At 40.5% G+C, this 144,179-nt stretch overlaps 3 protein-coding genes across 5 annotated transcripts; 1 reads left to right on the plus strand and 2 right to left on the minus strand.

Annotated features, from left to right (window-relative positions):
* Positions 1 to 2,198: 2,198 nt before the first annotated feature.
* On the plus strand, positions 2,199 to 24,165 carry casq2 (calsequestrin 2). Its single transcript, XM_088601317.1, has 11 exons — positions 2,199 to 2,679; positions 10,316 to 10,400; positions 11,139 to 11,239; positions 13,350 to 13,461; positions 14,854 to 14,927; positions 15,413 to 15,543; positions 16,713 to 16,758; positions 18,895 to 18,949; positions 20,481 to 20,581; positions 21,721 to 21,795; positions 22,404 to 24,165. The coding sequence occupies exons 1-11, from the start codon at positions 2,443 to 2,445 to the stop codon at positions 22,644 to 22,646; spliced, it is 1,260 nt and encodes a 419-aa protein (XP_088457443.1). The 5' UTR covers positions 2,199 to 2,442; the 3' UTR covers positions 22,647 to 24,165.
* A 5,018-nt stretch (positions 24,166 to 29,183) lies between these two features.
* On the minus strand, positions 29,184 to 95,101 carry vangl1 (VANGL planar cell polarity protein 1). Of its 3 annotated transcripts, XM_088601362.1 has the most exons (9): positions 94,965 to 95,101; positions 79,848 to 80,112; positions 73,452 to 73,628; positions 70,853 to 70,979; positions 50,021 to 50,628; positions 44,447 to 44,580; positions 39,526 to 39,658; positions 36,848 to 37,082; positions 29,184 to 35,425 (listed from the first exon to the last, which is right to left on the minus strand). In XM_088601362.1, the coding sequence occupies exons 5-9, from the start codon at positions 50,536 to 50,538 to the stop codon at positions 35,165 to 35,167; spliced, it is 1,281 nt and encodes a 426-aa protein (XP_088457488.1). In that variant the 5' UTR covers positions 50,539 to 50,628; positions 70,853 to 70,979; positions 73,452 to 73,628; positions 79,848 to 80,112; positions 94,965 to 95,101; the 3' UTR covers positions 29,184 to 35,164. The 3 variants fall into 3 exon arrangements, with proteins under 3 accessions (XP_088457488.1, XP_088457471.1, XP_088457479.1); XM_088601345.1 differs by lacking the exon at positions 73,452 to 73,628; XM_088601353.1 differs by lacking the exons at positions 73,452 to 73,628; positions 94,965 to 95,101 and adding an exon at positions 94,225 to 94,749.
* A 25,810-nt stretch (positions 95,102 to 120,911) lies between these two features.
* On the minus strand, positions 120,912 to 124,758 carry nhlh2 (nescient helix loop helix 2). Its single transcript, XM_088601373.1, has 2 exons — positions 124,096 to 124,758; positions 120,912 to 122,776 (listed from the first exon to the last, which is right to left on the minus strand). Exon 2 carries the CDS (start codon positions 122,737 to 122,739, stop codon positions 122,371 to 122,373), a length of 369 nt encoding a protein of 122 aa, XP_088457499.1. The 5' UTR covers positions 122,740 to 122,776; positions 124,096 to 124,758; the 3' UTR covers positions 120,912 to 122,370.
* Between the last annotated feature and the right edge of the window lie 19,421 nt (positions 124,759 to 144,179).

The following is a 144,179-nucleotide window of genomic DNA, read 5'->3' on the forward strand; positions in this document are numbered from 1 at the left end:
ACATGAATTGCAGCTGCCCACTACCACAGAACCAGGAGGTCGCTGGGGTCGTGAGGTCTTGACCAGAACTGTGACGTCGGCCGGATTGAATACTCGCTCTGGTCTCGTCTCCCACAGCCAGCGGCCGCTCTCATTGACAGAACATCGATTTCCAGGGTCAGTCAGCATTCTTTCTGAAACTTGCTTGCACTGAATTGACCACTTCGAGAATGAAGTCTTTGGACTACTCGTAATTAGATGATTGATTTCTTACATCGCACAGAATGAAAACAAAACACGTAATAGTGATGGAATCAGTTATAATATTGGATTTACTATTTGAAGTCATGATGGGCAGTTATTGCCAACAGCCTGTATCAAAATGGTCTATACAGTATATCAAACTGAGCAAGACTGCCTGCAACATTAGCCAGTCTGCCTAGTGCTCTTAATTATTTACCTATTTTAATTGCTCTTTCAAGTCTTCATATTTAAGTACTGTATATAACTTGAATCACAGAAACTAGGTGTAATCGTGACCTGGCTAGCCTGTTTATGTTTTTAGCTAAAAAAAAATAAAATTGCAACAAAATTGATTTAAGTTAATTGATGCCAATTAGTTATAACACGATCCCTAACACTTATAGCAAAGGAGTAACCCTACATTCACAGTGAAAACAGCTTTATAATCAGTGATAATTTAAGGTCAGCTTGGTTACTACTGATTTTAATTAAAACCCATTTGACAGTCTTATGTTAAAGGGAACAAGTATGTTTTTTTTTTTGGTGTATTGGGTGTTGGATTACTAATTTAAACATCTTTGTTACTGTACAAATATTCAATCTATAACTGTTTAAAAAGAAAAAAAACAAACAGACTTCTAGTTATACTGAGCATTCTTTTCTTCGTGTTCATTTTTAATTTCCTGTAATAAATTCCATATCTGCTCTGACATTGCACTTTACAACAAAACTCGGGGCTTCTGTTCTATATACAGTATACTATCAACAGCTACACTTCCAGTAAACTGCATCATGGGAGAATGTCCTGATAGGTAGAAATCATGTGATGTATTTGTTGCAGATTCCAGGACTTTCTGAAAAACTCATGTTGCTGTACATCTTCAGCTGAAGACACCTTTGACTTTGGCACAGCCATCTGTGGATTGTCATTCTCACCTCTGGTAGATCTGTACATACACCTTGGTTATTCCAGCTACTCGTTTTATGGTTGTGCGAGAAAATGACAATACCTAAGTTGATAACCGTAGCAAAATGTGAGTGCTTTGTGCCCAAGGGTGATGATGATGTCTGTCACGCAATGTCCATGAATCTGTTTTTTATACAGAGCTGTTCAGAAGAGTTTCACAACCTAAGTGGTTCATCCACTGGACTCCCATGCCTGGTGAAAATCGCAGTCAGCTGTGAGCACCAATACCAAGGATCTCCAGGACTAAGTGGAACAATACAAAGGTTTTCATGTCACACTGTGGATGGAACTGGAAAGCCGCAGTGCTGTGAGGTGGAAAGGGTGAGTCATTTCTGCCCTCACATTGACATTGAAACCCTACTGTCACATCCCAGTTTGTAGTGTGTTAATACTGTATGCATGCACCAAGACCCCCACCTCATATCTGAACTTACCTAATAAACAGTGTAGCTGTATAAAAACAACAGCAACAGCCTTTGATATATGAAGTGAATTCCATGGCTGGCCGATGTCTATCTTTCATATCTGTTCTGTAAAATATCAAAATTAAGGCATTTATAAATCCTTATCAATGAAATACCATACAACAAGTGAGGTAACAAATTAGAATTCTGTATTTTTTCATTTAAAAGTATTTTATTCAAATATGAAATATAGTGAAAATAGAATTTGAATCCCTAGTATAATGCAATATTTGATTGTTTTACTAATGTATTAATAATTCTTTGAATAAAATCTATCTTTGATACATATATATAACCGAAAATGCAGTGCTGCACTCTAGGTTTCAGTGTTGTTTCTTCTATCCCACTTTGGATGTAAATTAATTAAGCAATTTTTTTTTTCTTTCAGGATCTTACAAAGGACTCATCACTTGGGCTGATAAAGAGGCTGGGCGAATCCCTAATGGTGTCATATCTGTCCTCTTTTGATTTGCTGCATTTATTTTTAGCCCGAAACAACTGCTTCCTAAAAATGGTTCTGAAATGGCAGGGGAGAGGGCACAGCTATGTAAGGTATCCGGGGCTGAAGCTTGCAGATTGTGATCGCCTGTCGTTTTTGTCTCTCTCTTTGTCTTGGCCAGAGACTGAGAGGGACAGGCTGCCTTTTCCTGGCATGAGGAGCAGGAGAGGGCTGAATAACTAGAGCCAGAGAAGAGCTCCACATTAAAGGGTTCCCATCCTGCTGGCCCTGCTGCAGCTTGAGCCTCTCCTCTCCACGGGCTTCCTTTCAGGCTGCTCCTCTGCCTCAGCATGAAGACTATCTGGCTTCTGCTGCCTTGCCTCTATCTATCAGCCTGCCTTTGCAGCGCAGAGGAAGGGCTGGAGTTCCCCAGCTTCGATGGGAAAGATCGGGTGATAGACATTGACGCCAAAAACTATAAGAAGGCGCTGAAAAAATATGACATGCTGTGTCTCTGGTACCATGAATCCAGGTCTTCCAGCAAGGAGCATCAGAAACAGTTCCAGATGACCGAAATGGTGCTGGAGGTAAGGACAGGAGCAGCGAAGGAGACTGAGTCTTTATCGGGTTTGGGATAGGGATCGTGAATGTGTGCTTGCCTGTTCCAAAGGGATCAGTGCCTCTCCGCTCTGCAGACGCTCATACTGTTGCTTTCAAGGTCAGGCTGTGGCAGTACTCTGCTGCCAGCTGTCTGTTTATTCTTGAGAAGTTGTTTGCTAACCTTCTGCAAAGGGCTCATACTTCTCACACGTCTCTCTTCCCAAAACTGGCTTTGCTTTTCCATCTATTATGGCAGTTTGCTCTCCGTATGTACAGTAGTGTCTGGGACCATGAAGAAGAAGTTCACAAAATCCGTTCTGGACCATAACGAGAGGATATCTGAATTAAGAGTTAAACATACAGTATGAATTGTTTTCACACCTGAAGAGGTTCATCAGCCAAAAAATGTTTTTAGTTTCCTACAAGAAGTGTAAGGTTGTTTTAATTTTTTAACTCACATTTTCTTAACGTATTCATTCATATTTTGTCAAGTGCTACAACTTGCAGAAATATATACTGATAGTAATTCAGTCTTCCCATAAGTAATTCAACTGTACTTATTAGGTGGAAATCAGCTTTTAGTTCTCTAAGAAATAGTTACAATGCTTATCAGGAATATTTCTGTGTGCCACTTTGTATTCTTATTTGTGCTGCAAAGCCTTTCTGCATGTGTTCAGCTTAATTGTTATATCAGTTTCATTCAAATACACTTTATCTACATTTATTCAGTATATCAAAGCCATAAATTACCTGCACAATTATTTTCTTGGATTAAATTTCTTTACATAGGTGAGACATTGAAGTCTTAGTTAAGCAAAACCGCCAACCTAAGATTGATTATTAATGTATATAATTTTCAAATATATCTGCTGTCTGATGCCCGTGTGTGAGCTACATCATATCACACCATTTAATTCAACTTTAGTTATTCTTGCTTCAGCTTCAACAAGTTCCTTGCATTAAAGTACAGAATCAATGAATTTATTTCAACCTACATCTTCCAGCATTGCTCCTGCAAAAGTCCTGTCATTCCACTTGGTTTGTGGGCCTGATCTTTGTATGGCCCTGGTGCTGTGCTCAGTGCTGAAGGAACCAGACACCCTAATCATGCAGGACACTAACATGCTGCTCTTAGATACCTGGGGTTTCACAGGCCTGATCTTATTTTGTGAAGCAATGTGGATTGTCTGGAGATGTGAAGTAACAGGTGCAGTATGCCAAGCAGGGGGGTTAAAAGCAACTTTAAAGTAATTGCACACCTACTTTATGTTTTTATTACATATCTAATAATTTTAATACATATCCAATTTTATCATCAATATGGACCTTTACATTTTTGTGCTAGATGTTTTATTTTGTCATTGCTGCTGCTCGTGACATTATGTTTGTATTTTTATTTCTTCCTGAAGTTCTCAGAGGAATTCTGCCTAATGGTTTCAGATAGTTTCAGATAATACTGTGACATTGTATCCCCAGGTGTCTCAGTAGTATCCCAGCTCCCATTGCAGGAACCTGTTCTATGTTCTTACCAATAAGGATGTCGGCATTGGTCCTGTGGTAATGGGCCAAATCCAGTGTGTTTGTCGTCAGTGAATTCCTCTATGCCAAAAGGAAATACATTAGTTCACGAGAAAATTTAAAGCTATTGAGCATCCTAGGGGATTTCCAAATGCCCCCTGTTATGTAACAGCATCTGACTGCATGCTCTAACACTAACCTACACTGGATAACTTCACCATGTCTCTTGCCACAGGTTGAGTTATTACTTTGAATGACACTTTTATTCAAGCCAACCCATATTTGCACCAAATTATACAACTGGGTATTTTAGTGGAGTCGTTCATGTGAAGTACCTCATTTAAGGGTATTACAACAATGTAATTGTTCAGGGCAGGAAGCTTGTGACCAACACAAAATTCCCATAACCAAGGCATCCCACAGGGTTCTGTATTAGGGCTCCTATTCTTTTCTGCTGACATATTGCTTCCAGGGTCTGTCTTCAGAAAGCAAAGTCCAACTAGTGAGCAGTGAAAAATCTACAAGCTCTTAAATTTGTTGCTTACGTCAAAAACGTTGTTATCTTCTCCTATTTGACTGTCAAAATCATGGGAACAACTTTTAGAGATTAAAAGCCACACTAGTAAATCTCCAGCTGACGGATGTGGTAAGGAGTTGGTCAGTCACAGCGCCTGGACACCCACTGTGTTTCTCTCCTCTCTGGACTCCTCTTGGAGGCAACAGAACTGCAGCCATAGTCCACCTGGGTCAGAAAAATCCCCAGATCATGAGACCTGTAATGAAGTCCCCTGGCAGTGCCTTGTAAAGTTTTCAATTGGACTACTTCAGTTCCAACCAGTCCTAGTTCCTGTTTATCTGAGTATCCTCTAAGTTCTATTTGTTTCAAATACAGTATTGTGGTTCACTGATGCCATACTGCTAGACATCCTAATGCCATTTTGTTTTTATACAGGAAGAGATTTTTATTTAATAATTGAACTGGTTATCTAGTCATTCTGTGGATTTTAATATTTCACAAGCAAATTCAAAGATGCATGTGAAAGGAAAATCATACATTTGTGACATAAACTTTGCCTATTGTAAAATCTTATTTTTTTTTTTAATCAAACGCAGACAGCTATGCAGCGCAGTTATTCCACATATACATTCTTTCTGACCTGCTGTGAAGAACTGAGAACATTTGCACTCCCTGTTTCAAAGCCTTTGGTGATAGGAATTTTCATTAACCTTGATAATATACTAATATTTAACAAAGTCTTTTCATACACAGTTAACAGTGGGCAACTGCAAGATGTGTATGATAGGAAATTCAGGAAAAAGGGCCAAAATAAGAGCAACAAACATAGAACAGATGAATTATAACTGAGAAACAAATCAGTAAGCAAATTATGACTTGGGAAAGAGATGCGCAGTAAAGTTAAGGGTCAATTGAAGATGTAGATGTTTAGAAAAAGGCAATCAAAGCTTCTGTCTTAAATTGAATGAATTGCACATCTGCCAAGTCAAGTTGCAAAAGTCAGGGAATCTGACTACAGTTTTAGAGAACTCTTGACAGCACCAACAAGTTCTGTAACCAGAATGGGTTAGTTTGACTACTGCAAAGAAAGATTTAACTGTGAAAGTTCAACAGGGTTGGTTAACTGGGCCAGCTTAGGGCAGGACCAGAACAGGTGCCCCAGACAATTGTGAGCATTTGCCTTTTCAGCTGGTATGTTTCTAAGGCTTGCAATTTCCATATTGAAGAAATAGCTTGAGTATCCAGTCTAGCTTTGCAGTGACACATCACTTTGTTATGTTTCAAAGTGAGTGGTGACCTATCCTAACATTCATTTAGTTCTAGTTAGACAGACCATTGGCCCAGTTCTACCACAGCTGATCCTCCTTGCTAAATGCTTTTTACTAAGAACATTACTTGTCGTGATAAAAATGGGCATGAACTGCATTCAGCCCTTTGTTGGACATGCAGATGAAGGAAAGATGAGATCTTTATTCTTAGCTCTATTACTTGAGTCTTGGCCATTTGTCAGACCCTGAAGGCCACACGTGTTCTGGCTGTTCACACCAACAGAGCGACTTGCATGCTTATCCCTATAAATAAAATAGATCACTTTTTGCAAAAATAGATTATATTACCTGTTCTTTTCCCCGTTTTTCTATGTCAGTCTTTTGTTGCATCCTAGAGTGCATAATAGGGCTTGAAGGGTACACCAAGCCTGCACTTGTGGTGTCACTCCCTTGAGCTCTCATATCCCCAGAATATAGGGAATGCTGGGTTCAACCTGTGTTTGTACTACATTTCCGAGGAACCCCAGACTGTCTGAGACTCTGGTCCCATTTCATTTCCTTATGCATGTACCCCTGTGAAGCTGTGGCTTGGATCAAGTCTATTAATGCTGGTCAGATACTGAGGGTGCTGTGGAAGACGTTTAGTGTACTGTAGTTCATTGTGAAAACACAACAAGGAAAGGAAGGTATTGTTTCAGCAATATGGAGTGATAGTGCCTTCTAGATGCTCGTCTGTGTGCACAGAAGTGCCTCTTGTTTTTTGCCTTACATCTCATTTCTTGAATTTCACTTGCAGTGGTATCATTTCCTTGGATGCTTAAGAGTGTTCAAACCACCGGTGCCACAAAGCAGGCTCTACAGCACAGTGGGTTTACTGTATCTGCTGCTTATGTGGGCTCAAGTTCATGTCTTACTATTGGACTACTTTGTACTTTTCAGGATTCCAAGTAGCTGTTTCAAGTGCTCAGAATAGTCTTGAATCTTCAAGACTAAAGAGATCCAGTCACTTTGACATGTGTATCTATGAAAGTCGTTTGAGACCAGGAGGTAGTTTCATTCCTCTGGGCTTTTAAGAGACCAGTCTTCTGGTGTGGCAGGTTCGATTTGTGTTTGGGCTGTGCTGCAAATAAATATCTCAGAGATTGAGTTTAATTTGTATCTGCACATGTTTCTCCTTAAATAGTCCTTGGGCTGTTAAAGTCTTTTTTTCTGCTCAGTGTTTTTAAACTGGAAAGCATTAAAAATACATTCTTTCTGACCTACTGTGAAGAACTGAGAAACTTTGCAATCTCTGTTTCAGAGTCTTTGGTGATGTTGATTTTCATTAACCCTCATAATATACTCATATTTAAAGTTAACAAAGTCTTTTCATGCACATGCTCATTCTAAAAAATAAAACATGGAGGTTAACAGTGCATTGAAAGCAAAAAGAAAACGTTCTAAAGATATCAGTATCTAACATGCAGTATTCATGCAGTTCATGTAAAACAGTTTTACCTGTAACTGGGAGAAAAAGTAAATAGCAAACAGACTTAAAAATTTACTGGTAGATTCACAGGATATGAATCATAGTCTGGTTTCGCAAACCAAAATTGCCACCTACAGAGACTTTGAAGGACAAAATTGCAGGTAATTTTCTAATAATCCTGAATAGAATGTGGTGTCTGGATTCCAAATACATACAAAAGTATACTTTCAAAAGCAGCCACTCCACTTCACTCACTGTGGCAACTTCATGATGAAAAAACATTCCTGTATCCCCTAATAGAGGCTCCAATTACAAGCGTATAAAATGGCCAGGTCCCCTGAGTGACATTTAATTTCATTTTATAACAGTATATACTGTGTATGTATTTTTAGAACACTGATAAAAATAGTATATTTATTATGCACACAGTTGGCACTTTGGCACAGAGGTTAGCACGGCTATCTCGCCCCTCTTTCCATGTTCTCGCACCGCAGCAGCACCCTAAAATCTGAGCGTCACCAATTCGAATCAGGGCCACGCCATTGCCCGGCTACCTGCAGGAATTCTCAAGCGGCAGTGCTGTACTCTACCTTACAGGTTAAATGGGGTAAATAGCCTCCTCTCGTATGTGACCTGTCTTACAGTATGTTTTTAACAGGCTAAGTGCCCCCCTGTGGCTTAACAAGCCACTGAAGTTTGCATCGCTCAGGGTGAGCGGCATCTGTTTTCTGTCCAGCTCTGACTTGCAGCCTCCAGTGATTCACGATTGAGGAGGGGGAGTGTAATAAATCGAATCGGTAATTCCACATTACGTACGGGCGTGCTGCACATGACGAGACCCATGTTTGCATCTGCGGTCTTGTTTTTTATACGTCTTGTAATCTTTATAACTTGGTTTACGTTGAAATTTTAATGAGTTTATTTTCTATTGTCTCCCCCCCTCCAGTCACTGTTCCAATTGGTGTTTGTGCCTCACACACACAAGATTAATCTATTCACAGACAATTTATCTTTATCTCTTTCTCTTTAACCTATTCACCATTCAATTTCATGGTGCATTTTTACTGGTTAGAGTGCTACTTAAATAGTAGCGAAATATTGTCAACTAAGCTTGTGCAACACTTAAATAAATTGGAATACTTGAACCCACTAAATCAAGTTTAATTTTGTGTGTCTACAATCACTCCATTTCTTTATTCAGAAAACAAAGTCCCCATTCCCCGTTTCATTCCCTGAAACCATCTGGACTCTTCTTACACAACAAGAGAATGTTTGCACCCATGCAAAATCAATACTACATCCTCAGGCAGCTCTTTTAAAGTTGTCTGAAATTCTCAGCACTAGAGACATGCTGTTTGTAGTTTTTGCTACAGACTTCTTTGTAATGGGCTGTAAATAAAATAAAGCACTAATCTCTCCATGTGAATAAATGTTAAGCTGTCTGTCCTCAGGGCTCAGGGCTTTGTCTTACTGAGTGTTACCTTCATAATGATACATACAATATTAATAAAGAGAGTGCGTGGCCTGATCTGCCAAGCAAAACATAAGTGACTGTGGAGAGATCTAATGTTCTGAAGAGTTTGTATTGTAGTCAAGGTTTGAAAGTCTCTGAGAGTCCTGGAACACACCCTCATTTTTAAATTTAAATTGACTTCCGTCTTGAAGTCAACAGCTGCTGTTCATTACCACTCTCCAGTGCAACCCCACATTGACGCTGTAAGAGACACACACATATCATCTGAATGAGAGCTGGTACACAGTATTTGGAAAATAGGAACAAGTCATACATTTATTCCATGCTGAAAAGAGAAGAGAGAAAACACAACGTTTTGGCTGCGAAGCCTTCTTCAGGTGTGAGAAAGACAGGGCAGACAGCAAAGATTAAATAGCACAGAAGAACAAAAGCTGTGAGAGGGGAGGAGGCAGGAGGGGCAGAGAGGCCACTCAAGAAGTGCAAAGTGCTGCATGAGAATAGAGAAGATTACACTAAAATAAATCAGTCATTGAGAGAAGGGGGAAGGTGTGAACCTAGTTTCAGGATAAGTTTAGTTTCTGTTGTCTTTCTACTGTGAGAGTTGAGAAACCCTTCTTTGAGAACGGAAACAGAGAGATCAGTGTGATCATGGCCGTCTGAGGTGAAATGAGAAACCATGGGCTTGGAGAAATCTTTCATCTTCCCAGTCCTAACATCTTCCCTGAAACGTTCTCCTAGTCTCCTTCCGGTTTCCCCAGCGTAGATAGTTTGGCATTTTTGGCAAGAGATACAGTAAATGAGGTTGCTGGAGGTACATTATGTCGTTTGGGTGATATTTGGAAAATAGTGCATTTCTCTATTATGGCTTCCAAAGAGAGCACTGTTTAGAATCACAGTCACAATGCCAGAGGCAGGAGTCACTGTTTTATCACCCTGTCTGTCTGTATCCACTCTGTCCAGTCTAATAGCATTCAGTAGATTGTGCTACTGAGAATGATCCACCCATCTCTATAGAGTTAGATATAAGAATTAAGCAAATCTCTCTTTCACTGCCTGTACCTTGATAGAGAATGCACTTATCTGCAGAGCAGACACGGAGTGTATACAGTATATACAGACTAACTCATCTAGTCATTTCTTGAAGAACAATACAGTATATTCTTACATGTTTAACAATCTAGGGACAGTGAGGCTGATAGAAAAGCTGGAGTGGGATTTTTTTTTTTGTTATGGTAATCAGTCTGCAGAGCTCATGGACCAATTATATTGTTCAATTCTTTTGTCTTTTCCCTGCAGGTCCTGCGTTTTTGATTTATTGCTTGTAACTCCTTGTGAGCCCTTACCTGGCTCAGTCCTTGGTTTCTGTCTTTCTCTTCAGCTGGCCGCACAAGTCCTAGAAGACAAAGACGTAGGATTCGGGATGGTGGATTCCAAGAAAGATGCCAAAGTAGCTAAAAAACTTGGTAAGCTAAGAAAAGATTGTTGACATTTAATGTTTTACTCGGTTATGACGAAGCCTGTTCTATGGTGATTATATTCAATACCAGTCTCTCCAGACCCTCCCTACACTAGCTCTGGAAAACACACCGCTACTTCTACACAGAAGGCGAGCTAACGCTGCTTTGAACACTTCTTATTCAATCTTTGACTATTAAGGCTTGACAACTTCAGAGAATAATGTGAAATTAATACTGTGAAAACATATTCCTATATGTGCTACAGAAGAAAGTGGTACAGACTTCACTTACATGAAGCATGAAGCATGGCAAAGCATCTTATCATTCCTTGTTAATGCAGTCCTGTTGCTGCCTGGTCCATGAAGCACCAGTGATATCACACAACCCCGGGAAGCATGTTCACACTTATAAAAGCCTTTCTGCTGATAACCTTTGACATCCATTTATTTTTTTATTCAGTATTGGCGACTTCCGTTTTGGTGCTATATAACAAATTGAAAAATAACTACCATGCAGTGCCTTGCAAAGGTATCCATCCCCATCCAGTGACATCCTGTTTTGTTGAGTAGTTGAGTTACAAATGATGTACTGTATACGCAATTTTGAATGTAAATTATTTTAATCAAGACTTGAATCCTTAATTTGAATGTTTTTACAGTTGAATAACGGGGAACACCTGGAACTGGAACCAGCGTGTTCTCAAATCACTGTTACCTTGCGGACTTATCTCTCCTGCCTTTTCAGGTCTGGAAGAAGAGGGCAGCATCTACGTGTTCAAAGATGAGCACGTGATAGAGTTTGATGGAGAGCTTTCTGCGGACACTCTGGTGGAGTTCCTTTTAGATGTAAGTATTGGTGGGAAAAGTTGAAAATTGCTTTTGTCTTTTGACATCAAGGGGATGAAATGGGCTTCTCTAATTTATTTGGATGTAAGATAGACTGAGGGGAAACAGCCAGGTGGAATCTCCATGGGTCTTTAATGAAAAAAGGGCAGTAACATAGACAACCACAAACCTGTTGCCATGGAGAAAGCATGGTGCATACTGTAATTGTCCTGATCACAATTAAAATACAGTATGTACTCAGTCTGACTGACCTCCATATTGAAAATCTTTGCATACAGTTCCTGCAGAGAACCTACATATATCAGACTTTTTATTTTGGTCTGTGATGAAGTGAACATTAAACATACAATATCTACAGTACTGTACAGTACAGTGCACACCTACGCTGAATGCCAAGATATGGTAACCACTTAATAGATTCTTTCTAGCCTTGTGCACTCAGAAATACACACTGCACAATGTCTTAATAACCTGGATCATTTCACTGCTCTTTCAACGCATTGACTATGGCTAAGTCACCTGGGACTTAAAGACATAGAGTAGAGTATGCTCATCAGTGCCGCACAAAAGAAGCAGCCTCCCCCAGGACCTGTGGTAGAGATATAACCCGTGAGTGGGAGTGGGGTTTCAACAGTTCGAGCCTCCTTCATAATGAAGGTCTTGCCTGAGTCTTGAGAAAAAGAGAAAGATTTCTTCATAGGACTACGGATACTCACTTCATGCAGCAGTGTCCTGGAAGTCTTCTGAGAGCCATTTCACTTTGGCAAGAAAAGAGGACATGTGTGGGAGGGTAGAAGGTTGTATCTGCACTGTGGTTGTGAAAGAACAGTGAATAACGTCTCTATTTCAGACGTTAACAGCAAAATGGAGCATTAAAAAAAAAACAGTACACATATACACATGTAATACCCACCCCTACGCAAACATCAAGGATACCAATACTAAAATAGATTCACTAAAAGGCACGTTTGATGTGCCACACATCAAGTCTTGCTTTTCTCATGATGGGACAGACTTCCAAAGATAAGATGGGAGAATTTATCTTCTGGAACACCGTCTAGACATCTGAAATATTTCACCAGTCACTTCTAGTATTATTACCCCCAGTGTTTCACCAGCAACTAATTGCCACAATTTTTCCTTTGTGGCTTCAGGTTTTCCCCCTGCTTGCTGGTACCGCACTGTCAGACTAAGACAGATGATATCTTTCAAATGCTGGAAAAAGTGATCTTTTGTGATAATGGCACCCCCTCCTGAAGGTCCCTTTAAGAGCCAGATGCTTTTTCCAATTACTGCAGACAGCAACTCTGGTTCAACAACCTAGTCCATGTGGAGCTCAATGAGTCACATCAGCTACGGCACTAAACAAGCAGGGAATCGGACAGGCAGCAGACATAGGGCTTCAGAAATTTGTGAGGAGAGTCTTTAGCAGAAGGTGCTGTCAGAGTGTCATTGGTCCCACTATTAGTATTAAGTGTACAGTTTTCTACAATAAAAGAATGTAGTCCCTGGCCTGTAATGATTAAACTTTAAGAGCCCATTTTTACATTTAAAATTCTGTTTTAAGTCCAGCGCTCTTCCTTACTTTTAAAAATAAAAACAAACAGAAACTACACAATGATCATAAAACAAAAAAGGGAATAGAAAGAGAGTCTGCTAAGCACATTTTCGTTAATTCTACGATTGTATTAACGGTTTACCAATAATATGCATAAATCACATGAACCGTGTACTTAACACGGGCAGTAAATGCTGTAATTGTACTAAATGCTGTAAATGAAACAAAGAATTGCATACATTTTCAGGGTTTACAGTGCAATAACTATCTAATAGCATTGGTATTTTTGAAGCAGCTCTTAATAGAGAAGAGGTCGACAAACAGTGATAAAGGGTTTATACTTCAAGCAGCTGGTGCCACATTCCGAACCGGCTGTAGTAGGCATGAATTTCTTTAAATCTGGATATGTCAGACATGACATGGAACATAACAGCCCTGTGAAGGACCTCCATGCACGTGGGTCCTGACCCAGGAAAGGGCCGTCTTCATTAGTGCCGCGAGTGCAGGGTGCCTCCTTCATTCCCGCTGATGTACGCTTTTGTTCATTACCAGTTGCTGGAAGACCCTGTGGAGCTCATTAGCAACACCTTGGAGCTCAGAGCTTTTGATAACATCGACGAAGACATCAAACTCATTGGGTATTTCAAAGACGAAGACTCAGAGCGTGAGTCCTTTTTTTGTCTTTTGTTGTCTTTTGCATGTTCTCTTATACCTCTTCCTTCCACTGTATCCAGTAGTATGTCAGATTATTGTTAAAGTGTTAAAAACCTAAGAGTAATTACATCCTTTGATTTCTCTCAACCTCTAAGTTTACCATCTAAGTCAGCATGTATGAACTGGCAAGCCTTGGTTACTTTTCAGCTTAATAACTATGTATTTATTTAAGAGCTGTACATTAAGTGTGATATACATAGAGCCAGATGCAGGTAATATATTTTTTTCCTAACTTTCATCTATACATAGTGTCACAGCTGAAAATCAGTTACGCCTGCTAACAGTCCCATCTCCATGTATGCCCAGTATTCCCAACTGGCACTTATCTGCACGCAAGAAAACATTAACAACAACAACAACAGCCAATAATAGATATAGATTTCTGCAACGAAGACTGTCAGTTTCCCCTTGTGACAACAAAGCTTTAAATAGCTTCTTTGCTAGTCAAGTAATCTTGAAGCAATTATGTTGCTCTTCTTTTAAGGACACGTGATGATCATGTAACCTTTTCTTAAATACCCCTTGCTGAAAGCTGAGCTGCTTTGTAGTGACAGACCTCCAAAACCATTTTTAGATAACACATGAATACATCATTTGGCACATTTGTGTACATGTTGATAAGATGCATCTAGTTAGATTAAAAAAACTTTATGCAAAACAAGTTTCATTCAACAAGCCTTTAATAAAGGGCTTAAGAGAAGTTGTTCCAGTGCAGTTGTGTATACTATAAACGAAAAATATCTATAGTAGAAACTACAAGGAAGTGCATTTAAAACGGAGAACAGGAGGCACTTCTTTACACAAATGGTTGTGGAAGTGTGGAACAAGCTGCCCAGCCATGTCGTTGAAGCTGAAACCCTGGCTTCTTCGTGGTTTCTGGATTAAACCCTCTGATCAACAAACTGCTAGTATCTAAATGAGCTAAAAGCAGTGGGCTGAATGGCCTCCTCATTTGTGACCTTCCTTATGATCTTGTACACATCTATCCATCTATCACAGAAGAAAGAGGTCTCTTGCACTGTAAAGTAAACACATGGAGCTTTTGTCTAAATTTCGCTTCGCGTTCAGAAGGGACCTGATGTGTGACTAAATGCAAGTAACATTTGCTGATGACGAGAAGTGCCTCAACAGTTTTTGTAGCCGTTTGCGTATTTTACAGTTGTCTCTTTACGAAGCCAGTGATTGTAAGAACAGTCCTGCCACTCAGATGTGTGTTCTGGAGGTACACCAGTGTCAGGGAAGTACTGTAGGACAAGTGTAGGATTAGGGAAACCTGGGCCACTCATTATGAGGTCTGACCTTTTTGTGACACAATTCATGTTTTTCTCTTCTCTTCTCCTAGACTTCAAAGCCTTCCAAGAGGCTGCAGAACACTTTCAGCCGTATATTAAGTTCTTTGCTACTTTTGAAAAAGGAGTAAGTGATGCTTCCTTTTTTCTCCATGTGCTGAAATGACGAATCTGTAAGCATGTGAATAACAAAAGAATTAAAAAGATGAATAATGTCTCTGATGAAAACAAATGGATTTCATAAAAAGTCTTTCCATTTTGCCATCAGAGGTGAACAAGTCCAGTACATCATCTATCAGTTGGTTCATCACTTCAATACAATTTGAGTATGTTCTTCACCTAACCCCAGGGCAAACAAAGCAATATAAAGGATTTAAATGAAAATTCATATCACTAGTTGCCCCAGCAGATACATTATTTTAAATGGGAATGCTGTGTTATCTCTGTCATTAACCCAATAAATGGGTATTCTGTGATTTCTGTCAGATAAATTCCACATTCTTTTCAATTTCAATTTTCACTCCTCTCTGCAGTACCCCATTGTAACTCCTTATCGCCTGAACAACCATCCTTGTGGATCAAGACACAGAATGACTTTTTGCTCTCTTTCAGGTGGCAAAGCAACTTACTCTGAAAATAAATGAAGTGGACTTCTATGAACCTTTCATGGAAGAGCCGGTGACTATTCCAGGAAAGCCACACACAGAAGAGGAGATTGTAGACTTTGTGAATGAACACAAAAGGTAAAGGACGTTTTAGCCAAGACAATATCATATACATGCAGCACAATCAACTTGGAAATGTATTTCAACATAGCAGTATTTCAGAAGTATGAGTTAAGTATTAGCCAAAGTGGAAATGGGCTAGATGGGCCAAAATCCCTACTCTTGCTCGTAGCCTTTCTTGCTTATGAAAAGTATATCAAACAGTATGGTGGGACGGTGTTGCAGTGTTTAGCATTGCTGCCTCGCAGAGCTGGGGCTCTGAGTTTATTTCTGGGGGTGCTTTCTGTGTGGAGTTCTGGATGTTCTGCCCGTGTTTGCGTGGGATTTATCCAGTCCAAAGACATTCTGGTAAGTTAATTGGCTTCTGGGAAAACTGTCCGGGTTTCAATGTGTGTGTTAGTCAGTCCTAACAGATTTGCCCTGCGATGGACTGGCATTCCGTCCACGGTGTATCCTGCCTTGCAAACGTTACTTGCTGGGACAGAGTTTAGAAAATGAAGGGATGGATATAAAAAGCTATTTAAAGGAATATTAAGGAAGCATATTATTTTAGATGAATGCCTCTGGCAGTGACAGGTTGTTTATTTTGCCGTAGTGGTGTATCCGTAAACACACTTTTCAGATTTTCTGAGACAATACTCCTGGAGAGAAGTGGGCGACTTGAAACCCCATCAGTCTGATCATCTTCAGTCACATAGCAGCTTCCCTGCAGTGCCTTGCAGTGCAATCACTTCTCTGTCTGCTGCAAACTCTGCTGCGCGCCAAATTCATGGCTCCGAATTGAAGACATGAAAGGAAAAATAACTGAACTGTCCACTCATCTTAGGACACACTGCAGCATTGACCATGCAGTACAGGAGGTTCTGCACTGATAGGAGGAGAGGCATGTTTGACACTGACATCACCATGAGCTTGTAGGCTATTGGGTAATTACAGGGGAGTCAGGAAAGCCCTCAGCCAATCATAAACCTCCATGGGGATTCCCAGTTACAGCTGGATAGTGAAATGACCCAGGTTTGAACTCAAACTGCCTGGGTCATAGAGCTCAGCCTGTGCTCAGGACAAGCATCTTCATCTCTTGAGCTGCTTGGAAGTGCAGTTCGGTTTAACAAGGAATAAGTTCCCATTGAGGATGTGAACAATTCCCACTGGTCAGACTTGTATTTTCTAATGACTGTCTTTTCCAGGCCCACTCTGAGAAAGCTACGTGCTGAAGATATGTTTGAAACATGGGTAAGAACCAATGCTCTTCTATGACTTGATAAGATGATCTCACTTAGAAATGAGGTTCTATTAAACTGCCTGTGAATACTGCATGTGTGTTCTAGTGAATGCAGTGGCATGCTGTGTGACTCTTGGCAGGACCTGCTACATGTCAACCCTTTAGAAAACCGACAGATCGCAGTGAAGGAGGTCAGGCTTTTCAATAGCACAAAAATTGCAAACATTGATTCATCATTGATCATATTCTCATTCATGTCAGTACATTGCCTTCAGCTTCAAGTATTCATAGATGCATTTTCTGAAAATCGAAATGTGATTTTCAGAGACCTTTGACATGAATTTGAAGTACATTAGAGGTTTTAAGGTCACAGATGAGAGGAGGCCATTTCAATTCAATTCAACTTTATTGTCATTAAACTTACACAGGTGCATAGTATAATGAAAAGTGTTTCTCATTAGTCACTCAGGTGCATTATATAAATAGGACAGAAGATAAGACAATAGACAGTAACAGAATAGCAAAAACAGTAACGTAATAACAACATAAATAACATGTAATCAAGTACATTTGGCCTGTCTAGCCCATTTGGTAGTTAGTAGTAAACAGTATTTAATGTAATGGGCTTTTATTGATCTTATTCAACCATTTTGTGAAAGAAAGAAGGGTATCGCCTTCAATAACATAGCTAGTTTGTATGGATAAAAAATTGCCCCCTGTTCTCAGTTTTAAAATCACATGTTTGTTCTGAAGAAATCTGCAGGACTGTCACTGAGGAATTTGAATACTTGTATCAAGTCCCCTTGTAGTCCTCTTGTAGTCTCATCTGTTCAAGACTGTTCAAGACTAAAAGGTTCAGTTCTTTCAGTCTGTCAGTGTAGAACATTCCCTAAAGCCACAGAATGCATGCAGTTCGTCTTCTCTAGACTCCAGAGATTCCAGAGCAGTAATATCTTTTAAATAAAATGGTGACCAAAATCGAACACAGTATTATGAATGAGGTCTTACTAGTGTATTATACAATATTAACATGACATCCCTTGTTTTAAATTCTGCTTTTAGTTGGATATCCTAGCATTTTCTTTGCCTTTTTAATTGCTTCCACGCATTAGCTTGAGGATGTTAATTACATATCAACATTGAGCCTTATTTTAAGTAGCTTTGTCAAATTTAACATTTCCCATTTTATATTTACAGTTTATGTTTTTACTACTTGCATGCAAAACACAAATTTATATATATAGATTAAATTTAATCTGACAGGGGTTTACAGTTTTGAATTTCATTTGCTTCTTCTGTTGTGTTTGATAATCCTTCTAATTTGGTACCATGTGCAAACTTGAGTAGTATATCAGCTATATAGATCATTGATATGAATCAGAAAGATTAGTGATGCTAGTACAGATCCTTGGAGTACTCTGCTAATTACATCACCCTAAACAAGCTTATATGATTCTGTTTCAACCCCACCCATTATCACCCTTCCAAAGAAGGTGTTGACAGAGTAGCTGAAAGACCTAACTCCACGCAAATCTAAGATAGACTTGAATCTGGGATCATGGTATTGTAATCCAGTAGTGTTAATTGATACTTGATTTGTATTTGAGCTGTTGTTGAGCTGTTGACGTATTGACTTCATTGTGTGAAATTTATTTCAATGATGTTTGCAGACTAAATTTAGTTTTCATAGTTTACACAAAAGTGAGCAAATACAATTGAATAAACCCAGACAGGCCATTATCATGGAAATGAATGAAAATGTGACAATTTGTCAGGCACTGCAACAAGACTGAAAGCACCACAGAGACTGACAGTGAGCCAAAAGCAGATGAATCTCTAAGTACTGAGCACATTATTTTCAAGTGCCACCTGTTTTAACTGCTATCTGTCAGTTTAAAATTGTTCAAGGGTAGAACCCCCTGAGTGCAGACCTTGTCAATGGACATTCTAGCCATTGAGTAAATGTAAGCAGACTATTTTCTGTAGTGCATAATTTCTTATGTTTAATAACACCTTAAGACAAGTGCATGTATAATGTTGAATGGGGCTTACAATCGCATTTAAACAGTTAGGTTTGAAAAATCACTTCAATCAATTCAAATCAATTTGTCAGATGCAAACCTTTTTGATGAAAATTCTGTTCCCAGGAGGATGATATGGATGGAATTCATATTGTTGCTTTCGCAGAAGAAGAAGATCCTGGTAAGTGTGAATAAAACATGGTCAACCAGATCATCTGTGAGTTTCCGATTTATTGAACCGGTAAAGGTGCTGATTCAAGAAGAGTCCAGGGCCTGCAGACCAGACAAGATCAATTTGTAAGGGTTATGTCATTGTGTGGACAAACACTCCAAGGGCCGGGTGGATTAGAGATGTCCAGGCTGTCCTCAGATTGTAAGGCAACAGAGACTGTACTGACCTTGCTGTCAGTGAGAACGGAATCACTCCTCCAGTTGGCACTGCCTCTCATTTAAGGCACTGTAAGGCTTCTGTGACCCTGTTGAAGGAAAGCATGCCCCCCATCTTATAACCACTGTTCTGGTTTGAGGGCTGTAAAGTGGAACAGATTACAGTTTATGGCTCCATATTTGTCAGGGTATAAAAGAGATTTAGGAGTGGAAGTGAGCTCGGTGGTTAGTGCCGTCCCATCGCAGCTCCAGGGTCCTGGGAGTGATGCCAGCGTCAGGTTCCCCTTGTGGGGATTTCTGGTCTCCTTGTGCCCACATGGGTTTTTGCTGGTTGCTGTGGTCTTCTCCTATCAGCCAAAGAAATGCTGGCTAAGCTACTCTAAACTGTCCCTTTCTCTGGGGCTCTACTATGAGGGACTGGAGTGCTGCCATCGAAGCGACTCCTGCCAGGATAAGTGGATTTCTGATAATGGACGGATGAAAGAAGGCTTTATCGTTTTTGCACGTGTGATGTTATGTAGTCCGAAAGGACATAATGCATCCATCTATTTTCTAAGTGCTTTATCCAGTACAGGGACATGGCGGAACCAGAGCGTATTCTGGCAAGCAACAGGTGTAAGACAGGATTCACCCCTAACGGGATGCCAGTCCATCACAGGACACACACAGACACACAGACACTCACACACTCACACCAGGGCCAATTTCCCCAGAAACCAGTCAATGTAACAGTATGTCAATAGACAGTCAATAGATACCCGGAGGAAACCTATGCTAGCACAGGTAGAACGTAAAAACTCCACGCAGATAGCATCTCAGGTAATCATACCAGGGCCCCACTGCTGCAAGGCAGCAGTAGTCTTTAAGTTTGTCAAAGACTAAGTTTGTGCCCTGTAGAATCTCAAAGGCAGAGCATGAGCAATTGATACTGCTGTTTTGTTTGGCAGCAGTCTGACACAAACAGACAGCAGTTACAACTGACTTTCAGAGTAGTGTTGTGTTGCAGTGTAAAGTGGCTCAGTTTTTTTAGGAGGCAACATCTGAAAATGCGCAGTTTTGAATGTTGCTGCCATGACAGTCCGGATAGTTGTATAAAGTACCATTCCAAACAAAACAAGTGCAAAGTTAATTTTAAATTAATTAAATGTTTTTAAGCAGTGTTGTTTGGGAGCTTTAGGCTCACATTTAATACTACCAGAATTGTAGCATTCACTTAGGACCAGTGTAATATTAGTGTGAAATCAGGCCTATCTTCAGAGTGGGACACCCAGTGAATAATTTATTGTATTTAGGTACTATATATATTCATTCATTTTTCACTTCAGATGGCTTTGAGTTCCTTGAGATCCTGAAAGAAGTGGCAAGAGACAATACCAACAACCCAGATCTCAGCATTGTGTGGATCGACCCGGATGACTTTCCTTTGGTGAGCTGGTCTCACTCTTTTTTTCAGTGATAATTTTCATCACAACCAGGATTTCAAGCTGCTGTCCCATTCCAGTACAAACACTCACACGTTGCCCAGGCCACTGGAGTCACTCCTCTGAGCTGTCCCATTCCAGTACAAACACTCACACATCGCCCAGGCCATGATTGGGGAAATTTAAATTTTCCAAATCTGGGGAACTGGGGAACATTGAATATGGAGATAGTGATACAGTAATTTCGGTTCAACGTAAATGACTGAGAGCTCGGCTTGAATAAAGCCAGATATCCACAAGGCCCAGAATTCAGAAATCCTGTTGTACAAACAGTAAGCACAACATGCAGCACCTCAAGACACTTCTCACCCTTGGTCCTGAAGTACTTGATTTGCATTACCAATGAGCTCGTAAGTACTGAGCTGAAATCTTTCATTGTAGACATTTCCCTGTTGTCACCTGTTAATTCTATAGACAAAAATAGAGATGAGTGTTAACTCTGTATCCTTCTAATTACTGTTGTTTCAATGATCAAGCATCCGATATGGAAACAAGTGGGCAGCGCAAAACAGACAGTGCTTACTATTATACGTAGGAACACACAATCAGCAAAATCTCCTCCTCTTCCAGGGAACCTACTGAGAATTATTCAACTAGCTAACAGGCAGCAAAAAAAGTTTAAGCAAAATGTAGACTGGATGTCTAGCAACTCTTCAGTTCCAGCATTTCTGAACACAAATCATGGACATTTATTTGATAAGCTAAATAGGATATAATTAGGAGGGCATTTATATTTGGCACATAACTAGCTGCAAGGATTCCTCTTACTGTATTTGTAAACAATTCAAACTGCAAAAATACAATACGTTTTCTAAGATGAGAAAGATAGTTTTTACCCATGTGGGGTTCATGCAGATTCAGATCATTCAGAAGAATTTTGCTTGGGAATGTTGTTTGAACAAAGTATCGGATTCAAGTGAAACAATGATTGCAATTTTCTCAATAAATGAATTAAAGCTGTGAATACTTGGTGGTGACAACTTAGTGTGAATAAAAAGAAATGGCGAAATAAAAAGTCTTCTTCATGTTAATACGTTATATTTCTACAGCATTTACTCAAATAAATGTTTTCCTCTCATTTCAGCTGATTACATATTGGGAGAGAACGTTCAAAATTGACCTTTTCAAGCCTCAGATTGGAGTGGTGAATGTTACTGATGTAAGTTCTACAGTGCTTGCCCTTACTGCCACTGCTATTTTGGTAACTAATAAAAAAATTTAATAACCCAAAAGACTGTGTATTCGCCAGAGTTTTGGCTCCTGACACTGTTAGGCCCACAATGGGGTCTGTGAATAAGAACATGGCCCCCTCTGCTACTTGTTTATATACAGCAAAGATCAATTTAAAAGTAACTGTTGAATATGAATAATATATGTTATATATCCAGGGTGACCTTTTAACATTTTCCACAAGCTACTCAATTACAAATAAGTGGAATTAGACCAACCACCTACCTAAAACATTTACAATTTAAAATCTTGCAATTTCATGTATTACAGTACTTTACTGAAGGTCATACTGTATAATCAGTCACCCTATTGTGTTGAAGACAATTTGGTTTGTATTCGGATTCAGATGGGTCCTAATAAACAGCATAGTGGAACATACTGGTCCTAATTTCCCCTGAAGACAAACTGTGGGCAGACTGTCCTTCCCATTGGCCCACTACACAGATAAGAGGTTTCTGTCAAGTTAAAGGGACAGTAAAACTCTTTCCCCACAGTCTTTGTTTCTGTAATGCCCTTCCTCACCTTTCTCTCCCGCAGGCTGACAGTGTGTGGATGGATCTCGCGGACGATGAGGATCTTCCCACAGCACAGGAACTGGAGGACTGGATCGAGGATGTCCTTTCAGGAAAAGTGAACACTGAGGACGATGACGACGAAGACGATGATGAGGAGGAGGACGACAATGATGACGACGATGACGACGATGATGATGACGACGATGATGATGATGACGATGATGATGACGACGATGATGATGACGACGATGATGATGATGACTAAGTTGCAAACTTCCAGAATCCCTCAATGCTGAAGTCATTCAAAATATCTCGGTTAACAATTGGATTCTGCTGCTTAAAGCCTGGTTCACACTATTGGAACTGTTGAGAAAATACTGTTGCAAAACTTCGGCCAACACAGGCAAATTTCTCAAAGAGCGAGTTCTTCTCTTTTGAGAAGTATTAAGACCTCTATAGGTAGGCCAGCCAGCTATATACCAACTTAAAAGTGTCACAATGTAATCAAAACCAGGATTAGGACACCTGTAAACAAGAGGAGAAGGCTTGAGTTAGCATTCATATAATTAGAAATTACATGTGACACTTGGAACTGGAAAAAGGATGTTCTTTGGAATGTAACTTTATCAAATGAATTATGTCTAGCCAAACATGCCTGTCTTTGATGACAGATATCATAACAATTGGAAAGAGACATGCTGAAAGTCTTGCAGACTCTTGTTACCTCCCTTGGCCATGAGAAAAGTAATGGGAGTTAAGGGCAATCTGAAGTCAAGATATGTGGTATGTCTTGTTGATTGTCGAAAGATATGTCTAACAGTGTGAACCAGGCTTAAACAAGACGCTCCTGTATGCTGGAGCACGTTCAGGAAAAAGAAAAAGAAAAGAAAAAATATACATCGACCTCGGACAGTTTTATAGAGAATTTTGTACATTTTCTACTCTTCTTTATAAGCCACCTCTGCTTCTTTTTTTTTGTCATTTTAACAAATGATATTTTAAACTACAGGCAATACCTGCATCCACAGCTGATGACAAGAGTCTCCAGTTCCTGCCATTGTAAGATGAGAAACTGCTGGTCTTGGTATTTTAAGAAGTTAATGTCCAAGCCCTTCCTACTAAGAGCACACACAATATATTGCTTGAAAGACAGAATAGGCTCGAGAGCAGATGAAATCCAAATTCTGAACCTGTGTAACCAGTAGCCAGAAACAAAGGCAGCATTTGATGGTGGCTGCCAGTCTGGTGCCTATTTTAAAGTTTATGTTGGTTGGCAAGTTGAAGTTTTGCTTTATCGTTACATGTGTTAACGAAATATTTACTGCAGGTGGGATGCTTAAAGAAGTTTTACAACCAAATGTATTTTTCCAATAATAAATCCATATCCTTATTATCGTTTAAAAAATGTTGGAGCAAAAGTAAAAAATGTGAATAATGCTAAATATGAGCTGCAACACCTTTTTATTTTATATTTTTGTAAGGAAGTCTAATATATTTGGTGACAGACATTTGAACTACCTAGTAGTGCACTTCCATAAATATTACATTATTGCTTTGGTTTCCAAGACACCAAGGTTACTGCAAGCATACAAATGGGTTGTGGCCTTCAGAATTTCATTACTATAGAATCCCATTCTACTTAAAAACAAAGAAGCCTCATAAAATTTAAGATCTTTTCTGAAGAAGATTTAACAATTTTATTTTCCACGAACAAGAACACTTTTGGGGCACTGTTGCATGAGCTCTGTGGAATGTTACTTTTAATTAAAACTAAGGAAAAAGTGTCTTCTATTCATCATTTTGGTAACGTAATAAGGTAACGTAAGAAGTTACTGTATTCTCAGTCTTAATACAATATTTATAATAGGAGTGGTCAATTCAAAACATTTCAGTGTGCACTATGGACACAGGCACACTCTTATCCCTCAGAGCAGTCTGGAGATAACAGACAATGAGCTGCAATGTGTCCTAAACAAGACATAGTAAGAGTTATAAAAGAAACCAATGGATGACTCTTAATGCAGAAAGAGATTGTATGATTTGTGAAACTTCTTTGTGGTCTGCTGGCGTAATGACAGTAAATTAGTACACTACAGAAACTGCAACAATGTCTAAAACTAGCCTGACTTTAAAAAACAAGATACTCAGACAAATATTTTATTTTTTATATTTGATTGTCAGTCGTTAGAATACTAGTTGAGGTTTTACTTGATCATTACTCAATCCGCTACACATAACAATTTCATTTTTAATTTCCAAGACCATAAATATAATTGCTAATGTATCAGGTCCTTCAACAGATGTGATGTACTGTATTTTCTTGTGCATGCTTTCACATTCTGAAGCTCACTTCAAGATAGTGTGCAACACAACCAGGCTGACGTCACCTGCTCCAGCCTCAAGTGGTCCAAAACACGTCTGTACACTGATTTGAGCCGACAATATTGTATGAAACTCAGCCTTTACACAGGGAATCTGCATTAATCCGATTCTAGATTTGTGGAAGTGTGTTCAGTTTGCTCCTGTCAGTTTTGATTTCTCTTGAAACCGTTACAGCTAATTCACTAGGTATACCCTACAAGGGCTGAGATGATCATTTTATCTCTCTGTTACACAGAAGAAATTCTCAAAAAGCAGAAGACAGGGAGCCCAAAGTGCAGCAGTAAACAACAGAATTATAGACACCATAGGTGCCACATTTCTCTTGTCAAATCGTGCTCATAGTGATTCAAAAGCTCTGTTGCTTGAATTGGAATGTACAGTATGTGTTCCCTTGTGCTGTTTCTGTCCTCAGCATGTCTACAACAAAAACTGTCTAAAATTGAAAAGCAGGCTGTGTTTACCAAAGAGCTGTGTTGTACCAGCTGTTTAGCTCTGTCTCTCCTTGGAGGCATTTTAATTCCAGACAGCTGGGACAGCAAATAGAAGATCATCCTACACAGGATCTAAAAGCAACCAAGTCAGTAGTGGCTAACACTACTCTGTTGATGGATTTCTCTTTCCAGTAGCTGAAGTTATGAATCTGTCAGACTGCAGTACCTTATTTAGAACATTGTGTACAATTTTGATCATCATGTCATATAAATTATATTTCCCCTCTGGAATTAGTCCAGGCAGGAGCCACCAGACACATTCTGGTGCTTAAGGGCTTTTTCTACACTGACAAGCTGAAGGAACCAAACTTTTCTGGTCTTGAACAGAAGAGATTAGAAGAGAACTGATACACATATTCAAAGTCCTCAAAGATATTAACAAAGTAAACCCAGCAGGTTTCTTCAGAATGAACGATGAAACACAAACCAGGGGATACAAGTGGAAGCTACATGGAAGTGTGTTTTAAACTGAGAACAAGAGGCACTATGTTTCAAGAGCTAAAACATAGCTAAAGAAGAATCTGGAATAAGCTGCCCAACCGTAAACAGACAAGATCCTCAGCTCACTTAAATACTTGCTACCAATCTAACAACAAACATGAGTGATTGTTTAAACAGTTGTGTCAAAAGGTCATGAATAACATCTCTTCTTTCCTTAAGTAAATTTCTTTTGTAATCTTTGGTAAGAATTAAAAGAAACCGTATTACACTAATATGCAAGTTTCAAACCTGAAAAGTGCTGGAGGGGCTCTGTTAATCTGACAGATGACAGATGGTTTCCTCCGCTTCTTAGAATTCCTGGTTAAATTAAAAGGCATCTCTAATCGTTAATGTGTTGTCAGCCCAGGCAATTCTCCAAAGTAATAACTGACGTTCCTAATAACTGCTGTGGCCATAGATCGCCATGACGAAAACCTGGATCGCTCTATCATTTTCACCCTTGCAGCTCCTGTTTGAGTACTCTTTCCCAGTCATGTTGGATATCACTGGAATGAGCCAACAGGACATGTGGGGGAGCCGATTCTGATTCTGGGAAACAAGGTGCTCAGTTCGGTTTTTCCAGAGCTCACTAATCCTTCACCTTGTTGAAGAGCTGAGCCACTGCAATGTTGGCATAATCACATGCTGTATAATGAATGGGAGATACTGCGGTGGGGATGTGACACTTAGACCCTTTCTTCTTCACTATTGAACATGCATCAAGGGAATAATGGAATTGACTGAGGTTTAAATGCTTTAAAGTATGTGCCTCAGCTTCAGAAATAATAGCGAGACTCCTGAAAATTCTTCCCTTTTGCCCTCTTGGGCCCTGGGGCTCTCTGTCAAAGTGGTTGCCCCCTTTTGATCTCTAAATAGGAACCGAAATAGCCAGTTCTGAAAGAGTGGTCGGCATGTTTCAGCTTGCAGTGACCTTGACTTGTCCTGCAGGCTCTGGCCACCCTCAAGCCCTGTGCTCACTGTGAGGTACAGTAGGTAGACTGTCATCCTCTGAAGTGTGGCGACTTTCCTACCTCACCCAGGTCAGACTGTTTTATGTTACCAAAGCAGGAATCATGAAGAAGACTATACATCTGAAACGCCATGCACACCATTGTATATCTTCTTAAATAAAAAATTATTTACTATCACAGTGTAGTCTTTAGCCACCACCAAAATGAATTATTTGCCAGCGGCTTCTCACCATTGAGGCCATAAGCAGACTGTTTCATCTTTCTAAGAGTTACACTTAAATGCTGTTCTACCAGAATCAGAGCACTACTGTTTATTGGGATCCCCATACAGATCTCCAGTTCCCAAGTCTGCCCATATTGGAAAGTCCAGTAGAAGAGTCCCCTCTACTCAACAAGGGTTTTCTGAGATCCTCTGCTGACTTCAGCTGGAACTGCAGATCTCTTACGCTGATGTCTCCTCACACAGGTTTTGTAGGTCTTTTTAAATCACCAGCTTCTCAAAAACATTAAAAGGCTGCAATTGCTTCAGTTAAGAAAACACTGAGTTCAATTAGGCAGTTAATGGCTCAGATGGAAGAAAGACCAGCAACCTCCTGGCCCTCCAGTATGAGAGCTGTGAACCCTGTTCAAAGAGCGCACCCATGTAGTGAATCCCTTCTTCCACTAGAGGGGGTAACAGGAGCAGTACCAGCAGGCGGTACTGTGGTTGACACTAGCTCACAGAGGAAGCAGAGCCCTGCTGCCCTTCGAGAAACTCAATGAACACAGATATTCAGAGACCCAGCACTTGTAGAAGGCAAGCACTCTCTACATCACTTCACTATGAGCAGGACTGGAAGTGTGCCCTTCAGGGAGCAAGACAATTTCCCCTCTTATCTCATTCTTTCAGCCTTTTTGACAACCAGTCAGAATTCATTTATTATTGAAAAAACCTTGCTTGGCAGAAGTCAACAACTATGAGTCACACAGGGCTAAAGTGATAATATTTGTTGGCAAAGAGCAAAGTTAATTACGCTCATTCACCACTAAAAACATTAATTATTCATTTAACCAGCAAATGGATTTATAATATCTGGCCTAGAGAGCTTAGAAATATGGATACTACTAAAGCAAAATTGCCTAATGTGATTATGAAATGTTATCTTTTTTTTGCTAATGGAGCTTTAGGGAAAAAAAAGATTGATTTCCATTTTGTGAGGACTACGTTTTTCTGTTGTAGATGACACCTCCAATAATAAGTTGTGGTGGAAAACATTCGGCTGGTTTTCCATAGAAGAGCTGGCCGAGGGATAAAACAGATGAATCTTGGCTCATGACACCTTCAGTGAACAATGCCGGCTGACCTAAAACCCTCTAATCTACAGCGCATGCAGCAGAAGTGATCGTGTTACGCTGCCGTGATCAAACAGAACTAATGCAGGAGCATGAGAGCTGCATGTGTGCCAGATGGAGCTGGAGCACAGATATGAAACACCCTTCTGGAAATGCTTCTGTGCACCCCAGCTGTAAAGCCACAAAATATGTGAAACTCTGTGAGGGGAAAAGAAACAACAGACCTAGATGTGGAGAACCGGAAGGCCCACAAAAACCCAGATGAGTGGATTTGAACAGGCAACTACTAAACATCTATCATTGTACGTACTAGATTCTCACTCAGAATGGTGACATTTGGGGGTGACATCTCTGGGAAGCGAGATGTTGGCAAACTGACCACATGGATGTCTGAAGCTCAGTTTAGCAGAGACATGTAATGGCCAAGAACTCGTACTGGATACCACAGCAATCCTGATATAATGTCTTCATAATCGCCGAGACCATAAAAAAAAAAAACATTCAAATGAGATGACGCATGTCCATGGTAGTTTAATAGGTAAGTAAATACAAACTTTTCTCCAGCTATTTCATCAATGTATGGGCCTCTTCCACCATGGTGGGAAGCCAGTTCCACATGCCCGCAACTCTTTGTGTAAAGAAGTGTTTCTTATTTTCTGTCCTAGATGTTTTTATTCTAAAACTAAATTAGTTTTGGTGCTGAATGGGAAGTAGTCACTTAGATATCCCTATCTACAGGGATACTCCTTTAGGATTTTGCATGATTGGACCAGATGTCCTCTTAATCGCCTTGGTTCTAGACTGAAGACATACAGGGGTTCTAGAAGCAACTCACTTGTCCTCAATTAGACGCGGTGTGGTGTATTTGCCAGTTTCAGAACTGCCAAAGAAATTTCCAACAAATTGGGACCGGATGTGTCGACCTCAGACTGATCCAGGGATAGGAATTTTTACTTCAGTAGATTTAAATGTGTAACTAAGACATCTGAACTGGTGAGTCAAATCAAGCTTACATTTTCCAATACAAACACACAGCTAACAGTAAACCTCCATAACACTAGTATATCAAATGGTCAAAAATGCCTTTTCAAACCACTGCTGGATATGTAGTCATGTTTTCAAAAAACACAACACAAAACTTTCAAATATGGTTACTGATTTATTTGTTGGAGGTTCATGTACAAAATCTGCAATGTGTAAAATAGAGTCAAATACAAAAGAGAGATGTCAAGTTCAAATGAACATTTCCAAGGAGAATAATTAACCACTATTAGCCTAATACCAGTCCTTTTTTTAATGTCATAGAAAAGGAATACAACTCTGAAAAAGTGATATGTGCAGAAAAAAGGACCAGCTGGGTTGCAGTTTGCCCAACTAGCTCAGGTCTTTCAGCCAAGCAGTACGACAGAATAAGCCATGACCATAAATGGCGGACAGCACAACACAAAAACCCAGTGAAATCCCTTTCCTAGCAATAACAGCACAAGGATTACTCCTCTGACAACTTTAGAGTAACATGTTAGAACCCTGAAGACTCAAAGGTCAAGATGAACATAGTCGCCAAAAGTGATCCGTGACTGTGGTAACATTAGATGTTACATACAGTATCAGCATTTCAGTACAATTACAGTAATAAACTGTAAAAAAAAGCTTAAGATTGTGACTGGAGTTTTGTCAAAACGACAAAACCAGGATTTGCGATTTCTGGTTCATCTGCAAGTCAGTATGTTAAGGGAGGCATGTTATTCTTATAATGGGACAATCTTTAACAAAGGGCTATAACAGGCTTACTTATAACGTTTCTGCTTCCTCTTGTCCATTTATGCAACGATGGATAGCTGAAAACCTATAGCTACCTGTTCTACATTTTTCATAACAAGGCCTTAGAAAAGTTCTACAAAAGTCAATCTGGTGTGTAAGGCAGAACAGGCTTACATGTCATTTTAAACGTGTCTGTAGCACCTTCACAGTAAAACAAATTAAAATGCGTATCTGTTCACAAAATAAGTCTTTCCGGTAATGGAGACCGCTTCAGATCTTTACTGTGCAAGATCATGGGCCGCAGAGGCAGACAAGGGGAGGACAAACCGGGTCATAATTACTAAACGGCTAACTAAAGCATCCTCGAGCCAGAGGAACAGTTCGACTGCCTCTCCGAGCTCCACCGCGGTTTGAAAGCAACGCAAGCATCAAGCCAAGAGCTGCACTAGCTGGACAGCAGACTGCAATGTCCTGGAAGCGTCCGGCAAGAACCAAGCGGAATGACCGTGCTCAGACCTGGACAGATAAAAATCCTTTAGAAATTCTAGCCTGTTTGCATCTTTTGCATCTTAGGGATCCTCCTCAGGGGTGTGTAAATCCACTTAAGAGATGAGCTCCTAACAGCGAACAGCACTGAGCCAAATGCTAAAGCACTGGCATGGAAATGGGAGTCGTTTTTATCTGTGAACCATTGGATCCCGCCCTTACCAACAACTGACTGCAAGAACAGGCTTGTGGTGAACCGGACAACCATGCCTTAGGACCTAGATTGAGATCTAACGCAGATCCACTTTACCCACAAGGGTAGGGAGGTTCCCTTCACAGAGCTCTCCATCACATGTAATGAACACGGATGAAATATGTTACCGTTCATACACGAAACACACCACAACCACATCGGAAATGAGCTAAGAGCTCCTCATGTGCAGGCGACCATATTCATGTTTTCTATAATAAAAGCAATGCAGTGGCAGCAATTTGTAAGTAATAACATGTCCTATTCTACACCAATGGAGTGATCTTGCCGTGACAAGACCATCGGATTTGGAAAAACATGTGTTGAGTTATCAGGTAAGCATGGCTGTCTTATGTTTTTCAATTTCCAAAAAAGGGGGCTCTTAATGTGCGGTCATAAAAAAAAAGTATTTTCTTTGAAAAACAACTGTTTTTCGGACATTTCTGTTTTTAATTATTAGATTTTGGATTAGTTTTAGAAAAACACTGCAGTGAATTATTACTGACACTTGGATAAAATTTAAATTTCTACACAAAAATACTTTTAAAAGCATCATTTTGTAGTGAAGTTTTATGTAATTTACAAATATTGTATAAATGTTTATTTTATGCAAATGCTTGTGATGTGAACTTCAAACATTCATTACATTACAAAAACGGACACAAAGCCTTAAACGACTCAACAGAATCATGTGTGTAAAGCACCTGAGAGCAAGGAAAGGAGATTTCACTTGGTAGGAGTGGCAGACACTATGAGTAGAGAATGAGGCACATTGACATTCACATTGTAAGATACATACAAAGCACATTAGTTACATAATTTTGGGATCATACTTTTAAAAAGCAAGTTACTTGTACAAAAAATTATCTTCCATAAATTCTGAAATCTGAATAAATCTCCATAGACAATGTACATTTCATCTATTGCTACAGAGTTTTTAAGTTCATGACAATCAGTCATGTGGATAAAGACATATGTACTTCAATACATTCAATTTACTTTGATACTTTCATATTCCAGTATACCTACTAACTTGTGATTGGTATTGCTCCAGAGATTGTATCAATAACACTTGAGGAGATGTCATGTCACACTAAAGAACAGCTCCAAATGCAACCACTAGGTGGCACTGTGAGCTGTTTACTAAAACTCCAAACAATTCCTGTGCTTCATAAAATCTTTGGATGTTTTTTTTTGCACTGAAAATCATTTTGCAAAACAAAATATATAAAACATTTTCACACACAAAATGAACACCGTATCATACAAGTAGTGGTGACAAAAAATCAGCACGATTGCCCAAAGCTGGGAGGTGTGGTCATATAGGAGATGAGTCCATTTTCAATAATGTCACAGAAACACTAACTTCATTGTTTCAGCTTTTTTTTTATAATTTCCAGTAGAGACAACTGCACATGGACAGTGGCAATTAACCTCCCCACTAATCATGTTATCATGTTGAAAGCAAAATAAAATGCACAGTATACATCCTGATGACCTTTATTTACAAATGTAGAAAATCATCACGGTTAGTCAAAAGGCCAAACAGCAGTTATGACATGTTTATTGAATACTACAAGCTTAATAATTAACAACAGAATTAAAATCTTATAACTCAGTGAATTTCACTAAATAAGGACATGTTCCCATGTTTTAGGGAAAATGTTCCATGTTTTTGGAAAAATTTAAAGGTCAGCATTCTGTGCTACTAAAATAGGCCTCTTTCACTTTAAGTGTTTATTCTGGACACATCAATAGTTAAATAAAAACTAAAACAAAATCGTCCGACATTCCAAACTACATTGTATTCAGCCAGACTATGAGCAATTCATGTGGAAAACTCTATATTTGGAGCAGGAATCGGTCTGTGCAATGGTAACACGAAGACTCTCATTCTTAGTTAAGAGTTTTTTTTGCTTACCTGCGGGTCCTTAAATAATTTCATTCAACCCAGCGAATACCAAGCAAAAGAACATGAGTGTTCTAGGCCTACGAGGCCTTATCACTCAGATTCCAGGCCTTTCAGAAGAGAACAACCAGAATTCAATCTGTTAGCACTGTTCACAGCACTATGAATCCACATAGCAAACAAAGTGCAGGTCATCACAGCATGTCCATCACAAGTACTGTAACACAACACGATAAGAACAGCTACAATGTACAGGAAGATGAACAAGAACAAGAGCTGTGTTTTTAAAAGCAAAATTCTCTGAGATTCAATGCTTCTTTCCCTTATACAGTATCTCAATTTTTACACTCTTTACCCATGCTCTTCAACACAGACTGATAACCGGCTTGGTAGGTTACAAATAACGTAATCAGTCAACAAATAACCGGGACGTGGATTTGATCTACTATGAACATTGTAATTGGCACCAGACATTCCTCTAAATCTAGGTGTCATATGACAAAACAGACCGTCAAGCTCTTAACAGCAGTGCAGTGCAGGGTTATCATGTAAGGTTTACAGACGATCATAGTCTTCCACTCTTATGACTTAGGTTTTCAAGCAAGAAGTAACTTAAAGGTTAGAGCTTTTAAAACCCTATAAAAGCACCAGATGGTCCAGAATAACAAGCCACTCAATTCAAACAAGTCATTGAACAAACTCAGCTGAGGCCTCACTTTTTAAAATTTTGTGATAAATTATTAATAAATAATCATGATAAGGATTCTAATAAATGGTACTACAGGGAACAGAGTAAGAGAGGTCTCTTTTTTCTTGTGGGTTTGTCAGTCTAAAATCAGGACTGCATCCTTTTTTGGGGAACAAAAAAAATCCTGCACTCTGGGCCTCGTCAGGACATTGAGGGTTGTGCTGTTGCTCGGTAAGGTCAGAGCAAGCTGAGGGACATGGCCTTGAACTGCCTGGTAAAAACTCAAAGGTCATTTCCAGCCTTCAAGACACTGCCATAACATGTGAAAGCCGAAGAAAAATTCACACTGCATGTATAAAGAGTTCTCATCCCACTGTGTGTATTGTCCAGGCTATTCATAACTATAGCAAAGCAAATTCACATCTTTTTTTTTTTTTACTGGTCGAACAACTGAATCCCCACGATATGCCATGTAACACATTTAAAGTCACTTCTATGATGAAGCATTGCTGTCTCAAAATTTCAGACCAACCAAAGTTTTCCTGTTTTTCAGTTGTACACTACAAAAATTCAGGCACACCAGTCAGCAACACTAAGGCATTACTGACTGTGCTGTTTCGGGATTGTCCACATTATAAAGGTCTTAATCCTAATCAAGGGACGAGACTGTTGAACAAGAAGGGTGGCAAGTTTCTGCTGTCACACTAGAAAGCCAGGTGTCACAAAATGTAAATGCCAATAATGAGGTTGAAACTGGATCCAGATTTTGGCACATCTTCTGACTAGACTGTTTTCTGGGTTTACTCACAATGTAAATATTGACAATGAAAAATGTCTCTTGAATATTTGATATGCCAGGCCAAATACACAATCTGAAAGCTTCCATAATGAGCCGATGTGAGCCAAAATGAGCCTATGAGGATTTTTTTAACAATTAAATGCATTTTGTTGATTGGAAAAGTGAGCCAAGTAAGATTAGACTTTTCAAGGAATATGAAGAGACCGCTTCTGAAAAACGGACTTCTGTAAAACTATTTTTAAAAATCTGGAAAATAGGGCATCACCAATTCTACCTGATTAGATTGGCTTCTCAAAGAGGCATCGTAAGAGCCTAAGTGCAGCAAGAAGAGTAGTTACATTGTTTTTCTACCTACAAAACAGATGCGTTATAAAAAAGCATGAAAGGATTCTGATCTTGCCTGGACTGAAAAAGTGAAAAATGAAGATTGTAAAAATGGAATGATGAGAAGCCCTGTAAAAAAACATCTGTACTGCAATTCACATTAAAAATTTGCTTATAGGATATGAAAATAATAATCAAAGATCTGTTGGTGTATCACAGAGACAATTTATGTGCAGACAATGTTTTAAAAAGTTTTATATGACCCTACATTGTATAAACAGTATAAAGTGAGCAGCTTTGTGTATGTATGTATATATGTATACATATATACACACAAAAATATACAGTTTTAGGACTGAGAGGAATCATACAAAAAAAACTAAGAATCCACATTAAATGCAGATGCCTCCAACAAAGGTATTGACTGATGTCCAGGCTGCAATTCAGATGCAGTCCCTGCTAATGCATATACAGGTAATTTGCTCTTTTGACATGCAACAAAAGCGGATGTGCATTGTGGAAAGGCTTTGTGTAATGCTTACTATAGCTGATGGCAAAAAAAAAACAGTTTTCCCCAGATAGGTGCGATGCAGGTGGGAGGTTGTTTTTGCCTTTCTCAGTGGTCCCATCAGACTCTTGATAATGCCATTCCCTGTTCACCACAAGCATTTTGAACCCCTCTCCATCTTAAAAAAGCCTCCCACTCCCAGGAAGAAACAGGATTCATGTGCGGGTTCCAGTTCCTGTCCAATGTATAGGATCATAGTTTATCATCTGCTTTTTTGTATAGATTTTTCTTAATGTTTTTCAACTTTTTATTTAAAAAAAGAAAATATATTTATATATGCATATATAAAAATGGAAATAAAATCCTGAAATGGACAAAAAATAAAATAAAACAACAAGGAAATTAAACTGATGTTTCAGACTGTAACCGGAGCACAAACTTGTGAGACTTGGGGTCAATGAACTCCTCTGAGAGTTTGATGAAGGGGATCTTCTTGACAGTCACAATCAGGCTAAAGTCTACACACTTGAGGACGAAGACACCTCCATCCTTTAAACCACTGGTCACAGCTTCCTCACTGACCAGAACCCACTGGCGAGCCAGCCAGCGATCTCTGCTGTACTGCAGTGTGGGGCCTGGGTTCAGATAACTCTCTAAGAAAGCCTGGTGGAAACAAACAGGGAAAATAAAGAAGACAAACAAACAATTTTCATTATCACACAGCTATTAAGAGTCTCTGAAAATTACATTGCTATAACCATTTCAAACGTTAAACAATAACAGCTTCAACTACAGTCCGTTACATTACGTAGCCAATTGACTCTGGGTCCTGCCTTTGCTCCAGAGTAGCAGTATCCAGACAGCGTATGAGATAGTTAACAGTAAGTAACAACTTATCTTTATAATAATACCATTTTGTTCAGTAAACCACTCTTCTATAAAACCTTCTCTGCACTACTGATATCGGGGTCTTCACAGTATACTGTATACTTACAATCATAATGATGGTATTCAGCAGAATAATAGTAGCTCACAGCACATGAAACATTGACAATTGTCCATTCTCCATAAGGAAACTGGCTGCAAAATGTGACAGTTCATAAACTCATCACAACATGCTGGGAATGAAGGTAAATATACCAGAAGGCATTCAAAATGCAACTAAGGGTGCAATATCTAACATCTTATTTAGCTTTTAATGCTGTATCAGTATGTTTTACTGCTATAGATTTTACTGCTATTCCAGTTTCAGAGTACATTTGATAGCTTTTATGTTGGAAATTTCTATGTACACATAGAGAATAGTCTGATACAACTCTGCTTTGCACCACTTAAACAAATTGCTTTTCAAAGTGATTTTCCAGGCAAGGTTTATGTAGTGACTATTAAGGAGGCTAACCTAGCAGTTCTACTGTTTATGATTTTGAGATCCTCAATTTTGGTTTTATTTTAAGCTGTCAAAAAGCAAATGCCTCCTGAGTGGCTGAACCAGTGCAGGATGAACTCTGTGAACTATGGTTCAAGCCGGGCTCATGTCACTATCCATGATGAGCACTTGGGAGGGTCGGTAATTAGCTGAGCACTGCTGAGGGAGTGGGACTGGTCAACTAGGGCTCTCTCGGCTGTTATTGACACAGCGCCCCTTGTGGCCATCCGAGCGCGTGGTGCTATTGGTAAGGGACACGCCTCTCTTCCAATTGGGACTGATCCTTTGTTAGGGGGCTGTGCTCCTGGTAACACGCTAAAAGACAAAGTGTCTCGAATACGGAAAAGGGGGCGATGAAGTCTGCCCACGTCCTGGTACTTCCCGTGTGCGGTTGTGTGGTTTGTAGCTACAAGCCGAGTTGCGAAAAACACACAAATTGGCTGTTTCAAATTAGGAGAGTGTAACAAAAATAATCGGTGATTTCAAATTTAAAAAATATTTAACGTGAGAATACAGAGAACAATCTTTTAAGCTTAAAGTCGCACGAATGCGCTTTAGTGAGCAAACGGAGACCAAGATCTTCAGCTAGTCTGGCATGAAGCAGGCAAAACAGATTATCGGGGAACTGAGAATTGAGTTGCAGTCATTTCTGTAGTTACCTTTGGTGTCATGTTATTGGTGATGCAGAAGGCCAGGTGCTGCTGAATGCTCTCCATGGTGTGGCAGTGCTGCTGCCTAGTGGTGCGGAGGTACTTCTGCAGTGCCCGGGCCATGGAAGGGAAGATGGCCTGTGCAGCCTCGCGGGGGTCCATCACTTCCCCTGGCGCTTTCTTCTGGTCCTCCTCCTGCATCCGCTTGATGTGGGTGAAGGCTTCCTCCACGGCTACCACCAGCCTGCCGTGAGAGCGTAGAAGAGTGTCACACCTACTTCTGAGCTTCTCATAGTGGGGCGACACACCGTGCACAGCTAGGGCAGGTAGGAGAAGCAAGCAAGCCTACACTTAAGAAGGCACAGCGCAGCCAGTAATGTCCAGGCATGAATTTAAGCTACAACCTTCAGCAAGGCCAACAGCCACACTTAAAAGCTCAACGGAAATTCACATCATTCAGGGTCATAAAGGCAGCCTTCCACAATGTCCTCTTGAAAACTGAAATGAAACATCTCCTCAGTGCCTTACAGTTACACTGGTTTTTGAATTTCAAGCAACGTCATAAAGCCTAGCGAGTATTCAGGGAGTCTAGCATTTAAGCATGGCTGCAGCCCAGATATGATGAAATCCCACAGGTTGCTGCACAACTCCATGGTATAAGTGTTCCTACTACTATGGAAGTGGTTAGATATGAGTATAAGACAGAAAATCATCAAATCGGTTATCAATTATCAATGGACCTTGTCAACATAAGAAATAAAATGTAAAATAAAAAATTAAGTAATTATTACATGACATTGCTTAAACAGAATGTGGGGCTAGTAATGAAAGGACAACTATAAAGTTTGTTGGCATAACAGACTAGTTCAGCAACATAATAACATTCATGTTTCACTTCATAAGGTACTGTACAGTATGTCTATGAATTCCCTTGTCACATTAACGTTTTATCTCAGCCTCCCAGAAGTTCAAATGAGTTAACTTAAGCGTATTTTAGCATAATCTGACTTGTCTTGTACATTAGGATCAGCTTAATACATATCTACAGACATGCACACAAACCAGTCATTCGAACTGTGACTAAAAAAAGAACACCAGTACAGAAGTGTAAACAAACAATTTATTGACAACCTAGCTTTAAAGGTAATGGCAGTTAGAATGGGGGTGACTTAACACTAAAAGGCGATGGACCAGGGCTGGGGCCAGGGGAAAAATCTGTAGGGGGCGTCTGAAATTCTGAGGGGGGAGGTGATATTTTGGTTGAAACGGAGCCGTTGCAACTACCCAGGAGAAATCTCGCAACCATGCCACTGATTAGTACGTCATGATAGAAGATAACGATGAGCATTCTGGTATTTAGTGATGAAGTACAACTTCATGTTCATCAGCACTCTCGCGATTATTAATGCCTGGAGCGACAAAATACCATATACGTTCATTTTTGCAGCTACACTGATGGCAATGAGGTTCTGAATCGTGAAGAATAAATAGTTGTAAAAACAACAGAAAGCACAAACTTCTATAATTACAGTCCTAGTTATATAACGATTGTAAGTATAAGGATAAACTACTGCAAGGAATTGGTCCACCTGAGCAAACAAGATCGTAATAACGTAGACAATATGTAATGTATGCCGTTCCTGGACGGATAGCCCTCCTGCACATAAAACAGTCCGATGTAGTAACTGTGAATTCGGGGTAAGCGTAGTTATTTGACCATTGACAAAGTACAACTATTTTATAGGGTGCAAGTTAAGTAAGCAGAACAAAAATCCTTTACTTCAAAACTGAGGGAGTGGGACAGGACACAGAAGGAGACAGAATGAAGTGTTTATCAGAAATGAATCAGAAAGAAAAAAAGATTCAAGGTTTGCTAGTTTTGCAGTAAAAAACATGTCTCAGGGCTTCTAAGTGGAGTGGGCAGTACAATCACTTTTACAGCATGCAGGCTGAGCCCCGCAGAGTCATGACTGTGGACATTGCAACTGTCACAATACGAAACTACATAGGAAAGGAGGCTGTGGGAATATGTATCAAGCTAAACAGCCAAGTGGTTGAGACTGAAATCCTTTTTTAAGAAACACATGGAGAAGGTCCTGGGATCAGTAAGAAATTAGAATGGCCTCTTGTTTGTAAGCTTTCAAATCTTGGGAACCACCTTTTCAGCTGCTGTGCTGTCAGCGTTGTGCAAGGTCAGCAGACTGAACTCCAAGACAAAACTGCAAAGGCTTCAGCTGCTCACCCTTGGACAGTACATCTTCCCAACTACATTAAATCAGACCTCAGACTACTACACTGAGCACTGGGAGGCTTTCCTAATAGTTTAAAAACCCCATAAGCTTCTCGTTTCCCCCAACACTTTAAACGAATGTGTTGAATAGTGGGCTTCATTTCATTCTGGAGACACTAAGGCTTTAAAATTCTGTTTAAGTCAAAACAAGAAAATGGATTCTACTTCACAAAAGGAACATTTGGATACAATTGATTTACTCAATAGAAGGACTCATGGAATGTATTTTCTGCATAAAATGTACCTGCTAGACTGAAAAAATGTCACTAAAAGGTCTGACCTCACCAAGGTTGCCAGGTGTTAGTTAACAATCCCAGCAGGACTGATAGAAGCCCTCTTCAGCCTCTGGTTTGCGATGGGACACTGTGTGCTGCTCTGTACACAGGAAGAGAATCACCTGGCTTTTCGCTTTTTCACGCGTCTCTCGTGATCAGCCTCCTCGTAGTAAAGCTCGTTGTGGCTGGAGTCTCTCCTGCGGGCAGCGGCGGCAATCATGGCCCGGGACTGTCCTGTCGCGTTGTTCCCTGGACCTGAGAACACAAGGATGCCCCAGCGCGAGCCCCGATTAATCTTCACAGTTGTCCTGCTTCCGGGAGGAAACAGTCTGTGTGAGCCAGCCATTTTCAAAAATTGATTTTATTTTGGTGAATGGGTACATCTCATTAGAACCTAGTTAGAAGACACCTGGTGCCAGTTTACATTAAAGCCAAGGAAGTCAGTATGAGAACATGTTCAGTTCAGCAGTGGCATAGTGCTAGTGTACAAACCAAGTCATTTGGTGGCTTACTGTACTGATATTTTCTTGTTTTTTGATTTTCTCACAGTTATAAAAGAAACTATCTAAAGCCTAAGAATCTACATGTAACAAACTAGGCAGCTTGGTGGCACAGTGATTAGCACTGCATCCCTGGGCTCAATTCTGGCCCTGGGGCGCTATCTGCATAGTATGTGTATGTGCTCCCCGTGTTTGTGTGGACTTTCAGTAGATGGTCTAGCTTCGTCCCAGAGTCCAAAGATGCTGGTAGTGTAACTGGCTTCTGGGAAAACTGACCCGGCTGCGAGTGTGTTTATGTCTGTGTGTGCCCTGTGATGGACTAGTGTCCTGTCCTGTGCGTATCGCACATTGTGCCTGTTGTTTGCTGCGATAGGCTCTGGCTCTCCCCACAACAATGAACGGGATGAAGCAGTGAGAAAATATATGGATGCAACAAGCACCTACACAGTGGCTTGTATTAAAATTGTCTTTTTTACTGGGAAGCTCGGTACAGTCCATTATAAAATCTCATATTCTGTACAAAATGTGTTGGTTTGCTTACTGCTTAGCCTATACATTTTTCACTAAAATCTAAAATATATATAAAATATAAAATAATAGACCCTTTCTATTAATTCAGAAATTAATTCAGAAAGGGTCTTTATCCAAAGTAACGTTTGTACAAATCTGTATAGCTGCACGGTTTACTGGAGCACTGTGAGTGAAGGGACAACAGCATTGTTTCACCTGGAATTGAACGCACGCCTTAAGCCCAGGGCTTAAGAGTCAAACCTATTAAATACGAAGAGTAAGCATGAATGTTTAATAAACTATATCATATAGTACAAAATGATCCTTCTTTTTGACAATTAACAATAATGAACCAACAGTTCAGATAGAAATTGCTTCTTTTTTATTCATACATATCTCAATATTAAAGGATGCACATACTGTATACTGTATTTAAGTTCTATTTATTTTTTTAAGCACAAGTGACTTATTGGAAATATTAACTTAATATAAGACATGCCCTTTCCCTTTATTGCACACACTCTGTTTCCAGGTCTATGCTCTGGGGAATGCGTGCCTTCATTTAAAATTTCTCCTTAAAGCATCTCCTATTAGAGCAAAAAAAGCCTCATGTGGGGTGCTGGTCGTCAATACATCTTTCCCTGCAAGCTGCACACGCTCTCCGTTCTCAAACTACAAATCGGTTCAAACGCATGACCTGCTTTTACAAAAATAAAAACACACCCTTGAGAGAGAGGGGAGCTGCATCAGCTTGTGGGCTGCAAAGAACAAGCAGAGCTTAATTCCACGCTGCAAAGCAGAAGGTGTGGGAATGCTCTACAGCAGAAATGCTGTGCTTATTATACTGTACTTCTTTCTTTTTACTTTTCAGTATACTGAAAACATACCTTACGCAGCGTACTGTACTGCAATCATGCTCTAAATATACTTGATCACGATTGCTTTGCTCCCTTTTCCATAATGGATTTACCAGTGAGCGACTGGTACTGTTTTTTGTCCTCTGGGCATTAGGGATGGATGTCCATCCAGCTATCCATTTTCTAAATGCTTCATCCAATTCAGGGTCACGGGGGAGCAGATCCTATCCAGGCCAGTGACATGGAAGCCTTCAGATAGAAAACCTTCTGATATTTGTCTTGCACATACTCTTTCTTCTGCTACAAGGCACAGGGGGAGTGTAAAAAAAGGCTTTTAACAGGAAAAAAAAAATCCAGAACAAATCCAGACCCTTGCAGATGATGTGTTTGACCATGCAGTGACTCATCTCCTGGAAGAGAGAGAGCAGCAATGCGAACAAGCCTTGGTGTTGCTGTTGGTTTAATTGTGTTCTCAAAAAAAAACCCTTCTCTGCGTTTCCTCACAGAGGTTTGCCTGAAGGAGCTTACAGCAACTACATAGCATTGCAGGGGTTACTTGGTGATTAAAGCCTGGAGAATGCGCACCTTCATTTAAAATTTGTGCTCAAAGCATTTTCTCAAGTAACGTGGATTTTGTTAGGAGTCTAGGCTTATAGCTGGTGTGCTCAAAAACCAGGTGAGGATGTTCATTCTGTACCACTGAACTCAGTGCTGCAAATGGAATCATTAAAAATGTGAATTACATGTAAGTACAACTCATTGCCTTCTCTTATTAAACAGATGTAACGATTTGACAAAAGATAAGACTTTCCCTTCAGAATTTCCCAAAAAGTGCAAATAATACTTGTACATCTAAAAGACTCACAGCTTCTAATGTGTGACATTTGTGCATTGGGGCCTCACTGCCATGTTTATTAAAAACTCACATTAGTATTATGCTAATGTGCAAAATTACCATTTTTCAAGAGCTAATTTTAACTTATGCTAAGGCTGCAAGGATACCGAACACAAAAAAACAGCATAATCATTGTGTGAATAATTGTGTATTGTTGGCTGCACAGCATTTTGGTGCATTATCATCACAGTAGAACAGTGGTACACTGTACACTGTGCAATGGATGATTAAGAAACTTAACATTGAATACAAAACATCACAGTGATTCCTAGATGCTTGCGACAGATTTATAACAGATCTATAATCTCTTTTCAGGAATCTTGAGTGCGAAGGCCAGTGGAGGAGCTCATTCAGAGTCCCTGCAGTCACGACCCTGCTGGTCGGACCAGTGGAGGAGCTCATTCAGAGTCCCTGCAGTCCAGACCCCGCTGGTTGGACCAGTGGAGGAGCTAATTCAGAGTCCCTGCAGTCACGACCCTGCTGGTCGGACAAGTGGAGGAGCTCATTCAGAGTCCCTGCAGTCCAGACCCTGCTGGTCGGACCAGTGGAGGAGCTCATTCAGAGTCCCTGCAGTCCAGACCCTGCTGGTCGGACCAGTGGAGGAGCTCATTCAGAGTCCCTGCAGTCCAGACCCTGCTGGTCGGACCAGTGGAGGAGCTCATTCAGAGTCCCTGCAGTCCAGACCCTGCTGGTCGGACCAGTGGAGGAGCTCATTCAGAGTCCCTGAATTCCAGACCGTGCTGGTCTGACCATTGGAGATGCTCACTCAGAGTCTAGAGATGGGTGTTGGTGGAGAGTCTGCATGAAGGTAGCAGCCAAATTCAGGTGTAGGACAGCTAGGGTGGCACTGGGGCTGGGAAGATGTGGCTCAGGTCTAATGCCCAACAGAGGCCACTGTGACTTGGCTGTGAGCCTGGCACAGCCTGAGTCAAAACTCCCTGCAATATAACAGCCATCTCTGTTGTGAAGGGCTTGTAGGGTGTACGATTTGCCTAAAAGGGCAGCCGACTGTGATGTGTGGATCTCCAAGGACTGCCTGCACGGGCCTCATTCCCACAGACAGGTCTGAGAGCCGTTGTGCCGAGTTCAGTTACAAAACTGGCAACACCAGACGAGTGGTGCAAAGAAAACAAACTCCTTTTAGAATTAAATATGACTTTAAGAGATTCAAATCCATCAAGCCAAAATATTGCTCCAATTATGATTATCCTTTATCCTTATACAATCTGAATACTGCAATGGGTTGGCATGCATTCTTAATATGTCAATGTCACCAATAGTACTTCTTTCTTAGGCACTGACATTGATCTTTCCTCATCTTGTCTGTGACATTGGAGGATAGAGCACACAGCCTTTACTTGTTTTTTTTATCTTGTTGTTTTGATACCCTGAAGTGTGGCATACAACATCTTTAAAATGACACAGAGCTTTAGTCCCTCTTTCCCCTTCTTGGTTTTTTAATCATTCCCTATCTACCTTATCTAACTCCCTATCCTCTTCTTGTGCTGCCTCTTCCTTACAGTGTGATATAAGGCAGAACTGAGATGCAGCTAAGTGATAAGACTGATCAATCTGGAAGACATTTTCATTCTGCCTGATGGCTACAAAATTTAAGCATGGGTTTTACATGACAAAATCAAATGGATTTTTAACATTCCTCATATTCTATGAAGGCCTCCACACACACAATTTTAAATATTTGAATCTGACATTAGACATCAATCCAGGTGGATGCCTAAGTACTGCCATATTGTACTTTACTGAAGCTGTAAATCCTCTTGTACCTACTGCATATAATATGACCAGGGTAGTATCATTAAGTGTATTGCTTCTGACAATTAATTTTTAAATGGAAATGTTATAGACAATGGGGGCACATGGATATATTTGAGGTGGAAATGCATTACGGACATCACTAAGTAATGTTGAAAAAGTTGATAAAGAAGACTTTTGGGGAAATATGATCTATAAAAGGGGAAGGCCCTTAGAGCCCAGTTTGCATGTTCCTGAAATGCGATTTAATATATTTAACACATAATAAAGTTGTTATCGCACTAAGAATAATACCATTTACAAAACCGAAAATATTCTTCTGCATAAACAAAAAACCTTACTATAACCATGTAGGAAACCAAGAATCTATCTTAAAGCATCGGCAGGCTCATGGTATACAGGGGCTCAGACCACGCTACCTTCCACCCTTATCCCCGAGTGACAGCTGACCACCATCACGTCTGCGTCTACTAACTGCTGAGAACCTGCGGAGGCCAGCTGCACTCACCATCCACGTTGTAGACTTTCAGGCCGGCCATGTGCTTGGCGGCCCGGGACTTGGCTGCGGTCAGGAGAGCAGGGTTGTGCACAGGGAAGTCTCTGTAGTAATTCTCGAGGATCAGGACAGCTGCACGCTGGATGCTGGAAAACAAAAAACAAGTGCACACAACCTTCAAAAACGTTTTTTTTTTCCTATCAAGTTCAAGGCTGTTTTCTCCCTCCATTTCTAACATTTTCTCCCTTTGTGCTCCACAAGGGGACGGTACTAGGGGGTGCAGGTGTTAGCCCTCCTGCCCGAATGAACGTGGATTCTGGTAACGATTCTGGGCTGGGGGTCCTTCTGGCACATCTAAGACTTGCACATTAACAGGATATATTCCTGCCTTGTATTCCATAATTCCAGCACAGGATTCCACGATCCTTCAAGCTTTCTGATAATGATGGGTACTCTGTCTGTAAAGGGTCAGACAGGACCCGTAGACTATGGTCTTTATTCATCATGACATATACTGTCCCTTTCTACCTTTAAAACATTTAAGAACTCAGCATTGGAAATTGGATTTAAATTACCCACATACAAATGAATTTGGTTCCAAGTAGTACACATTAGAAACTGGTTTTGAACATGTTGGACGTTGCCTCTTAACTACTGCAATTTCTAAGTTACATAAATTCCAAGCTTTGGAGTAGAAAGAAGCACTTGCAAATGTTCCAATCCAGCAATTTCTTAATTAAGGCTTCAATAAGCTAAATTAAGCTCAACTGGAATTAAAACCAGCAGGTGTGCGAGACTCCAGGAGCAGGATTATGAACCCCTGCTCTATCATATATTATTACTTTCTTCTTGTATTTTTAATCGATCTGATCACGACAACGGTCCGCTGGCATTACTGAGTCTTAAAGAGCAAACAACAGTTGTAAAAACAGTGCGCATATCACCACATTTCTGCAGCTCTTCCCAACATACAGCTTTAAGGGCCTTTTCTTATTGTTCACAATCAAATCCGCAAATAGGTCCCAGCTCGTTTTGACAGTCGCCATTAGAAATGCGGCGGGGAATGAATGATTAAAATGCATGGGCGTGTCTGTCTGGCACTGCTCAGTTCTCCCAACAGCTCCTGCAATTTGGATAAAACTGATAAGTACGCAGATCAAGTGAAACAGGCAGTTCTGCGTCTCCCAAGCCAAGCCCTCACCAACACTGTACTTAACACACATTCCATGAATAGCTTCTGAAAACATGCACCAAGTCGGTCTGGTAATTTCGTTAAGCAACTTAATTGCAGGCACCACGTCCTTATTCAAACCATGTGCTTCCTATCTGCAGGGACAACTAGTCGCTTGTCCCAACTCCACCATGTGGATGTGTTTCGAACTATTGTCTACACTGAATGACATCCCCACCAAAGTATGCTAAACTAATGCACACATCACATTCCGTTTCTTTTCTAGAAATATCTGTTAAAATTAGATTCGTTGGCTGACGAGTAGGTTGGGATGTCTAAATTCAAGAGGACAATTTTCCTGTACTACGGAAGACAAATAGGAAAAAAAATGACCTTACTATGCTCGAAGTTGCCTCATGAAAAGTCTGTATTCCTTGGTTGGAACAGAATTTGGAACTAAAGGTATACAAAAGTATGCTAATCTAAAAATTTCTAAACTCAATTTAACCAGGAGGCATGTGTTACCACACTGGCTACAAACCACAGCAGATATCTGCGTGCGCGTTTTCATTTTTGCTCTTTAGCTTTTCCTTCAGACGACAAATGTGTTCTAAGTGCACAGGAATTTAACCAGATATTCATCATTTCCACGTGGCCTGAATGCCCAATCTGCTGCACAAGTTCCACCAGCTTGAGTCCTACTGACTGGTCTCAGTAAAAGGCTTTAGAAGCCTGGCATTGACACCATAACAGAGGCCATCATTCACCGCTGATAATTTTGAAGGCTACCGTTACAGTATTTATATATTTTTTTAACACATCCAGAGCAATGGAGTGAGAGTCCTTTGAAAATCACAGTACCCACCCACCCCCCGCAGTTGCTCAATATTTACATTTATTTGTGTATTAAGTATATGGGGGCAGCATGATGGCACTAAGTATTTGCTGGTTAGCATTGCTGCCTTGCATTACTGGAGCCCTGGGCTCAATTATGGAACCTGGGTTCTATCTGCAGCAGCAGCCATATCACCCTGCAACTCACAACTGGCAACCCACTGAAGCTAAGCAGGCGTGAGCCTGGTCAGTACCTGGATGGGAGTCCTCCTGGGAAAAACTAAGGTTGCTGCTGGAAGAGGTGTTAGTGGGGCCAGCAGGGGGCACTCACCCTGCGGTCCATGTGGGTCCTAATGCCCCAGTATAGTGACGGGGACACTATACTGTAAACAGGCGCCGTCCTTCCTTAATGACTCTCTGTCGTCATTAAAAATCCCAGGGCGTTTCTCGAAAAGACTAGGGGTGTAACCCCGGCATCCTGGCCAAATTTCCCATTGGCCCTTACCAATCATGGCCTCCTAATAATCCCCCTCTATGAATTGGCTTCATCACTCTGCTCTCCTCCCCACTGATAGCTGATGTGTGGTGAGTGTTCTGGCGCACGGTTGATGCTGCACATTGGTGGAGGGGAGTCCCCATTTCCTGTAAAGCGCTTTGAGTGGAGTGTCCAGAAAAGCGCTATATAAGTATAAGCAAGTATTATTATTATTATTATTATTATTATCATCATCTGCGTGGAGTTCTCCCCATGATCACATGGGTTTCCTTAGGGTCCTCCAGCTTCCTCCCACAGTCCAAAACCTACTGGTATGTTAACTGGCTTCTGGGAAAATTGGTCCTGGTGTGAGTGTGTGTGTCTGTGTTGAATCTATGTGTGCCCTGCAATCCAGGTTGTGTCTCACCTTACACCCAGCACTTCCCTGGATAGGTTTGAGGCCCTGTAGTGGATACGCGATGTGATGATGTATATACAAATTCCAGCAGATCAAGTGCAGAAATGGGTGACATCATATCCCTCAGTGACCACTTATTATGAGACAGTATTGAACAGTGTGGCTGTATGTATCCCGAATAAAGGAACAATATCTCCTGCCACGCAAATCATCTTACAGAAACCACTTGTGGAACTACATGCATTTAAAAATTATACGTCAGAGCACACAATAGATAGATACTTTATTGATCCCGTGAGGGAAATTGCAGTGCAAAAAAGCCTCATTTATATTGCTGCTGAGTGCTGTATAATGACAGCCTATGCTCAATTTAAAACTCAATGTGTCATTTTACAGCTCATTGTGTATCATAAAGATCTTCTCATGAGTTCTCAACTGAAGGAAGTAAACTAGGTTTGAACACTGAAACCGTAAGTATGAGTCTTCCCACGTCAGTCCACTCCTTTGATGAAACATGAGAACAGTAGAAAGGTTACAAATGAGAGGAGGCCACACAGCTCACCAAGCCTGTTAGATAGTTTGTAGTTAACTGATCTGAGGATCTAGTTCAAACGTTAAGAGAGAAGCCTGGGTATATAGTTTGGGTAATAATGTGCCTCCTGTTGTCAGCATAGCCGCATGGTTCATATTTGTGTCCTCTGGTCAAAGTCCTTGACTGAATTCTATGCATTAGGTCCCCTCATTGTCTTCTCTGCTCAGTTCCTTCAGCTTGTCAGTGTAGGGCATTTCCTTAAGTCCAGGAATGTATGTATGTGGTTGCTCTTACCTGGACTGATTCCAGGACTTGTTTTCCATGATTCCATAATTGTTTTATAACGTACAGTAGCAGCCAAATTGGTTTAGAAAATTCTAAATCCAGTTTTACTAGTCTTGGAACGGATCGAATACTAGACTTTCTAACCACCTCCTATTCCTCTACAGATGTTGTTGTAATAATACCATTCCTAAAGGATTTTGTCTTAAATTCAACACCTTTTCCTTCTATTCGGATAACACCCAGAGCAACACTCAGAGTCTTCACCTATTTTCCAAGAAACTATTGTATTCTATCATGTTTTCCCTCAAACAACAAATTATTCTTTATGACAGCAACATTAAATCAGCAAAGATGTTTTTACAGCTAACAGCTCCAAATCATCCTCCTCCTCACATCCAAAGAAGGCTCCACAGCCAAAATTGTATCTATTTTATTTTCCTTTCAGCATTTATATTGTATCTATTTTATTTTCCTTTCAGCATGAAATAAACCTTTACATCCTAATATTTTGTTTGCCTTTTTATCGATTTCCCAATGAAAACAGCCTTTATAAAAAGCTCCTCAAAGGAGATGCTGTGGAGACATACAACTATTAAAAAAATACCAAAACGTTTATCAACACATGTCCTTTAAATATTGTAGCTGAAGTATTAATGGTTTGGAACAGCTTCTCAGAATTCTTACAAGTTTGAAACAGTCGGTTAAGCATCAAAGCGGAGATAAATATGCCCTATGACTTCAGCTGCTGTAATTATGATAACTAGACTACACCCTTAAAGCCAAAGACTATAATTTTATCTTGGTTCTGATAACAATGGCTCAGCATGCAATGTGGATGTTTTTTTCCCCAAATTGTTTAAGGTCTGCTAATAGAGATAAAGCTGTACCATGATAAACATAAGATACTGTCAATGCACATGGCCAAACATGACCCCTGTCCAGTGCAGAATCTGGCATTTGTTTTCTTATGCGCAGTCAACTCAGGAAGTGGTCTGATGGGATGCTGTATCGGATGAGGCGCACAAGGTTCTGTAATGCAGAACCACAAAACATTAACTGATTCCAACAGCGTGTACTCGGAATCCACTGCTACACATCTTTAAAATTCAGATTTCTGTACATCTCCCTTCGGTGTCTTATTCTTGGATCCCCTGTATGTAGCAAAATTGAAGAGGAGAGGTTTCACATTAAAAAAATGAAAGAACCATGTAGTCAAGGTTGATAAAATTAGCTATTCTGTATGTTATTTTCAGTTTAGATGGCTGTGCATATGGCACATTATCAAGTATGTTCCCGTCTTTCTCCCATCATCTACTGGCATGAAATTTATACTTAAGAACTTAATTTATTCTTTCTGTCTTCTTCACAATACAGTGTCGTCTCACTTACCTTTAATAAGTCTGAGTAGCTTAAAAAATTAGTGCACTGCTTCAAAGTCCATGGCCAAAATGCAAAATGACTCTTATTAAATAAATCAGCTTTAGATCTCACTCCCTCACTGAATGAGGATGTTTTTTTTCTTCTTGTTGCAGTGAATGCAGCCTATCCATTATAAAGATAATCATGTTTTTGACACTAACAATACCAACAGAAAGTGAAAGAATTCCCAATGACTTATGAAATCTAAACAATGTGACGTTTGCTCCTCAATCTCATGAGTATAATTAGTATGGTAATCAGCTCATAAAACCTAAAACGCCATAGTGCGACTGGAGTCTACACTGTCCCTTAAACTACAACAGCCAGCACTTATTTAATATTTTTCCTATAGCAACTGACTGTTATTTTGTGTGAGATTATGGGAGAAAGAGACACTTCAATAAGAGTGCTCAGACCCGACCTCTGTTTGAGCTTTCTGCACGGTGGCTCACCTCAGTTGGCCCAGGGTGTAGAAGCGGGCCTCTCCGTCGGTGGAGCGGACCACCTTGAGGGAGAAGGTGGGCTGCAGCTGCCGGAGCTCCAGAAGCACAATGGCCAGGTAGTGAATGAAGAGCAGGGCGTCCACCAGGGAGACGGCGTACTGCACGATGCCCTGGTAGTTCTCGTCCTGGGAGTCCAGGATGCGCACGCCATAGAAGAGCCAGTAGGAGACCACGCAGAGGAGAATGAGGACGAGGAGCAGGGCCCGGAAGACGAAGACGCGGGGCATGTGGGCCCGCGGGGGGCGGAAGAAGAGGGCCCAGGCCCCGATCACCAGGATCAGGAGCTTGAAGGCCACAGAGATGAAGAGGCCCTCGCAGGCCGTGCCACAGGACTTCAACTTGTCGGGCCACAGCACGTGGGGCAGGATCAGGAAGGCGATGGGCGTCAGGAAGACCAGCAGGCCCAGCACCGCCACCACAGCCAAGCCCAGGTAGCGCCGGCAGTCCAGCCCCACGCTGTCCTCCATGTCCTTTGTGATTCGCACAATGTCCTCCTGGGAGATGCTGTGCTCGGATGTTCCTGTGACCGCCGTCGTGGTCTCTCCCCAGTTGTCATCCTGTGTGTCAGCAAGGTTAAAAATACAGGTCAGGAACAACCGCCAAGCGTTTTCAAACTTTGTGCATCGCAATCGATATGTTTTAGTTTGTCCACTGCTTTCTATAACTCTACCAAACCCAGAGGCAGTGATGCTAATGAGGAGCTGCTGCAGTAAGAATTGTTAAAAGCTTTTTTTAACCATTGTTGGAGACACAGCACCATGCACATTGAGTTCAGATAGTTTTTATTTGCCATTTGCTTTTGTGTCTGTGCAACATATGGCATCAATAAAACTGATCAGCAACTTCACTCATGCATTCACAAACAAATACAGCAGTGGTTTAAAATCCTCAACAAAAAAATACATTTTTCAGAAGCTCGATATCCTGCGTCTGCTTCAAATTTCTGAGTTATTGACAAAATATCTGTGTCACATACGGCCGGTGATTTGATGAGGAAATGACTAAAATGTGAATTACAGTGATTTTTTTTTTTAGCTCAACCCAAAAAGACTACATTTAAACCATGATCCTGGGTTGGTCTTGTTTCCTTTCAGCATATCCGGGTTATGTACTAGAATTCGACAGTTTACTAGTAGTATACATTTGATAAAGATGTCTCCCCTTTTAGTTATATTACTGTACATCTGTAACATACAAACATTTTCAAAATATGGATTTCATATTCTTATATGTATATGAAATCTATATACGGATATCCATATATGAGTGGGCATCTCTAAAGCCTACTCCTAATTCATAACTGATTCTTGCTACCCTGTATAGCTTTAATTAAATCCTTACGGATTACTTGTGGGTACAAGTTTCTAAATCCTCAAAGGCATCAACAAAGTCAATCTAGTGTACCTGTTCACTGTTCATTCTGAAGAAGAGTTCACAGGAGGCTCTTCTTGACACAAAAGTTTATGGAAATATGGAACAAGCAACCCAGCCATTTGTACCCTGGCTTCTTTCAAGAAACAACTGGATGAGATCCTTGGATCAGTTAACTACTAACTACTAACTGTTCTTTGTAAATGTTTACTTGTCCTTGGGAAAAAAAAGTGTCTGGAATTATGGCTCAAACAATATGTCCTCTGCATTGTACTAACATCTTATCCAGAATGTATTCAGCCTTGCACCTGTTGCTTGCTGGGTTAGCCTTCGGCTGCCCCCGTACTGGATAAGCAAATTTAAAAAATGGATGGACAATATGCCTTTCACCTTTTTACCTTTGACCTTTAGAACTGAATCTTACTAGCACCAGGTACTTTGTCAATATCGTGATGTTCAGGAAATCTTGTCAGCAAGTAACAGAAAGTATTCTCACATAAAGCAATCTGAATAAAAATAAGCTTTCCAATTCCAAAGGTCTATTATAGTAAATTAGAACATAACAGGTTATCCGGTTGCATTTTAAAGGCCTTATCATCCTGAAAAATGTCTCATAATACGCAGACAATGACACTGCTCAAAGACAGATTAAAATGACCTTTTGTATTACTGTATACATTATATTATCTTTTCTACATACAGACGTTTCATTTCCCGTTTTAAAATTCAAAATCCGTTTTCTTCCACCCCTGGCACAGTCAGCTGAAATCAATTGGAGAAAATCAGGCATTCACAGGATTTCCTCTTGTACTGTATAATCATTCTGAAGTCATAACCTCACCCAGTTGAGAGAACGTTATCAGGCTGAAGGACATTTACTGTGAGGGAAAAATGCAAAAGAATTAATCTGCATAATGACAAGACAGCCAAGCAATAATCATCTTTCTTATTCTCTTGTGCTTTGCTTGAAACCCCAGAACTTTAAAAACAAGTGGTGCGAGACACTGTAAAGACAACAGCAAAAGTCATAACACTTGCATCCATACACCCCAACGCCTGAGGTCTGAGTCTTCAAAACGAGACTGTAAGTGTCTACAAACTATCAGGCATAAGTGACAGTAGACTACCTTAGAACTGATCTCCATGTAAGTGTGCAGTGGCAGGAATTAGTTCATTAGAGAACATATTGAGATGTGCATTATTTTTTTTATATACAGTAGCACTACTGGTTCCAAATCAGGTCTGGTTTTAAAAGGCATATCAGATCGTGTGAGAAACGTCAATCTCCTGTTTTTACACATGATTTGCTGGTTATCTTTGCTACATCAAAAACCTATATTCACCCATACATTTCTAAGGAATGAATAAGTCTGAGAATCAACAGTTACCAGCTGGATGTATCAACAACGCATCTTAATTACTGAAAATAACTTTTTTCTATCTAAAAAAAGATTACCACTTGCAGACTCAGGAGACCCCATGAGTTCACCCACATTTCCAAATTCGGCAAAAATCTATTCATGAGAAAATGTGAAGAAGATTATATCTAGAAGAATATTCCACTTTTTTGCTAGATCATGTACTGGGCATGACCGATTGACGATATTTCTCTGTGGTATCATATGGGACCTACCTGGACCTAGGGGGAGATTTCAAGAATTTTAAAAATATTTTAACACTAGCATATATTATTTAAAAATTTAATAGAATCGAACGCAAATTTTTAATTTTAGATTAGGTTAATAGAATGAAAATGAATAAAAGAAAGAAAAGCCCACCAATAGGAATTTATGATTACTAACGAGTAATTTAATTTAATAAAGGTGTTCCCCATCAGTGAATAATACAGAATGCATCAACATGCAGTGATGGAGAGGACCATACAATGATGTTCATGATACAACAGCAGTGTCTCACATGGGATTTGATTTGGTTAAGCAGCATGCAATCAAAAATAAAATAAAGCTTTCTTCACTTGTTAAAAGCAAAAGCATGGATTGTAGGATATGGAATTGCAATCTATAACTTTTAGATAATTGCAAGCAGAGACTCTGACTTCCTTCAGGAAACAGCTGGATGGGATTCTCAATCAACTGGAACAATTAACTACCAGCAGGCAAAGAGGATAGGTGGGCCTCCTTTCATTTCTTATGCATAGATTACCATCCAGGTTTAAACAAATGTCTTAATCCTCCCTGTTCCACATTAAGATGAAGTATGGGGATCAGTTAAAAACTCCTAACAGCCTTATCCCTCCTATCACCCCAGGGATTTAACCTTATCCAAATCACCTATTGAAAAGGTGTATGTACTAGATTTGCAATCAGAAAAATGTGCAGCTGAAAAAATACACTAGAATGACCGAAAAGTAAATAGAAGTGAATATTGCAACAGGCAAAAATTCAAAGCACTGCACACTTTCAAGTCTAGTGCTGTAACAGTAAAGGAACTATAAAAGCAAGGGTAAATAGTTCCAGAGATAACAAAATGATTAGTATTAGAAGATGATACAGACAAAATAAACCCACTAAATGAATATTAAATACAGGTTTCTACAACTGGAGACACCAATAACATGCCCTGTGGTCTAGAATGAGTTCAAGCAGTACTGGGTAATTTATCATAAAGCACACTGAGGTCCAAAAGGCAACAAAAACAAGCTGAAAATGTTTGCAGGCCCCAAGCTAGGGTATCTCAGCTCCTGCTTAGAATGAGAGCAGTACCCACAGATTACACAATTCCATTCATAAATAGGTGGACAAAACTGAACCAAGAAACAATAGACCAACCTTCTTAAGTTACAGAAAAAAAAACAATTATAGCTATACCAGGAGAATACTAACAGAACTATGACATTATAATACCCAGCCAGCAAAGACAATCGAGAACACTAAAATTCACAGACATTATATATTCTGACACCCAGAAGGTCCATCATAACATTTTGATTATAAAATGTAAATTCAATGTAATGTCTGCACACACACACTGAGAACTGGTTAACAGGGAGAATAACATATTGCAGTGATGTGGCATGATCTATATCCATGATTTAGATTCCGATTTAGTTACCAAATTAGTTGCATTTACAGACAATAGAAATTAAAGGGTAGGGAAACACACACAGCAGCAAGGGAATTTAAAAAAAAGTCACAGGCAAAATCCACACTAGGCTGACACAGGCAAATGAAATTTAATGTTGATATGTACAAAGTGATCCACACTAGTAGTAAGAACATCCGCTATACACAGCATATCGCATGGGTGATATGGAGCTACAAGAATTTAAACAAGAAATTGATATGGGTATTTATGCAAATTTTTCCTATTTCCACAGAAAGACATGGAAACATATGTGGAAGTGATAAAAACCAAAAGAACGCTTGGGTATATAGTAAAGATTATTAAATGTTATCCCTACAAATGACAATAATAATAATTGCTTACACTTATATAGCGCTTTTCTGGACACTCCACTCAAAGCGCTTTACAGGTAATGGGGACTCCCCTCCACCACCACCAATGTGCAGCATCCACCTGGATGATGCGACGGCAGCCATAGTGTGCCAGAACGCTCACCACACATCAGCTATCAGTGGGGAGGAGAGCAGAGTAATGTAGCCAATTCATAGAGGGGGATTATTAGGAGGCCATGATTGGTAAGGGCCAATGGGCCAGGACCCCTACTCTTTTCGAGAAACGCCCTGGGATTTTTAATGACCACAGAGAGTCAGGACCTCGGTTTTACGTCTCATCCGAAAGATGGCGCCTGTTTACAGTATAGTGTCCCCGTTGCTATACTGGGGCATTAGGAAACACATGGACTGCAGGGTGAGCGCCCCCTGCTGGCCCCACTAACACCTCTTCCAGCAGCAACCTTAGTTTTCCCAGGAGGTCTCCCATCCAGGTACTGACCAGGCTCACACCTGCTTAGCTTCAGTGGGTTGCAGGGTGATATGGCTGCTGACTAGTTTCTTACAATGCCCCAGTAAGACTTTATTTAGACTATTGTCTTCAGTCTTGGTCACACTGTCAGAAAAAAAAGATTATTACAGTTACAGTAAGAGCTCAAAGAAGATTGATAAGATTAATTCTCGGGACACGTTAAGGGAGATAAACCTCTTCAGTCTAGAAAAAAATAGATTTAATTAAAATATATCAAACCCTAATGGGTATAACTACAAGTCAACTGCGAGGACTATTTTAGACTCGGTAGTGTGACGGACCAAGGATCATAATTAAAAACTAAATGGGAATCCATTTAGGACAGATGACAGCAATCGCTTTTACACAAAGAGTAGCAGATGTCAGTAGCAGGTTTGCCAGACCAGTCATAGAAATCCAGATTGTGGGATCTTTTTTGTAAAAAAACATCTGTTGCATGTTTCAATCTTAGGTACTAAACTACTCAATGAGAAAGAAGAGTCAGATCGCATCCTTTCAGCAGCACTCTTTATGTTATCTTTTTAGTCCCTTATGGAATGACACTGTGGTGGAACAGTCAGCAATACTTAATCAGTGTTGGCTCATATAGTGACAATTAATTAGGCTAATTAAAAACTACACTGTGCAGTAAGTGACTGCAATGGCTGTAATTGGTCTGTTTGACTACAAATTTAATGGGAAAAAGTAATGTGTCAAATACAACAGAACAGACAAGACTAGTTTCAAAACCTCAAAAAGTAAAACAAAAAGATCAAAAGACCTGTTTATTTTTGTGAGTACAGAGACCCAAACATCTGCTTATCTGAGTCAAAGCTGATCTGTTTAAAATTTATCTGGAGTCAAAGCACCTGCTCTGTGGTCTTTATTTTAATTTTTTTAATTGATGTGCAAAGGTGCTATGACAATGTGCACAGGTGCAGAAATGTGCACCTTCAGTTTCTATTACTGACCTGCAGAGCTTTCATCTTCTGAAGTTGACAGCTCACACCTCTAAAGCAGAAACTTAAGCTTTCTTTCTTCTTCTTCTCCTCCCCCGCTGGTGAGAACAGTGTGTGACACTTTGAATGACGCACTAACACCACCCTGCGCTTCACCTCTTGAGTCACGAAAAAAACAAACCTGTCAGGTTTAAATGAGCCACTGACAACAGCTTAGAAAACAGTGAAAATGGTACGCAAATAAAAGGCTACTGTATACTTGGCTTAAAAGGGACTTGAACCTCTCTGCTTTACAGAACAGCCTTTTGCTTATGCCCATTGTGTAAGTTGACTTTGTTGATATTAAAAGCTACATCCCGAGGGGAAAAGTGGAAGAACTTTGCTCTGGTTGGTTGAAGCTAAAGAAATATGTCATGGAGAGGTGAAAACCGCCTTCAACAACCGCTATTATATTTAGGATATAAATGGCAGCATTCAAGCATGGACTTCCTCCACAGCGTCACTAAACCAACTATGCTGCCAAAATACTGACACTTCGTAAACGGAGAAGCCATACTAACAGGAAGCAGTCAAACAAGACAATGAAAAATTAAGTTGACTGACTTCCTTCAAAACAAAGGCCTTTTTTAAAAAAAATGGAGGAGGCCAGTAAATTGAGAGGTGACCCTAACCTCTGGGGTTAAAATGTTTTACACGCAATGTTTTTGGCAATAAAAAACGGTTTTCCCCCCATCAGTCATTGCAAATGCATTTCCATGACTGAATGGATATAGGTAATAACACCAAGCAGCAGCAAGGACCTGCCTTAACACCAGAGCTGCACAACTGGAACATTAAACAGCTTGCTGCAGAGGTCTGGAGCCTATCAATGTCCAAGGGCAGCAAAGTCACTCTAACAGGCAGATTAAACACCGTGCGTTCTGTTAAAATAAAATAGCATTCCACAGTTTGAAAAACGGGTACTGTTTCAGTTCAGAGGTGGCCACACGGTGTCACAAACATCAGTGCACAAGATGACAACTGGAGCACACGCTACAGACTTGGTCTTCCAATCTTCACTGCTACCTCTCTAGACCTCAGAGGTTCCTCAGTTGCGTTGCACCGTCACACTGAATGAAAGTCTCCCGGAACAACAGACCTTTTGAGAAGTCTACTGGTCAAACATATCCTAATTCTCTCCAACTCCTGAATATCCATGCCCACCTAACACGGTGACAAGGACCAGTGAACTGTACATCCTTCCTCTCAGCATGCTGGGGACTCTAAAGAACCTATGGCACTTGTCTTTAGAGCTGCAGGTGTCCGGCATTGCAGAATATCAGGGCTCCAATCCATATCAGTTTGAAAAGAAAACCTTCATTGGTACTGCTGTGAGACAAAACTGGCCAGCCAGTCTTTGTTTCACAATGGATTTAAACAAAAGAAAATCTCTACACTCTCTCTACTAACATTAGTCTGAAGTGGTGACAAAAGCAACACCCATGAAGGACCATGTTGTTAAACAAGCATCACAAACAATGACTGGTTCAGTCTACATGAATGTTCTCTAGACTCGTCGTAACAGAAAACGCAAAGAACGTGTTTAATAGATTACCTCAACAAGCAATCTATCTTGTTTCAATTAAGTAATTGATGGCTACAGAAACATCAATAATTATATAAAAGGACATAACTCATGATCCTCATTTAATCCAAACAGGTACTAGGGCTTGTAATTTATAAATCAGTCACTACAAAGAGTGACATCAATGTAGGACAAGGTATGACAAAAGCACACTGAGAACTGACTCTTGGGTAAGCTTTTAGTAGAAATGTCAGGTGCATGGATTAAGAAAAACAAACATAAATCGATATTTAACAGAAGCCACCAAAAGTCTTCAGCAAGTTTTAATTTGTGCAAATGTCATGGAAACTAAGAAAAAGCTTTGCCAAGAAATGGCAAGACCTTTCAAACAGTAACAAATCCTTTTCACTGGCTAAAACACAAGGGATCCAATCTCAGACTCATTTAATGCAAGCACACACAACACTCACAGCCTACTGTATTTTAAAGAATTTAAAGACACAATGTTCTGCATGGCACATTCTTCAGCAGTGGTGTTTATGTGTATGAAATGAAAGCCAGGTGAGGGGTTCTCTTGACTAAAAGATAAAAGATGTGAATTCATCTTATATGTTTATACCTCTGGGTTATGTCAGCAGATCCTCAAAAGAAAAGGGAAAACAATGAAATCCTTTAGCGTTAGCGAGCTATCTGGTTTGAATTTTTTTTCTTGTCCAGCTCTGGAGTTTATTTCAGCTCAACCCTTGAAAACCCAGGGCGAAATCTGTACTCAGTTTCCAAAAACTTAAACAAGGAAAACTATAATTCTAAGGTGCAGCCTCTTGATGAACCAGAACAAAATAACACCTACTCTGCGACACAAATGACAAAGGTCAATATGACTGAGGAGCATAAAGACAACACATACTGTATGATCTGCAATGTGTAAAACACTTTCACGGAATAACTTTGAAATAGCATGATAACTGTATCCTATTTCAGTTCTTCCAGTCCCTCTAAATTTGACTGTCTGCAGTTATACAGTGCCTTGCGAAAGTATTCGGCCCCCTTGAACTTTTCAACCTTTTGCCACATTTCAGGCTTCAAACATAAAGATATAAATTTTTTATTTTATGTGAAGAATCACCAACAAGTGGGACACAATTGTGAAGTGGAACGAAATCTATTGGATTTTTGAAACTTTTTTAACTAATAAAAAAATGAAAAGTGGGGCGTGCAAAATTATTCGGCCCCCTTGCGTTAATACTTTGTAGAGCCACCTTTTGCTGCGATTACAGCTGCAAGTCGCTTGGGGTATGTCTCTATCAGTTTTGCACATCGAGAGACTGAAATTCTTGCCCATTCTTCCTTGCAAAACAGCTCGAGCTCAGTGAGGTTGGATGGAGAGCGTTTGTGAACAGCAGTTTTCAGCTCTTTCCACAGATTCTCGATTGGATTCAGGTCTGGACTTTGACTTGGCCATTCAAACACCTGGATACGTTTATTTGTGAACCATTCCTTTGTAGATTTTGCTGTATGTTTGGCATCATTGTCTTGTTGGAAGATAAATCTCCGTCCCAGTTTCAGGTCTTTTGCAGACTCCAACAGGTTTTCATCCAGAATGGTCCTGTATTTGGCTGCATCCATCTTCCCCTCAATTTTAACCATCTTCCCTGTCCCTGCTTAAGAAAAGCAGGCCCAAACCATGATGCTGCCACCACCATGTTTGACAGTGGGGATGGTGTGTTGAGGGTGATGAGCTGTGTTGCTTTTACGCCAAACATATCGTTTTGCATTGTGGCCAAAAAGTTCGATTTTGGTTTCATCTGACCAGAGCACCTTCTTCCACATGTTTGGGGTGTCTCCCAGGTGGCTTGTGGCAAACTTTAGACGAGACTTTTTATGGATATCTTTGAGAAATGGCTTTCTTCTTGCCACTCTTCCATAAAGGCCAGATTTGTGCAGTGTAAGACTGATTGTTGTCCTATGGACAGACTCTCCCACCTCAGCTGTAGTTCTCTGCAGTTCATCCAGAGTGATCATGGGCCTCTTGGCTGCATCTCTGATCAGTCTTCTCCTTGTCTGAGCTGAAAGTTTAGAGGGACGGCCAGGTCTTGGTAGATTTGCAGTGGTCTGATACTCCTTCCATTTCAAGATGATCGCTTGCACAGTGCTCCTTGGGATGTTTGAAGCTTGGGAAATCTTTTTGTATCCAAATCCGGCTTTAAACTTCTCCACAACAGTATTACGGACCTGCCTGGTGTGTTCCTTGGTCTTCATGATGCTCTCTGCGCTTTCAACAGAACCTTGAGACTATCACAGAGCAGGTGCATTTATACAGAGACTTGATTACACACAGGTGGATTCTATTTATCACCATCAGTCATTTAGGACAACATTGGATCATTCAGAGATCCTCGCTGAACTTCTGGAGTGAGTTTGCTGCACTGAAAGTAAAGGGGCCGAATAATTTTGCACGCCCCACTTTTCATTTTTTTATTAGTTAAAAAAGTTTCAAAAATCCAATAGATTTCGTTCCACTTCACAATTGTGTCCCACTTGTTGGTGATTCTTCACATAAAATAAAAAAATTATATCTTTATGTTTGAAGCCTGAAATGTGGCAAAAGGTTGAAAAGTTCAAGGGGGCCGAATACTTTCGCAAGGCACTGTAGAACGAGTAATGACAGAGGGGAAGAAACTCAGTAGAGTTTGTGAACTACAGTGTGTGAACTCCTGTCATAGCCCGAGGAAGAGACAGTGAGCCTGTCTCACAATAATGGTTTATGAGATGTAAGCCAATGTCCAACATGTTTTACTGTAAATGTTGTGTTAATTGTATCTGCTTTAGCAATATTAATTCATCAGTCATGCCAATCAAGCCCTTTGAATTTGAATTTCAGAGCATTAAACAAGAGAATGATGACTTTGTCCATAGGGCTGGGCCATGAGGGGTCTGATCATAACAAATGTGTCACTAGAGGTCACTGTAATATCTTAAGAACCTTTCCTGACAGCACTACTCCCTACTTCTCTTCTGCCAAGCACCTCTGATGTGACACAAAAGGAAAGGTTTAAGCTACCAGTAGAGACTCTTAAGTTAACAGCCTGAAAGATTACTGTGATGTTTCTCAGCAGGAGTCCAGAACTCCAGTTCCTGCAGGGCCTGGTGTCTTCTGCTTTGTTTCACCACAGCTCTTCCCAGTTGGTCTAACTGTTCAATGAACTGCATGATTGTAATACTAACCTGACACTGAGGTGTTCAATTGGTAGCAGTTCCTTGAAAGAAGTGAATGTTATGAGGAACTGATTGTAAAAGAACTTTAGAACTAACTTAAAAAAAATCTTTAGGTTAATTTTAAGTGACCACTTATTTGAATTAGAATCCCATAGATACCAGGCCCTGTAGGAGCAGAGTTACAGAGCTCTGCTTTACAGCTTAGATGAGAAAAGTTAGAAAGGAAAAATGTGGGTATAAATCTTAGCAAGCGAGTGATTGATTTATGAACATGGAACAATATACTGATTAGTTACATATAGCTATAATTAACCCTGTCAGGTAGAAATATTACTATTGGTAGATAACAAGGTTTTACAAGAATAATACATGGAAAACCTGTTTTATAATTAGGGGTTTTTAAAGCCAGTCTGGACAACACGGTAAAGAAAATACCAAACCAACCAATTAGAACAGGGCATTTAACCCTAAACTAACAGCATTTCAATCCTCTCTTCAACCTCTATTTCTACATAAAACCCCAGTGTGAATGGCTGAGGCCATATTTTTCAATCTTCCTCTGTACACAGTATACAGGGGCATCGTTTTTTTAAACTTTGCATTATAACTTTCCCATAACAGCTTTCAAATATTTTGGTGCCACTCGTCCTGACTCTAAACAGGTCTCCCTTTCAGGAGCCCTTGAGGGTGGCCTTTATCAGCCAGATCTTATCAGGAAGCACACTTAAGAAAAACAAACTTGGTTATCTGAGTAATATCTAGTCAAGCAAATTTGGCCAGTGGCCAAATAGGGTGCATTCCCTGGGAGTCTGCAGTAAATACTTCTGAACAGCTGAGAGAGTCTGTACTGTTTCAGATAACTGCTGAAGGGGGGGGGGGGGAGGAGAGAGTGTAGACCACTGCCTCAACAAATCACACTGGTGAAGTTTACAGCATGAAAGGCCGGTGAGGAGCTACAACGAAAGTGATAGATGCTCCTCTTTGGCACACAAAGAGGCTCCAAATATTCATGTCACTCAAATCCCTTTGTCTCTCCATTCTAAGTGAGCAAGCAGTCCTTGCTGCTAGTTGACCGTCTGTCTTTAGTTTAAGGACTTTTTGTAAGACACAGGCACATAATTAGGTGTGTTAAGGTGAAGCTCACTGACTCAAGGGCACTCAAACTGGCCAGTGTTGACAACTTACTGAACTACTGAGCAAGGAGACCCTTTTCTTCTACCCCCAACAGCTCAAGGCATGTATGGGTAATTAAGCCATAATTAGCACTACAAGCTTAATGACTGCTATGAATGACCCATTGTGGCGAGATAACATGATGCTCCGTAAAAGCTCTACTCAAAGAAAGAAGCAGGCCTTGAGAAATGTACACCATCGACTGGGGATAGAGGGGAGACAGTCGACCAGGCTGTAGCCCTTCTACAGCTTGATCAATACCTGATCAAATGGGTTTCAATACCACCAGTTGTCCTCAAGAGTGGAGAAAGGGATACGAAATTAGCATTTGCTCCATTTCCATGACTCCCAAAACAATGCAGCTGTTGGGTACACTGGACCTTTAATGTAAGCAATATTTCAGAGCATGAACAATAATAAAATTTTACAAACAGCTGAGCATGTAGTTTTATGCTTCTAACTGCTTTGAAATCTATGGTAGAAAAAGAAATGAGCTCTGTTGTGGGATCCCAAATCAAAATAAGAATTAAGGTTTATCTCCATAATTAGGTAGATGCCACAGTATAGTTCAACTGAGCAATTTTCCCACGATTGAGCAGCATCTTTGCTTGGGCTGACCCCAGTCTGGGTTCTAATCCTCGTAAGGCCTACAAAGCCACAGCTGTTGCGAATTGTGGAAGAAAAACAGACTGGAGACGTCAGAAAGAGGCTGAAGTCTCAGCGCACACCTATAAAACAGGACATGGTGGAACACATGCAGAAGGAAAGCAGTTTTTAGGCCAGTCTTGTACACTGCAGATATAAGAGAATGCTATAAAGCTAACGAGTCTGCCGCCGTCATGGACACTGCTGCCTGGAATGCCGGGAGGTCATGAAGAGACAGAAGCAGGAATATGGCAGACAATTCCAGAAAAGTGCGCTGTGAATATATAATTTACATAAACTGCACATGACTTAACTATCATGTGTATAAAGCAACTATTATTGCTTTCAAAACATTTTTAAAAGAATAAGCAAACCCTTACAGACTGGTTTCTCTAAAATACACCTTGACAACCTCCACTAGATGCTCAAAACTACTTCCATATAAAATTATAAGTAGGGTCTTTTACTTGGTAAAGAGACCAAACTATGCATGAGAATGATTTAGTGAACTGGAGGTAACCTCTGTATACAGGGCCAGAGCTCAGTACAATGGAATGTACAGAGGTGGTAAATGATAGCCTAGATAGTGAATAAAAGCACAGATTACACGACTTGTGGTACAGGTCACTAATTCCAGCCTTCACCAATAAACATTTTCAACTCACAAGTTTCCACACCCCAGTAATAGGATATCTGTGAAATAAATAAAATCTTTCCAAAATTAATCACTGAACACTAAAGGTGCCAGTTTCAGTAACCCCTAACCTAGAATCACAGTCTAATTTTTGTCATCAAAATTCAACTTCCATAGGCTATCCAACATTTGCTATCGGTAGTTTGTCTACTTTCAATAACATTTCACCCGGTGCTGCTTGTGAAGAAACGCGCTGCCACTCAGTACGAAAAGCATGACTTCCACATTCCCAAAGCCAATGTCAGAGTGTGGCCAGAGCAAGCAAGACCCAGAGCTGGTGGGTTTGGGCCCAGCCACCTCTACACAGTGCCACATGCTGACTGGATGCCAGAATGAACCTTTCATGTTCCGTTTTGGGGCTGTGCTGCCACAGGCTGTTCACACAGCTAAACGGATCTTCTGCCGACAGTGGTGAGCTGTCATGTCTGCTCTTTGAGAACAGGACAGAACACTGTGCTCATGAAATCGCTCCTGACAATTTCAGCTTTTGCAGAAAACTGCGCTCGGGGATTCAGACCTTGAAATTCTGTGTCTGCAGAGGTACAGCCTGGGTTATTTATTCCACTCATTATTGTGATGAATGGATTTAGCTGAGGCTTTGAGCAAAACTGACTTACATTTGCACGCATTTACATATCTGAGGGAAGAAGCCTGCTCAAGGCACTACAGCAGTCTCTCAACTGGGATTCAAACCCACATTCTAGTTACATGACCAGAGTCCAACCACTGCACCACACTCCTGCTGCAAAATGTTATAAGAGCGATAGTAGAGGGTTTTATAACCAACATATTTAAAAAAAAACTGCCTCTATTCTTTTGTTTTGCAAAAAAAGATGTGACCGCTACCCATGTAAAAAATCAGCTACAGGCCTTATATGGAGCCAGGAACAATGAAGACAAATTACAAACGGGTGTTGAAAATATATAACAAAATAAGAGATTTTCTCAAAGTGTTGTATGAAAGAGGCCTTTCTCTCAAAGGCAAGGAGTGCATAACCAATTGTAAAACCTCCATAAAAGGCACCCAAATTGTCATGTAACAAACACCCCTTTCAACAGCAGGGTTAAAGTTACCACAATGCGCGGGACTCAGCCAGTTCAAACACACAGCCCATGAGTCACCCTGCAGCAGGGCGGGCCCAAATATCACAGGAAGAATACTTCTGGCACTCAGGAATGGTGTGAAATCCAAAGAGATTAAGTGACAAAAAAAACAGTGATTACAACAATAAAGGGCTGTACAGCACAAACCTAACACATCTGATCAAGGCCTTTAAGAGCACTGATTCACTGGGTATCAGTTACAAAAGGTCTCCACCCTGCGGAGTGCAGTTAACGAAGGCAGGAGTGATTGAAATGTAATGTCTGTCACCCATTTTAGCATTGTTAAAACGCACGCATGACTTTTCATGCCTCGATCGCAGTGAAAGTATCTCACCAGTGACACAAACAGTACTGTATATGTTGTTGCTAACACCTACACTAGACAGTAGCTCCACTGCACTGGAGCGTGAGCACCCATTTGCCAGGCATTAAAACTTAACATACAGCTGAAAAGTTTTCCATCAAACACAAGAGCACAACGCCGACAAGCCACTGGGCTCATCATTAAGCATCTGCCAACTGCCGCCTCTCTTGTTGGTTTGCCAAGCTGCAGGCTCGTCAATAAGCCAGTATTTCACACAGTGGCCTAATGTTGAGCAAATCTGCACAGCACGAAGTTAACAGAGAAAGGAGGGCTAAGCAGGAACCAGCTGCTTTACGGCCTGTCAAATCCATCCCTTGACCACGGCACTCTTAGAGCTGGAGTCTGAAAGCTGGAAGCTCGGCCAGTGTCTCTTCCTACTGCACAGGCCCTCCCTGAGGAGACACAGGTGACAGGGAAAGAAAGCCGAGGTCTTGTTAGGTACAGTAGGTGTTCACAACTGCTGAAAAGGCCTTGTCCAGATTCCTGATCCTGGGATCAATCAGCTACTAATTTCCAAACCAGTTTGGCCAACCTAATCGTTTCCTCTCGTCAGTAACACTTAGTGTAAACTTTGTACAGAGCCCTGTCAGGTTAAGAGACCCCCAGGCACGTTCACCCCCATCTGCACTCTGTAATACACCAGCTCTCTGTGTGTCCCTGTCAGACCTGCACAATGTGGAGATTCAGGCTCCCACAGAGCTGCGGTCTGACTCTTTCTTTATGCCTCATGCCCCACAAAGGCTGTTTCCCTACAATACAATACTACCAATTGACCGAAAAAAAAAGAAACACACACTATTCACAGCTTTTGACAACCAAAAAACACATGCTATATTATTACTTTATTGGTGTCTTACCTTAAAAGTGAACTGCAGCGCTATTTGTGTAACATTTTGGGGTTAGAAAGAAGCAGCATTGATGAGTCCACTTAAAACCACAATAAAGTAAAATGTACACAGTAATTTGTAAAACCTCCAATTTACATCACGAAACAGAGGAAATTTCCAGGTATGAGCAACACCATATTCTGAGATTCAAGAATATTCTGAGATTCAGAAGGAGGCAACAAAATGTCCGGTGGCGTGTTGCGGCCTTATTACATTGTAAAGAAGCAGGCTTGTGAATGCATCTCTTTTAATCCAATAGAAATATTGCATTCCATTATAAGGTGGTTTTGCCGACAAATTCTACTTGTTAACTCTGCATGCTGATCACGTTGGAACATTTCTGCGGTGAAACGTCTGCTGCACAACATGCACTTGTTCACTTGTATATGACATTACATTAGTCATTACGGTGGCTAGTGAGCAGGAAGGGCAATTATGTTGCAATTTGTGAGAACTCAAATGTGAGTTTTGCGACAACATGACGACTTACAGTACCTTCGCAGAGTTCACAATTTCGTGCTTAATTCAAAATTTGTCAATTTGTTCTGTAACGTCAATGAATTTCTTTTGTTACCGAGATTTAGTAACCAGTCTGGAAATGGGAAATGCAGTTCCCCTTTATCTGAATTTGTGCAGATGAAGTCTGCTGGAACGAGGACTGGGCATTTTCAACATATAAATCTGTTTAAATCTGGGCACTGTCTCCACATGTCAGATATGAAGGAAGTCCCCTCCCTGCTAACGAAGCTGCAGACCCAATGTTGCAGTGAGGTCTAAAGGGTGGACCTTCCAATGACAAAAAGAATAATACCACCCCACTGTGAGATCCACCTAGTATTAAAATAGGGATGATCCAGAATTTGGCCTGAAAACCGCAGAAGTATGGGGAACTTTTCATCAGATATCAGGAGCTGAGCAGGGGCAAGCCTAGTCAGTGGTGCACTCCTATGACATGACACTCTTCTGACTCCATTAGAAGTGTAAGTCAAATCTATCTCTATTCATAAGGCTGTTGAGACATTTCCGGTGCACTGCGGCATTAATGAAGCCACGTCATTCATTATCAGAGCAGGAGATGTATACCTCTGTACCATGGATATGTTCTTAGGGCTCAGGAAGCACTGGTGTTGGGCCTATAGGGTAGAACTAAAGATCACAGGACTAAGTCTAAAAGCAATGCCAAACCAAGATGATTTCTTTTACAGTAGATCACTGTTAAAAAAAGGCCTGTTCCTTTGGTTGAAGTCTAAAGATCTCTTGACACTATTTAACTGTCACTCTGTCATGGGAACCTCATAATAAAAAGTGACCTTCCTTAGGACACTAGGTGTTAATGAGATGATGACAAGCGGCGCTGCGATTTCCACAACTAGACTCGGACAGCCAGAGGGTCTTCCTGTATTTCATCCGGACTCTGCAGGAAATGACTTCACCAAACCAGTTACCGATCCAGGGCTTCGTTACATCGAGGTTCTGACCCACTGATGGCAAATTCAAGACCTGGCAGCAGGTTTTCACTGGGCAGAGTCACAAAATCACAATCAATCTGTTTAACTACTGACGGGACAGTTTCCCTTTAGTTCCAACCCTTAATGACTCTAAAATAACCTGGTAGATACTGATGAATCTCTTCAGGACCAGCAGAAGACTTGCACTGTTTGCATATTAGAGAGGTAAGAAGCTTATCAGGGGAAAGCACTTCCGTTGACGATAGCCAAATGAGTCTCTTAGCTGCAATGAAAAGCATTGAGAAATGTGTCTAGTTGGTTAACGTCTACTTGCAAAATTTCACCAGGATTATCAAGTTTATCTCAAAAACATTTTTATATGAAATGAAGACCCATTACCTGAAGTCCAGTGTAAGCTATGTGTTGCAAATTATAAGAATAAACACAGTTTAACCAACTGGGTAGAATCCTTCCCCTTAATTTAAACCGTTCAGCACAGTTTACAACACTGTTCAAACTGTTCAGCATTTCAGCTAAGTGTACTTTGACATTTTGTTGGGGGAAAGCATCAGGCACTGCACTCTTCATTTTATGCCTAGTCTTCCAGAAGACATGTCAGATGAGAGTTAGGGTTAAATCGGATAAGCCCACTGGAACTGATCATTTTATTTATTTCACCTGACACTTAATTGGTTAAGCAAACATCTAAAAACAACTGCATTTTTTTTGCTACTGTTAAAGGCATTTGTGACCTCTCCTGATGCAACACTCTCTGTAATGTAGAACAAGGTGGTGTTCCAGTATTCAAAGGGCAAGAGAATTCTGAATGTCCCAGAAAACTAAAGAGTATTCAGTTTCAGATACCCAGAGGCTCCTTTCCTTGCAGACTACCACTCTAAATGTAATCCGAAATAATACAATAAAATCTCAGCCAAATGTGCTGTCAATACAAAACTATAATATATGATGGTGAAACAGCACTGTCACATTTGTTGGGGTGAACACTATCGTACTACTGACATTATTTTTCCCCAACTGAAGAGCAGCTAACCCTACCGCAGAAATAAAACTAGTTTTCTGGGTGTCAAATTTTAAATAATCCTGTATTTGTACTGCTCTAGGCTTCACAACAGAGTCAGTCTACTCTTTCACCCCCACACTAGTCTGACAATCTGAATCTGTCAGTCCACAGATCACATCTTAAAACACGTTCGACTCCAAAATGGACGTTAGCTGTAGCACACCTTAAGGGAATATCAGAGCTAGTCCCAACTCCCCAGACCTCTACCCTGAAAAGGGAAACGCATCATCGCCATCAAGCCAAATTAATCTAGACCTGTCAGCACCACGCAGCAGCTGCTCTGGCATCCAATCTGCTCCTGAAGGATAAGACCACTGCCCCTTGTCCTGTAAAACCGAGCAGTTTCCCTGAGTGATGTGCTCTTCTACAGCCCATCATGCCATTCTGAATGCCAAACTAGCAGTATACGCAGGTGTTTCAGGGCCCTCAGTGGAGCTCAGTTACCTGACCTAGTTCGGTATATCCATTCTGGATGTAAGCACAAGTAAAACAGAGTTGCTGGACTTCGAGACCCAGCCCAGAGGTGCCAGTTACTGCAGGCTGCGGCAGATCCTGTTTGAAACCTGACCTCATGTGGCTCAGACTCAGCAGTCTTCACAGTCCCTAGTCTGCTACTGTTAAACAACACCCATTAAAATGAATCCATATGGAAGTTTAAATCACCCTCAATATCTTTTAATCTGATTCCAAGACAAAGATACACATATAATTTCATGGAGAGTAGCTATGATCATACAGCAGGCAGCTGACCAGTCCACATGAAAGCTGCCTGCTTGTATCCAAAAATCCATGACCCCAGTAACCGTTTTAATGTTGCCATGGCTTGGGGATCCTGGTTGAGGAAAAACGCGCGCAGAGAAATCTATTTACAGCTGCAAAATTTCTATCTAAGCACATCAAGAGTTCCAACTGAGAACTGAGTCGTCAAGCTCTGTACTGAGTGAACAGGCCCATGGCTGTTTGGTGGTCTATTGCTTTAATGATCCTAAGACACTTGCTGGACAAAACACAGGCGACTTTCCAGAGAGTGGCTAGCTGGGCTTTGAGAGTGCGGCAGGAACAGCTTGGGCTGGATATGGCGCATATCTGCAGCCCACTCGATTCCCTCTGGCAGACTGATGTGTCCTCTTACGATGTGGGTAGCGGTGTATGTGAATGAACTGCACAAAATCAAATAGTTCCAGCAGTTTGCTACAAGATTGAGGATCACTCCAGCCGCAAAGAGAGATGGAAGTCTCGGTCACACTTTCAAACGACTATAAACTGGTTACTAAATGAGAGATTGCTCATTTTTTACTGTCTTGGGGTATGTCATGTTTTGGCCAGTTAGTGTGTTCCGTGTGTATAAATAAATATTGATAAGCACTCATTGTTGTTATATATCAATATGTTCAGTAGGCTTGAAACCTAGTGATAAGCATGGGTTAATCTGAGGGCACTAGTATACAGGATTCAAAGGGAGAAAACACCAGGAGGGCCTGGAAGTCAGACTGGAGGTCAATGAGTTTGCAGCAACAAGTGGACCATGGAAGAGAACTGAAGGGCTTCATCCAGCAGTGGACTAATAAAGGCTGACCGTTAGAATATCTATTCATCATTTACAGACTCTCCCTGTGTTACTCAACACCGTACTTTTCGCGCAAATTTAAATTAACGTAAAACCACCATATATTCAACGATTCCGAATTCCAGGAAAATTTACTGATGCATATATGAAAATGGAAATTACTCACTGCCAGTACAGAGGAAATTCTGTGTGGGCAGGGCGCATGCCTGCATCCCATTCCTAGGTGCTCTGCATGGTGCTTAACTGCTGCTCTATATGCTGAAGCAATATTCCAGAACTTTCCATAACAGTCCGTAACTTTTGGTGCTGTGATCAAGCCTCGATACATGTAAAAGCCATTTCAAAGATTGCAGTGTAACAAAGAAGCAGTCTACCATCAACCCTTCTGACAAGCAAGCAAGCCAAAACTAGGTGTTAAACGTATGAAATCCTAGGATGTCAAGAGGGCCAAGCGGTGTTTTAGCCAATTTAGTTTAAAATACGTTCCTGCCACATTCAGTCTAGTCCAGCAAGTTTTAACTTAAATATCCAGTGCAGAACGAACACCTCCTCCCAAAATGCTGAACTCAAGAAAAATCACAGACAGCGCTACAGGATAAACTCAAATTAACACTCACTGTAAACTGAATTTCAAAGAATAACTAAATTTGTGAATACTGCAAGGTGCCCCTTTTCACAAAAAGGGCAAGCAAACCATTTGAATTTTTGGGTAAAAAATTCCAAAGTTCTGTTGTGAAATAACAATAATGATATCAATAACACTGGGAAGTGCCGTCCGACTCACCTGAACTTCCTCCCCGCGTGTGGACTCATCCCCAAGAAGCGGCTCTGCGGGCGGGGCTTTGATGGTGACAGACTTCTCTGAGCGACTGTCTTTACTGCGGGATTTGTGTCGCTCTCGACTCCTCTCTCTGAAAAACACAAATTCGCCCTCGGGTCACGAAAGAGAGGAAAAACGACCTGAAAAACTCCCATCTGGTTAATAGCATGGAATCCCTTAAGTAAACACCTCCTGAAACCCACAAACAGTTCAACTGGTTTTAAGATCAGGGGAACCACGGATGAAGCTGCTCTACCTCGCATGCCGCACATGCCAGAGTCTCACCTTAATTATTCGTTCCACCACATCTCTGTAACTGACACATACATTCTTGAAGAACGGTCACCGGTTCAGAAAACAACCCCTGGATATTGCCTGGATGCAATTATGGTTAAGCAATTCGCAAATGTAAATGTCCCTCATCGCAACATTTCACGGTTGACCTCTGTCTGAAACACGTGGATCTGCTGGCTAACGCGCCACCTACACTTATTACCCGAAGACATCCGCTTCTTGCGCGCTGGTTGGAATCGTGCTCCAGTCAGAATGGTGCAGTAGTTTGAATTGGCGGGACTGTGTACCACAGCACCGACATGAAGAATTCGTTGCGGCACAGGAAGAGCACGCCCTTCAGTTTAACGCATTTGAAAAACGTCCTGCACGGATTTGGTTCAGACATCCAGAACATGTGCCATCGGTCCTTAAGAGAAGATGAGAAGGGACAAGAGGAGGCCAGTCTTCCCTTGCACCCTGTTTGGTAAATTTACCCAAGTCTCTCCTCATTTTGGGCTCTTGTCTCACACAGGCCCCTGAAGTGGGTTTCCAGTGTATTCGTAAAGTCTGTTCTTGAAACTCCACGCCCTGGTATTAATATTAAAAAGGTTTCAAATGACCAAAACTCCTGTTGTCAGGCTATTCACTGCAGTGCCTCCTACAGTCTTTTGAAAGCTTAATCAGCACGGGTGTGGAACAATGTGGTCATTAGCATCTGTTAATAATCTTCCATCCATGCATCTTCTAACTGCCTCTTCCAATTCAGGTGGAGGAGCAAGGCAGTACTACACCCTAAACGGGAAACCAGTCCACCGACACACTGACACGGACACACTCACACTAGGGCCAATTTTCCCAGTAGACAATTAACATACCAGTATGTTTTTGGATACCTGGAGGAATCCCATGACAAAAAACAGCAGGAACATACCAACTCGACACAGACAGCACTCCAGGTCTAGAACTGAACCTCTATGCCACTGTGCTGCCCTTTAATAATCATATCCTTTTATTTTTAGCAATAAAATTTAAAAAATCTGTTTTCTTCTACAGGCCAATTCTTGATTCACCTGACAATTGTAAGATCTTTTCTTGAATTTGAAAATAGTTTGGGAAAGTATCCACAAAAGCTGGTGTCATACAACCCAAAAACAGTTACTCAACACAGTGCCATACAGTGTAAATATAAACATTATCTTTCACAATGATCGGAGATGGCAATTTCATACAACTGCCCAAGGACATTTAAAGGGTTGAAGCCTGTGATGCACCAGTGTCTTTATGCACCATATTTCTGGGACTAGAGATGTATCAAGCAGGTTCCCTAATGCCCATAGCAGAGGACTGCTTGATCAAATTATCAAAACCATCTGATTTTATATAATATTTTTTTGTTTGGTGTCCATAAATAACATCTTGTTTCCTTAAATACAAGCATACCTTCACTCAAACTCTTAATTTGTAGGAGATACAGAACACTTTCTCTTTAAATCTTACTAAGGCTTTTCTTTTGTCAGCTTTATCTCATAGGTTTATAAAACCTATTCTGGGTGTTCAGTAAACCTAATACTAAACATGTTGTTAAAGCATGCATAATACGAATCCTTTCCTCTCCGGGTTTCTGGTTTCAACACAGTCCAGGGACAGGTAAATCAGTGTGGAAGGGAAGAGGAGGCTATAGCCTCACTTCTGCAATGAGGTGTGTGAATAAAAGGACCAACATCACACCGCCAATGTCTCACCCTCACAAAGCACAAGGACATTATCGGACACAAGGAAACAAAAAATATTTCATCTTTTAACTTGCAATGGCGAGACAAAGCAGTGTTTGATTTTGTATGGGTTGGACATATAATAACAATAACAAAAATACTTAAAGACTAGTCATCAAAGTGACACAAAAATGCATTAGCTGATTCTTCCATATGTGCTTAAGATCTGTCTCAGTCACACCCTTTTTCATGTTTTATTGAGCTGTTTAAGGATTCAGTATAAACATTTCTTTGTTAATATTTTCGGAGTCCCTGGAAACATTAGTGTTATAAAATGACAAGTAAAGGTTTATTCCATGCTAAAAAGAAACACAACATTTCAACTGTGGAGCCGTCCTCAGGTTTAACACCACCTTTGAAGGCTCCACAGACAAAAAAGTGTCTCTTTTCTTTTCAGCATGGAATAAACCTTTACTTGTTCCTTTGCAGCCTATGCACGCTGACACAGCTGCCTACTTGAACTGTTACAAAATGACATCTTCAGGAAAGACTGACATTGAACTGAAACATTCATTCACCTTCAGCTTCAAAAACTGAGTTATTCTGGACACAGGATAAATTGTTGTTGTTGTTGCTGCTGTTTCCTTCTGCACAGATGAGCAGTTCACCGATTCATATGGGATCGACAGCCTTGGGGACGTTTCTTGTCGATTTTTCAGGTGTCACCATTTTTTAAATCACACAGTCCAGAAATGCTGTTGGAAAAGACAGGTTACAGCATTCAGTGTCAGAAACCCGTCGCCCTTTGCTTTCTAGTGGGCCATAGTATAGCATTCTCATTTATTAAGAGTCGCCATTGAGAAAACAGGAGGAACACTGCTGGTTGGAGCTCCCTTGCTCCAATCAGAGTAATGCCACCAGCCGACAGTGGGCACCACAGGGCACTACGCCACCAAGGTCAGCTGGCAAATCTCAATTACTACTTTCTGTGGAGTGAAGGTCTTGCGAGGAAAGCAAATGTGCTGGGGGGGGCACAGCTGCCAGCTGCAGGACACTGCTGGCTTGTGGTTTTGGTCACCACCCTCGAACAGGATTTAAATCTCTTACACCCCTCTTTGAAGGTGGCGAGTGGACCTGCTCTGGGCTCTCACTAAAAAATCTCCCTGACAAGCTTAAGATGACAACACAAATGTCCGAGACCTAGTCCCTTACAGGCAGGGTCTGCAGTACCTCTTTATATGTGCAGCCTTGATAATTTGTAGACTTAATTACCAAAACATTTTCTGAACTGTATTTCCTACACTGATAGGCTGAAGGAACTGAACCTTTTTAGCCTTGAACAGAAGACTACAAGGGGACCTGATTTAAGGATTCAAAGTCCACAGAGGTATTGACAAAATTAAGCTCAGTTCTTAAGAAGTAACACTTAAACACCAACCAGAGGACACAAGTAGAAACTACTTTATGTGGAAGCGCATTTAAAACTGAGAACAAGAGGCACTTCTTAACATAAGTGAGTTGTGGAAGTATTGAAGAAGTGACCCAGTCATGTGTTGAAGCTGATATCCTGGGTTTTTTCCAAGAAACAGCTGAATGAGATCCTTTCTCAATTATCAATTATCCACTCAGCCTACTGAGCCAAACGGGCTGCTAGCTTCCTCTCATTAATTACCTTTCTTATGATCTCATGACTGACTACAATCTGAAGCAGACAGCTAAAGGCACTGTTTTTCTGACCTGCAGGAGTATTTGTGATCTTTTACATGTGAACATCTCCTCCAGGTGCCTTTGGTGGAATTAAAATTCAACTGTTTTTGCCCGGGCTGGTGTAGGTAACTGCATTCTTTGAAGAACGAAAACCGCACAAAGCACGTCTAGATGATGAGAACACAAGCAGACTACCAAGGGCCAGAGTCAAGTTCTGCATTTTTCTCAGATTCTTCCACCCACATAAACATAAATCTGTGTTTTTATTTTTGTTTCAATAAGGTTTGTTATAATGAACAGTGTGGTTGAACAAAAACAGATTACCTAGTTTGGAGAATATTGATGATTATTACTCTGTCCCCTAGAAAAATAGACCCATTTTTGCAAAAGGAAGATATCCCTACTATTTACCATTCAGTAATGTGTTTTATTACAAAAAATCTATAAGGTAATATGAATGTGCTACAACTTCATTCACTTGTTTATTTATTTTCGGTCTCCACCTAAACAAAGAGTCCGTGCCGTTACAGACCAGTTAACAACATACTGAGGGGTAAATGCAGTTCTACCTGGCAGGCTCCACCATGGATTAATAGGTCCTAAAATGTAAGCAAAGGATTTTGTGCCACATAGTGATAAATGAAGTGAAAAACTGTTTTTATTAAATCCCACCTCACTTTCTCATTGCCAGTTGGCACAGACAGCAGTGCATGGGAGTCTAGGTGTTTCCAGGTCTGTGGTTTCTCTTTGTCAGCCCCTCCTGCCAAGCTGCACACTAAAAATGTGTGCTGCTGTGCACAAAGCAACAGCCTTTGCCCAACAGTTGTATTAAAATTACATTTCCAATTAAATGAGTCTTGTGAGCAAAGGATGAAGCAATATTATAAGGTTGACTGAAGTGTGCAGAATGGAGCAGCATTCAGTCTGAATTGATTAAAACAAAGGTAGCATCTGGAGAACAGGGTCCATTTGTTTAATCAGATTTCAGGCTGTATTTGCGCATGAGTAGGAACATAAAATAGGTGAAAATACCGCTAGTCCAATTATAGTGCCCTCTTTTTGAGGCTAAAGTTCCTCCAGATGGCTGGGCTAAAGTCTGTGTATTTACCTTGTTGCTTTTCTTTGATCCAATCCTAAGCTGCCCTGCATCATGTAGACAGATTGTAGACAATATTAACCTAACTTCCTTTAGCTTAAACCCTGTATTTTCACTATGTGCCTGAACATCTATAACATACTATAAGCATGTACTCCTAATTGGTCATAACAATCCCACATAATTAGGGGTGCTTTATAAACAGTCAGCAGTTGGTACTTCGATTACTGAATTAATCGTTTAGGATCAGTCTCAGTGCCTTACTGACATCTCAAGGTTACACACTGAAAATCACTTTAGTCAGGGTCTTCCACGTCACCCATGGATTTCACAGGGTGTTAGCTGCAGGATAACAGATTTTATTTGCATTGCCTGGCCTATGTATGTGCTCTGTGGAAGGGAAACACTGCAAATCTCCCTCATTTCTTCACTTTTTTTCCACAGCTACACAAATTCCAGAAGTATCCAATTGTTGGGGTTTTTTTTACTGCCATGTAAGTGAGCTCTGTTCAGTAACCTTCTTTCATGATAGCCCCCACTGCAAGACGAAATCTCTATTCAACTTTTTTAAACAAAAAGGCAAATCCACAGTTGTATTGCTGTTTCCATTAAAGCCATGATCTGTTTTAAAACCACGAAATAAATCCCTATTCAGTGGAAGCGGTTCTCGTCTTGTCAAGAAACACTCTTTTGGTCCAAAAATCTACTCAAATTGAATTTAAATTGAGCTGAGTGTACAGATGATAAAAGTGCAAAGTTAAGAGAAATTTAATTTTTCAGCCCTGCAAAGCAAGACAGGCAGACTTCATATTCTCAAGAGTGCCACAGCTTTTAAATTTCAAATCACCCTGTTGTGTTTGATCAAAGGGTTGACATTCTCCCCACTGTGACAGCAGCAGTTAGTTCCACCTGAGTCCGCAGGCACTGACAGCAGACATTTCTCGCACCTGTTTACTGAAACCTTCTTCAAGGGGAGAGCTCCGAGGTGCCCGGCTGTCGTCTGAATCCTGATCACAAGGCCCATGCCTTAATTCCTTACAATCACAGACCTGGCAGAGCTGCACACACAGAACAGAACTGGGGCAGTCGATGAAAATTAAATTACACATGTGCTTTCCTGTGCATAATCTGGATATTATTATTATTCTGGGACGGGGACGGGAGGGGGGGTGGGGTGGGGTGAAGGCAGTCTTTCACACTGCTGTCGGATAATTGGTTTGGACAAATTAAACATTTAACGAATAAAAGGCCGTGATTATTATTTGTAAAGAACAATTCTGGAATTGCCGACTGCTAGTCAATAGAAATCTCCTGTGATCCTTGTAGTAGTGTTACAAACAGCTGCCCTCTGAAACATCAGAGGTCAGGACATGTGGGTTTTATACTGCAGGCCAGGCCCACGGTGCAAATAGCAATGCTGTGGCACTGAGTAAAGGACTAATGCAGGTCTCAGTAATAACTGCACAGAGCGTCACTGGAGAGCAGACAGGCATTAAACCGCAGAGGACCTCCAAGCTAGTTATCTTGACAGCACTCAGTCACTTCTGAAACAGAACAGAGGCTGTGTACCTGGGGTACACGCATGTACTTTTAGCTACCGGATAGAATACTGACTTTAACATCCCCTACATGAAACCCCTTAGTACACCAAAAATACGCCTTATTTCGCATTAGGTTTATAAATTGCTTATGTCATCAATTAAAAAGCCTATATAAAAGAAAATCACAGACCAAAAAGCAGACAACACAAATGACAAAACCCATCTTGCAGAGATGCGATTAGAAGTATTTAAGAAATCAATTAGAATAAAGGGGTTTAAGACTGCCTTAAAACCCACATTGACATATCCTCTTCATTGGTGAAACAACAGAACATCATTTTCAATAAACATCTTCAAAGGATCCAATTTAAGAGATTATTTAGTTAAGAGATTATTCAAGTAAAGCAGATTTAGGTAAAGCAGATTTTTTTTCACACTAAGAAATCTTTTGTGTTATTTTTTATCCTACAAGGTAATTAGAATAGCAGCCAGGGAGCCCAATTTGGCACAAAAACTAAAAAAATGTAGTCATGTAGTGACTGGTGAGAAACAACATTAAAGAACTTACTAGTGATCTCCACAAGGACTAACAACACTGACTTCAAGGAAAGACCAGATGAGAAGTCAAACCCGGGAACAGAAATATTTTCTTTCTATGCTTGTGGAGTGTGGGGAGACGGAGCTTGACAGATATTGACACAAGCTTAGAGAGACATGTCACTGCCAACATCCTCTGAGCAGAATCTACCCTAACTGTTTGCTCAGAATAAATCCTATAATTGCACCTACAATCAGAATGCTATGATTAATCAGAGGGGAGAAATGTGCCCACTGCGATTGCACAAGTCACCATGCCCTGCTGTAAAGTCTGAACGGCTACAAAGAAACAAAACAGCAGGTGTTGGGAAAAATGTTGCTGATACAATGTGGGTGTTTTACCTTCACAAACTATGTTTGCACATGGAAGTCTGTCGCTAAAGAACTAAAAACCTCACACCTGGAGTTTACTGAAGCCCTACTTGGCCACACAGGTGGGATCAGCCTACTGCTTTTACTTTTCAAATTGGGCAGTGCAATTTCTCCTAATGCCTGATCAAGGATGCGTTTAAAACCAGGATGGAAGAACCACATTGTTCCAAAAACAGAAGGAGAAATGTAGATTTTAAGCATCAGAGAGGATCCACATTAGGTGAGGAAGTAACCTACCAGGCGGATATTCTCAAGAAACAAAATAAGCAAAGAAACCACGATAACAGGACTGACGCAACCTCCGGCGTCCATGAAATTACTTCTACTGGGAGAGAACGGCTTCACACTTTCATCTGATGTGCAGCAGTTAATAGCAATTTCCAATCCAACCAAACTCCCAGATGCCGCACCAAGCCAACCATATGCTGACTGGTACAGATTAAACTTGACCTCCAGGTCTTAAGCAGGTGGTGACTGGGCTAGGCCTGTCCCCCATTAGCAACGGCATTACAGACTCATCTTAAATTGAAACTGGGCACGTATGTTTCAAACACAGGTTCCCAGCTTGATTATAACATCTTTCCTACTTAGTAGCTACTTCTGCAGACAGAGCACAGAAGTATGTGGGGGAATAGTTTACTATGATTGCCTTCCTTACAGCCTTCCAAAAGTTCCACGTACTATCCGTGCGTCTAGAAGATCTCGTATTCTGGATGGATGGGAATGCTTTGCTGGAATCACACTGCAAGGCAAAGGGCCTTTCCTGGTGAGCACCCACCACAAACTCAGCATTTAGTTGCAATTCCCACTCCAATTCCATACGAGCAGTGTCAGAGCATCCAGAGTGAGCCCTGTGTTCTTGTGCATTAAACCAATCACTTTCCTTGTTTTACTACCACTCCATTCTTCTTTGCATTGTGCCCTTAGTCTGCCTTTGCAATGCAAATACTTTGGCAGACAACAGCTACGAACATTTACAAATGAGAGGACCCATTTCGTCCGTTTTGTTAGGTCGGTTACGACTTTAAACCCCTACCAGGGCTCGTCGTGTAATTTGAAGCACGGCGTCTTCACAGAACTGTTCAGACCAGCTTAGTAGGGCACATTCCTTCCTATAAAAATGACAAGTGGGGTAGAAGCTCAGGGAAATGGGAGTGCTGGTACACCTCACCCCCCTGCTCCCCCCTCCCTCTCTGTAGTTCTGTCCCGGTGACAAGAGGGGACGAGGTCAGAGCAGATAAACGAACGACAGCAACTGTTGCTTTTCACCAGCTCAGGCCTCAGAGTACATGGCGCGGTCGGAGTACAGAATGCGACCACATGGATTAGAAGAAACACACTGAAGATTTGTGGCCGCGGAGAGCTAGGTAGGGTTTCAAATAAGCTGGTTCAGAGCTCTGCCTAAGGGTGACTCGTGGGGAGGATGGAAACAAGATCTTCTGTAAGAAACGTCTGAAAGCATTCCGTATGTTTGTACCTTTAAAACCGCTCAGGGGAAGAAATGAAAAGTCAGGCTAATACTTCACCACCTCTCCCATTTTTCCTCTGCCCGTCATCCAGTCTAAATGCTGCTAATGACAGACAAATTACAAACAGCACCACAGAAAAGGAATGGAAGCCATTTTTGTGTCCCTGGAGCCGTGGGGCAGAAGACTCCTTACCCGTGTCGGTGGGAACCCCTGGACCGGCCCGAGTAGTAGGAATACCCAGAGTAGGTGGACTCGGTATCCATGGCGACAGAATCCTGCCCCACAGACTGACTGAGGGACTTCTGCAGGTTGCTGATCTTGGCGCTGGGCAGACACAGCGGGAGCTTGTGAGCGATCTTGTCCACACAGTCGCGCTCAGTCAGAAGGTTCGAGGCTGCGTACTGTCGGGGTTCTATCTTGAAAACAGCCTGGGGGCTCCTTAAAATTAAACATCAACCTGCGGAAAGATGCAATACATTAGAACAGGGATACAACAAAACATGTCCCAGTGCATTAAAAAAAAACTTCAAAACATTTTAACCAATCGAAAAGCAACCTACAAAATCTATTTATTTTCTTTCAGTTAATAGGCTATTCCCTCTTATGAATCCTACTGATGAGGATTTCAGAAGTTAACTTCAAAAGAATTCCTGACATGGTCAGAGCCAGCTCCGTTTCTCCCATGAAATGCGAGATCACAACATTGAGCAACTTAATCCATAACGCTGAAAGTCATGTTTGACGTGACGTCACCAAATAAATCAGATTTGGGCTAAATAAAGAAATTGAGAGCTCATTTTCAGGTTCGTTTCCTTTCCATTGTCATTCCTTTCACTGCAAGCTAAGGTCCTTCAGACCACTGGGAGAATGCTTGATTCGACGCTGAATAGCCACCAAAATAACAGGCACAGGGAACTTTCTCAGCAGGCACTATGAGGAAGGCAACAATGACATTATCCTTTGTCTTTAGCTCAGTCGGTAAGAGCTGATAAAGAACCAGCACTCGGGAAGTGTAGTGACATGTTTTGCATGAAGAAAAACAGCATGACCGTGCTTTCTCATTCACAGCAGGATCCAAACCCCCCGGGAAGCATCAGCTTTTGAACCTTCTGTGCAAGTGAAGGCGGCACCTTCCATGCAACCTCTGTTGTCTCGTGCTGCTGTTTCGCCTTGAAGCTAGAATCCTTCAAAGTTTCCCGAGCGCCGCGGCTGCATAATAATAGCTGACTGGACCTGAAAGTGGTGGCTCAAAACAGGCAAGCAGAGATCGAGGGCACAGCGAGGTAGCAACAGCGCGATCGACAGCAGATGTGTAATACAGACTCGTAGGCACCAAAAAGGCCTCAAAGTGCAGATAACAAAGTACACTGTCAGGGACACCTCTTACTGGAGCTTCCTTTCCCATCTGTAGTCTTCTGTTCATCTCCAGATACCTGAGCCAAAACAAGACGCATTCCTCAACTCTGGCTGGCTGAGAGGGATGCCCATGATCTCGGAATAGTCTATGAAATTAAGATGGGTCTTGGCAGGATGAGAGGGAAAGAATAATAGAGATACACTTTTATTCCTGAAGACGACAGACTGCATTACTGTATTTAGCCTAGCTTCGAATGCACGAAATTCCCGGATTTAAAGCACGTCAGTCAAATTCTTTCACAGAATTAAATGCCTTCAACTCAGTCAAAGAAATTACTTTTCCTAAATGCTGAATGGAATTAAAGCCTTTTCTCCTCAAAAATGGGAAGGTCCTAAAATATAAGACCGAGAGCTTAGAAGACTCCTTGGAGACAAACAGCACTCGTGAAATGAACCCTCGTTCTCTGTGGGAGCTAACTAAATGCTCTTTGACTGATTTCGCTTCTCATTTGAACAGATCTCGAAAAAGAAATAGTGTATCTTTCAAGAGGAGATGGCTAAGACCTATAACTGTTGTAAAAATTAAGTTAAAAACACCTAAAAATCCCATTTTAAATTTTGTTCTTTTCACAGAGATCACAAATCGGCTTTAATGCATCCTGAAAAAGGGCACTAGAACGCACTAGCTATCGACTGCTTGTATTGTTAAATTGTGATTGTGTGTCTGCAAATGATTTTCCAGCTAAACAGAAACATACTCACGCCACTTGGATACAGACTGTGAGTAGATGGTTTCTGGTGGGATCGTTTCTGACCGTCTGTGTCCCAGATGGGCTCAGAGTGTGATCAGCACCGATTAACATGTGCTAATTGGGCATACTGTGTATGGGAATGTTCTTTCAGGTTCACGCCACGGTTACTCAATCTGCGGACCTTCTCATCCACTGCACTGCTATACTTGGACATTCAGTAACCAGCGACTCGTTACTATCATCATGCTTAATCCGAGTTAAAGAATGGAAAAGCTGGTTGTAGCATAATACTGCAATGTAATGGACTGGAAGGGCTGCAGACTGAAGAGCCCTGATAGAAGCAGTGTATTACTGCATCAGCCTGTGACCCATGTATGTGACCATACCAATGAGCCACAGACTGGTGCTGCTCTGTAACGATCCCTAGACTTCGGTCAATCCTATCACATATAACATCCTTTCTTAGTAGGAGATACTGCAGCCAAAAAGTCTATCTTATGGAGCTGGATGGGAACAGAGACCCCTCCGATTTACACAAGGATACACTAATTTACAGTATAGAAACTGGGATTACTAGAAGACATTGTTTTTGCCCTAGCACAGTGAAGTTTAGCTCCGTCAGCCCGGAAAGAGGCATTTTCTTAATATACAAAACCTGATTTTCTGAGTTTTCATATCATTTTGTTCTGTATTTGTTCAATGCAGTATTCTGTCAAAGCTTAAAAAATAATTAGTTTATTAAAAGAAATGTCAGGTGCTAAGCAATGATTGCTTGGCACCACTATCATTATTTGCTGAAAAAGTCGTCAAAACACTTTACCAAGGTGTCCCAAAAATGCAACCTATTTTTTGTTGTAGGTATTCAAGCTAGAACTTGTGTGCAGTCACTGCACTGTTCAGTGTACAAGGACATCAATGAGTCTCCTGCTTTTACAACATTAAGAGATTATGCAAATATCATAATGCTGTTTAATAATAATTCCAGCCACTGGAATTAAAAGATGACAGAAGCCTGAGCAGAATTATGTTAATCCAGTGGCTCAAATCCTTCTTTTCTGCTTCTGATTTTATGCACTTGTGTTTTGCTCTTGCATGCATTCCTCTCTCAGCACATTTTGCTTTATATGAAAACAGGTCAATTTTCTTGTCTTGAGGTGTGACCCACTGAATGACATTAAACAAAATAAACTGAACCACAACTTTTACAAAATGACAGAATTTGTAATAGTAAAAGCTTAAAACTACTATTCTTTCTGCATTGTGTTCTACCTTAAATATTAACATAGGCTTAAGGAAATGCACTTTTAATCATTTCAATCACACAAAAAAAAGAATTTTAGGAGTGAATGTATCAGCGCCACATTAAAGATCAATTTATGTAAACGACCAGTAAACAATGTGCAGAGAGCAACGGATGCTTAAATATTGTTTAGAGATTGAAGTGCCTCAAACTGGATTTTTGAACCTCCAAATTCAAGAGTGTTTGTTGCTGTTTTATAGCAACAATATCTGCAAGGTGTACACAACATAGGCAGCATGCCTGAGTTACATTTCCACCATGACCTTTAAACATTGTAACATACAGTGCTTCAGAGAGGACAAATGGCATGACCAATTTCCAATGGAATTGGAAAACCACGCAAGTCTGAAGACTGCAGCCGGAGCTGAAGCCGTGTCCTGTAACTTCAGGCACAACTGCCAAGTGCCCACTGTGTCCCAGTTTTCTACTAGTGTCTCTAGATAGAGTAAGAAGCAAAGTAAACTCCCCATGCTAAATTGTAACACCCCTTCCTTCTTTCGGCAGGAAAAGCAAACAAGGAATTAAGCAGAGACCTGTTACCAGATGCCAATCTTAATGGGACTCTTTTAATAAAGACCTAAATCTAAAGAGAGGAAAACAGGCACAGAACTGCTGCTAACAGAAGAGGAGCATCTACAGTATGTCTGACAAGCCTGCTGCAGATTCAGAGAACGGGAACAGACCAGGATTGCATCAGCTGCTATGCAGCCCATGGGGATCAACTACTTCTCATGCAGTCCTATACAGCGAAAATCGGGAGTGGAGGTGAAAAGCAAGGCGTAGTTATCATCTGAAATTTTCATTCTCCTCACACAGACAGGGAACTTCGAGTGTAACTGAAGCTGACATGGTAGTCAGGGATTATTAGTTTGTCAAGCACCTACATGATATGGCCTCTGCTCAGTGGTAACCTTTATCTGGCAGCGAAACGCCAGCAGAAATGCACCCTCCGCTTTGGTAAAGGCTGTGGTTTCATCGCATTGTGCGGGATGTGTGCCCAAGGACAACTGAAATTTCACATTAAAAGAGGTGGACAAGCCAGCAGAACAAGCAAGCGATCCGTCAGCGATATAAGTCAACGGGAAAGTGCCACAAACGCCCGTGTCTTGTTCCTGCAAATGTGTTAAACCACAGTCACAGATTCCACAGAACCTGCTAGGAGATTACAGCTCTGTTCAATCTGTTCAATCTGTGACCACTGTGTGCACCTGTGCTACCACAAGAGTCAAATTAATTACTTCTGGTTAATGTGAAAAAACAATTTTGTCGCACAAATCACTTGAAATAGAAGACTGAAGAGCCCAGTTATAGCGGATAATTACTGTGTGCTCTCATTGAAGCTAACCACTGTGAACAGAGTAGACCCCTCACAGTTTCAGCCCAAGCTCCAAACAGTGTGTGAAGTTGAGGTTGGGCCAGTAAGAAAGAAGCAGTAAGATCAAGTTCTCTCTTGTACTGCCACAGCTTGGAGAGCAAGTACTGCTGCTCTGAAAGACTTCAGCCTATATTCCCACTTTCCGAGACCAGTGACTGGGTCATTTAACACTTTGTCTTCACTCTCCCTTCTTATTAAACTGCACCCCTTTAACACAAACATGTAGTTAGATCTTTTAGGCGTTTGCTTGTTCATTCTGTGCACATTTCTGGGTAACAAGAGTCACTCATATGGATCATGAAAATAATATTCATAATACTTTTCAACAAAAATAAGACATTCGGGGAAAATCATTTTGTCTTTATCTAGTTGTCAACTGTATTGATGAAGGAAGGGAAGTGTTTGCTGTTGCCTGTTGGTATCAGTTTTAATCCAGACACTGGGGCAACTTCTCCAGGTTGAAATTCAATTGAAAATGGTGTGCAGGCTTCCAACTGAAGCGGTTATATTTAGATGTCCTGAAGCTCAGCATACTTCCACTGAAAGCTCCAGGGAAAAAAGGCTTTTCACCGGCTAGATCTAAAGTGAGACTTAGGTCCTGCTAAAACAATGTTATGCCAAAATGATACTTCCCCGTTTTTTTAAACTGCCCTAAGGCACTTCAAGGTGACTGTGAAATGAACAACTACTGTACACTGCTGATAAGGCACTGAGGAGATGCATGAGAATGGTTAGAAACGAGACAAACCCAGTCAGCTCACAAAACCCGTTTGGTATCTGGTAGTTAATTGATGCAAGGATCTCATCTAGCTGTTTCTTGAAAAAGTCGAGATTACCGGCTTCAACAGTATGGCTGGGTAACCTATTACATCCTTCCACAACTCTCTGTGTACAGAAGTGGTTCCTGTTCTTGGTTTTAAATGTACTTCCACACAGCTTCCATTTGTTCCTCTCAGTCATGCTTCTCTGTTGATTCTAAAGGAGTCCTCTGGATTAGCTCCGTCAAGCCTGCTGAGAGTTCTGAATTCTTGGATCAGGCTTCCTCACACTCTTCTCAAGTCTGAAAAGGTTTGGTTCCTTCAGCCTGTCAGTGTAGGACAATCCCTTGAGTCCAGAAATGTACCTGGCTGCTCTTTTCTGGACTAATAAAGGAGCAGCAATATACTTTCTGCAGTGTGATGATCAAAACTGTATGTAATACAAGCATTTAAGTTTGAAATCACTACAGATAAGGGTTGATCAAACATCTGAAAAAGAAAGGAAAGGAAATAAACCCACAAACTCTCACAGATTGCGAGTGCTTTCAGAGTCAGAGCAGGGCACCTGAGCATTGCAGCTACAGGAATGGTGTCTGAAGCCCTTTCACTAGGGGCATGCAGAGACGTGCCCCTAACAATGGCACCAGCACACTGGTGGACCATTACTTGTTTAATGTACACCAGATTGCTGTAATAGCTAAAACAAGCGAGGAGTTAGAGATCTGTCTATTACCATTATAGTACAGGTTCTGAAGTGCCAACAGCCCCCTCTCCCCACTGGGTGCCTATTTGCTGTAGTACACTTGCTGGTTGTGGGTAGTAGTTTTAGTCTTTACTGCCCGCCTCCACAAAAACCTTCATTGCATTTTCCATAAGGATTTGGGAGTGAGGGGTTGAATTTCTTTGGACAACCTTATGATCCTCCCTTCTCTCAACTACACCTCTGGTTTGTATAAGGAAAGTTCATTTCTGCAGTGGGTCGTTTGTCTACAGACAAGAACCTCAGTTCCTCAACCACAGAAAACCACTGGAGGCTCACAGGCCAAATCGATCTGTTTTTCTTTTCAAAACACAGCCCGGCTGAGTCTTCTAAAGTAAGAATAACACTCAATTCAAACACAAAAGAAAAGCAACTTATAACAGCTCAGTGTACAGTCCTGGAAGATGCATTTGGTTATGCCTAAAGCCTGATCTAAAAGTTTCCCATTACATTTTTTAGTAGTAGGCATAGAGGGAGTTTTATCTCTGGGTTTTACATGTATGCGTTGCCAAGGTAACCCCTGAAACAGGATATATGCTACTCAATGTGAATGCATATACAAATCGCCTTAGCCAGCAGCAAGACCTTCTTGAGAGAATCACCCAAACAAAATGTTCAGGCCTACATCTTTCTAAACCCATTTCATCTTTGAATTCCCAGTACTCCCTTATATGTACTGCGTGAATGAGCAGAAAGCAAGACCCAAGAGTAACAGGGACAGGGCCCCTGTGAAACACTACTCCCTAACTGTTAAATATGCAAAATAAATAAAAAAAAACATGAATAATGTTTCACTTGTAACCACCAGCAGGTTTCTGCAATAGAAAATATGCAGACTGAAAGGGACAATGACTAAACTTGAAAAGTGTACACACTGCTGCAGTTTCTTGGCAACCAATCCTTCTGTTGCTGTTATTGAAGTTCCTAGTTTTAACAAGGAAGACATGGAAACCTTATTCACAAGCGTTAGCGGATTCAGGCTGACCTATCTCATCTGCAATTACCTTAGTCACGTTTGCTTCTAATATTATCCACATCATAATTTTAAATTACTCTTTTAAAGCTTAATTAACCAAGATTAAGGACTCTTCCACCACCCCCCCCCAACAAAACCCAAAGCATTAAACTTCAAAAAGTGAAAGGTAAGGAATTATTAATGGGAAAAGTGAAATCTCTGCAGTATATCTACTGAAGCAGCAATACGTTTCCCCAAGGAATAGGGCTACTATCGTCTTTAACAAAGTTTCCTTCAAAGAGAAGCGGTTTAATTTCATTTCTGTCTAAGCAGAAAACACTGAGGATCATTCTACGCTCTAAGTCTCTTTCTGAAATAGTGATGTTACATACCATGGAATGCATGGACTATCATTTTTGTCAATTTCCCAGAATGGTTCTTGGGCATTCAGGAAGGTTACCCCATGCAATTGGATATGCAATAAGGAATCACATTGTAGACCAATTATCTGCTGTGTCACTTCTTTTAGGTTTTGTTGATGAAGTATCAACCAACCCACTGTAATAACCCGCACTTCACCCAGTTAGAAACCAATTGAAATGCACTTTAAATGCTTTAAATTCATGGCATGTCATTGAGAAGTGCTCTGTGGCCCAGACACAGAACACCAGAGAAGTCTGCTGGAATAAAGTAAGAAGCTCTAACAAGTTATGCAAAGCAACTTGAAGCACACGCCTGGCAACAAACGCCAGCATTGGGCTCAACTTTCCTTCTAACGAGCTTTCTCCACCTTCAATAATTTTATTTAAGTATCCCATCTAATATTAATCAGGGCTTTCTAGTCGCAGTAAAAACTAGCACGGGATGTGAAAAAACGTAGACCTGTGATATTTTATGTCTATTTTAAGCTGCTTAAGTCAGCACAACCATACTGGAAACAGAGCAGATACAGATATAGTATAACCTAGAAAAAAAACAAGTAAAATTCTTTCAAAAAAGGACAAAATTATCCAATTAAGTGCCCTATATAACTGGTGGTGAGAGGGTACTGAAACCGTGGAAGGAGCCTCAGAGCACTGGAAAGAAGGAAATGCCCCTTGTTAAAACCGGGGACGTAATTTGCAAATAAGACACAAAAGCATGACAAAATAATAACACAGCCAGCAGAAACTCTTCCCAGGCCATCACACAACTCTGCTGGCGCAGGGTCCGATTCAGGGACAGGGCTGGCACTGGTGATGTTGGGAAGGCATGAACTGTTAAGGGTGATAACAACAGTGCTAGGCAATTCAGATAAGCTGATAAGCTATCCTTCAGATAAGCTGATGCCTAGGAGAGCAAACCTACTTGATATGCCCTTTTCTCATAGCTGGGCACGGCCATAAAAGCACCAATGGGTGTTCACCATTTCATAGTTCATTTTCCACTGCCCGAGCCAGAAAGAGACAGTGTGCTTCTGCTTCCTGGCCATCTCAGGAAAACTGAGGCAATGCAGCAGGAATGACAGGATGATCAATCCCAGCCCCTGCAGCATTCAGAGCAACTACTCCGTTAATGAGCCTCTTGTCTGGGCCTGGACCTGGGCTGGCCAGGTGAACTGGAGATCTGATGCATTTGGCAGAGGGTCTTCAATTCCCATTCTGACACAGTATTTTGTGGAAGACCCTTGTTTACGGTAAACATAAGGCTGTACTCACACTTAAAATCTGTTGTTGAGAAAATCTGGCAAAAAAGTGGTACCCCTCTAGCAAAAATCTAGAAATTCTCCTCATCCCATCTCTCTCCAGAGCTTCTCTATTTTCAACTCATTTGAGACTCCAGGGAGGAAATCATCTACAAATTTAGGCAGGTTCATGCCAGGCAGAAAGAAGAGTTTAAGCTCTTAGCTGTCAATGGGTTACCAAGCTGAGCCTGGCTCTGCTATACCCATTATTTCTTTTAACCAGTTTGTCAAACACAGCAGTCTCTTCTGTTAAGAGTGGGTAGATGAGTCATTCTCCCTCAGTCCAGATACCCTTTGTTAGCAGTGTAATCTCTGTCCCAGGGGGACCACCCAAAAACAATACCTCAGGAGGTCAACACACAACTGCTCAATTCCCTTTCATCTGGCATGAAGGATAGCAATTAATGCTAATTATCTTAAGATGTAAGTACTCCTACAACTCCACAACTAGCAAGAGGTTTTGGCTTCTTTTGAACAAATCTGTGGATCAGTGCAGCCTAAAATTCGTTCACTACCAAGATGCCTGTGGGTTTGGGCCACTGGTCTTCACAGACTTAATTAAGAGGTTTAATTAGGTTTCAATTAAGTGAAAAAGCTTAAACTAGGCTAACCTTAACATTCAGGTGGGTGGCTGCAAAGGAACAAGCAATAGGTTTATTCCATGCTGAAAAGAGAAGAAAGAAAACACAACGTTTCGGCCGTGGAGCCTTCTTCAGGTGTGAGGGTGTGCTAAACCCTCACACCTGTTATAAACATGTTATTTAGTACTACATTTACTAAAATAAAATAAAGAAATAAATCTGTGCCTTTCTCTGTTATGAAAGCTTTTTCATCATCTCCAAAAAATTCTGAAACATACTCGTTCAACACCAAACGTCTGACCTTGGAAAACAACACCATATTTTTAACCTGTGCTTCTCCGTTTTTAAAACATAGAAGCCTTTCAAACAGAGCAGCACAAAATCTGTTAAATCTCTGAGTTTTTTAAAGGTTAATTTTATGCACTACAGAACGTGGTGGTGTAGGCAACACTCTCTGCAAACTGCCAATGTCTCAGGCATGTTGGACACAATCAGGAGTTAACAATACCTGTCTACTAGTGTTCTCAACCTGTATAAGGAAAATTTACAAAAGATAAATTTACAAGCTTTATCAGGAACATCTTTTCTCCAGCAGAAGCACCGACATTTTATTGAACAGGCATGCACTCATTATGCTCATTACCATTTGTTATTAGCAAGCCGATTCGAGTGAAAAGTCACATGTGGTCACCGCTGGAAGCAAAACAAGTAGTACATCTGTGAGGAATGCTTTGTACCAGGATACCGATGCTATCTTGTGGGATGCTGTCTTATTACTCTTGGTCAGCCTGGACAAGTACGTGCCTGTTCTCTGGTCTTTGAGCCCCAGTGGACACATGTTGTTCCCACTCATACACATGCTCAGTGTTTTTCTAGCACTTTTTCATCATGGTGTTGTCACACGAGTGGAAAGAAGACATGCATTTTCCTGCTAGAATGCTGCCGCATCAGGAGTTTGTCCACAAGAAGAGCAGCAGGTGAGATACCAGGACATGATCAATGTAGTGCTGTGCAGCCAGGCTGCCATCAATCACTACAACTGCAGCTCTGTAGCAACTAGATACTCTTGCCAGACCATCGCCTTCAGACTTTCACATCAGTTGGTCCCCGATAATTAGCGTATCATTCTGCAAGCCTGCACCCCACTCGCTGATATCCATCAAGAGAGGTCGACACAAACCTCTGGCTCCACTGCTGTTGAGTCCACCTGACATGTTGCTCCAACATACCAATGACAAGAAGGCATTGCTCTCTTGATAAGTGGGGCATATAGATTCCTTTCTGCGTCTGTCTTTCTTGATTTTGACCAAGCTTGACATTCAGCTGGCTAAATCACCGCATCACCTATGCAGTTATTCCCACTGCGACAAAAACAGACACATGCAATGTAGGGATAAATTCAAAACCAGCAGCTTTTGATCACAGACAAGGCTCAACAAGCATCTCCAAAAATCGTAGCATTTTTATATATAGCAGTGCAAAAATAAATTAGAGCCATAACTAAACCAGCTCCAAGGATAAAAACTTTTTTTGTGTTCAGAAAATTCAGTTTTGTCCAGGTTTGGTACATTTTCTGCAAAGTCAGCACCCTATAAAGTTTCACATCACGAGAGGCAGGAATTCCACTGGCACACTGACGATCCAGCCAGCGAGTATTAAAAAGCACAATGTTTTGTCACGTACTTAGAGAAGGGTCTCAAGAGACAGACGAGGGTTTTGGCATGCATGCGGAGGTAATTGAAGAATCTGTGCCTGACAGCGTCCATGAAACAGAAAAATTTCCCAGCAGCTGGGCTATGCAGTGCCCTACTGTTCACAAGAAACAGGTCTCTGACTCGGGCTTCAGGGGCCAGCTGTTGAAAAGCTCAGAAGAAGAATTTTAGATTATGTGAAATTATGCCACTGAAGGTTCTGATGGGTTTGCATTCTTCTAATTACAAAGACCTTTTCAAACTAATTTGGGCTCAAGTCTGCATCCCGCAAATAGATATTACCCCCCCCCCAAAAAGGGGATAAACAGAAACTCTGTGCAAAGCCCATGTGGAAAAGACTTGGAATCAGGGATGTGATTAAACTTTGTTTTGTTGTTTGGTGGATTTATTCAGAATTATTCAGGGAACAGACTCGCACTGCTGCCTCCAATGGCTTGGACGTGCTCAAGAAGTGAGCAGGAGAACTTTTCACGTCTTCCACACCTGCTTCGCTGCACTGCGAGATGTGAGAAAACACTACTGAGCACTTAGGAAAGAGGGAAAATGTTACAACCCCCAGGAGGATATTACCTACAATATCGCAATTTCTAATATGGTAAACCGAGCTGCTTGATCAAGATAAAAGGAAAAGAAATGACAATGTTGAATTATTTATTAGGACAGGATGCAGACAATGTTTTCGTGCAAATGAATGTCTCGTTCAATGACAGCGTGTGAGTGTTGTTACAAAAACATTTTTGCCCTCTGCTTCGGCAAAGGGGAGAAATAAAGACCTACTGAGAGTCACTGTGACACAGTGCAAACTCAGTGGTGCTTTTAAAGAGTTGTGTTTCTCTAATCTCTTTCCAAATCAGTTTCAAACTGTGTCCTGACAGCAAACTGGCAGAATTACCACAACTTTTTTTTCTTTTAAACGTAATAAAATAAAACACAAAGTTAATAGAACCCCTTCTGTCCACATACCCTTCCCTCTACTGTATCCCCCTTATAAGCATTTAACACTGTTAAATGCTTATTTTGCATTTAACAGTGTTTTTTTGGGTCAACAATACATTTGCTTTGCAAATCACAACACTTCACAGCTCAGTTGCTTAATATCACTAAAGCTTGTCAAACTGGGGTTTAAAAACGACAGGTTTATGAGTTCATTTCAACACGGCAATTAAGGTCAAAAGGTGCCCGAAAGGCCTTGTGAACTTCAGCATTCCAGCTGCTGCCTGCGAGCTGGAGTGACGGTCAGATCCAGACCTTGTAGAGTGAAGCGTCGGCTGTGCTTTATTCTTTCTGAGCCCGACAGGATTTATAAAAGCAAAGATTCGCAGGCAGAGGTAGCAAGGACCTCAGGGTACCTGCAGATGTTCATGATACAATATATCGGATGCACAATTATTAGGTACATGCAAGGCAGAAGTCCAGAGACTGGTGTTTAAAAGCTTTTCCGCATCCCAGGTCCTGGAACAACCTCTGTGCCTTAACTATTTTTAAACTATTTTTTGCCTTTATGGTGTGTAGGGAAATAGGCTTTGCGAATTATATTTAGATTAAATGTGACAACCTACATGATGTGATATACCTCTATATCACACCATGTTATTAGGAAGCTACAATGTGCAATCCTGAATCTCCTCTAATGAATAACATACAATGATCTGATGAGAAAAACTACATGTGTGAAATTAGCTTTATAGTGGACTCTTGGTGCAACTGCATTCTCTTTACTGCAACACTGCTTGAAAACTGGGGCTGGAAAAGCACAATCATTCACACACACATATATATATATAGGGGAAAAATCCAACTTTATGATTTGCAAATCCCTATTTATTCACTGTTCCAGGAGTAAATACACTTGCCATGAAGACAATTCTGCAAATACAGCAGTAGAGCAGGGGTGTCCAACCCTGGTCTGGAAGAGCCCCTGTCTAACAAATGGAGATCTCAGCACTGAAGCAACAGTTCCAGATCAGGGACAAATTCCCTGTGACTAATTCAGGAGAGGATGTGAAATTACATCAATCCGAGATAATCTGGGATCCAAATTTGAGCATCCTTCAGATCCCAAAATAGAGTCCTGGTAACCAAACAGACCACTTGCCTAGTGAATCTATTAATGTACAGGAGCTGCTAGTCTTTGGAAACAGGAGTCCTGTATTAATGGACTAGGGATCGCCTGGACCCGGGTGCACTAGAGTCCAGGAGTGTTCAATGCTCAGACTAGGGGAGTCAGACTCCCACCTCCACTGCACTTCTTTCAAGTCTTTCTGCAGCCAGTCATTAATTATCAAGGCGATTTTCTGCACCTCGTTAAACATTTAAGGATTCATCCAGCAGTCAGTTCATTGGTATGGACCTTAATCAGATGCAGACGTCCTACTGTATAACAGCAGTGAGTAGAAGTGTAAAACAGGGTCAGCATCAGTTAAAACCGCTCTGCTGGAGACGAACCTGAGTCGAATACGAGTGAATGATAATTGCAACGTGCCAAACATATTTAAATATTCAAAACTCAACTTGCAAATAAAATCGCCTCAACTGAAACACCGTACAGTTCCCTTGCTTCAATTCTGCCAAAAAGAAAACCAACATACTGTAACTACGTATACAGAGCACACAAAAGTAATGACAGCAATAATCAATAACCCATGAAATGACTTTCATCCCTAAATGCTTTAGTCGGAATGGGCAAAAACACTCCCATCTCATTCAACTGACAGAACGGAGGAGAGAAAGAAACGGGTCTCCAGCTGTCTTACTACTTGCGAGTTGTCCACTGGGGCCGCTGCCCAGCGTGTTCAGTCCGATGCGTTTTGGAAATCGCCACCAGCCCTCCGGTGCGCAGCGTCAAAGCGAGAGAGGGAGCGTAGTGTGCCCGGCTGCCCGGGGCTGACGGCACGCAGAAGACTCGCACAGCCCGAACCCCTCGTACTCAGTAATGTTCAAATCCCACACCGGGACACTCGGGAATAAGACTTGGGAGACTGACGCCCGGTGATATCACGGCACTTCCGCCCGAACCGTAACTGTTCAATGAAAACTTCTTCAACAGTAACGCACTATTAGATAACTAAGGACACGCTTCAGGCGTTCAGTGTTACAAAAAAAAGTGGGCTGGAAAGTTTTGCAGTAAGTTAATGTAATAAAAATAATGAAACTTTTAGTTCCGTCCTTAGTTGTAAAATACACCTAGGGATAAAAGTTAAGATCCAGAATTTAGGAAGCTTCACAAGAATAGCTGGATTGCCTTCAGCTCACTGTCCAATCACAGATATTTAATTATTTTTTTTTATGATTTCCTACCTGTACCACATCCCAAATGGCGCAGTCGAACAGGAAACTCCCTGGCTCTGCCGGGCCTGGGCTGGGAAGCCAGCCTCTGTAGGTCCGGGCGACAGGGGAAACAGCCAGTGCAAACCGAAAAAGGACTTAAAACCAAACTGTCGACAACAGCCGACCTGTCGGTATCGCACTGGACTCGGCCGCACGCTGATATCTGGTGCGTCTGACTGGAAACGTTTGCGCAGGCTGGGCAATGCTGGACTAGAGCAATGCATGCCGTAACCTGCTGCCACAACCCGAGGACGTATATGTCGCTAAAATCCACAATCAACAGCAAGACGGCAGGAGAACAACAGAGCCAGTAACAATTAAGGTATCCAACGCGGAGAGAAAATGTTGCTCCCCTTTTTTAATAATAATGGACCTTACACTAGGGATGTCCCTACACTAACGTACGGCACTGCTGTACGGTTATGCCGTGAAGACTTGCAGACCCACGAACACAGGGAGAAAATATATTAAGCCTCACACTATCACCACCTTACACGAGTAGGTTTTTCCTGTTATAGCGAAACCAGTAGAAACCCAACGGACTAGCCCATCTTGGTGGGAGAGAAAAAATCAAACAGAGCTATGCAACTTTACTCTGTACCTCACGCTGGACCGCAGAAGGAGTGGAAATACCCCCCCTCACTTTCCGGACTGCTCCCCACAAATGCACCTGTGAGCAGTCGAGTTAATGACAGGAAGAAGAAACTCACCTTGGTTAAAAGGATATCATTCCCACGGTTGTACCCGTTGTAAAATCTATAAAGCAGCTGAGCGTACAGGACACAGACTAACCCGGATAGAAACCGAGGCGATGGGTTTTCGCCGGGAATAGTAGGGGGCAGCACTGCAAGGGAAAAGCGCTGCAGTGTGCCGTCTGGGCGCTAGGGGGAGACAGGTTGTGCACACGTCTTTTATCGCTCCATACATTCAAATACTACCAACATTTACACGTTTTATCTAAATAGCTATCGTTCTTCTGATCCGATACTTCTCAATCCACACAGTTAGACGTCTGTTCAATTACGGAAATAGTAGTAGATAGAAGCTTGCTGGCGATTTAGACGAGACAGATTAACCCCTTACAAAACCATCAAGGTGAGGAGGAGATGCGCTTCTGTGGTGGATGCGATACGCTTGGGATGATGCTACTGGAATGAAGGACAGTAGCAATTAGTGCTTCTACACGTTCACAAAATACTGCTACTACGAAAGTCAAATGCATTGCACCTCACGACAATACATATTTTACTCTTATTGTCTTTATAATACAAAATGTGATAATATGTTAAAACCCTTCAATACTTTTGAAAATCTGAAATACAATTGAAAACATATATTTTTTAAATTCTGATAAGCCGTAGGAAAAAAGATATCGTCACACTTCATGTCAGTCATGCAATTACTTTAGCTTACAGATATAAATGTCATGTGAGGTATTAAACGTATGTATGTGATGCTATGGTGACTTGCTGAATCATCGTAGAATTGACACCAGTCAGTGTCAAAGAGACAGTCACCCCAGTCAAAATCTGTAATAATAATAATTGCTTACAGTTATATAGAGCTTTTCATGGGCACTCCACTCAAAGCACTTTACAGGTAATGGGGACTCTCCTCCACCAGCACCAATGTGCAGCATCCACAGTGCGCCAGAACGCTCACCACACATCAGCCATCAGTGGGGAGGAGAGCAGAGTAATGAAGCCAGTTCACAGAGGGGGATTGTTAGGAGGTCATGATTGGAAAGGGCCAATGGGAAATTTGGCCAAGACACCAGGGTTACACCCCTTCTCTTTTCAAGAAACGCCCTGGGATTTTTAATGACCACAGAGAGTCAGGACCTCGGTTTTACGTCTCATCCGAAGGATGGCACCTGTTTACAGTATTGTGTCCCAATCACTATACTGGGGCATTAGGACCCACATGGACTGCAGGGTGAGCACCCCCTGCTGGCCCCACTAACACCTCTTCCAGCAGCAACCTTAGTTTTTCCCAGGAGGTCTCTCATCCAGGTACTGACCAGGTACTGACCAGGCTCACACCTGCTTAGCTTCAGTGGGCTGCCAGTTGTGAGTTGCAGGGTGATATGGCTGCTGGCTAAATCTAATTGAATAAACCGTGAAAATGTAAATTCTTCTATCTGTGCAAAATACCAGTTTCTGCAATTACATTTTTAGAAATATTATATATATGCTGGATATGTCCTAAATGTATTGTGTATTTGCATTTTTTTTCCTTTATGTTTATTCTGTTACATAGTGTATGCTAGTAGGCAAATTATTAGTTTTTTAATTTCTAGTAATATGCATTGTGCTTCCAAAAAGTTTTAGTAATGTATCTATACATACTGAAAAATTTAGAAATTTGGCTCCTAATTTAATATGAATTAAGTCACAAGTAATATTAAGTGCATTCTGTAGGATTTGTCAGTGAGTTGGTACCCTGACAAAAGATTCTGTCATTATCTGCATGACCCGTTTCATTAGCAAAGCAAGCACAACATCGAGGCAGAGCTGATCTATTCAAATTACTTTAAATATATCTTTTTTTTAGAATAGTCACTTATTGTGTTATAACAGCGTTCACGAAATTCCAATCGCGGACTTGACCCAGGCTGGATCCCACAATCACAGGGCTCAGATAGCACTCAGGGGTCCCAATAAGGTTTTAAATCTAGTAAAGTATGATTTTCAGCTGAAGAGTTTCCATTTTGGGTAAATAAGCCTCATCTCTTTAAGACATCAGTAGTTGTAGCCTGTCTGTAGTTTTGAAGCACCAATGCCATCAAGTTCAGCAGCAATTTCCTCTGAGCAGCAGAGTGATATGCCAGCACTTTGAAGGGCCATCAGCACTAGTGTGGAATGCAAACCGAGAACATTCCTGTCAGGAGGGGGGCTCATACAATATAAATGTTGCATGGTAATTACATTTCAAGGTGATGTGATAGAGGAAAAGTATTTGTTTTATATGTCATTTATATACATAATCTTCTTCAGTTAGTTATAAACTGCCCCAGTTGTTTCCAGCAACATTATTAAATTGTGATGAATAGACCGGCCTTTCATTGACCTTGGCTGAAAACAGCTCTTATCTAGAAGGAGTCCATCTCTCCAATAAAACTGATAGCCAAAGAATTACAAAGAAAAGGGCTGGGTGACAGACTACTCGCTTAGCAAACTGACAGAGTGAATAAAGCATGCAGGTCTTTCAATCTGTCCAATACGGTTCCTGCTTTATAGGAAACATTTTACCTTTTTCAGGCAGTTTTTGATAGATGAGGCTGCCTGTGATGGGTCATATTTTACACAGGCCTCAGACTTAACTGGATCTTCCATTTTGATAACGTACTGTAAGTACTCAAAGTTCTCCAGTAGTTTTTTTTTTAATAACAGTGCCTGTTTGGATTATAGTATCTGTGTTTGCTAGGAGTGCAGTGATATAAAACAGAGAAAGGCTTAATTTGTGTGCCATGTAATTAATTAAAATTGCAAGCCACTCTAAAACTAATTTATTATCACTTTCCCAGCAGCAGTTGCTTATACATGTCTCAGAAATTACATTTGTGTATTATACAAATTATAAACAATGACATAGAGTATACTCACAAGATAGTTTTGATATTGTCCATGCTTTATACTTCACCACTTCATAATCCGATTTTACCATAGCAGAACTAAGTATATTGTTATATTCATTGAAGCACACAATCTGTCAGGAAACGAATAAGAACACACCAGCTAGAAAAGAGCACACAGCGTAAATTAGTCATGTGCATTAAATTCAAGCCAAGTATTCAACCAAAAAGAGATTTTGTGGTTTCCCATTGATGAACGATCACGACTATGAAAACCAAACAGGAATACAAACAAATCGCATAAAATGATTGGAGCCTTTTGGTGTCGTGAGAAATGAACGACTCTTCAATGAGAGCAAAGCTGTAGACCGCAAGACAAAAAGTAGAATCATGAAAGAAAAGCATCCACACAAGGCCTTGCACGTGACTGTTTTAGCACAAAAACCTCAAAGACTGAGAACTGAAGTGGCTCAAGGATGCCAAGTATCTCGTAGCTGCTGGAAAGTTTCCCAGTTACCAGTAGTTTGAGAGATAAGGAAAGAGAAGCCAGGGAAGAAGGTTTGATTTCATGCTGAAATCGAGTCACAGCTGCTGAGTGTATCAGGGGAAGAAGTCCGGACTGCTGAGAACGAGACACAGTAATAAGCCGCTGTGTCAGACTTTAACGCTTTTAGCCTTGTGAAGATTGAAAAAGTAGATAAAACCCACAGGGCCCTCCGCGGAACAGTGCACAGCAATAGGAATGAAGATTTTTATGAAGTTACTCCAAATGACTTTTTTGCACCAACAACGATGCTAAACATAATTCAGTCAGAATTGCTAGGATGGATGTCTTCTGGGAAATCTTCATTTAACCTTTGTAAGACGAAATCCTAAATCACTGCCAGGATTTTTCTAAGGAGAGACTCAACTCATGAACTGGGCAGCAAGAAACATCTCTTGGACTTTTGAAAGTTTCTTAAACTTGCCTCACAAGAAACACACTCTGTTAATTGAAGCACGACAAACTTGGATGTTATTTGCAGCCTGCCCTCTATCTTATTCTTTTCTGTCTCCTTGTTTCTTCCCGCTTGTTGTTCAGCACCTCTTTGTTAAATATCCAGTCTCTGCTGACACTGAGCACCTTGCAAATCTGCTGTTTTTCTCCTGCACGTCTGCTAATGCATGAAATACACCATGATGTTGTTTCTGTTTTTGTGCAACTGAAGTGTGGGGCACTTTGGTTGCTTTGTGTGAAGGATAATAATTTTATGTCACCTTTACAATGTAAAATTCTTCTCCTTTCTTTTATTAATATTCGTAATACAAATTATTATCATATTAAAATGAGTAATACAAATAAAATAAGCTTGACTGTTTCTGATGCAACATCTTAAAGAATTCAATAAAATGTTATTCTGATCCACTTGACTTTTAGAGCTGGTGTTGGAGTGTCGTGCTGTTTCTGTTGATGGTTTTGGTTGCTGGTGAGAGTTGGTGCCGACTTTGCTGTCCTGACACTTACAGGAATATTGCCCCACTGCCTAGGACAGAGGAGGTGAATAAGCAGACACAGGAGTACCAGGACAATGAAAGGCAGGTAGGGCCACTTTGTCAGCAGAAAAAAACACCATATGGAGGCAGTTGAAAGTAGTGGAGAGAGCAGAGCACATGTCACGTTTGTAAACCCCTCCTCTTAAGGATGCTCCAGCCCTTCCTTGTTTTCTACACCTGCTCCCTATTCCAACCCTCTTTTCAGTTCTCCTTAAAAGCCAGGCGCTCACTCTATTCTGGGCTCTGCATTGGTTTCCGTACCAGGCGAGTCCAGGACCTGGAAGCGCCTGGTCCCGTCAAGTTTTTAGTTCCTGTTTCTGTTCCTGTTCCTGTTCCTGTTCCTGGTCCCGTTCCCGTGCCGGTCCCGACCCGGTTCCTGTTCTTAACCCCTTTTGTCTTGGCTGGACCGCCCAGCTTTGGACTTTTGCCTCCTCTTGGATTCTCCCTTGGACTTACTTCTGGATTGCTTGCCTCGGTCACACCTCCCCTGAACACCAGCGCACCATGGACACGCCCCCTGTTTTCATTCCCGACTCCCGCATGCTTTTCCCCCGTGATTTTCCTCAATCTACCCCGGATCGTGTCGTCTGCATAGGGTCCTGAAAGAATGCTTTCGTTACAGCACGTGTGAAAGTAGAGTGGTGGAGTGGTCAGGGTAGTGGAGGGAGTGGTGGGGTGCAGAGAACAGGGTAGTGGAGGCGATAGAGCACGGGTAAGCTTAGGTAGGGGTAAGTGTAGGATGGTACTGGTAAGAGCAGGGTAAGTACAGGGTTGTGCAGAGTGTAGAACACTGGTAAGGATAGGGTAGTAGAGGGGGTTACATAGAACCTTGAATCTGGATGAGAGCAGCCAGTGAACAGTCTAAATCAAAGAGTGGAGGGAAAAATACTTGTCAGATTGCACGGATTTGGATGATCAGTATGTACACTGGCAGCTTGTTATAAGACAGTACTGCAACCTCAAATTAATCTGTTCCTTCCTCCTTTCCGGGCCATGCAGGATCTCTTCTGAAGCGCAGAGTTTCCCAAACTTAGACACACCTTCGGTTGTCACCAGACTCCTTAATCCCACCCACTGGCAGGTCGCTCCTACACAAGGCAAGTTAGTTTGAAACTTCAGGAAGAAATGAGCTGGAATATTTGAATTCCACCCCTTTTCTTCATTTATCTACTGAATAATCTCATTTGCAATTTATCCTCTTTGTAAATATTATCTAAGGAAGGCAACTGGAGAACTACTGTTCCCTGCATCTTTAGTATCTCATGCCTGTAATACATTTCTATCCATGTAAGACAGACTACAATTTTAGTTGCCTCATGTGTCTATCCAAAGTGACTTATATTTCCACTCATTAATACAGTGGTGTTTTTTACCGCAACAGTTAGGTACATTACATTGCCCAGGGGTACAGCAATGCACTGTCTCACCTGGGATTTGAACCCACAGCCTTCCAGTTATAAGTTCAGAACCCCGACCACTGCTTCATTATAAGATAGTAGACTATAAATAATTTCAAAACACATACTGTCGCCACAAATAATTCGATTTTTTTGCATAGGCCCTTGTTTATAAAACCATTTTTTTGTTGAATACTCCAAGCTTACTGATTAGAAGAGCAAATTCATGGAGGCTGTGACACAGCTTCAGGGGGTGCTGTAAGGTTATCGAGATGCTGATTGTGTCACAAATGCATGCTACTCAGTTTTTAAGACACCTTTCAGCTTGACGTTTATGTCCTGCCAGACCCTGGGGTGCGTAACACTGGGGCGTTGAAGGGAAACCTCTCATGGGAGACACAGCCAGAATTGGAAGGTCTATGTCCTTGCTCTTGTGTGACAGATTCTTTCGCCCATTCAGTGAGACTCATTTACAGCTCTCATTCCAAAAAGTGCAGGGCACCACCCACGTGAACCCTAGCTGCTGACAGAGTGGGAACACTTGTCCAAAAAAAGCCATATTGCATGCCTAGAGCTAGAGGAACTAGAGCACTGATATTAAAACTAACCTACAGAACATGAAACACGTGTTTCAGAAACTGTTCGTACAAGTCCCTTCTAAACAGACAGAGACCTTCTGAACACAAAGAGCCCTACCATATACAGTACACAGAACAAACAGAGCTCTGACGAACACAAGTCCTGCCAAGCATACAAAGTTCTTCATTTCAAGTAGAGTGGGTGCTTTTTCATGGGGCCTGAAGTATCTCCAGACATAGAAATGTGTTTATTTTCTGCCTGCCACTTCAGGAATCTTGTGTGCTGTCTTCACGTGCTTGCTCAGCTCCTCCGCTGGTAGCACGTGAATCCACTAAGACTGGCGCTCCCTTTTAACTGTGATTAACAAAATCTGTGACATTATCAACCAAGTCTGCGTGGGAAATAAATAGAACCTACGTGCCCCCTACTGCTTTCACATCTTCCCAAACAGGACAATTTGTTCTGGGGTTGGTTTAGAAGGTATGGAAGCCCGTTTTCCATAAGAAGGAGTGTATCAAAGCCACAGAATATTTTCTCCTGGGAGTAATTTAACTATCCTTATTTCAAGGATAATCCTTGTTTTTCTATACTTCCACAACCTTGAGTTTCTGTTTTTTTTAGTTTCTTTATATATGATCTCATAGCACAGCTGCCCCTTTAAAAATATTTCTACCATTTGTTCAATGTTGGTAGTTCAAAGTATTCTGCATCACACTAACTGTCCAGTTATCAAATCCAAAGGAACCTCAGTCTTTCATTGTTACAGTACATTGCTGTCTATGTCTACCTCTGCTGCCCTTGTGCCCTTGTGATTGAAAGCCCATGCTTTTTCCCAGTGCAAAACCTGTGAACAGGTCTGCTCTGGCACCGTTTCCCAGCCAGCCACACGGGGATCTGTAATGTTTATGTTTGGGACAGCTGCATGTCGATGCACATGCAGGCCTTCCAGACCAGAAAATAAAACTCTCAGAGGTTTTCAAACCACCTTCATATGTATCTGGAGCAGACAAAACTTCCGCGGGCTTCATTCGTGCTCTGCCACACCGTGGTCACACTGGGGTTTCAGTTCAAACGCAGGTGTGCTGTTTGTTTTCAGAACCCCTCTTTTAATCTTTTCCAGCCTGACCGTCACTAAAAAGCATTTCAGGTTTTTCTTTCCAAAAATCTGTTTTTTGGCTGCCACGGAGAGTTAATGAAACATCGTCACAGAAACCTCAGAAAACAAAACTCCTGTCTCGCTTTTTCATAAAGAGGACTGAAGGGGCCTGTAGTTAGCAAAGATAATGTGCCACATTTTTTTTTCTTTCATTGAGAATGAAAACTAAAATTATGTTTAATTTCAGGCAGCCAGGTAAGCTTTATAGAGACATAGCAGATTGCTTTGATTTAGATGGTTATAAATAACAAATGATTCACTGGACCCTGCAAGAGACACTTTAACTGGAATGTAAATACGCATTTATCTTAATCCCACGTGCCTGTCTGGTGCTTTCAAAGCAAGATGTCTGTCTGTTGCTCTCAGAATAACACCATACTGAGGAGTCTTCAGCAAACACGTCTGTGCACACTCACCATGAGAATCTAGCCTTGTGTATTTAAAGTGCTGAATGAGACATCCTCAGACAACACAGAGACATCAGAGTGGCAGCAATACATTGGCCACTCTTGTTCTCTGTTTACAGAAAGAAGTTGCTCTTGTTAGGCTTATTTATCTGAATGTGCACACCCTTTTCAGCTATAGTTTTGAAGTGCGTGATATTATAGGAGCACTGCTGGAAGATACAAACATCTGCATTTGATAAATTATACTTTTGACTGAATGTAAAAAGGGGAATGTAGAGAGTCTAGACATTGCAGGTCCTAAGGGCTCCTCTATTAATCAGGCTGCCGATTAAGAAAATGTGATTTGTAAAAAAAATACCAGGTGATTTGCAGCACAAAATCACTTGGGTAGAATATTCTGGTATCCAATTTATAAGGTCCCAGTGTCGCATTATGGAAGGTGATCAGTCCTAATTGAAATTGGGTAGCTGGCAGTGAATGATTATGCTCACAAGATCTCTGTGTAAAAGGGACAGGGCTGTGATTATTGTAATGGAGAGACATGGAGCAGTTGAAAGGAGTTCACCCTTTCCAGACTTCCTACTGTATGCTTGAGGAGTTAATCGAAGAGGGAGGAATAATACTGACGTTGCTATGGAAAATCTGAGCATTGGACTGTGCAGGCCTCTCTTAAAGGGGACCACCAGTACATCTTAACAATGTTGACCATGAATTACGTTCCATAGTTCAGTCTCTGCTTTCACAAAGCTTGCAGAGGCATGCCACTGTGATAGAGCTGCTGTGTTGCAACACTACCATCAATTTATGTACGCTCTTGCGCCCCCTTGAGGTCACAGTCTGCCATTTCTTATCAACTGCCAAACAATTGACTTGCTTCTCAAGAACTCATTCTGTTTGTACAGTACCAAAATTGGCACGACATAAGAAAAAATGTAATATAGAAGTATTTGTCACACTAGCTTTAAAAGATGACACTGGATTTATTTTAAAAAGCTCTATTTAGAGAACGTCTGTTTGTCAAGAGTATCTCATTCCCCCACTAACAGTAGCATGATCCTGACAGTATCTGGTTTGATATACGCTCATGCAGGTAATATCGCCATCGATATTTAAATACAACACTGGTAGTTGAACAGTTCCACTGTTAGAGAACTTGCGGTATGGCGTTGTATAATTTTAACAGAGCTTGTGAAAAAAGAGCACTAATTTCCGACGTATCTATGAATTGGCTACATTACTCTGCTCTCCTTCCTTCTGATAGCTGATGTGTGGTGAGCGTTCTGGCGCACTATGGCTGCCGTCGCATCATCCAGGTGGATGCTGCACATTGGTGGTGGTGGAGGGGAGTCCCCATTACCTGTAAAGCGCTTTGAGTGGAGTGTCCAGAAAAGCGCTATATAAGTGTAAGCAATTATTATTATTATTATTATTATTATTATTATTATTATTATTATTATTAAACAGCCTACACAACAGCAGGATATGTGGGGTTTAAGTACTGTTGCTCGTAGCTCATTTACTTCTTGAGAGACTCCCTTAATTTCCCTGCCCTGTTAGTTTCCGGGAAATTAGTCCCGCTGGATCTTTTGAGGAGTTGTCAAACGTTTGCCCCCAAAATATTTAAACGTCTTTCACGTAGACGGAGATGACACGATATAGATTTTAGTCTTAGAGATTTTGTCAATGTTCGCGGTAACCTTGCAATAAAGGCACATAACACAGAAGACTAGCTCAATTTAAATAAATATATAATGTATGCTTTTCTTATTTAAATTAAAATAATTTACCTGTAGAAAAAGGAATGGATATTCCACACCTAAGCTCCAGTGTCTTGAAAAATTGGAAGCTTCTCTCACTTTATTCTCAGGTAACACCGTTAAACTGTGGAACGTACCAATTTCCCAAGTGAGAGTCTGAACAGCGCTTCAGTGAAAAGTTATAAAACCCCACTGTAGTGTGAATATCGTAAAAAAGTTAATTAAAACGGAATGTTCTGTACGTTTATTTATTTAAGATAGTCAGCAGAGGGCGACAATACACCATGGCGCTCACTGAGTTGCGTGAGTTTCCCTCAAGGGTAAAATTAAGATGTTTCTCAGTTCAGACTAAGAAAGATTACGCTTTCATTTCATAGATTCTTGGCACCACTATACACAAATGAAATTCATGAAATAATTTGATTTAATTTTTATTTACAGTAGGTGTGAATATATTGTAAAAAATATATTTAACTATTGTATGTCTTGGGTTTAGTGTAATATAAAGCACAAAACAAAATGCGAGTATAAAATAAAATGCGCTTTCACTTTTTATGCACGTGAAGTGTCACAATAACTGCAAATTCATGAAAACAGGCGGAAAAGGTTAAAGGTCTATCTCATTTCATTATTAACGTCAATATGACACGCAATCAATTCAAAATATTCAAAAATACTCAGTATAACAAGCTGCGGCAAAATACGGAGACGTTTTTGGAAAAGAGGGTGCTGGTTTTGTTGATAAAGCAAACAGAAATCTGGGTCTGCATCTATCCCACGTTATTCCCGTCCAGCGAAAGAGTTTATCGAGGTAGATGATAGTGCTCCGAAAATGAAAGGATATCGTACCACAAACTCCTGTGCTTTACCAGGATCCCTAATCAAGATTCCTTTCTGTGTAAAGAGCTGCTTCCTCAAATAAGCTGTCTCTAGTTCCCCCAAAAAGTAAACTTGTTCATAAATAAAGAATTCATTTAAACATTTTGGTGTTCTAAGATGCGCATTCCTCTTAGTACCTTAGCACATCACTGGAGACATTTTAAAACTCAAAACGGCCTCTTCCACCGCTGCCCGTAAATTGAACATTAATGACTCTAATGCATACATCGCAAATTACTTACATGCTTACTTACTTTTCGAGAGCATAGAATAAATCCTCTATAATTCAAACTTTTGCCAAAAACAACAACAGAAATAAAGCAATAAGTGGACACGATTTGGGCCTATAATGTCTGCAGCTCGATGAGCTGTGTGTTCCGTCTAATGTTGTATTCTGATCAGACAAAAATGTAAAAATATATCTGTGCCTGTATTCCAAGACTGACATTAAGAAGGTGGTACGCTTACATGTATAACAGGTTTCTTAAACGGAACTGCCTGCCACAAGAGACAACTGGGAAGATAAGAAGCTGCTTTTAAATGCCACATTTTACTGGCGTGTTTGCTGTTTTGGTTCATTGTGGCCTTTTGACATTGGGGTGGGATTTAATTCACCCGGCAGCTGATTGTAAGCGCTTCATTGCATTGCAGGGGCAAACCGTCCTGACTGTAAAGCTCTGAGCAGGGGGCTTGCAAGACCAGATGAATGTTATGCTGGGAAAACACTTGTTTCCCTGAACACGATGTGAAACGGCGTGCTGAGCACAGAGCCTTGTTCAGGTGATCAGTGGTGTGGTGTCTTTTTATTCCTCAGACCAGGTGTTGGAAACAGTTTTAAATGAAAAGGAGTGATAGACATAGAAAGTAAACTGAAGAACATTCATACCCAGTACAGGATCCACTTACTCTCAGAGTGCCCGGAGTGCAGAACAAAATCACAAGGCATTTTGAAGATGCAGTTTTCCATAGACCAGGGTCCACTAATGGTCCCAGAGGGCTGGTGTGTCTGGATCTAAATTCTACAATAGATAGAAGTGTTGCTGATATAAGGCCAAGGCAACATGCCATTCTATTGATATATTGTATCATTTCATCACCATTGATATTCAAACCCTTTCTTCTACAGTATGTCCATATTTTAAGCCTGGGGAGTTTTAGACTGAGGACAGAGCTTCCATTATTCTCCTCATTATTCCATTATTCTTCATACTTATAAACTTACTTACTCCTAATGCAAGTATTTAACAATAGAACTGCTATTAGGGTCAGGTTACAAACCAAAAGCAGGCCATTTGGCTTGTCTGTGTGCCGAAACCCATGCACTAATTTAAAACAGAGAACGTTTTTGTCTGTGTCTTAAAATGAAAGGGAAACTTGTCCTCCAGGTTAGCGCTGCTCCTCAGTCTTCCATTTCGTGTAGCTGTGTGTAATCCACAACTTCACATGTTTGAATTTGTTTGTGCTTATGTTTCTTTATCCTCTCAGAGTGTCATTCATCCTATAATCAATGTGTTTGGAATATTACACATCACTCAGAAACACCTTGTCCTCACTTCACCTGTTTGCATACTATGTAAGCCAAAGAGATCGTGAGCCTTGTACCTGCTGTTACATTCCTTAAGAACGGTGTGAACAGAGCAAATACAGCACACATTTTTGTACTTCTTAGGATTAGCGATACACATCTATACAAAATATAAATCAAGCACAAAAAATCAGACTGCTGGTTCACTGAAGCTCTTAAAATAAATTTCTCAAAATTGAGTTTAAGTAGCCATTTAATCAGTTTTTCTGTATAAAAAGGGCTAGGATTCCACTTTGGCTTGTTGATAAATTTGAACCTGACAGGGCATCTTTGATTGATTTTGAAGTAGAATGCAATCCGGCAACACACATGGATATCAAAATGTCTTATTCTGATTTTTTCTAATTGTTTCCATGACAAGCTACATATTCTACACTCCCTCACCTGCAAAGACTGCAGTCTTCTCCCTCCTACATTTGTATGGAATAATTTTCTAATAGAACTATATGGCAAAATTGATGCCATTCCTGGACAAAGAGGTTTTACACTTTAAATGAGCTGTCGGCCTTTGATGCAGTAAAAAAAAAAAAATAACCCAGTTCTTTAATGCAAACAAGATGACAAGTCCTGACAGCTGAGTCTCCCATCAGATCCAGCCGCAGGATCTCAGTGAGGTTCATGTCAGATGGTTGTGATGAGCCTGTGATTGTGATGGCCAGTCTGCTGTCAGAATCCTTTTTCTCTTCAAAAAGTCCGTTTTCAACTGGGCTGTGTGCTTCAGGACGTTGTCGTGTTGACATGAGATGTGCTGGTTAAAACACAATCAGGTTAGTCTTAGTTATTGGCTTGTTAAATGTTTTTCAATCAGAGAAGAAGTGAAGCAAGGCCAGTTCAATGACAGAACCTAGATATTTAACAGCCGGCATTATGAACTTTTCATTCACTTGGAAACTGTTCTGTTTCTGGCTTGTAAGCCTGCAGAATTGTGTGTAAAACCACATTATCCTTTTAATCCTGGGAATGGTCCACATGTTCAATGCTGTACACTCTGATATTTTGCCATATTTTAGACCATAAAATGAGTCTTATTTTGTTGTTAGACTTGCGTGTTTCGTATTAAGCACTGGAGCCACAAACTATAAAAACAATGGAACTAATTGTGACATCTTGATTGGTGTCTGAAAGTAGATAGGGTAGCAGATTCCAAATGACAAATGTTTAATAGAATACCAAGTCTGCTTTTCTGACTTTTGTATTTGCAGATAAATTATTTTTTATTTACTTTTTATACAAGCGAATATCTAGCCGTCTAAATATGCATATCAGGTCAATAATTACTACACCTGCTGCTAAAATAATAATTAGAGTAATAGGAACAAAATTTTAATGTTAATCTTAATAGTCTAACAGTTTGACATGACATTACTCTTGCTTACACTTTCATAGCAATATTGAGGGGAAAACATTGTCTTTAATTTCATTACAAGGATGTGTTCTCTAAGAATGCATTGAACCTACATCATAAAACTGCTTTGGAATAGGGCACTGAATAAATCACTGTAAAGTAATAAAAAAATCAAACCCAATTATAGTGCAGCAAAGGTGCTAAGAACACGCACACGTGCATCAGCAACAAGCTCCATCTCGCCCTGTTTATCAGCTCTCAAATTTATTTAATGCAGTCTCTGTGCAGATGGTCCCCATTGAATCTGCTGGGTGGTTTGTGAAATCATTGAATTTTTGTGTCCAGAGATTGATGAATCTCTCCCAATGGAAAATCAGGAAATATATATATATCTCAATATTGTGGCTCATTTAAAACAAAAAAACCTCAATGTGATGAAAGTTGTACACAAAACATATTGGTTTGAATCAAAACTAAAACCACAGACCCTCTTTGCTTGGAAAGGTATTTTTGCCCAAATATGAAATTACTCTTCTAAGCTTCCTGTCCAGGTAATGAAAAGCATTACGGGCTTTTAAGCAGTGTTCTGTCTGTTCAAAAGTCCATTGCATGTTATCATAGGTGAGTGTTTTTTCCTTTTCTTTTGCAATTATAATTTTATACAGGTTAAATTAAACCCTTCATATAAAATGAACTGTTTCCAACAATGTTGACTTCCAGTAATTTAATGAAGACAAATAAAGACAAAGGTAATAGGGAGATTGCATTAGCGCACTGTCTATATTATATATGTATACATACATGCCTATAATTTCTTGTCTCCTCTGCCATGGGTGCAGATGGTCTCAGTTTGAATGGATGACAGTATCCTGTGCTGCGGTATTGTGAGGTTTGTGTCGGTTCAGTTTGAGAGTTAATGAGAGCAGACTGACTCCTTTTTTCCTTTTCTGCCCATTTCCATCTGTTCCAGACAAAGGACTGTGAGCCAGAGAAAGCTGGGTCCCTGCTGGTGAAGTGGCCAGGAATAATACAAGCCATCCTGGGGCTACATTACAACACATGGATCTGCTTTTAAAGCACACAAGCCCTTCAAGACTCAGAGCGAACTGAACAGAGAGACGGAAGAGAACTCTGTAGAACAGAAATAATAATAAAAAACATATCAGCACTAATTTATATTGCAATCAAGTAAACATATGGCTGTTTTACAAAAGAAACAAAAAGGACTTTGAATAAAAAACAACAAGAGTTTGACTTATATCCAGCTCGCCCTTTTCCACAATCATAAAGAGAACGTAGTCAAATAATAATCCAGCCCCCTTTGTATGCATCATGGCATATGGTCACTTGTTTGCTGTTACATAATCCTTGGTGAAAGACGAAGCAATATGGCCCTTTTCACTCATGCTGAGCCATACTGTCTCCTAAGCCATACTGAGAGTAGGCATGTTAAAACATACAGTACTTCAGAAAATAAAGAGAAATACCACAAACACATAAGAAAAAAATTAAGCTTGTACAGTCATCCCTCGACTCACAAACTCCCGGTTTACGACATTTCACTACAACTGAGCCAGTAAATACATACTTATTTTTTCATACTGTTTTCATTTTTCACTACAATGAATTCAAACCTCTTCATAGGCAGTGAATTACATGGAGGAATACGTGCTGAGGCAGTGACTCTCGGAAGAGGCGCCCAGCTTTGTAGGACTTTGTCCCAAAGTTTAGACTTGTTTACATTGTGCTCATTGTGTTGCAGTGTGCTTGTGCTCTCTTCATTGTGTATGCAATCAATATCCATCATTGGTCCAAAAGATGTGGAAAACTCTCAGGGTAATGTAGAGAAAGCACTAAAAGCAATTACCATGTACCAGAAAGTAGAAAAACTTTAATTAAATGGATTATTACTTCAAGTGATCGAAGTTTGAAAGATGAGATAATTGTTCTTTCTTTTATAAATCATAAACAAAATCAATGGGGGGTTGGCTGTCCACTGGTTATAATAGAACTGACTAGTTATATGTATACAGTGCTTGTTTACTGCTTTGTATATGTGGTTAGGTTTATTGATATTTTAAAAAATTGTTTTGAGGCTAAAACAACGCTGGGTATTTACAGTACAGCTGTGTCCTATTCTAATGTATGGATAGTGTTTAGGGTGCTTGCAGGGTCCATATACTGTACACACTAGAGCATTGAACATGGGAATTGTGTTTTTTATTTATACATTTTCACTTTATGAGCAATTTTTAACAAATGAGCAAATTCATAAATTGAGGGACGACTGTATTTGGTGTACAGTATATGGCATTTTCCATGGTCTAAATGATGTCTGTATGCCTTTTTCGTGTATTTTTAACACAGCATGTAGAAGAAGGCGATAAAGTATCCTCAGTCAATAAGAGCTTTATCACCCTCTTGTCACAGAGGCAGGGTCACTAGCAGTGCAGACCAGGAGTGTAGCAGCCAGGCCAGGAAAATGCCTTTAGGAAATGTCATTTATATTTGCAGGATGCTATGATGGCTTACAAAGATTTTCATAAGAACGAACAGTAAAGTGTCCTAATAATAATAATAATAATAATACAAAACTTTTTATATTGCTCTTAAAAGCTCTTTACAGAAAAAATATAAAAATATAAAAAACAGATACACAATGAGAGGAGGTATTAGATTTAAACAGTTACAGTGAGGGTTTGGAATACAAAAGGAAAAGCAAAGGGGCAGACTCAGAACCAGTTAAATAAAGGCCCTTCTAAAGAAGAAGGTTTCAAGTCGAGATTTGAAAGAGCTCAGGTAAAGTGACTTGCTGATATCCTTACGAATAGAATACCAGAGCTTTGGAGCATAGCTGTCTTTCAGTTACAACACTGGGAGTATTATGACTTTATACAGTCCCTCAGCTTTAAACTCAGTAATTAGATTAATACTATATTGGTTATATTATAGTTTGCTCCACAGCCTCAACGCCTTTGTTTTCTGTTGAAAACATCCCTGTTCTTATTGATATATACTGTACCAAAAGTAGCCAAACAGATCACAGTCTAGCAGGTCTTCCATGATTGTCAGAAAAGCAGCCAGCTGTTCCAATACATCCTCAGGACTGGAGCTGGTGTGTACAGAACCATCCTGCATCCAGAAAAGAGAACATCCTGAGAGAACATCAAAACAGTTACAAATGAGAAGAGGCCATCAGCCCATTGACCTCGTGTGGTAGTGACAGTGGAATTACCCAGCTTCCCTCTCATGCTTCTGAGGGTTTTGTGGAAACATGAGCCCCCCATACAGTATATACATGCAATATATGTGCTCCTACATGAGCATGTGCATCAGGCCCTGCATGATGCACAAGGTCAAGCTACCGCACACGACTGCATTTGTGTCTGCTTCCTGTTGTGTTTGGCATGGTGTCACAGACATCTTAGCACCATATTACAGCTGCTCAATTTAATACGCTGGAGTCTGCACTGCATGAGTGTCCCACGGTGCGCATTTCAGGGCTTCGAGGAAAACGTTCAATAAATATTATAATGGATGCTTGTTATTTGCCTGTGTTGTAATTGCCCTGAAAGTGCTACGGAAATGTAATTACAGGAATCATTACTATAACTATTAGATTTATTTGATTTTTCACAGGTGACTGAAAAACAGGGATATGATTAAAAGACGTTAAAATAATGACAAAGAACTTTAGAACCACGTATTCCAGGATTTAACTAATTGTTTAAAGGAATTTTGTTTTAACAGTGAAGCAGTGAAGGAAAAACAAACACAACAGAAAATGCGTAGTATGAGCAAAGAAAATATGGAGGAGACCGCAAAATGACGGTGACAGATTGTGATGTCATTCCTTCTCACGTACATTCATGGCATCTTCTGGAATCTTTCTAATGAAGGTTCCCCCAGCAAGCCAGTGCAGAACCAGAAACAAACAGTTTTCCCAGATATAAAGATAAAGACTAATGAAGACTGAAGACAACCTGTCACCAAAGAGACCTTGAGGAGGTCACGTCTAAGAAAAAGAAGTATCTTTTGAAACAAACGAGATTAAAGGACGTCAATGGGGCTGTCTCCTTCCCACTAGAACCTACTGAAGAGGTGCAAATTGTAAAGTTGCTGTTGAAAATGAATGGTCGTAATTCATCAGCTGTCAAAAATTCCACCCACTCAGAGTAACCATGACTTGCAACCATATGAGGTATGAGGTGTATATATTTCCTTGTGGAAATCTGGGAATATCAAGTTAAATGCTGTGCATTGGCAGTAGGGATTGGAGATTTATTTGATGTTTAAGCCAAAACAAACATCTCACCATTTTAACAACTAGTGAACATGTAGTGCACAAAATGTCTTTGTAGCAGTAAATGATAAAAATCAGTGCACTACTTAAAACTATAGTTTAAGCTCCATAATTTTAAAATGAAAACAGTTGTCCAAAATGTCAAGTAGAATGCTTCTTCTAAAATCCTTATGAATCTTACCACACTACATAGAATGTTTATAGCATTTTCCTTTGCTTTTCCCTTGGTCTGCTATTATAATTATGGAGATTGAATTCAGTCATTTGAAACATTACCTTTTCTAAGGCCTACAGTTTGCTGTTTGCAGCTATTTACAACTTCTCTGTTGAGCAGAACAACAGCAGTGTGGCCAATGAGGTAGACAGCTGATTGTCCTTTCATGGGAAGAAGGAACAGTGGCAGCCTCAAGGGGTTGATTTTTATCTCCTACAGTATGTGTGTATCTGTATGTTATGTATTCTCACTGACTGTATGGCACTTTTTACATGAACAAGGCCGTACAATACCTGATCCAAACCTTGTCCTGCATAAGGCCCACTTATATTCATTAACCCCAAAGACTTACTCTGTCTACCATTTTGAAAAAGAAATCCCAGCAGTTACAGGACAATTCAAGCCAGAAGGCCCCAGATTCGTGAGTCTCAAACTTTGCTTGAAGCTTTTTATCGGGTGAACCTGTAATCTTTCATTCTGTGAAGGGAGATCCAACCATGAAAAACCTTCTGAGCACTGAGCATTCATCAGTGAGGGATAACAATGGTGGACAAGGAGAGTGCCAAAGCAAGGATGATTACTATAAAATCAATACACAATCAACAGGAGCAGTGACATCACAAAGGCAATAATAGATGGCAGAGATAAGATGGAATAGGGGGGTTGAGAGCTCTTTGGGAAAGTGGACAAACCGGAACCATGACTGCAGTGAACAAGGTTGAGGTGATGGGAGAGAAAAGCAGGCTGAAGTTGCTTCTCAACACATGATCTAACAGAGCCAACTGATGAGGTGTTATTGGCAGGACTGGTGTCTAAAGTGAGATATAAGATAAGACTTCTTGCATTAGGAATTTGTATTTTCAAGTACCCCAGCTTGCTCTCTATGAGACACACAGATGGGGAGAGAGAAGCTTAAGGTCAGAGCACAGGATCAGCCATTTATACAACACCCCTAGAGCAGCTGGGGTTAAGGGCCTTGCTCAGGGGCCCACTGGAGTAGGATTCCTCTGCCAGCCGCAGGATTTGAACCAGCAACCTTCCAGCCACAGGCACAGAGCCTTAGCTGCACTGCCACGGCTCCACTCATCAAGGACACCTGTGATGATATTCATCCCCTTTGTCATGCTAAAGAAAGAAATTCAAATAGATGAGAATGAACTCTTTTTGTTATTTTTAACATAGCAAACCAAGGACAAAACAGAAAAATTTCCCTGATTACATAAAATCCCTCCCACCTTACCCCCATCAGTAGTATATCAGGGAGGGTAGGCTATGTTTCACACCAAGGGACCCCGAGAAATGAAATCAGTGGAGGATTCGGTGCAATAAATACCTTGGGTGACACATAATGACTATTCTGCATCAGCAGATCAGGAGGATTTGAATGAGGTAATTGAAGTAACAGGAAACTTGAGGAAGACCAGACTGTATAAACCCAGAGTGAAATTTAGCCAGGACCCCTACTCTCCGGAACAGCACAATGGGATCCTCATTGGTCAAGCACTCAAGTGTTTATTAAGTTATATCCTGCTGCATGGTGATCCTGGATGGGGCAGTGGTTTGGACATTCTGGTCCTGAGAGAAAAGAGCTATGGAGGGTCAGTAAAGGACTCTGCTTGAGATAAACCCTAATTCATTAGTTCTGTCTATTCTAGTATTGTGCTGAGATTACGCTTATAGAGACAGTGAAGGGTTTTTAATGGTTGCCAAGAAGGAGAATTTTGGAGTTCAAATTTTGGAGCCTCTGCATTGCCTTCTCAGGAGTCAGTGGGACCCTTCCTCCCTTGCGCAGTTCCATGTAATGGGAGTGGGGCCTGGCCCAGGTGGGGGTGTGGCACCCAAAGCCATCAAAGGAGAGGAGAGAGGCTATTGATGAGGGGGACTGAGGGAAACACTCAGTGCTCCTAGAGAAACCCCTTCCACCGAACCCCTTTCTCCAATGTGCTAGAAAATGGCACTTTGAGAATCAGGGCAGTGGACATACAACAACTCTCAGAATCGAATGAATACATACTCTACAAATTCAGAAAACTAGACTCATTTTTAACAACCCATCTCAAAACAGGTCTACTTCTGGGTTCAGTGCAATGCCAAGGTGTGTATTGATAAACATTTTAAGATTACATTTTTTCTTCTCCATAAATAATTGCTCTTTGATGCACTCTTCTAATTAAAGGGGTTCGTGCCATTCATATTTCTCTCCTAAATACAATGTTGACCTTGTTATAGATAACATTGCATGTCTCTCTCCTGCAGGATTTTCTATTGCTTTTTCCACTTGGGGAATATGACATTGCAGCCATTTCAACAAGAATTTCAGCTAAGAGGTCTGGGCCCAACAGTATATTTATTGTTTAATCTCACAATTTTTGTGTTTTAAACTTTTTAAAAAACGAAAACGAAAGGAATTACGAACACTGGGAACACATGGTCAACAGAATGATTCAAACAAAAAAGAACACTTCAAGCTTGCTTAGAAATATGCGGCCAATGTAAACTACTCACATACTGTACTTCTTGAAATGAAGCAAAACAATACGCTCACAAAACTGCAGTTATACACTTAGAACTACACCTCACAATTTTAGAACGACATATTACTAAACGTGATACATGAGATGGGTTAACAGGCAAATGCAATTGCAAAATGCGAGGATTTCAAAGTAACACATTCTGTTTTCTTGACGCGGAATCTCAGACGATACAGCACGCACATCTCACCGATAAGCGGAGAACCCGTGGTGTGCTGCGCGTGTGCACCTGCAAGTACTCCTGCCATTGGCTGTCTCTTTAAAAAAGGTCAAATAAGTTTAGTAACAGAAGTCGTTTCTAATAAATCAGATGGAAATTGCATTTGAAACACAGTCATGCATGTGCATAAAATTACATGGATATTAAATTTATGTCACATCACTAAATGTGTAAATGAGTAAAGACTCATTTATTCTCAAAGTTACTTGCCTTCCTTTCATACCGTACTGTCCCTGTGGCACGGATTTCTGAATACTTTGCTGTTAATTCAGAATAGCACGTGTTTACGGCATGTTGTTGGTGGCATTAAAAACAATATTTAGAATGGGTTCGAGAGTGGAGAGCTGCGTACTGTATACTGTATACTGAGCATACTGTAGGAGCTGCAAAGCAACAAGCCGAAGTTAATTACACTCCGCAGTGTAGAAAGAAACAAGAAATAACTTTTCGGCTCATTCGTAATATGAAGACAACCACCTATCGAAATCTTAAACAGCCGAAACATTGTGTTCCTTTCCTTTCTCTCTAATTACAGCGTGGAATTAACTTCTGGATGTTTACATATTTAGAATTAAAACATCACAGCTGACGTACAAGTATATCAACTACTTTTAGATATTTCAAAAGATACCGCCTTTTTATATAACTATCAGTATTTGAAAAACTCTATGAAATGCTGTGCTGAATCATGTATTCTTAACCAATGCACACGCAAAGAATGTCTTTCGCGATATTGCTTTTCATTCTCAATTTTTAAATATCCGAGAAGCCTAACAAGCTGGTACCGGGGTGACAAGAGGACAGAAACACACGTTCGCCTATCCTGCTGTCTTAGCGCAATATAGTGCTGTACACTAATTTAAACCCTAATAAAAGAGTGATTGCGTTTTTTAAGCATGTAATGATTCTGCTTTCAAGAAAACCTTATTCGTCTCCAGCACTGCTAATGGACAAAGATTAATTTATTATGTATACATAATGTATAATTTTGTTTATCAGAATTGAGTTGTGTTACCCCTGTAATTATACTAGAGGAAAAAGTTTAATAATATGTATAATTTCTGCAGTTTAGGACCAGAAATTCCATTTAAATCTAAATCAGCATTTAATAATAACAAGTTAATTACTGATATGTCTGTGTGTTTTGGCTCAGTGCATGTTTATTTTGTATATCCTACTTGTATTTGTTTTCTAGCATTTCTACAAAAACGTTCTTTTCTATAGAAAAATACCTAGATAAAAACGACGCAAATAAGAGATCAGACCAAAAGTGATACCACCTACCACCGAAGACAGTTTCGGAGCGAATCATTGCTGCATTTTAGCCTCACACATACATTCAGATTAAATCTAGGCGAGAATGGGGCAGATTTAATTGACATGGAAGATTCAGAGGAGTCAAAAAACTAAACTACAGTTCAGCGGACCAAACCGCAGAGGGAAACCAAAAACAATCAGTTCAAAACTCGTCTAGGCTGTGTGGTGTACCTGAGCGAACTGTTTCTGAAGATGTCATCGTGACTTGATTTCTATTTTCTCATGAATCTTTCATAAGGGCATCATTAGTTTTATTCGGGGACAACAGACCCAGATAGGAGCGTTAAACGGAGTGTTTCTGTGCACGTTTTGTCTTCGCATTGGAGAAAGCAGCCCCATACCCAAGCGAGAAAACGCAGTTTCTGCTAAATAAAATACATTCAAATTAGCTCCGAAATGTCAAGTTGATTTTGCAAAAAATAATGTGATGCATAACAGCAAAAGAATAATTAAGTAATGGCAATTGGATACCCGAGACCTCGAATGATTAAATGTTTTTTAAATCACTTCAATCATGAAACGGGACCAGATGGGTATGTTACCTTTTCGCTGCTGAGAAGAATTAGTAGGGAAACACTCATTCCAATTATTAGGAGTCCAGAACTAACCAGCGGTCAGCAATATAAATGCCTAACCCGAAGGTTTAATATTTACAATAAGTGCATCTCATTTTTATGATTCATTCTGAGATTATTTTTCTAAACTAAAACTGCAACGAACACGTAATTTTTTTCTTGAGGATTGTGGCGTTGGATTCATTACTCTTCTTAAAATATTTAAGTGGTGTATCTGCAAAATTAATGGGCGTTACTCTTGAAGAGGGCGGTGTGTTAAATTTACCACTGGCAAATGGATTGATTTATTGATTTTTTTACGTAGGCTATCTTCTTCCCACTGTCTATAGGAAAGCGAAGTCACAATGCGTGTACTGTATCAACAACGTTGTGCCACTCCGGTTTTCTCTGGGAGATTCCCGAGATAAGCATTGCTAGAGTTTTTTGAACGGGTACATATGTGCAGCATCGGGCAGTGGGCGCAGTGCCTCCTTCGTTTCACACGAAGGGTGAGTTTGACCTCAACGTGTATACGCTTGTTACTCCGAGAGTCAAATAGGCCGACACGTATTTTGTCATTTATATGACAGGGGGCAAGACCACACTTAAATGAAAGGAAAATCTGTTTTAAAGTATGTTGATATGAGAGGAGATTTACATACAGATTATTTACATTTAAAAACAAATTAGGTATGCCATTTGAAGATTTTTGTTCCAGAGTAAACTTTTGTCAGCGTTGTATGAACCAGGGGTTAGATATAAATCTACCAAGAGAGAACTCTGATGGCATGTTTTGGAAAATCAGTAGGAGTATGTATGGATTTAGGTAATGTGGAGTACAAAACTGAAAAATGGCATAGCACTGAATGAGGAATGTTGAACAGACGGTCCTGTGTTGCTATTTTACATCATATATAAAGTAGACGTTATTAATGAACAATGTCTTAATTAAAAGAACGGTATCTCTCTTCAACCCCTCAAACCACCACAAGTAAAATATTTTCCAGCTATTCCAACGCAAGTGTTATACAAAAACCGTCACAATCCAACACGAACATCACAGATACCGTAAACTGGAGGTAGCTCTTGTCATTGATTTGAAATCCTGTCCATATTACTACATTAGTCTGAATCCTCTTAATCAAGATAGACGGTTTTGAGGACAATGTTTAACTTTCTGTAGAAGTCATGTGTTCGCACTGCACGTGGCTCATTTAAAAATAAAAACCGAACATATAGTGAAAAGGAGCATGAATAATCGTAGAAGAAATAAACGCCAACGATCAAATGAAATGAAAACAAGAACAATAGGAAAAAAAATCTCTTCTGTACATTTAAGGTGTTAAACTTGAGGAGGAAACTTCCGTAACAAACGTAAGAGTTTATGTTGGGAAAGTGATTAGTTGACATTAGATTAGTTACTAAATACTGTACGACGAAGACTGAGGAGTGCGAACCGGGAGATGCAATCTGACGTTTATTCAATGCAGTAGTTAAGACGTACTTGATTTGGTTCTCGCTGTGAATGGAACGCGGTTGCAATACAAACAAGAAAAACATTCTCAGTGTCACACACAGGTTAAAGGAACTGGCTATCTTCTGTTTCTAGCAGAGGCAGTAAAAAAAAGACTTGAGTAAAATCGTGAAGGGTCTTGAGAAAATTAACTCAATAGCCTTCTTTATATTCAACAGAAACAATACATACGCGCTTTAAATTGATTAGAAAGTATTCCTAAATAAAAACGTCGTCATCATCATCTTTACTGTTGTTGTTATGTTATGCAAGGACACAACAGGAAGCTACAAGACTGTCGCATATCTGGGACAAATTGTGAAGCAACGATTTTGAAGTTGATTTCCTGGAAACCTGAAAACAAAAAAAACGCTTGGGTGAGACACTCGAACAAATCATCTATTAACAACCAAATAAGAGAGGTCGTCCATTATTATTACCATACAGCCCAATTAAGAGTAACCATTATTATTGCAAATTATTATGACAGAGGCCTCAACATTCTGGAGATTTAGTAGTAGGGTTTTTGGTGTAGTGGTTCTGTATGGGACTTCTCCCTTTCATCTCACGGATAGTAACAGGTCAGCAGAACTTGTTTTAAGGGTAAACAAACGACGACTTGTTTGCGATAGAAACATATTTATGGGCTTAGGACGTTTATTTAAACACGGTTTATTGTGATTTAAACTTTAATCATTCCTCTTTGTTATGCACTGGAAACATAAGGGACCTTCGTTGGCTTTCGAATACGTACAGTAATTGCGCAGGCAACCAGAGAGTTCCAGCTTCGGTAAATTAATTTTATATTTTAAATGGTCACAGGGACGTGTTACTTCAGGTCCAGCCTTTTCCCTGTTATACTCGGTAATATTGCACGACTGCCATTCTTGCTTATAAATTTCCATCTCTTTTTTTTTCCCACGGGAGGTGACAGACGGCCAGTAATGTGGTTGTCTTGGCTCGTCTGGAGTAACACCTGCCCCCTCTCTGGGGAGAGCACGTTTCATCCAAAGGGGAAGAGTAGCAGACACACGCATACCGAAATCACTCATTCACAGTGACCATCATTTCCATGCCTTTCGACAAAAAGATATTCACCCGTACGCGCCGGAATAACTTCTGAGTACTTGATTTTCACACCCTTTGTAATTATTTAAACGAGATGAAACGCATCCCATTTAAACAGACAGCCGTCAATAACCGGAAAACCTATATCTTTTTTCATAAATCCATTGCCATGCAAGACACCTATCATAGGAAAAAAAATCAGTTATACAGTATTTGAATTAAGTATTTTTAACGACTGTAAATCTAGTAAACTAAAGTTACAAAATTGAATTAAAAGTAGTTTCCACAGATCTGGCTATAGGACGCAGCCCTGGACTCGATTTAACGCTTTAATCTGCGAGATTGGTATTGCAGTACAGCTTGTTTAAAATATAAATCTAAAAGTATCTGAAAGCACGTGTTTCATAGTTGTCTCAAAACTACAGTATATGATACAATTGACAACAACAACAATAAGGAAAAGGAATCAGAGAAAGGATACTCTAAGCACTGAATCACAAATAATTTGTTTTAATTAAACTGTCATAAGTGAATTAGGATTTTGCCTGTATTTCTAAAACGAATGAATGAGGCTGTAACCTCTTAAAACTGTCAGATTGACTGAAGAGCGAATTGTATATTTTGTCTTCCCTGCATGCTATGTGTGGATTAGACCATCTCTCTGTAGTAACTGTAAAAGGACGATAGCTTATTAAGATACAGAAATTAATACAAAAAACAGACAATTACTTTTTTAGATATTTATTTTCAAAACAGCTCACCATTAAGATATGAAAAACTGTGTTCGTTAGAAACCAGCTTATTATAGCTACTTCACTACAAAATATGTGCTATAAAGCAACGAAGACACGATAAAAACCCTGAAAGACAAAAATCTTTGGATAGCAGATATGTCGTTTTTCCTCACTATAAAATCAGTTATTGTATTAAAGAGGTTCACAGCAGAGACACTCACACGTAATTAAAAACAAACTAAAAAAACAACCCACAGACTTAATCGAAAATTCCTATTTTTGGTCGCAGCAAAGGAAAGGCAACCTGGAATTTAACCTTGGTCGAGGGAGCTATATCCCAAGACTTTCAAAACTGAACAGAACGCTCCAGCCGTGTTTGTCGGACTCATAAGATCCAAATCTCAGTCTTGTGCATGACAATTTTGAATGGAGAAAGACTTCATTTTTATTGCCTTTTGGGATCAATGAGTTTTGTGTAATATTAAATTCCAAGCAGCCATCCCCTTAAGACGTTTTTCAGAAAAAAAGCTACGTTTAAACAATGTTGATATCAACAAGTTATCTAAGGGTTCTACCCAGATAGAAGTGCTTATCGTTGCCATGGACAGATGAAAACCCAAAAAAACACTGACATACGATTCAATTTACAACATACTTTCAACATAAAAATAACCACTGACAAGTGCAATAGGAGAGCAAAAATATCACTTTTATACTCCAAAAACACAGACTAAAATATAGATAATTATACATACACATTTAAATGTAAACAACGGGTCATACAAAAGACACGGACTGTAAAAAAATAAAATAAAAACAGCAATATAAATAAATAATATAAATCTAGAAGCAAAAATAATAAATAAATATTAAGGTCACAATTCTGATGTATTTTAAGAAGAAGTGGCACTTAAATATTTTCATTTGTTTTTCCTCTTTTAGGAAATCGTAACTACATATTATTAAGCAGCTATTTCCCCTCTTTCGTCTAAATCGTGTCCATCTTTTGAAATTTACCACTCCGAATGGACTTTTCGTAACTAAAGTCAAAAACGTTACAAATATCTGGGACAAGTTCTAGATGAATTTGTGAAAGAATGTGTCCAAGACCCTGTCTAGAGATCTTTCGTATCCCCTAAATTATTGCATTCTTGTTTCGCTAGTTTAACAACAGATTGTGTTTACAGGTATCGGTTCTTTTTTCATATACCGTGAAATTCTGCTTTTGCTTTGCCGGAGAATTTGGGCTTGGAGTCGACAACAGCAGCGCGCCTTCCTTTCTAATTTCTCTGTAAACACTGCCGCTGTTTCTTAAACGAAAATACTGAAGTTACAATACCGGTGAAGTTGTTCTTATCTTCCACATTTCCATCCTGCGGGAGCCAAATGTACTTTGATTTTTCTTTCTTCTTCGTATTCCGCTTTTTCAAAAGTAAAATTCATAAAGTCACTAAACGTCCAGTACATGGTTGAGATAAGAGATGTAGCAAATGGCTAACCTTAGAATTTCAATCTTGGACAGCTTCTTATCCGGGGGCAGTGTGGGGAGTAACTTTCTCAGTTCAGCAAAAGCCACGTTAAAAGCTTCGACCCGGATCCTCTCTCTTGTGGCGTGTGCCGAGCGGTACTTTGCTGTCGCTCGCCGCCTCCTGCGCTTCTCCTCCCGGCTTAAGGTTTGGGGGGCCAGCGCTCTAGTCTTTCCGTCCCCTTCTCCGGGCTCGTCGGAAACGCACCCGACTTTCATATCGTTCAGTACCGATTCAGCATCGGACTGAGCCCACGGATGGTCGGAGTCGGGTTGGTCAGGGCTCAGCATCATCTTCAGTTTTCTTTTGCTTTATAGTGAGAAAGAATAACTGAAAGGAAAAAAAAACATTTTATTGAATACAGCCCAAGGCTCACATGCGCCTGGCAGCTCATATTGCAATTTATGACGCGCTTCCTATATTGTGAAACAACTGGAATAGCAGATGTCTGTTTCATATAGGCCTATCTTATAAACTGATGCGGATAGGCAATATCAGCCCAGAGACTGAAACATAGCGTCAAATTCGTTCAATAAGACAGTGGAAGTGTTCTCGAACTCAGGGCCCAGATCAATGCAATCATATGATATCATAATATCACACAAAGGCTACGTAAATTTAGATTTGCAACTGTTAATACTCGCGTTGATTACAAGGTACACGTATTTCTTTTATTTAAGAAAATTGATATTTATATTAACAAATTATGAAAAATGTGTTTTAGATTATTATCGGATGACATAACATGTAATGCATTTTATACCCATACTCCTTTCGGCAACACAACAGCTATTGGTAAAGCCAATATTTACTAACATCATGCTAGAACAGGTTTGAATAGAAATGTCAACATCACTACTTTAATGTAATTTAGCAAATGAAAAATACGAGGGAGAGCGACGTGAGAAGGATGTTTCAAATGCGAAAATGTACTTTGCGAACACAGCAACCGACCTCTCAGTTTATACAGAAAACGAAAAAAAATAGCTTTCAAAACTCTCGGGTTTTTCACGCCAAACAAGTCAAAAGAAGCAAAATAACCGAATGCGTATATAAAGAGATAGGCTAAGGATATTTACTTTTGCACTGCAAAAAGTGTTTTATGGAATCCAACTAAATTTAGACGTAGTGATATGTCACTATAAATACCCCTATGGAATAGTGGCTTTTATTATTTTCAGAAACCCATAAAAAACTAAATAATGAATGCATACTGATAATGCCACCATCTGTCACACGTGAGATGAACAAATCTAGCAGGCTCCCAGTCTGACACCACAGCTCTCATCACGAAAATATGCGACTAGAAAATACAAAAGACATGCCCGAGATCAATCTGTTGCACTGAGCAATAGTGCGAAAACAAAGAAACCTGGCTATCACGACTTAAGGCGATGTAGCTAACAATTACACCCGATTATATATCTGGATTCTAAAATTATAAATCAAAGTTTAATGCCAAAGGAATTACATCTGAGGGCGTCATCAAACATTCTATTTTGTTTAACTTTTTCAGGATATATTTTACGCAATTATTTACCATTTTGTCACTGACATAAAGACAATATATAACTTAAAAGAAATCTCCAACAAATTTCGTCATTAAAGACATTACATTCTGCTGCAATTGCTGAACACATTGAACTTACCTTCTTACACTTTTGAACAACTTTGAAAATTGTAGGTCCTTGATGTTTCTCTGTAAGGGTATTCCCACAACAGGGTTGAAAATCAGCAGAAGGACTTGCTTTGGTTTCTGTTACAATAAAACATCATCTCCCATCCTGGGCATCGCCTTTCGTCAATCGCTGCAAAATTAAAACTACAATTTAAGGCCTAAAACGGTAATATTGCTTTATCTTAAACCCGAACTGTTGATTTTGCTTGCGCAATTATTCTGAATGCACGTATGTGTTCCTAAATATTTTTGACATGTAACAAAGGGGGTCTCCTCTAATCTGAAAGCTGCAACTGACTCTGTGTTTGAAGATAACAATCTTGCCCAAGTGGTGGCTCTTGTCTTGTGACCCCAAACAATAGAGATGGCTGTGCTGATATGGTCTGGGGAAAGTGCCGAGATTTCTTCCCGTCTTCTGGCGAAAAATAGTCATCAACGACGCGGAACCAAAGGCACCTCTGCAGTAGAAACGGAAAAAAAAAATCCCTCCTGTGCTGTCGAGCTCGGTTTGTAGAAGGTATGAGACAGGAGATTAAAATGATGCTCCTTATTAAGCGATGCCGGAGTGACGGTGCAGCGGAATAATTTTGTGGAATCGTATTGTCTCTCTCTCTTCCACCCTTGTTTCCCCCACCCCTCCCTCTCGGCACCAATGGAGTGAGCCCAGAGATGGTGTAACTGATAAGGACTGTGAAGGGGATGGATTTTTTTAATAAATTGGTATTTAATGAGAAATCCTATTGGGTAGAAGGGCTGGACACAGAGAGTCTCTTAATTGGGCCTGACATCTGTCACAGTGTGAGACTTTCCTCAATCCAGAACATTTCATCGTATTCCCACTTCCCATAGAAAACACGGACATGTTCATGATAATAATACGAATAACACCAATATTATCGTTTCGACGCTGCCCGACTGATCAGCGAGGGCAATGTTTAATTGAGTAAAACCTTAATTGACTTAGGCCTAGGATACCACTATTACGCTTCATATACAGCTACAATATACATTTTAAACTTCAAACATTAAACTCCATTGTTTCATTGTCGCCGAACAAACATTGTTGTTTCATTGAAGAAAACATCATTGAATTCTGTGCCCAATTTGCTAACGTTACTCTTAGGACTACAGCAGGAAGTAACTTTCTCACATCGCCTTTCTTTTAAAAGACCACCATTCTGGAGTGTTACAATTGGTAGCCGCCTAAGCTGTGAAGGCGGGGGAATTAAGAAGCGAAAGGCGAGAAAAAGGTTAAACCTCTGGTTGGTACGCAAAACACAGAGCAGCTGAAAAGCGGAACTGCGAGGCCGTGAGAATTAAAAAAAAGGGAAAGTTGTTGAGTGGGAGCTGGTGGTTGGGATCAAGGCTTGAGACTACATGTGAAACCCCAAGATTTAGACAGTGGTGCGAAAGGACCACTCAGCTCAGCCCGGTCTCACCTGTGCCCAGTGTAAGATACCTCCCGCGGCGCAGCAATAGGTGGGGATTCGGACTGGCCGCAGAGTTGAAGAGTGCCTTGAGAGTCCGCTCGCTTATTGCAGTAGTCCACGGAACAAGCTGAACCAGTATCTCGCCAAGATGGGATCACCATCATTTTCTTGAAACCATGAAGTTAAGAAAGAATGGTCTAGACATGCACAGCACACATATAACCCTTAAACTCTCCGACGCTCACCAATTCTAACTATATTTTTTATGTTAATCGATGTTCTTTTAAAAAGTGTGGATAGCAGCGACCTTGCATCAAGTCCTTCATGAGTAAAGGCTTATGTCGAGACATTGCAGAGTCAAAAGCAGGAACAGAAACACGTAAGTGCAGTCTATTTTCCAGTTTTCTTCTCAGAATAATATCAATCAAATGGGAAGTACTCATCATCATTAGTGCTGGACACAATGAACATCTTGCTTCAACTGGCAACCAATTGCTAGGTGTACCGAATTGCCTTCTCTTGTTTATATGAACCTTCCCTTAGTTATATTATAAAATATAAATATCCGATTCAGAAAGTGCGATTTATCTGAAATTACGACGATTTTCAAGTTCAACGTTTTTTTTTATTTTACAGCCTGTCGAAAGCAGAGAATTTATGACGCAACATAGGAAAAACACTTCAAAAGCAGCATTCATAATTTCACGGTGCAGGAGTGTGGAAATAAGAAAAATAATATATAATCGTTTTTTAATTGCAGCAATTTATTGACACCGATCCGCTCTTCCTCTATGTGGCGTCAGGGGAGTAACGAGGGATTGAAACAAGGCTAAAGCTCAGCCGCAGATCTCCTATGGGTGAGCTGAGCAGACAACTAGCGGGCCGTGACATGACTGCGCACTGAGAAAATCCTACTTTCTTCTCCATTTTTACGAGCACCTCTTCTTGGAGAGCGCAATCTCAACACGCCTCAGAAGGAAAACAGAAGGAACTGATATCAAATTTAGAAAATAATAGAGGAATAGAACCGCAAACAGGTAAATCAGCAGGGTTAAAAAAAGCCTTGCGAGACCCTTACGTGTCATTGACTAGCGACTCAACTGAAAGCCACAAAAATCAATTATGTTTACACAAAACAATTTCGTTTACTATGAGATGACAATTTCTTTCGAATCTGAACTCGTGCAAAAGTTTAAAAAGTAGAATGGAAAGGATGCAACAACGCTAATAATATTCAAGAAGGAGTCAAAGTCATTAAGTTTCACAGCGGGAGAACTGATAAAAGATTAGTTTTAGCCTAATGAAGTCTCCTAAATATGTCCGTTTTCTTTTCCAAAAATGAATTTTCAAAGTCTGCTGTGCATTACATGATTTTACTATAGGTCTCCACATCTGCATCTACGTATGAGTTAAAATGCGTCGTATTATTTGTATCATTTCAACTATCCTTCCTCCAGTAAATAACGGTCAAACATATGACGCTAGCTCACTAGTCAAAGTTTCTCCACTGCCTGGGTTTATTTTTCTTATTTTAATTTCAAATATAATATTTCGGATTTTTGTACACAACATTTGTCTAGCGCGAATTAACCACAGAGAAATCCACTCTGGGCTAAATTGAGAAACTACAATGCGAGTTAAACAGGCTCTTGGATTAATGATCAGCTTCAACTGTGAGCTACGCTTGAGGGATTGATGATGCAGCACACTCAGCAGCTTTGATGTTCCGCTAAAGGCGGTTTAGTGTATTTAACAATTGTCAGAGTTTCATTTTTAAGAGATGTTAGTACCAACAGAAACGGATTCGTCATAGGGTACATTCAAAGCCTGGCGATGGTCTTTGAACAGACCCTGAAAACGGAAGAACGCCAACGATACATGGCCACCGCCGGAGCTGGCTCCCTCATTTCTATGGATGAGGTAACTATTGATCTCAGCATAGTGAGTTCTGACGTTTACCGCAACATCTGCTTATGTAAAAGAAAATGTTTAATAGTACCTAATAGATGTCGCTTCATCTTGCAGCATGACAACTGCTCAAAAGACAACCAAAGCCATCAAGGATTTCATCAGGGGAAGAAAGGAGAAAAATCTTAAGACTGTCCACGTTAGTCTCTGATTTAAAATCCAAATGAGCAGCATTTTACACGCTGAAGAAAAACTTGAAATCAGAACACTCCCAACTATCGAAAAAATCTCACACAGCAAGGTTCACGTAAAGATTTCAGAATGATTGCACAAAGACTTCGGTGAGGTGATTACATCACAGATTCCATGTAATGATTGCCTCAAAGGGATATCTAACCAAATACCGACTTTAACAATCAGAATTCCATTTTAAGTGAATTTGTCCCAATACTTACAGTTACGTCAAACCACTGGGTTGAACACAAAATTTGTTTTGTTTAACTATAATGAAATTTATGCATGAAATGAGCCTAAAATTAAATGTATAATGTATTGTACTTACTGTATATTTTGTATTAACATCATGTTGACAAGTACAAATTGCTTTACAGTAATGGAAAAATATAAGCTTTTACTTAACTGTCACAACATTGTTGAAGGGTACTGTATGTGTAAATGTAAGCCTACATATATACACACATTAACTCACCTTATTATATACAAACACAACAATTAAGGTACGGTCATTTAAAGCATAGTGGTTATATTGGCCTAATGAGTTCCAACTTAACCAAAACTGGTCTGTCATTGCAATGGTTTGAGTGCTTGTCTGTATAAGGTAGCTGGTCACCTGGAGAGTGGTTATCATTATGGACACATATAGAGAAAAAGAAGTCAATGCAATTAAACAATTAATCAATTTTCTAACTGCTTTATCCAATACAGATGGGATATACGGGACCCTAGTCCATCAGAGAGCACACAAAGACATGCACACACTCAAACCACTGTGCCAGTTTTGCCAATAGCCAAATAACCTACTAGTATGTCTTAGGACTATGGAGAAAACCTAGGGAGAACATGCAAACTCCATACAGTTAACCCTCCAAGGAGACCAGCAAATTCACTGCACCACTGTGCTGCCCAACTAAATCCAAATAAATGATTGGTCATTCTTATAAATTATATTCTAAATGGATTACTTTTCAAATAAAAAAATCCTAACTGCTTGAATTCCAATTTTTGTGTGACACATACTGTACTTAAGCATCAGCAGTCATAACTTGAAGTCTTAGTTCCTATTATTACAGAAAAAAAAACAGTTCAGAAACAGGCATCAATGTACTTTTTCAGGTAAAGGATCAGTTGGTAATAAAGCTGACTGATCTTCATGTCAGACATTTGCAGAAAGGCGTATGAGGGGAAACAAGATCCAACTGTTCAAGGGTAAGGGCTTTTTCACCTTGTTTGGCACAAGCCCACTGAGCGGCATGTCATCAGTCTGTTTTAATAGGCTGGATATGCTAACTCATTGACAGCTTGGCAAGCAGATGGTTAACAGGAAAAGTGACAGATTTCTATTGTATGGAAAAACAAAAATAAGGAAACATTAAGAAATCTACTCTCTGATATGATGCGTTCGGAGTTCTAGAGCTTAAATAACACAAAGATGCAAATATGTCCGTTGGCTGAGGATGCAATCTGCACACACTCAGTCACCAGCTGTGATCCTTCAGCTGCCCTGTGCCAGAAAGAGGGCATCAGCTCTGCTGGGATCTGGCCACTCAATGGACACTGACGTCTTGGAGCATGTGTGAGTTATGTTATGAACTAATGTGAGCAACAGTGTCTGGTTACTGGGACTCCCTTGTGCAGAATATGTGCCAGAATGGGCTGTAATTCCATGAACTGAGATTGCTGATTTCGTACACACAATAAATAAGTGCATTCCTGCTTTGACTGAGGTGGTATGTACAGTAGAGTTACAGAGTTTCCTAGATCTTTTGTCACATATGAGATTCATAAACAGGTGTTCTTTCAAATTATTGCACACCCATTTATCTTAAGAAATATCCATGTTTTTTCATTTGATTAACGTGCCACTGTGAAAGGAGTCTGCGGATGTTCATAAATGTTACCACTAGGGGGACGGGAAACCATTTTATTCACTGCTATAAATCGGCATCACAAATGTTGTGAAATGCTGAAAAGAAATGTTCTGTTTGTAGGCACGTCTGCAGGCAAACTGACACACCTGACAGCTCTGTAAGGTTACAATAAAAACTGCAATACTAATTGCATGAGAAGGGCCTCCCATAGGGCAAAAACTCTTAAATCTGGGAACGTGCTTCACATGATCCTTTTAGTATGCCTGGTTAAATCTGCTAGCATATGCGTTATAGCTTTGGCATTATAAACCTTCAAAAGCATGAAGCATCTGCACATTTAACCTTGTCTAGATGAGCAAGAGAGATGTATTATCACTTCTGATGCCTCTTTGCAGACATCCAATAAGGAATTTGAAAATGGAACATATGCAAATTAAAAGAATCCATACTTTATAGTACAGTAGGTCCAATTGCACTTATTCTCTAAGTCCCACCTAACTAAATCACACTATATCTGGCTTTCTGCATCAAGCTATTCCCAGCACAACATTGTCATTTTGGAGGGGATCCAATCTGGAGCTAGCTTTCAGTGACTGTGCACACAGTGATCCAAAATCAATTTAAAGGCCATGTGCAACAGACCTGAGATGCTTACCTGGGGAGTCCTAACAGAACGTCTTTATTGGCAGGGTGTCCCGCACGTGCCAGACTGTCCTTCTGTTATTTGTGACAAGACGTAGGCAGAGCAGGCTTAAAATGTTGGTACAAACATGTAAATGTGCCTTCTGTACTGACAATGCCATAGAAATAGGCAGTTGCTTAATTAATAAACCACATAATGCTGTGTTTCCCGTAGTCTACAGCTGTGTGCCCCCCTAATATTATCCGTAGTGCACAAATTCACCTGTAGTGCACCTGTATTGCTCTCCTATCTCTGCAAATTAGAAAATAAATCCATATTTATACTGAAATATGCTCTACTCCAAAGCCCGGGAGATGGTAGGGTAAGCTTTGCAGGATATGCATTAGTGAGTAGATGCTTTTTTATCGATTTGGCAGTGCATGCCGGAATATTAGAAAATGAGAAAAATCTATTTCAGTGGATTTGCATATTTTAATATTGTGACATATGCTTTATTTCGCAACTAGGATTCAAATGTTTCCTTTTCCGTGTGAGTCTGCAAAAGAACCCACCTTTGAAAATCACCTGTAATGTGTGTTACAGCCCTGTCAGTTTTCAGGGACGAGATGTGCACTCTCATGCAGATTTCTTTACTAGTGTTTAATAAATACTGGTGATGTGAGAAAGTTTGCAGGGAAACTATCATTATGTCAGAGGGAAAAATTAGGTACTGTACTTGCTGAATTGAAGTGTTACTTTATTGCACACTGGCTTACAGTCTGTACTTCATCATCTGTTTCAGTCCCAAAAAGCGAGATTCCCAGAGTTCACTCAATCCCTTCTTTTCACACTGAGTAAAATATTGTGACGTTTAAATCCCTTAAAACTGCTTTCTTGTAACAGGCTTTATTTCTTTTCAACTGGGAAAACATATTTAATTCCAATTATAAATGGGGAGTTTAAAGTATGGATCTTCTTTCACTCTTAGTCACTCTTTCTATTCTCTCCAACTGTCACTTGCACACAATTGAATCCTTGTTTTATTTTTGTAAAACCACTCTTCAAACACAAGCCTCACAAATCTTGACCCTACAATACATTGGACTGTGGACAAATGAAGCACCCAAGTGATGTTTGTTCCTACCTGACTCGCACAGTGAAGGGACTCATAAACCAGTCGAGCTGATGTAAAGGTGAAACCTGCAGGGAATCTGTGTCTCAACCCTTCCAGACCATCGCACATGTGTGGCTCACAGAGTTCACAACAGGCAAATGAGTTGTGTGTGGCTTTTCGGGGGTTAACACTGCACCCAGTAGAACAGACACATCGCAGAGAACAGTGACATCTCTGCTATATCTCTGCTATATCTGTTACCTTCCTTGGCTGTCTACAGATGCGAAACGCTCTTGTCTCCTACAAAAGCATCCTGATATCCTTCGTATCAGAGATGCACAGCTCCAGGCTGTCAGCCTATACATGTCTCTTTAAGTATCAGCAAGTTCAAATCTGAGCATAGGGTTATATTGGTTTAATTAAGTAAGTACATGGGAGTTTCAATTAATAAGATAACGAGCTCCCATGGTAATGCCTTCATTCATACACAGCTACAGGCGTAAGCAGTAATAAATCTAAGGTGCACAGCTCTTCTCCTCATAGTCTGCAAACATGTTTAGGCATGTATCTGACTGTGACACCAATGCACAATTCCAGCATAACAGAAATTTGTGTCAAGCTACCGTGGCCAAGACTGAACTGTTTCTGGGACATGACATAAAGTCTGTACACCTCTGTACATCATATCGAAAATCAAATCGCATGCTTCAGGGTTTGTTCACGTTTGCACAGTGCCAGCCACCTCACTCCAGAATAGAAGAAGGTCTGCAAATGAGTGCTACTTCTGAGGTGCCTTCTGTTAGTTTGAAATACATTTCAATTTAAATTATTGCCTTGTGAGGATGCTATTACACGCTCCTGTGTGCTTGTAATGAATTATTACAGAACTCTTTCATATTCAAACTCTTAGCTCATTTTCAGCTATGAGAGGTCATGAGACTTTCTTTATTGAAACACCCTCATAATGAGTTCAATATTGCTATTATCAGGTTAGGTGAAATTATGACTTGAGATGACAGAAGGACTTTGAGGAGTGGAATCCTGGTTTAGAGACTCCCGAGAAGATATAAGCACTTTTCCCAAACCTTAAACCAGTCAGCTTTTCAACCTCAACAACAGAAGTGCAATGATATCCTCATTGGAAATTGTATCATCCAGTTTTCATCCAGTTTGTATCATCATAGTTTTGGATGTACATTTCTCAGTATTCGAGAGAACTATAATTCACTATGGCTCACATTTAGTGAGTCCATTTAATTCTCATATGACAATTTAATATCAATCTTTTTTATCTTCCACTGAATAATTTTGATATAAATCCACCCATCCATCTTTTTTGTTCTGCTCGCTTCTGAATTTTAAATTAATCTCCTGCTCTCCACAAAATTCAAAGTAAATAAAAATAAAATAGCATATGGCAACATAAAGAAATCCCCTGTGAGTCTGACTGGATATTGTTTGTCCTGAGAATATTCGAACCTGGGGGTCAATGGGTGTACTATCGGAATTGAGCACAATGGCGAGCTGTACACCGTGTATGATGGCCAGCTGGCCCATACAGCAGGAGGGCCTTACAAAGCCTGGCAAAGGGGAAGGATGCAAACGAGCAGGCAGATGCACTGTGCTGATGGACTGCAACAGCAGTTTGATAAATGTTTATGTGATGAATCTGCTCCAAATGTACTAAACTCTCGATCCAGTGTGACATTTGTTTTCCTGAGGAACAACGTTTAGATTTTTAAAACTCAAAAACCATTCAGAGATAAAAATCCTCATACTGCTTGTTTGGGAAAAGCATAAAAATCTGAAAGTAGTGTTTAAGACTGTGATATAGAACAGGAAAACAATTGAACAGACTGTTTCTGTAGTTTAATGTCCTTTGGTATACAACAAAACATAATCAATGTCAGACCAAGGCGTTTAATGTCATTTGTATTTCACTTTGTGCTATGATTTGTTTTAATTTGAAAGGTAGCAATATACCTAACAATGTGCCTGTACTTTCATGATTCACTTTGTTTTCATTTGAGAAGCCTCCAAATTCCATAATTGTACGCGCTATGTGAATCGACTTTCTTTTGGTTTCAGAAGTTCAAAATTTATTTTAAAGAAAAATGCACAATTTCTGAATGCCGTTGAGTCATGTGTCTAAAAGCTATTAAACCATACTGGATTGGAATTATGACTCATAAAAATGAAATGAAATGGCTTGTTTTTTCATCTGTGAAGAATAACTAATTCCAAGACGCACGTAATTGATTGGAAGATCTCTTGAGCTGCAATATTTCTTTTATGTAGCACTGGCCATTTGTTTGAAGAGAGATATCCGCCCTTGAGCCAGTCTACAGATTCACTGGTGACTGGTAACCAAAATTGACCAGCCGATCTCCACCACAAACAGAAGGCCACTTTTGCTTTTATTGCTTGTTTTTCTTGAAGTTTGTTTTTCCAGGAACTCACAACTGCAACTGCAACATATTCATAAAGTCATTATTAGGTAAATAACAAAATGTTTTCTGTAGCAGGTACACTGCCATTTTATTGAACAGCCATGACACAGGTAAATTCACTATGCTGTGAGTGTCGCCACCATTGGACCTTATTGACAATGTAGAGCTGGGAACATTCTTGCAGCAGTTAGCAGGCAGACTCCAACATTTTTTAACCAATTTTTCTAACAAAAGTGTGTCAGACAAGACACAATAACCAAGGACTGATTGGGAATACTGCTTCTGCCAATTGTTAAGAGTTTTTTTTTTCTACAATGTTTTTAGAATTGTAATTAGCTTTGTTAGTAACTTACAGCATGAAACAATCTGATTAGTTAAAGAGCTAAAGTATGTGAGAGCAGCGAATGACAGCTCTTGCTAAATGTCGAGCCACTTCTGGCTTTGTGTGCTGTGTGCCCAGAATAAATTGCAAGGACATTAATTACTTAGGAGCATTAAACGGTATGTCCTTTAGAGAAATGTTTTAAGGGGCATTACCTCTCTTGCTTCCTCTGATGAGCGGCTCAAGTACAAATCCAAATGTTTCTGAAGATCAGTTGGGATACAGGTTTTGAAAGGCAAGTGAATGCTTTAAAGACCATTGTGCTAAGAGTACACACCGATTAAGCTAATTCCTGAAAAATAGAAAGAACGTTGAAGTGCCATTACGCCTCTATTTTCCACTGTAAAATCAATTCCAAAAAAGCAGTTTAAAAATGAAATCTAAAGATGCTCTGTCTGGACTCATCTGATCGGAGATGGAAGGCTCTAATGGAAAGGTTATGTAACAAGCAATGAGTTGAGATGTGTAATGCATAAATTTGGACCAATTAACCAAATAATTTGTCCAAGGAAGCCATTTAGAGTTCAGGTGGAATGAAAACAGGATGACTGTGGTTCTCTAGGCCCAGTATTTCAGACCCCTGCCTTGAGGCCAAGTCTTTTTTAAAATGTAGAGGTTAGCTATAGCTATGTGTGTCAGGGTTCACAGGAGAAAATGTAATGAAGAAAACTACAGGAAGGTGTGCTCTGAATCACAGATTCCCTCAGATGGTCTGTGTGGTCCAAGCAAAGCTCTAAGTCATTTCAGTCTGGGGTTTGCAATTTCCTCTGTTTGGGAGCATATTTTCAAGAAATCTCTTTCAACAAAGGCAATTCGGAAATCAGATAAATATGACTCCTGTGATGAGTAAAAATTATTCTTCCACTTTGTTTCAATATTAGAAACAGAATGTCTCCACGATCAAGACATCGAGGTGTTGTCACTAGGCAAACGTGAACAGTTGCCTGAGTGCTTGTGGGGGAAGAGTTGGGATTAGTTATTGCTCCCTCTGCCCTTTCACTATTTCCTGGGCTTGTCTGAGGGAGGCACTTCTTCTTCTATCAGTGATATAGAGTTTTTAGTGCGTGAAAAGATGGGTGGCCAGTACAGAGGAGCCTGTCTGCTCTTCTACCTGATTCTTCTTCCCTGCTGGTACAGTTGTCGCTATGAGCCCAGAAATAAAAAAGCATTTGTCAACTCCAGGATGGCCGGGTACATTAAAATGATTTTGGGGTTCCAAACTGGGTTAGACCAGACTCACAGCACGAGAGTGCTGGTTTTGCACACTGCTAGACTTGGAATTCAATCTTTGCCATTGTTTCTGCAGACCCCCTGGACAGACAACTGGTGGAAAATCTCTGACCTAATTGAGCCCTCAACAAAAGCTGTTGAATCATTTTTAGCTGGAGCAGCAGATTTCAAGCTGGGCTCATGTGGGCCACCTCCAGGAAACCCTGTCCTGCATCATGCTCTTTCACGAACACTGGAAATGTACACAAAGAGACCTTTGTATTTTATATATAAAGACACTATCTCTGTTGCTCCTATTGTGACTTGTGACTCCTTTTTTACATAGTCATCCTTTTTACATAGTCATTTTATACTAGCATGGTATGTACACCTCTCACAGAAATCACTTATTGAAGTCCATTCCCAATGGAGCAACAATCACGGGCTGAAACGTTCTACGTTTTTCATTTTTTACACATTTCCTAAACATTCCTCTCACTGGCGTATGATCAGACATTATCACGTATAAACTTATTGCTGAAATTTCATATTATTTCACGCTAGACATTGTTTTCAGGACAGAGCATGGATGTATTGAACACTATTTTAGGAGAAGGGTTTTATGGTTTTTCATTCATGAACACCTGTTAGTGTTTCGCCTGTCAGTCATTTTGTTTCTTACACTGAAGTCTGGCTCCATGGTTTCTTATCTGAAAGGATCCTCATCCTCTTTTCCACAAAAAGATCCAGGGGTGTGTTTCTAGGTGGTGATGACGTCAGTCATTCCTTGAGGGCTGAAGGCAGCCAGTTTCTATGAATAGCTGGTAATTCCTAGGAGATGCTGCAGGAATAAGACTTCTCAAATGTGGTGGGAGAAGCTCCAGAGGTCCTGCACGCATCAGTGATCCTGTAGGCATCAGTGACTGGAACCTGGCTTCTTTCAGGGTAGCATCGTAGTGTAAAGCCCAGCTTGCAAGCAGTGACCAGAAACTGGAATGAGCGGACTGAAGAGCTGATTAAAACAATGAGATGATTGCAGGTCACGTCTTATGGCCAGCAGCACACCCTCTGATCTTGTGCTAGAAACAAAGCTGCTCTTGGCCCTGACTGCTTTCATTCCAATCAGCCTTTCAGCCGTAACAGGAAATGTAGCCACCGGCTTCAGGCAGGATCACCACAGTATTTGTATGCTAAAGAAATTTAAAAAGCAGATGCCCTCTTCTGAAGGCTAAATCTCCAATAAAATTCACCAAGAATGGATCACCAAAGGCCTTATGACTGAGATCAATGAAGTATTTCTTTACCCAAAGAGTGTGGGAGTATGAATGAGCTGCTCAGCCATGTTGTTGAACATTCTGTAATACTTTAGCCAGGAACCGCTGGATAAATTTACTACTAACTACTAACCAAGTCAGATGAGAAGAATGGTTTCTTCACATTTGTAACTATTTTTATGTTCTTTTCTCATTGACCTTATTCAGGTTTATTGTGATTGAAAGTAGTATTTTCATTTGTACAGAAAATACTTGTTATTCATTGGTTCTTACTTACTTGGGGTTAAAAGATCCACAAATGTCTATTATAATGCTCTCTTGTCACTATTTCACAATTCACTGCAGAATGAAAGTGTCACACAATAGCTGTTACTTACTAGGTGTCTTTGGGAGTCAGACATAATTCTTACCTGCTATAGCTGTGTGAAACACAGAATATTAATACTTCCTTACCTTTGAATGTCGGTATTTCCCCTTTTGTAGGCGAATTATTCAGAACCAGGAAGATTATTGGTTTTCCACAACAGAAGAGATTAATTCAGATCAGTTTGTCATAGGTACAAGTGCAATGAAATGCTTAATTTCATTCAGAGATTAATGATGTTGGCGATAGTTATTGAAGTAGCAGCAGCAGTAACAATAATAATGATTATAATAATTCACTATTAACAAAATATCATTTTAATTAAATGACAAAGTCGTATGGAATACACAAATTCACAGATTATATCCACTTTAATGTCTATTTTCCTTCATATCATACACATAAAAGAAATGCAGTTGTTGATATTGTACACCTGCATTGGCACTTTCCCATAAACAAAACCCCAAGTGAAGGTGGAAGAAAAGAGGGTTTATTGTATTGCTTAGCTTTCCCAAATAAAAAATCAATCCCAATCAATTCTTCCAAGCTGCTGTGTTCCAAACACTGGGAAACATGGATGCTGTTTACCTCAGCAATTACGAGGGCACAATGGAACACAATGGTGAGCTATAATAAGGGTATTGTTACTGGATGATCTTGCAGGCATTTCTCTTGTCTTTCATTGTGTATCTTGGTAGTTTCCTCACTTAACCAATTCTTTCTACTTTTTCGAAAAAGCTTGTAATGAATGATGGGAATTTGCAGTGGTGGATGTGTTGTTATCTTGTACTAAGCAAAGCATAGATCCACAGTTCCAATGGTCCTTTTTCATCCTAATCCCTTCCAAATGAAAGAGCTTTCCTTATATATGGGATGCTTATGGACCTGAAGGAGTACAGTGCCTTTTACGACGAAATAATTGATTTTGATGAACTTTTCCTCTTAAACTTTAGGTTTTAAAGTCTTACCTTTTCTTTATACTTCAGCTTCTGTGCTACCTGCTCCCAAGCAGCTTGTCACAGTTAAAACCTGCTGGAGCATTTACTGACCTCTTTCACATATAACATTAGTGAAACGTGCTGGAATGGGGCATATTTTTCACCTTGTCAAAAGACATGCTGGACTTCAGAAACCCAGAACAAATCCCTTATAGCTCAAGCAAAAGCATTTATTTACCTTGACATGTTGAAACAGCCCAGTGCGTTGACGTGTGTTTAACTCCTTTAACTCTTTAACTTTAAATTCTTCTAACTTACTTTAGGCTATTCTACTTTCTAAAATTCAAAACTTAAGGTTGACAAATCAGTAAGAAGGTATTAGAGTAAAGGGAAATGCATTTTTATACATGAATTCAGTTTAATAAATGTTTTATTTTAATTGTTTTAATGAATAAAGTGCAGAAAACTTTGCTATAAAGCAATAAAGCTTTAAAATGTAACCTCAGAATAAGTGAAGCTAATGGAACGATTGTATTTTTACACTGGGGAATGAAGAATGTCCTAAAAAGCAATTCCATTAATTTATCAGATTCTGTTCAGGCTACATATATAAACATGTTTATCAATGATAGACAGTACAGCCATGGTGCTATTGTGGCTCAGTAGTTAGCATGGCTGCCCTGGGGCTCTGAGTTCGATTCTGGACCTGGATACTATCTGTGTTGAGTTTATGTTTTTTTCCCGTGTTCACATGGGTTTCCTCTAGATATCCAGGTGTTCTTCCACAATCCTAAAATATGCTGGTAGGTTAATGGGCTTCTGGGAAAAAGGGCCCTGGTGTGAGTGTGTGCATGTGTGTGCCTTCTGATGGACTGGCCTCCCGTCCTGGGTATATCTTGCCTTACACCAACTGCTCGCCAGGATAGGCTATGGCTCTGTGTTGAATAAAGTGGCTAGAAAAAGAATGGATAAGAAACAAAACAGGGAACTACGCATATTGCATAGCAAAATCAGCAAAAATGCCTGAATATATAGAATACATATCAAAGATCGTAATAGCTCAGACTATTTTTACCTTTTTGCCTTTTTGTTTAAGGTTTAATCTCAATTCTTAGTGAAAGGGACTTCTAATTTAAGCTGTCAGTTTTCATATTTAGGAAAACAGCAGATATTAAATTTTAATTGTTAATATTACAAATTCAGTGTGTGTTTTGTAACATTTTAGTTCTATGATACATAAGCCTGTTTACTACAGTATATGTTTCTTGTATTCTCTTTTTCTTTTGGAGATGAGTAAAGACTTGACACTGCTGGCATTAAACAGAAGATGGAAGTCCCTGTGTCTATTGTCCCATGTGAGAATTTGCTTGTACTCACCCTTGTGGCCATCTGGAACCCCAGCAGGGGTCTTCTGTGGCACAATACCATACATAAAGATGTGCAGATGAACTGTGGTCTCTGTCAATTATAGAACTGCAATGTCTCTGTAATTGCCCAGCCTATTATGCACAACAATATATATTACAATGTTTTTGTGGGAAGAAAATAGAGTAAGGACTACAAGAATGGAATTTCTCCCTCCTGTTTGGAATAATGCAAGAATAGAGTAACTAGAGTTCCTAGTGTTAATATAGTTTGATATTTTCCCATTCAAACATCTTCCTATTTCACCAATATTATTTGTGTGCCTATCTATTGATCTATCTCTTTATCCATCAATCTAAATTTAATTGACCAAATAAATTAATTTTTGTATATATTTGTCCTTGTGAGGTATCTTATCATTGCAACATTTATAGGATTTTTCAGCTTTGATGTGTTTTCACTATCCCTTTGGTCTAAATACAGGAGGGGCCCTGAGAAAAGATACTGAAATCCTTCGCAGTACCGGTAGATGTCCAGGATTGTGTGCTGTCCAGAGTGGGAGACGTGGTCTCTTTGCATTCAAAATAAAATTCCATTGCTGTTGACATTATAGCTTGAAAACTGTTTGTCACGAAGCGTCTTGCAGGACCCTATGCGGACTGCACAATCCGGAAGGGAGTGAACAGACGAGGAACTGGGCTGGTAGACGAACAGGGGGGCGTGACGAAGGTGCTCTGTGCTCGAGGGGGCGTGGTCCAGGCAAACATGTCCGAAAGGTGATCATAAAGAAATCCGTATGGAGGCAAATGTGCTGAGCCGGGTGGTCCATCCTTGACATCAATTAGACAGAGTTAAAAGCCTGAGCGGGATCCGGCGAAGGGTCAGGGAATAAAGAAGGGTAATGGGGCCAGGCGCTCCAAGCCCCGGACCCAGCTGGTCAGGACGCCGTTGTGATGCCTACTGTATGCCATCGAGCCTCACCTGCATTTGCTGGTAGGCGGGCTTCTGGACGTCCATGTTCCATAGCTGTGCCTGGAATAGTGGGAGCATCTGGCTCTTAAAGGGGAGACTGGAACAGGAGGCTGGTGCAGATCAGGTAAAATGTGAAAGAGCCGGAGCGCCCTTAAGAAGGAGGGATTACAATCGCGACACTGTTAATACCGAGTGTGTTGAATTAATAAATTAACTTCTACAAACCATTCAGAAGTCTTTAATATACATCAAAGTATTTGTCATTCAAATTTAAAAAGTGCACGCCTGCTACTATTTCTGGTTGGCAATGTGTTTTAGATAAGAAGTACGACCACAGTTGGAAAGGAATACGGAAAATATTTTTTTGTGGCCATCAAAGTTCAATAATGGTTGGACTCCAAATTCAGCCTGTGCTATAGCTCTCCATGTTATAAAAATCTGCCAAATTTAAAAAGACCTTTAATAATGGTGTATAGTTGCAATGCTCTTTTTAAGCAGTTTGCTAGCTTGATCCGCCCTCCATGTGTCCGTATCACCTGTAAAGAAACAGTGTATATCCACCTCATAAGGGAATCTTCTGACGAGCTGCAGTAGATGACGGCTATAGCACTCACTGGTGCAAACCAGTGGCAGAAGCAGCACTTCTGAACTGTACCAAGAATTTTAGCATGTAGGAGTGAGCAATGGTCGAGGAAGCATTGTATCCAGAATTGGATTAACCACTAAACAAATGACAAAGAGCACTCTTGCATAGAGATACCCTATAGTGGTACAGCACGATTAGTTAGTTAGTGACTTGAATGAGTGCAGATGCCAGCTGCATCTGGAACCCTCTCCCTTGGTGCTACATGGCACCCACTGCTATTCCTGTAAAGCTGTCTCGCGGAGGTTTTCCATCTGGCTGATGAGTTCATTACATGCTCAAGCCAGACAGCGCCAACGCACGTCTTTGTTGGCAATGTGATGCTAGTGATTGGGGCCCCTGGCACTCCCTCTTCTTTTGCCAGGGGTACAACACACTGAACAGCCAGATCTGAGCCAGAGAGCAGCACAGATGACCACACGATTCAAAATCCTGTCTGATAGACGCTGTTGGCCAAGCGAGTTGGTAAAAAAAAAGAGCCCTCTGGGATTCCGGGAATGAAAGAACTGCTTCCTCTGCAAGTTAACAAGCCTCTCAGGTCTCGCACTGCAGAGGGAAGGCATTCTTGGAGGACAGGATTAGTGAAGGAGATGAGAGGCAGGCATTGTTCTTACATACGTGGCCACGTGCATTGGAACAGATTCTATCTTGGCTCATCTCATGCAACAGCAATGAGAAATCAGGTGTGATTCCTAAAATTCTAGATGCTTATTCACATTTTGATTTGCTTGTGAAAGAACTTTTTGCTCTTTGTGCTTTTCTCTGTAATCCTTAAAATTGCTAGCTTCAGGGTTTCAAACAAAAAGTTTTCTTCACTTCAGAATTATGGTAATACAGTGATGTTTCAATAGTTCTGCCTTTGTGATTCTTTCAGTATTTGAATCATAGATGCTATAGTACTGGTCAGTACTTCTTGGGAAACGATCTAGTACAAATAAAGTGCTAAACATTCCACTAATTACATATCCTTACAACCCATAAAAAAAATCCTCCAAGTGCTTGTCTATTCTTGAACTTAGTAATATCTGCAGATTTGGCAAGTTTACAAGATTCTAGATGATTGATAAAAAATATGAAGATTTGTGGTATTCCACTGCATTGCCCAATTTGAGCATTTCTGTACTCATATCTTTCTATTCATTACCAGTTCTTAAACTGTAAACTTTCCTTTTCCCAATTTCCTATTTTCTCAAATGCCTAGAGCTTGTAATTTGAGAATGAATCTTTATTGAGGAATTTTGTCGAAACTCTTCTTAAAATCTAAACACACCGTATTATATGCTGCTTGTGTTTACTCTATTGTTGTATCTTGTTCAGAGTACTCTAAGTTAGTTAAGCAAAACGTGCCTTAATCCGTTTTCTATAAACCGAGACACTTTTGTTTGTCAAAAGTGAGTCTGTGTAGCAGTAACAGGAGCCACATTCGTGGAATGATTGTTAGTATTAGTGACAGGCAGAACAACAACAACAACAACAACAACAATAATAATAATGGGAAGAAGTAAATAATGATGGATTCGTTGTTAACTTCATCCGTCAAAAGGGTGGTCTGATGTTGTGTGGTGAGTTTGCTCCTTGGCGCTACATTTTGTTTCTAGGTTGATGTTTCTTGGCTTTGTTTTCTCCACAACCAGAACTGAGAGGAAAATCAAGTGATGCAGCTGAAGCTGGCAAGCGCTGACTCTCATTTCCGTTGGCCTCGGCCACTCTGGGATGAAAATAGGTTTCGGACACAGCTGAGACACAAAATTTATTTTCAAAATCCCGATGACATCTGGCACAGCACTCTGTGGCTGGATGAAGCTGCGGGAAAAAAAAAAAGGAAAAGGAAAAGAGGACTTGTTTAATTCAAAATGTAAAACGCGAGCCTGGGGCAGAATTCTCCACGCGTTGCCTTTGTGCTGATGATTGGGCACTGACATTAGCTCTAACACTTTGGTGCAACTGCTCAGAGACGTGAGGGTGTTAATAGACATCTGCTCCCTTTGTCCATGTGGTGCCTCAGTCAGTCAGTGCCCAATGGAGTCCTTAAGGGTCGTTCAAGCTGGCACAGGCTGTCAGAGCACTGCACAATGATGTAATTCACACTGGACTTTGTTAAGTCATGCCTGTGGGCTCCCACAGAAAAACCAACACACACAGAGACAGACCCTGTTCCTTGCCATGCCATGCCATCAGTACTACTCTTCCTTTTCCCTCCATTTTTTGTCTTCTTTTGTTAACTGTCTTGACGACTGAGGTCAGATCTAGTGGTTCCTATATATTAGTTAAGTTACTGTCTTGCGTAACAGAGAAGACCGTGTTTCCTGGGAAAAGCAATGTATAGACCTCTGAACAAACTCACACATATTTAAATTATTTTTAAAATTAAAATATTCATCTTGTAGTGTTTGTATGTGTGTGTATAAGTGTCTCTTCACTACATATATATTGTTGTTCTGTAACCAGTCTGCAACTAGATACTTAAGGGCTTAAGGGAATGTCCTACACTGATAAGCTGATGGAACTGAGTCACTTTAGTCTCAAACACAGAAGACTATAAGGGAACCCTATCCAAGTATTCACGGTATCCCTTTAGTAAACCTGAAGGGCACTTAGAGGTCAACCCAACAGGTCAACAAGACTTCTTCAGCATGAACAGTGAAACATGAACCTGACGGCAAGTGTATGTGCGAGTGAGATCAGGATGTCTTGCCTACCCAAAGGGTAGTCTGGAACAAGCTGTGCAGGCTTGTTGTTGAAGTTAATACCCTGACATCTATCAAGAAATGGCTGAATGAGATCCTTAGATTGCTGGACGCAGTGGTACCACTGAATTTAATCTTAGTCACAACAACTCTTTTAGTGATATAACAACTACCAAACTATTTCTTGACATCTCCAGGTGTGCAGCATGCATTTGCATTTTCAGGGCACACACATGCACAACAGCACACCTTCACAAGAATTCAACTGTAAGGGGTGAATCTCTGTTTGCTGCAAGTTGTGTGGGCTCCCCCTGGGGCTCCAGTTTCCTCCCACAGGCCAAACACATACTGGTCGGTTAATTGGCTTGTGGGAGAATTGGCTGTGGTGTGAGTGTGTGTGTGTTTTTGTCTATGTGTGACCTCTGACGGGTGTCCCATCCAAGGTGTATCCTTACTGGAATAGGCTCCTCCTTCCCCACAACCCTGTATTGGATACATTGGATAGAAAATGGATGGATGGGTGGCTCTATTCTGTTGGGAGCAAGAGAGGCAGCTGCCTTTTGCCTCCTCTTGCTACTCTTGCTGAGAA

This window comes from Lepisosteus platostomus, chromosome 2, assembly GCF_059453375.1.
Source record: "Lepisosteus platostomus isolate fLepPlt1 chromosome 2, fLepPlt1.hap1, whole genome shotgun sequence".
Lineage (NCBI taxonomy): Eukaryota > Metazoa > Chordata > Actinopteri > Semionotiformes > Lepisosteidae > Lepisosteus > Lepisosteus platostomus.

Bases quoted from the DNA above. Each gene is read 5' to 3' on its own strand.
- casq2 (XM_088601317.1), top strand. From the start codon at position 2,443: ATGAAGACTATCTGGCTTCTGCTGCCTTGCCTCTATCTATCAGCCTGC. The intron at 11,240-13,349 runs GTAAGTATTGGT...GTTCATTACCAG, and splicing joins TGGTGGAGTTCCTTTTAGAT to TTGCTGGAAGACCCTGTGGA. The intron at 21,796-22,403 runs GTAAGTTCTACA...TCTCTCCCGCAG, and splicing joins GAGTGGTGAATGTTACTGAT to GCTGACAGTGTGTGGATGGA.
- vangl1 (XM_088601345.1), bottom strand. From the start codon at position 79,918: ATGGATACCGAGTCCACCTACTCTGGGTATTCCTACTACTCGGGCCGG. The intron at 44,581-50,020 runs GTGAGCCACCGT...TTTGTTTTCCAG, and splicing joins TACACCCTGGGCCAACTGAG to CATCCAGCGTGCAGCTGTCC. The intron at 39,659-44,446 runs GTGAGTGCAGCT...TTGTGTTCTCAG, and splicing joins GAAAGTCTACAACGTGGATG to GTCCAGGGAACAACGCGACA.
- nhlh2 (XM_088601373.1), bottom strand. From the start codon at position 122,739: ATGATGCTGAGCCCTGACCAACCCGACTCCGACCATCCGTGGGCTCAG.